The sequence below is a fragment of the Vombatus ursinus genome, unplaced genomic scaffold, assembly GCF_900497805.2.
Source record: "Vombatus ursinus unplaced genomic scaffold, bare-nosed wombat genome assembly UNPS02014768.1, whole genome shotgun sequence".
Lineage (NCBI taxonomy): Eukaryota > Metazoa > Chordata > Mammalia > Diprotodontia > Vombatidae > Vombatus > Vombatus ursinus.
Window position 1 is genome coordinate 35,562,757 of NW_020954546.1, and position 144,179 is coordinate 35,706,935.

The 144,179-nt window shown below is 39.8% G+C and overlaps 3 protein-coding genes across 10 annotated transcripts; all 3 read left to right on the forward strand.

The window, feature by feature from the left end:
• Positions 1-12,280: 12,280 nt before the first annotated feature.
• On the forward strand, positions 12,281-68,971 carry LOC114042902 (aryl hydrocarbon receptor nuclear translocator). Of its 8 annotated transcripts, none has more exons than XM_027861673.1 (22): positions 12,281-12,339; positions 30,508-30,619; positions 33,148-33,192; positions 37,396-37,440; positions 40,893-40,937; positions 42,945-43,158; positions 44,331-44,544; positions 46,204-46,342; positions 47,874-47,939; positions 49,054-49,139; positions 50,152-50,228; positions 50,981-51,115; positions 52,238-52,312; positions 54,936-55,087; positions 58,352-58,462; positions 58,618-58,687; positions 61,111-61,234; positions 61,769-61,871; positions 62,241-62,388; positions 63,397-63,559; positions 64,341-64,507; positions 65,188-68,971. In XM_027861673.1, the coding sequence occupies exons 1-22, from the start codon at positions 12,315-12,317 to the stop codon at positions 65,275-65,277; spliced, it is 2,406 nt and encodes an 801-aa protein (XP_027717474.1). In that variant the 5' UTR covers positions 12,281-12,314; the 3' UTR covers positions 65,278-68,971. The 8 variants fall into 8 exon arrangements, with proteins under 8 accessions (XP_027717474.1, XP_027717476.1, XP_027717475.1 ...); XM_027861675.1 differs by having other exon boundaries at positions 64,347-64,507; XM_027861674.1 differs by having other exon boundaries at positions 63,400-63,559.
• Positions 68,972-70,303: 1,332 nt separating this feature from the next.
• Positions 70,304-90,818, forward strand: LOC114043175 (cathepsin K). The gene is made up of 8 exons (XM_027862181.1): positions 70,304-70,717; positions 72,502-72,631; positions 73,199-73,321; positions 77,952-78,107; positions 83,216-83,434; positions 87,434-87,599; positions 87,945-88,050; positions 90,043-90,818. The coding sequence occupies exons 2-8, from the start codon at positions 72,503-72,505 to the stop codon at positions 90,140-90,142; spliced, it is 999 nt and encodes a 332-aa protein (XP_027717982.1). The 5' UTR covers positions 70,304-70,717; position 72,502; the 3' UTR covers positions 90,143-90,818.
• A 14,998-nt stretch (positions 90,819-105,816) lies between these two features.
• LOC114043126 (cathepsin S-like) lies at positions 105,817-127,088 on the forward strand. The gene is made up of 8 exons (XM_027862089.1): positions 105,817-105,928; positions 112,734-112,860; positions 115,928-116,050; positions 120,711-120,860; positions 121,711-121,938; positions 124,087-124,252; positions 126,398-126,500; positions 126,840-127,088. The coding sequence occupies exons 1-8, from the start codon at positions 105,882-105,884 to the stop codon at positions 126,937-126,939; spliced, it is 1,044 nt and encodes a 347-aa protein (XP_027717890.1). The 5' UTR covers positions 105,817-105,881; the 3' UTR covers positions 126,940-127,088.
• Positions 127,089-144,179: the final 17,091 nt, after the last annotated feature.

The following is a 144,179-nucleotide window of genomic DNA, read 5'->3' on the forward strand; positions in this document are numbered from 1 at the left end:
TTTGGAGAAACTGGGTCCAGTTCCCAGAACTGGTGTTCCAGGTTATAGATTATATATATCCCTGGATAGTAGGAATGAGAATGTTGAAAAACAAGGAAGCTTAATAATCTAATGTTCTAGATCACTACTCTCTATACAATTGACAGTAGATGTATTGGGTCCACCAGCCTACAATATGTAGTATTATTTGCCTCAGCTTCATCCCAGAGATGGCAAACTTCCTGGGCCCTGTGGCTGGTTAGATGTCGTCCTCCTGCCAAGTGGATGTGGGGATTGCCTTAAAAGGGTCTATTACTAGCTTGGCACACCGAACTGTCATTACAATCAGGAACACACACATAAGGACAACAAAACCAATGGCGAACCCTTTATCCACATCGAGGTTGGAGATCCAGCTTGTGTCCTCCATCCAGACACTTTTCCTACTGCTGTGGCTGCGTCCTCAGATCCCTCTGGACAATTATAGTATTCCTTGGGAGAAACAAGGGTGAAACATGAATGCAGATTCCTTTGGGGACAGTTCTGTTTATTATTGTTATTGTTGTTATTGTTCTTATTTTACAGAAACCAAAAGGAGGGGAACAAGGGTTGGAGAAGCCTCATAAGAGGAAGGTTTATTCTCCATTCAACAGGCATTTATTAAATATCTATTATATACATGACACTGTAGCAAATGAAATGGTTGGAAGAAAGGAAGTAGAAAGCATTTTTAGCTACCCCCATCCCAACTTGTGCCAAACTCATTCTCTATTATGAAATGACCCTTCTCTTACTGGTTCCGGAAATTGTTAGTATTATTATTGTATACTTAATGTTTTGCAATATTTTAAGATTATAAAGTTCACTGGATGGCCAGTTCCCTCAGAGCAAACAGAGTCCCAATACAAGAACATAGGAAATTGATAGAATATGCAAGTGAAGTCGGTAATTTTAGCTTTTATGTACTTGGGAAGTGTCCTTAGGTTGGGAAGTGAACTTTGAAATTCTAAAATACTCCAGTTCTTATTCTGCCAGAGTCGAGAGAAAGAGAGAGAGAGAGAGAGAGAGAGATAGAAACTATGAGCAAGGAGAAGGTACAGGGATTAAAATGATGAAAGCTATTAAAAACCACTTGGAATGAGCCTAAATTAGGTTGAGATAATCACTAGTGGTGAAGAAATTGGGCTTTATCTAAAATAAGAACCAACCTTATATATGGTTATTGAGCATATTTCAGACCAGAGACAAGAACAGAGTGGGGCAAGAGCAGAACTTCCCAAATTGGGCTCACACAGGGTTAAAAGGAGTCTATTGTTAGACCATTGCAAATTTAACAATCTTAAGTGTCTTGTTCCTTATTTTGTTTTATTGTACTTTCTCCAAGTCTTCTATTGTTAGTGTTGTCTTCCTCCTTGAATTAACTTGTATTTACATATTTGGTTACATGTTGCATTCATTCCTCTAATATAATACAGAAATCCTTGAGGTCAGAGATTTTTGTTTTGTTTTGGTATTGTTATCGTCATGCCTAAAACAGTGCCTTGCACATAGTAGGAGCTTAATATTTATTGAATTCTTCCTAAATACCCAGTAAAGCTTCTTAATCTCCCCTCCCCTTCTCCTACCATGTTTTGGTTGAATTAAAAGGATTTTTGTGATGCCATTACTGGTGAGCTAGGAACGTTGGCCACAGGAGAATGAGAACTAAATAATCCTTTGGAATTTGGGGTTCAATCACAGGGGCTGTTGCCCTCCTTGTGGTATTACTTTTAGGTTGTCTTTCACCCAAGACCTTTTATTATTGACTTTTTTTTTTTAAAGAAATGGTGGTACTACTACTCTGCAGTCAAAACTTCTTAGTCATTTTGTGTCCTCATTATCCCTTATCCACAACATCCAATTAATGACTAAATCCTGGAGATTCTGTTTCTATTTTTCTCATATGTGTCCCTTTGTTTCCACTCCCAGTGCCATCACCATAGTTCAAGCTGTTCTTACCAGCTTTTTAATTGATATATTCCTGCCTCCCAATCTCTCTCTGGTCCAATCCGTCCAATTCCCTGCTGCCAGATGAATTTTCCAGCTTTGATCATGCCATCCCAGTGCTCAAAGCCCTTCAAGAATCCCACTGTTTGCCAAACGAGGTCTGAACTCCTTAGTCTGATGTTCTTGGTTCTCCATAAGCTATCCTTCCAGGCTTATCTCCCCTTCATATATAACTTAACTACAGGTAAACTGTTGTACCTGATATCCATTATTTGAACATATTTCAGGCTTTCCTCCCCCTCTGCTTTTGCCTCTACTGTTCTCTATGCTTGGAATATAATTTCCTTAATCCATCAAAATTTCATTCTGATTCATGGCCTAGCCCAAATACCACTTCCTCTATGGAGACTTTATGATTTTTCACAGCTGCAAATGATCTCTCCTTCTTTTAAGTTCAAATAGCACTGTCTTGAACTGCTTACTGAGGAAACATATTTTAAAAATTTTCTCGCTTGTCTAGAAATATTACTTAGCCAGCCTAAAAGTCTTCCTAGTCCTTTCCCTTTAGCAAAGTGGGAAGAACAAAGGCTAGGACCCTCATTTGAAGTAAAGCAAGGGTAACACCCCAACTGAACTCTTGTCTACTTGGTTCTACTATTTCCTACATACCTGGATGATTGGACAATATGACCCACCTGGAGACAACATTTGAGATTCAAGGTTAAGATATTGATCACAGGCAGGAACTCAGACAGGAGAAGTGATCCAGAAAGGAACTGAAGGATAACTACTCTGGGATGTGAACCCCAAACTGTATTTTAACATATCATGATTTTTTCCTTGTTTGAGATTTCTATAAATGTTATCTGAAATTGTCTTAGGGCAGAATCATATGGAAAAGCATGGGGGACTCTGCAAGTCTGAATGTCTCTCTCTCTTCAAGCTAGAAATGGCTTGGACCTATATCAAATAAAATTATTTCCTACAGACTAGATCTTATGATAAAGTTGTTGAGATTAAAATCTCATGGGAATGGGGGGAAATGAATCACATAAGTTATGATTTATTGTTGGGAATCTTGATACCCTTAAACTAGATCAGTTTGGGCTGAGGCATTGGGATCTGGGGGACTGAGGCAAGTCATATCAGTACAAGTGCAAAAAGGATGGAGAGGGGACTCAGATAATGTCCTGAAAAAACTTAATTAGTGGGACTTATTTAGTCCTCACACCAAAGGAGTTTGGGGCAAAAGCTGACATGGCATCTCCCCTGAGTTCCCATTCAATATATCAACTGTCCAAGGCTCATGAAGGGTAAAACTTGCAAAACTGGGGTCCCCTTATTGACTCTTTGCCCTGACATCATAACTAGGGTTCAGTGTTGCCTTGATTGGAGTGAGGTGCTAGAGGTGACAACTGAGGGTGGGGAATGAGGTACTGGGGATAGGCTCACTAGGAGGCAGAGTACAACTGGATCTCCCTGTGCTGGTTGTTGGTCAGGAGTATGGACCCATGTGGATTGAAATAAGTTTACTGAAAGCACATTCGTGAAGCATCAAATGGATGAAGCTGGATTTGTGCACCTGCACAAAGGGAGGAAGCTGGAGCAATTTGAGCTTAGAGCACCATCTGGTGATTTATATAGAGGCTTTACTTTGAGAAGCTCTTCCAGCACTACCCCTGGAGGAGGCACTCACAGCACTGGCTCTGCCCCTACCGTAGGAGGTCATGCATATGCTTGACTTGACAGTTATGTATCTGCCTTTTGCTTCTTACTGCCACCGCAAAGCATGCGTTCCTGTGGAGACCACTCTTTACACTTGCAAAATGAGGATAGTACAGGCCCTGCACAGCTTCTGGGGAAGTTGTGAGGATCAGAACAAGAGAGTGTACAGTTTAAAGTGTTCCTCTATGAAGTCTTCTCTAAACATACTGATCCAATTAATGCTCTACTCTGACTTCCTGTCCATACCACATATCTTAGAATTTGATTTAAGTCATTTTTCTCAAGTCCCTTCAGTTTCCTCATTTGTAAAACAAGATCTCTAAAGGCTATTCCAGCTTTACAATCCTGTCATTATATACTCTATTGTTCCGCAGTTTTATGTGTGTAAAGTCTGGTTAGATTTAAAAGTTACTTGAGGGCAATGAATGTCTAAAAAAACCCTTTATGGTGTTTTATGCCCATATGAAAACTCAAAGACTCAATTCACATCATTCTCTGAATATTTGTCAAAATCAGTCAATTCCTTTGAAAACTAAAGTGGAATAGAGATAGATAGGACCTGTGATTTAATTCATGTAGGAAGGTCTAAGGAGGAACTTCCTGTACCGACGCAGGTGGGCACCTTTTCTGCAACTTATGGTCTTAGAAAGTTACCTAAAGCAATGAGAGATGAGTGATTTACTGGCCCAGAGTCACACACTTAGTTTGTGTTAAAGGCAGGACCTGATCTCAGGTCTTTCTGGTTCCAAGGTCAGCTCTCTATCCACTACACAAGGCTGCCTGTCACCCTTGATCTTTCACACATCACACTATCTGACTTGAAGGGCCTCTTCTGCCTTTTAAAGAACAGACATGTGTGCTACCTTCTAAAAATACGATACACGGTAAATGTTATCAGTGTGGAATTTCTTCTTAAATAGTGAAAAGAACAAATGTCAAACCTGAAAGAGAAGCTTATGAAGATGGGTTTTAATTTTACAACAATAATTTAGACTCAAGATACTATCCGTGGACTATATGATGTAGAGACACAGACGAACAGGCAGGAAATGTCCGGTTCTTTGGGTAAAACAGAAACCATACTTTATTTAATCAAGTGTTATTTCATGTGACTACAGGAAGAACACTGCTAAGAAACATAGGGACTAAATTTGATCTGGATTTCAGCATAAGAAACAGCAAAAGGAAAAAACAGAAACCTATCAAGGACATTTAAAATGATTAGTAAGGCTCTTTTCTTTGTTACTTAAAAAAAATACAGTACTTCTTAGAATGAGAATTGAAAAAATGGGGGTCAGGGAGCAAATCTCTTTATCCATATTGCTTGGGTTCAGCCCCTTTTAGGGGTCAGGAATAGTCAAATTTCAGAACATAAGGAAGTTATATTCCTTTCATCAGTTTCCTCTGCTTTGCCATGTTTCCTTCCTGAAACACCTCACTTTTCTTTCCTCTTTGTCCTCTTTCCTAAACAATGCACCAGTCTTTCTCCTTCCAGTAGGATTGGCTCTGAGAAAGAAGGAGTCTTCAAGTATGATCCTTAGTCTTTTATGCTACAATTCTTAGAAAAGATAGGATATAGTATAATGGAAAGAATGGTAGACCCAATGGGGTCTTGGATTAGGCTTTGGACTTTACCACGTAAGTGAAGCAAGCAAGACAATTCTCTGAACTTGAATTTCCTCATCTTTTAATGGCTATCATACTATTTCCACTGTACTTCCTGTCTCAGAGGTTGAGAAGTTCAAGAAAAAGTATACATGAACTCCGAAGCCTGCCTTAAGACATCATACAGTGTAACCTATTAATCACAAACTACTCTAGTTGGCAGAACTCTTTGGAGATCACATCTCTAGGTCATCTTCCCACACATCAAACCATATCCAAGATGTGATGGATATCTCTTCATTTCTTAATGAACTCTAGGAAGAAAACCTTCCTCTATCCATAATCACCTTCATAACAAAAAGCCGAAAAGAAAAGTACCATATATTGAATCCCACAGAATTTAAGTCGTAATTACAGTATTTCTGAAAGGGCTTTCTGTAGTAGATACAGTGGTAGTAGCTTTTTACCTTTGGAGGTAGTGACATCCGAGGCTGGATTTAGCTGTTGGTAGGGCAGACTTCACCTAAATAAATGCATCTCTTTAGCAGCATGTGATCTTTGCCCTCCCAATTCACCCCATGTTGCTGGAGTGGTGCAGTGGTATGGTAGACGGATTGATCTCTTCATCTCTACCTCCTACACTGAGGCACCAGGTACTTCATGAATAGTTCAACCAAAACAGCTTCAAGTTTCAGACACCCTATAATGAGTGAGAAAATGATCCCAATTGATTAAATAAGAACCTGGGTCATTGGGGGAATATTTCCACAACTTTACCTAGGCTGGGGAAGCCAAGGTTAACATACTGCTCATGAACATGTATGGTGGAAGGTAGAACAGCCCAGTCACTTGATCTAAAGCAGGGATTCTTAACTACTTTTTTGTTTGTTTTTATGTCATGACCCCATTTAGTAGTCTGATGAACTCTCTGGGCCCCTTTTCAGAATAAAGTTTTTAAATGAACAAAATAAAATACATACTATTATAAAGGAAACTAATTATATTGAAATAGAGATGTAATTTTTTTCCCACTCAAGTTTATGGACCCCTTGAAATCTAACCATGGATCCCTATGGGGTTCATGGACACCAGGTTAAGAGCCCTTGGCCTGAAGGAATACTGAAGTACAACTTCATATTTTCTTTCCCTTTACTCAGGCCAATTTAAGACATGTGGACTTATCAAATCAAAAGAACTTCACTGTACTTGTCTGAGAGATAGCTTTCAATTTACTTAAATTAAAAATGCATTTATTAAATGCCTACTATGCGCAGGGCACTATAGTAGGGAAGACAAAAATAAGGGAAAAAAAACAGACCTTGTTCTCAAGAAACTTGCATTCCACTAGGGACATACATCATATACACAGATGAGTAAATACAAAATAGTGGTAAGTGTCTGGGGCTGTATTTGAACTCAGGTCTTCCTGACTGCCCAATACTCTTACTACTGGGCCCATCTAGTTGCTTCAATCCCATACTCTATTTAAGGAGATGCCTCTCTTTTGTCCAGTCCCTGCTATTTTTATATTAATGATTCTTACTAAGATATGGTTGTGTAAGGGTAGAAGTTTTCACCCTATTCTAATTAATGTAATCACAAAAGGCCCAAATATCTGGGTTGAAACAATCATTCTACCAAGAGTGTAAACAAGTCCTTAATCATTTTAAGAGGAATAAAATATTTTGATCATTGGATAAAGAGAGATGTTGCCCCACACAGGAACTACCTTGTGATTAGTTAAAAGAATTAGATATATAAAATAGATAGAATTAGATATATAAAAGAATTAGATAAAAGAATATATAAGAATATAAAAGAATATATATATAAGAATATAAAAGAATATAAAATATAAAAAGAATATAAAAGGATAGAATTAGATATATAAAAGTATTGGATAAAAGAATTAGATAATAAAATTTAGAACTCAAAATCTTATGGAAGTGAATGTTGAAAACTAAAAAAAATAAACAAATAAATAAATTTGGGGGGGGGGGGAAAGAGCCTAGCAGAGAGCTATTCATCTAGGGGACACTTCATAAGGGTGCTACAAAGGGAGAAAAGGATTTCTAGGAGCTATGAGATACACTTTTAAAAAATATTTTGAAATTAATTTATTTTGAATTATCAACAATCATGAGATACTTCATATATATATATATATATATATATATATATATATATATATATATGTATATATGACTCATTACTTTGTTTTTAAATTTTTAGCCTGCTTTCCCCAGAGACCTTGTGAGTGTAAGGGAAAAGTATACCCATGGTCTGAAGAGAATGTTTGTACCCTCCATTAAAGTAAATCCCTTTTGTGCAAAAAAGTAAAAAATAAAAATTACTGGCTGATAATCAACAATAATAACCCACTGGTGAAGGCTCACAGTACTAGAAAAACTTAGCCCCTCAAGATTTTACCTCATGAATTTCAAGCAGTAGTAGTGATTTGTCCTTTAGTAACCTAAACTGTCAATGCACGTGGAAGTTAGGAAGGTAAGCCTAGAGCGATACTCTTATACACAGTCTCTTAAATCAGAATGGTTGAAATGAATCAAAACAAACTAATACCCATCCATTTCAGCTTATGCCTTCCTCATCCCACATGATCTTCCATCAGTTCCTACCTTAAACCCCTGTCTTCGAAGGAGGCACCTTTCCACCTAAAATGTGAGTCCCTACTGGCCAGCTGAGGTATTACAAATGAAATAATCCATGAAAAGTGATTTGCAGATCTTAAAGTACTATATAAATGTTAGTATAATTACTCTTTCTCCAATATGCAATTGAGTTCATTTAAAACTATATCATCATAGGAAATTTATAACTTAATAGCCAATATGACTGTATTATATATGTGTAAATAAATACAGAGGTACCTAATATGCATAAATAATATATATTATATATAATAATATCACATGACATGTGATACATGTACTACAGGGCTAATCCTGTGAAGAACCCTGTAGGAAAGACTACTATAAGGTACTACATGTAAGCTATTACATATTTATGTACGCACACATACACACAAATATATATACAAAACATACATGCATGTGTATATATGTTACATATAGTAGATGTGCACCGTAATAGTCAATATGTATTACAGCACATTATATAATATACATATACTTGATGACAGACCTAATATTTATATTACATGTAATATAACACGTCACATAATATAGCACAATACACAGTACAATATAATATGTTATATGGTATGTCAATAATAAAATAACATGCAATTCACAACATATTATATAATATACATATAATACATTATACATAATATACATGTTAGGTACCGAGTTACATTTATTATATAATGTAATAGAACACAATCATATTGGCTATTAAGGTGACTATCTCACATATATTCTATAATATAAAATATATAATGGTGTATAATATACATAATATAACACATCCTGTAAATAAAGCAATGTGTAATATAGAATATATGTATACAAATATAACATGACACTGTAAATATATACAATTTAGGTATCTAGTCATATCATATATTATGCATATTATACTGTAATGCAATTGTACTGACTATTAAGGTGGACATCTCATATATATGTATATGTATATATTATTCATAACATACAATATACTATACTATATAATGGTGCGTCTAGGTGGCGCCATTGTGCACAGAGCACTGGGCCTGGAGTTGGGATGATTCATCCTGAGTTTAAATCTGGCCTTAGACATTTACTAGCTGTGTGTCCCTGGGCAAGTCACTGAACCCAGTTTGCCTCGGTTTCCTTACCCATCAAATGAAATGGAAAAGGAAATGGCAAACCACTTCAGTATTTTTGCCAAGAAAACCCCAAACGGGGTCATGAAGAGGACACTGACTGACCAACAATAAAATATAATACAAATTATATAACACCATGTGTATAACAGATCATGTTATATGCCATATAATACGCAGTATAACATAGCATACTGTATACTATATGCTTCATATAATGTACAATAAATACAATATACTATATTATATAATGTACTATATTTTTATATATGACATATGATTCATCTAATTTTAGACAGGGTACTTTGTATATATTATATATAACGTAATAAAATTGTACTGGCTATTACGATGCATGCCTCTCTGGTACATATGTTATCTACGTCACAGTGATTACTCCGATCGCCCCTCATCCTCTGCATGAAGGCAAGATTTTTTTTTATGTCTCCCCCAGGGTTCTCTGCCACCATGAAGGGGGCTTGGGGGCATCGAGTTTCTGCCACTGAAGGTTTTAGCCATCACCAATTATACTCAATCAATTTCAGGGGATGCTTTGCACCCCAATTCTATTTAACCATTTTATAGTCAGCTTAGTTTTTACAAAGGAATATTTACTTCAAAGATATAGCAAGGAAAAAACATATAAACAGCTTAACTCAGTTGCCACACAGCACAGCCTCACTAAGTTCCAAGTGTTCCCCTCCCCCCTCGTGTTTCTGCCCTAGGCTTTTCTGGGCTTCCTAGCTGGTGTGGCTACAATATCTTGCTTGGAAGCCTGCCTCCAAAGTTTCCATAGCTCAAGCTGGAGGGGGTGGGGTGGGGGCAGAGAAGTACAGGGACTCCCCTGCCCAGCAGGTATGGAAAAGGAGAAGCAAACAGAACAACTCCAAGGTCATTTCCTGAGGCCCCTGTGCTGTAGGGGAATAGGATCTTCACCTACCCCCAAGGGAGGACGGGAACTGTCTCAGGCTCGTCCTTTTAAAGATGCCACCTGTTGTGGCTTCACAGCCAGGCACATGTCCAAAACTGCACTAGTTACTCCCCTCACTAAACTTGCCTCTCTTCCTCCCCACTTACTCGCTGGTACCACCATCCTTTCGTCCCGAGTCTCCCTCCCACTCACATCCAAACTTTTGTTTGAATCTTATTGATTCTACTTCCGACAACATCTCTCATATCTACCTCTTCTCACTGTGTCATCAGCCTAGTCCAGGTTCTGAGTTAGCATCAGAGCCTCCTGCCTGGTCTCCTTATCTGTCAGCATTTCATATTGATGCCAAAATAATCTTCCCGACGCACAGGTCCCATCGTGCAACTCCTCTGCTCAAAGACCTTCCCTGCCTCCCTAAGGAACCTGTGTTCCTTAGCTGGGCATTTAATGACCTCTGCATTCTGATTCCAACATAACTTTCTAGCCAAACTAGCTATGTTCCCTGATCTTGTCTGGCAGTCTCTCCCCTCCATGAATTTGTCCATGCCTGGACCATAAGGTGATCATAGATTTGGAGCTGGAAAACCTTAGAGTTCATTTTTATATAATGCCTACTATGTGCCTAATCCAATCCCTTCATTTTATAGGTGAGAAAACCACTTCACAGGCCTTTCTGAGGACCCAGAAAGGTATCCAGTATAACTGATACCACATCCTGAACGCACTAGGCCCTTCCAGATCCTACCAAATTTTTGCGCTTCTTATTATCACTGGTGCCCACACAGGTAGCCATTTAATGATGATTGGATGGGACTAGACTTGTAGGAATTTTCTGTATTTGCTAGCACGAGGAATGCAATTCAACGGGAAAGAAAAAAAAAGAAAACTAAAGAAAGAGAAAAGGAAAAATTAGTGCCTGCTAAGAATGAGGCACAATCCTAGGCTCTAGGAATGTAAAGACAAAATAGCCACTTTCATTCTAGTCTGCAGGTATGTTGGTGGGGGTGGCGGGAGCAGAAGAGAATACCAAATATAACCAATATAGATACACAGTAATTTGAGGAAGTAAGTAACAGTAACACCTGGTGGGAAGAGGAAAGGTCTTGTTCAAGAGGTGACCTCTGTGCTTTGAAGGAAGCATTCCTTAGTAAGCAGAAGGCGCATTTCAGCCATGAAATTGGAAGTCTCATTTCTAATTCCTGTTAGAAAAGCACCTCTTCCTAAAGGGGTAGAACCAGAAGACTCCCTGGCGTCCTCACATCTGACTTCTACGCACCCAGCCACCGCTCGAAGATCTTCCCCGAAGGAGGGCGCCTACTTCCCCATTGGGCTGCCCCATGTGCATTTTTAGAGAGTTCTTCTGTTGGAATGGGTTGGCCACCACCCTACAAGGGGTTTTCCTCTGGCGGCCACCAAGTCTACTTAAGAGCAAAGCAGTCTCTGGCTCTGCCTCCCTTAACGCTAGTGCCTTCCCTCTGAGACCACGGCCAACTTCTTCTTTGGGCACCATGTTGCACGCAGTTGTTTGCACGCTGTCTCCCCCGTTAGACTGGGAGCTCTTGAGGGCAGGGACTGTCCTTGCCTTTCTTCCTATCCCCGGCGCTCGGCCCAGCGCGGGAGCTTCATAAATGCCGACTGGACTGGATCGGCTTAGTTCTGCGCCCAGCGTTTAGCACAGAGACAGGGCTCCTAAGAGGCACTTAATGATGCTACCTGACTGACTTAGGCAGAAAATGAAGGTGGAGCTTGGGGAACGCGCGCCGGAAAAGCCAGCGTACGAGCGGTTAAATAGCCAAAGTAAGTGGAGTGCGAAAGGACTGAGCAGCACCAGAACCGCCACCTTCTTCTGGCCCTCATTCGCCGGCAGCCAGGTCCTTATATAGGCGGGCTTGCTGACGTCACTCCGACCCTTGACCCTGCCCGGCACCGCCCCGGAGGCGGGGCCATCGGGAGCTCCCGAGACGGTTCCCCCAGCCCGGCTCCCAGTAGACGAGCTGGCTCTCCGACCTCCCGGGCCCCGGGTCCGACCCAGACTTACCTATTGGTCGGCTTCCTGCCGAAGAGGCCAGGCTCGGCTTAAGCCTCTCCTCCCGGGCGCGAAGGCACCTCCCCTGTCAGGGAGGGTCCGGGGCGCCCGCCATCTTGGGCTCCGCGACGCTGCTCGGCGGTGGCTGCTGAGGCGGCTCCGGGCACTGATTTTCCCCTCCCCCGCCCCCGCCCCTCCCGGTCTCGCGGCGGCTGCGGCGGCGGCCACGGTGGCGGCGACGACTCCTCCCGCTGGGGGGCGCGGCAGCGGGGGCCATGGCGGCGACCGCCGCAAACCCTGGTGAGGAGCCTGCAGCCCGGGCGGGGGGGGGCGGGCAGGGGGACAGGCGGGCGGGACTGGGCGGGGGGCGGCCTGGGCCCGAGGGGGCCGGGAGGCGCGGGGGGGGGCGGCCACCCGAGGGGAGGGGGAGGGGGAGCCGGGGGAGCCCGGGGTCCCGGGACGGGGGCTGGGGCTGGGGAGGGAACCCGAAGGAGGGAGAGAAAGGCTGGAGACGGAGGGGCGGCGCCGGGGCGGGGGACGATTGCGTCCGGACTAGTGTGCGTGGTGGGCGCGGGGCCGGGCCTGGGGGTCTGCCCGTCCTGCCCCCTGCCCCCGGGGCGCTTCTGCTCCTTCTAGGGGTCGCTTGGGTTACTTGGGCATGAGAGGTACCTGGGGCTGTAAGTGCGGAGGAAGGAGGAGCGGAATTCACGGCACTAGGGGCTGCTGCTTAAAAAGGGGGCATTGTGTCTTCCCAACCCCGGGGGTGTGTGTGTGTGTGTGTGTGTGTGTGTGTGTGTAGATATGATTTAGTATGTACATGCAAACATATGCATAGTATGTATGCGCATATAGCATAGTGTATATGTGTATATATTATTTATTATGTATGGTACCTACATACTATATGTAAGCATTGGATAATATATACATAGTATATGTGTGTATATAATAATAGTGTGTATTGTTAAGTCGTGCCCAACTCTTCCTGACCACGTGGACCGTACTGTCCCGGGGGTTTTCTTGGCAAAGATACTGGATATTTCTCCAGTGGATTAAGGCAAACAGAGGTTAAGTGACTTGCCCAAGGTCATACAGCTGATCAGTGTTTGAGGTCTTTCTGACTCCAGGCTTAGTACCCTATCCATTGAGCCACCTAGCTGCCTCTTATAGTATGTATAGTATTGTGTATTTTAGTAAATACATACATATATACACATATGTAAATATGTATGTATATACACACTGTGTATAAACATGGATAGTATATACATTGTGTGTAAGTATTGCATATATGCTAGTTAACAAATGTACTATATATGAGCACATGGATAGTAAGTACATAGTATATATAGTGTATATTTAGTACTGTGAGTACACACATTAGTATATATGCATACTATATACAAGCATATGGATGGTATATCCATAGTATATATGTGTGTATATTGTGTGTATATATATGTATGTAGTATTTAGTGTATTTATACTGTATAATGCATATATCTTCTTTATTATGTGTGTGTGTATAGATAGATGGTTATGTAGATATAACCGTCTCTCTTTCTCTTTTTCTCCAGGGTGTCCAAAGGTCTTGGTAGAATTTGAAGCTATTTAAACTATTAAAGTTTTAGCTTCAAACTTCACTAAGACTTTTGGGACATCCTGTATCTTTAAAATTTGTGGGAGAATAGGTTTATTTAAATTTTATAGAAGAATAGGTGGTCAGGAGACTCACCTGGACTCTACTTTTAGACTTGGGTTTGTCTTTTAAGAGACTTGGGTTCCTAGGTAGTGTAGGCACGCGTGCGCGTGTGTGTGTGTGTGTCTGCCTAGATAGTTAGGAAATATGGACTATGATTCAGAATTAAGACTTTCAGAAGCTTAGATTCAAATCTTACTATGGTTAGGTTGGGTTAGTTTCCTGTCTTTCAGAATTTTGTTTACATGTTGAGTAATCTAGATGGGGATTTCTTTTCAAAAGAATCAGTTCAGCAGATATCCACGAGACACAGCATGGATAGGTGAAGGATTTGCTAAGTGTTTGTTGACGTATTTGGTATCAAGTCCTATACCTGGCATCAGGAATAACTGACCTGAGTTCAAATCTTGTCTCAGACATGTACTAGCTATGTGACCTTGGGTAAGTCACTTAACCTCTGCCTCATTTTCCTCATCTGTAAAATGGGGATGATATAGCACCTACCTCACAGGGTTGTTCTGAGAATTAAATGAGATAATATATGAAGCATTTTGCAGTAATAACTATATAAATGCTAGCTATTACTATCATAATAATTGTTATTGCAGTAAACTGACAAAATTCTTGTTTTATTTCTGCCCCTGGTTGGTCTGTGGCAAGAGACTTAATCCTTTTCTGCCTTATTTTCTAAGTAACATGACTTGGTTTAAATTATTTTTAAAAAATAGATGGACTACAAGATTTTTTTTGTGTGAGGCAGTGGAGGTTAAATGACTTGCCCAGGGTCACACAGCAAGTAAGTGTCAGGTGTCTGAGGCCAGATTTGAACTCAGGTCCTCCTGACTCCAAGGCCGGAGCTCTATCCCCTATGTCACCTAGCTACCCCCTTAGATGATTTTTAAAAGTTTCTTCTAACTTCTAAAATTTAGAGATTCTATAATTCTCAATGTAATTTTTCCTGGAGATGAAGGGATGAAATGACCCCTCTGTAGGGTTCTGATGGGATTTTAGAAAAAGATTCTTCTCATTTTTCATCTTGGCACTAAGTAGAGCTGAAACCCCAAGAAGAGGTAAAAAGGTTTGAAAGGGGCTGCTTTCTTTTGGTGACCTTTGGATTCAAATGGAAAATGCTGCCTAAGCATTTCCCAGTAGCTTAGATTTGTCACTCTGGCTTTTTGGTCAGTTTCTTTTTAAAGGAGTAGCATTTCTAGAAAGTGAGGCAGTCGGGCACATTGATTTTCTTGTGTTGGTTTTTGTATTAAAAATAGGTCTCCCTGGATCATCCAGTGTACTTGGAAATTTAAATGGAACCCCTGGAAAAAAATTATCATTTTACAATAGTAAGAATTTGATAACATCTAATTTCAATTATTGCGAATACTTTTTACTAGTTTTTCTGCATTGTTTCTATAACAAGAATATCTGGATGTTAGAAAAAAATATTCAGTCCCTGCCTCCTGTCTCCCTTAATGTTCATTATATGTTCCTTATACCTAAAACTTTTTTTCAGAGAGAGAGAGAGAGAGAGAGACAGTTTGAGAGATAATGCCTGAAATTATATTGCAGGAAATTCTGAGCGATGAAATGAAACTAGAAAGGTGCTTGTTATTGTAAATCTCACCTTGTAATAAAATGACATCTTTGAACCATGAAACAAATAAATAAGATTTTGAACTGATCACATTGCAAAAGGTAATATAACACCAGCCAGCCAAGTTGCAAAACATTTCCTAGTATTTAATAGCAGCTTGGGCAAACGAGTTGTCTGAAGTGAATTTTTCTTCAGTGTGGGAATAAAGTTTGTGTGTGTGTATGTGTGTATGTTAAACCAACAAAACTCATGATCACATTTTGTTGAACTAATTAATATTAGCTGAAATCTTGTAAGGCAAGAATAACATTTATTTGAGCAGGTTCATTTGTTCTTTGATTGCCTCTGTAAATTCAGAAAATAAATTTAGAAGTTAAAAAGTGAATAATTCTTAGAAATAATTGATTGCATTTTATTGTATTTTGTTATGTTGTTTTTTTGCCTTTTTTTGGTGAGGCAGTTAGGGTTAAGTGACTTGCCCAGGGTCACATAGCTAGTAAGTTTCAAGTGTCTGAGGCCGGATTTGAATCCAGGTCCTCCTGTCTCCGAGGTCAGAGCTCTATCTACTGTGCCACCTACTGCCCCTGCATTTTATTTTTGAGTTGTTTTTGTTTTCTTTTTGCATAGCAATAATTGTCACTCTTTTAAAAAGTGTAATTAGTGCTAATCAGTACCAAAAACCTTGCACAGGAAAGATTAGTAAAAAGGACACATCACTCAAATGTATACTCACATATGTGTGTGGATATATACATTATATGTATTTTTTGGTCCAGCTCCGTGATTTCATTAGTGTCGTCCCTCCCATGTTCAGATGGACAACACTGATATATAATTTATAGTTTTAGAGTTGCTAAGGGGCACCGAGGTTAAGTGATTGCCAGTAGGCATAGAGGCAGGAACTCGAACCAGCTCTTCTTGACTCCAAGGCCAGTCCTTCATCCACTGGGCTATCTTGCCTGCCATGCTTCATGTACATATACGGAATGTCCCAAGAAGCCTTTAAGCTATTAAAATTTAAAAGTGCAGTAAGACTTTTGGAATGTCCTGTAAATTTCTCAGAAAATTTATTTCCTTTATTCCTTTTTGCTTGAATGCCTCAAAATGAGGACGTCATAGATTAAATTTCCAATTATAATTCAATATCTTTTTGCCATATTTTATATGCTTAATGCAAAGGAAATATAGCTAACATTTAAGTAGCACTTTAGGGTTTACAGGAATGTTTTATATATATATATTTTAAATTCTTTTGTTAATTTTGAGACAGCTCCTCTTTACAAATAAGAAACTGAGACTGAGACAACATATAAGTGAATTGCTTAAGATCACATACTGCACCAGGTGGAATTTGAACTCGGGTCTTTTTTATTCCTTGTCTATCATTCTCTTCACTACACCAAACTAATTGCCAAATAAGATAGGTTGTTTTTATTTTTGTTTTTGTTTTTTTTTTTTTTGAATGGGGAAACCAAGGGATTGATTGCTTGAGAAAGGAAAAGGGAATCAGCAGTCAATGAATACTTGTTGAATTGAGTGCTAAGGGAGATAGGTTGGTGGACACCTTGAAGGACACCTATGATTTCCAAATCACATTGAAAATCCTTCACTTAATCAAACAACAGTACTGACTGTAAATAGATGATCTCAGAAGAAGTTTCTTGGAGACAGTAAAGTAAATTAATCTTGTATGTCTTGGAAAGTCATATTTGGAGAATCAGTATAAGATCACTTATAACTAAAATATTGAGCAATCTTTTAATAATAATAAGGTAGAAGCACCTATAGTAAAACTTGTCAGCCTGTACTTCTGAAGGATAAGTAGGCAGAAGGGAAAAGGCACTGACATCAGAAGACTAGAATTCAAATCCTGACCCTGTTGCTTACTACATGTATGACCTTGGGCAAATCACTTAACCCCTGTGGGCCTCATTTTTCTCACCTTTGAAATGAGAGGATTGTAGACACATTACTACTTGACGTCTAAGGTCCTTTCAGTTTTCACATCTGTGAAGCTAAAAGGGCAAAGCAGAAAAAGCTGCAATACTGACAGGGATATAATGTTACCTGTTTTAGTAAAAATGTCTTTTTTTTTTTTTTTTTTTTTTTTTTGAGACAGCTAAAAGGCATAGGGGTCAGAATACTGGGCTTGGACTCCGGAAGACCTGAGTTCAAATTCTGCCTCAAAGGCATACTAGCTGTGTGAGCCTGGGCAAGTCACTTAACCTTTGTTTGCCTCTGTCTTCCTCAGTTCTCAAATGGGGCACCTACCTCCCAGGGTTGTCGTGAGGATCAAATGAGATAATATTTGTAAAGTGCTTAGCTCTATGCCAGACATTCTACTAAGTGTTGGAGGATACAAGGAAAAAAAGGCAAAAAATAGTCCCTGCCCTCAAGGAACTTATCTAATGGGGAAGACAACATGCTAACAAACATAAAAGCAAACTATCTACAGAGTAAATAGGAAATAACAGAAAGAAGGTACTGGAGTTGAGAGGTTGAGGAAGGCTTCCTGCAGAAGGAGGGATTTTAATTGGGACGTGAAGGAATCCAGAGAGGTCAGTAGTAGAAGCAGAGAAAGGAGAATATTCCAGGAATGGGTAGGTGACAGAGGGGGAGGGATGGCTAGAGAAAAATGCCCAGAGTGGAGAGAGATGGAGTGTGTTGTTTGTGCAGAAGCCAGGAGGCCAGGTCACTGGATCAAAGAATACCTGTTGGGAGGGCAAGATGCAAGAAGACTGGAAAGGAATGAGGGGGCTAGGTGATATAGAGTTTTGAATGCCAGAGCATTTTATATTTGCTCCTGGAGGTGATAGGGAGCCAGTGGAGTTCATTGAGTTGCGTGGTGACATGATCAGACCTGTGCTTTAGGAAAATCACTTTAGTGGCTGAATGGAGGATGGATTGGAGTGAGGAGAGACTTGAGGCAGGCAGAGTCACCTGCAGGCTATTTCAGTAGTCCAGATGTGAGGTGATGAGGGTCTGTACCAGGGAGGTGGCAGTGTTAGAGGATAGGAGGAGTATTGGAGAAGTAGTGCAAAGGTGAAATAGACAAGTGTTGACAACAGCTTGAGTGTGGTGGGTAAGTGATAGTGAAGAGTCCAGGATGGCTGCAAGCCTAGGGGACTGGGAGGGTGGTATTGCTCTCTGCTGTAATAGGAAAGGTGGGGAAAGAGGGAGAGGATAGGTGTTATGGTGTCTACAAAAGAAGTCATAAAATGAGACATGTTGTTTGTTGCTTTTGGAAGATAATTTGAGGATAGAGTACTAGAAAAAGCTCTGGACTTGATTGAGACCTTGTTTTGAATCTTGCCTCTGACACAGCATTGTAAGCAACGGCAAATCAGCAAACCTCCTTGACCCTCCTTGATAAGTTTCCTTATTGTAAAATGTGAATAATACCTGCAGTACTTAGGTCACATTATCAAAGAGATAATGAATGTAAAGCTCTTTTGCAGATATTAAATTTATATATATATATGTCAGTTGAGTTATGATAACATTGTTTCTAAAATGGAAATATCTATACTTGTGTTTCTGGTGTGAATTAATAATTTTTCCATTAATTCTAGGTTTTTTATTTTTTATTTCTTTTTTTGCACTAGAAAGTAAGGGTTGAGTGTTCCGTGAAGTCTTTTGTTCTTCTTGGGTGGTCTGTGGATTGAAAAAAAATTGAGAATCACTTGTTCCTTTGGATATATGATTGATGCAGTAGTACAGAAGAAATTACATAGAGGAAAGGAACTGATTGGAAGAGGGCCAGGTATTTGATTTAGATTCTGGCATTCATGACAACCTTTGTAAACTAGTTTGTGTATGGGGTGGATTTTTTCTCTCTGAGTTCTGGTTTGCATCAGTAGAACCTATTTTGTACTGTAGGCTACAGTTTTATTGCAGATGCAGAATTGGAGGGGGAAGCAAGAGGAAGTAAATCTTCAGTGTTTCTGAAGGTGATAATTTAGGAAAAGTACTTTCTCTTCAAATTATTCCACACCTTTTAGGTTGTAGAACTTTAAAAACTAAGACCATTTTAAGTTTTTCAACCTTGAAAAGTCACCATTGGATCAACTTCTTACTTGTTACCTATGTTTTTACTCTTCTCAATGATGGCACAGGTGAAAATTTATGCACAATGTATAATCTTCTCTGTCTGTTTGGGAGAGCATTCTTCAGCATATTTGTTTTTTGTTTATGAAGCCAGTGAATAATGAAAATATTTCAACATTGATATTTTCAGTAGCTAAAGCTTTTTTAGAGTATGTTACATGATAATTCAGTAGTTAAAGTATGGTCAAAAGCCAGGATATATGGAGGAAGATGTTTCAAATCTGCATGTTTTTCTATGAAATCAGATTTGTGGAGCTTGTATCATATACTTTTCATGCTCATAGAACTTAGGAGAAGTAGGTAGTTTTAAAATATATGAGATTCCAGTTCTGCGGGCTCTTTTCAATTCAACACTTTTTTTATTGGCAATGGTATTTCATTTTATTGATTTCTTTTTGTTTTATGTCATAGTCATTTTTGGAAAACATCTCTCCTCAACTGGACCTCTTCCTTCTCCCCACTTCTAACAAAGAAAAACATCAACAAAAATGTGTGTGTGTGTGTGTAAAAAACATATGCACACACACATTAACGTGCTGTAGATAGAATCAGCCCTTGCTCTTGAAGCCCTTACATCTTACTGGGGGGAGGAGTTCTCCATCAAACACAAATAAATAGAAGGAAGACTTCATGGAGGAGGGGATACCTGAATTGAACCTTGAGGAAAGATGGAGGCAGAGTGAGGAGAGAGTGCATTTCAAATATGAGACACAGCTTGTACAAATGCATGATGACTGGAACTAGAATGTCAGGGAACACGCAGTAGTCCAGTTTGGCTGGAACTAGAAAGCATAAATGATAGTAATGTGGGTAATAAGGCTGAGGAGTTTGTATTTTATCCTTGAAGCAATAAAAGGCTCTTGAAGCCGTTGAGCACTGAAGGGTATGGTCATATCTATGCCCTAGAGAAGATTAATTTGGCATTTGTGTAAAGGAACAGGGAGACCGATTGGGAGACTCTTGGAATAGGCCAGGTCAGATGTGTTGACGGCCTGCCCTAGCATGGTAGCCATGTGAGTGGAGAAAAGGAGATAAATGGAAATATGTGGAGGTAGAATCCATAAGACTTGGTAACTGATTAGATATGGGTAAGTAAAGAAAAGGGAAGAGTTACGGATGACATCAAGATTTCAAACTTTGAAGCAGCTATTCCTTAGTTCAAGCATTCTATTTGTTGTTTGCTTCCTTTTAAACCCATACAATATGCTGATAGATGAGAATTAACTAAGATGTTAATTTAGTTCTGGTCTGTGAAAAAAATCTGTGATTTTCTACCTGTAAATATTAGGACTGTGATTCTTGTACAGATTGGACTAGAGGACCTCTGAGGGCCTTTCTGTTTCTGAGATAATATGATTTTATGAAGTTTCTTTCATGGGGTTACTTCTGAAGATTAGTGTTTAGAGAGCCAGCTTTCTGAATAGGGAAAACAACTCCATACCCACCCTTTTTCCACTGAATTCTCACATGTTGGGAAAGGTAGCATGGCAGGTAGCTGTCAGGTGCCAAGGAGACCTATATCCAGACATTAATTTATATGGAAACAAAAATGAAGGGAAGGCACTTTTTCCATGATTTTACCTAGATTTTACAGTTTAGGGATATAATTGAGAACAATATTCTGTCTAGAAATTTGTTCTTTTTTTGGGAAAAAGTATTCTATAGTTGCCTTTTACTTTTTTAAAGGTCATTTCTTGATCTGGTTTCTCCCCCTTCCCCACTTGCCATTAAACCCTTCCTTGAAATAAAAGCCATATGTGAAAGTGTAAGCACCATTCCAATCTCTTTACAGAGAATTGGGAAATATGTTTCATCATCTATTCTTTAAGACCATTGCAGATTTAATCTTGAGTTCAGGAAGTGTTTTAGTGTAGTCTCATTTATTGATTCTTGTAGTTATTGTTTGTATTGTCCTCATAACCTTCTGTTCTCAAGAATTTTGCCTATAATGTTGTGGCCACTCCAGTAAATATTCCCTAGTAATGCTAAGAGTAGTTTGATCTAGCATCTCTTTATACATTAGTTGAAAATATGGAAGTCACAATTGCCAGCTTTCCTATAATTATTTGGAGACATAAAGGTGCATATAGCTCCTGGAAATTAATACATAGTGCTTTTACATGGGATTCAGTGAAAGAATTTAATAGATTTATTATAGGATCTAATTTATAACCTCCTTGCTGCTTCTGCTTATTATGTGCCAAATGAGAGACATTTGATTGGCAATGGAATAGCAAAATTTTCTGTAGTGATCTAGTGTTCTGGTATGAGATTGGTACTCAGTAGTAGTTTGGCTGATGCTAATTAATTAATTAACATTTTAAAAAGTAAAACAGAAAGAAAGATAAGGTTTGTAGTACAACTTGAAAAGCTCTTCTTAAAATTAAAAAAAATTTTTTTTTCAATTTTGGAATAATGAGAAAGTATATAAAAATAGTTCTTTGCAGTGATAATAGCTGACATTTGGATAGTGCTTTAAAGTTTACAAAGTGGTTTAAATATGTTTTATCCTCTGTCTTCATAACAACTCTGCAAGTTAGATATTATAGGTATTGTTCTCATTTTAGAGGTAAGTTCAGACAGGTTAAATAACTTGTATTGATAGTGTCAGAGGCAGGATTTGAACTCTTCCTGACTCAAATTCTAGCCCTTTATGAGTTGGTGGCTTTTCTGATTTTTCTTTTCTTAAGAGTCATTCTTTCCTAATCCCTTGTTATAAAAGTCCTCTTGTATGACATGAGTCCAATATTCCATTCTGTGCAAGTGTGACTAATTAGGAAAGGAGGTTTATTCAGTATACGTGGAATAAATCTGTTTTCAATAAAAGATTCCATATTACTTACTCTAACCAATTTGCAATTATGAGATTCTTTTGGTCTTTTTCCCCCAACCCCCTCCAGTCATAGGACTAGAAAATAGTAGAGTATATCTATTCTCAGAGGAACACGCTAGCTAAGTATAGAGATGCTCATCATTTTTCAGTCAGTCAGTCAAGTATTTATTAAGTGCTGCTACATGCCAGATACCATGCTGGTGCTGGGGATTTAAAATAGAAGAAATAAAACTACTTCTGCAAGAATATATGGAATAAATGCAAATAGCTACAAAGTAGTTAAATCTAAGTTAGTGTAAGGTGGAGGAAGACATGAATTGAGGGAATTAGGAGAGGCTTTATGGAGAAGGTGGGGTTTGAGCTGCTTCTTGTCGAGATTCTTTGAGGGGCAGGCAAGGAGACTGTTCATTCCAGGCAAGGAAGAATAGAAAAAAATCCAGTTTGGCTGTATTTCAGCGTAAGAGGGGAAGTAATATTCAGTAAGGCTGAAAAGATAGGTTGTGGCAAGGTTGTGGTAGGCTTTAAAAGCTAAACAGGAGTTTCTTTTCTTTTTCTTTTTTTTAATCTTACTTAATATTTTATTTTTTTCCAATTATATGTAAAAATAATTTTAACTTTTTTTTTCTTCAAATTTTGAGCTCCAAATTCTCTCCCTCTCTTCCTCCCCCTCATTGAGAAGGCAAGCAATTTGACTTAGGTTATACATGTATAGTCATCCAAATCACATTTCCATATAAGTCATTCTAAACAGGAGCTTATATTTGATCCTCGATGCGGTAGGGAACCAGTGGAGTTGAGTAGGGAAGTGTCTTGGTCAGATTTATATTTAAAAAAAATCATTCTGGCAGCATTGTGGAGAATGGACTAATGTGGAGAGAGATTTGAGTCAGGGAGAGTAATTAGGATGCCCTTACAGTAATCTAGGAGAGTGGTGGTAAGTATCTGAACTAAGTTGGTAGCTGAAGAGCAGCCTAACTTACTAGAGAACGACCTTTCACCAGTAGGCTGACCACTCAGCTGTTAATTCTTTGCGGTGCATAAAGTAGAAATACAAAATAACCCTCATTCCTATGTAACTCCCATTCGCTTCTGTAGTGACAGTGGCAGGCTGGTGGAAAAGCGGTCAGAAGATAACTATGAGTCACACAATCTGTGGACTCTTTATGAACATGAAGTTAGCTCTTGGTGCTCTGAATGGGAGATTCTTGTCCTGACCAGTTAGTGGACATATATGCTTGGAAGAACTGAATCATATCAATCATGTTGTTAATATAAATAAAACCAGAGGATTAAAAGGAAGTGGGAGCTAAACAGAAGGATGGCTCACAAGTTCTCCTTGCAGCAGAAAAGAAAGGATTTGCTGGAATTGGTTTTATCGTGCTGCCAAGGAAACAAGAAATAAGATTTCATGGGGCATTTAGTCATCTCATCTTTTATTGTTCATAGTAATTAGGTATTTTCAAAAAGACTACCATGCACATCACATGTATAACCTATATGAGATTGCTTGCCTTCTCAGTGTGGGGGTGGTGAGGAAGGAAGGGAGAGAATTTAGAACTCCCAAGTTTGTTTTTTTTTATGTTTTATATTGTCTACAGTTATTTTTATTGTTTTTTTTGTTTGTTTGTTTGTTTGTTCTTGGTGAGGCGATCGGGGGTTAAGTGACTTGCCCAGGGTCACACAACTGGTAAGTGTTAAGTGTCTGAGGCTGGATTTGAACTCAGGTCCTCCTGACTCCAAGACCAAAGCTCTATTCACTGCGCCACCTGGCTGCCCCTGGAACTCCAAGTTTTAAAAACTACTGTTAAAAATTGTTTTTTGGGGCATCTAGGTGGCTCAGTGGATAGAGCACTGGCCCTGGATTCAGGAGGACCTGAGTTCAAATTCGGCCTCAGACACATAAAACACTTACTAACGGTGTGACCGTGGGCAAGTCACTTAACCCCATTGCCTAGGCCCCCCTCCCCCCAAAATTTGGTTTTTGCACATACCTGGAGAAAATAAAATACTAAATAAGTTAAATAAAAAGACTACCATACATATACTTGTACCTTGTGCACCAGCCTTGGTTGCAGAAGATAAGGAGGCAGGGAAATTCTGGGTAATAAGATCCTCAAAATTAAATCAGCCTCTACTAATTAAATCAGGACTCTACTCAGGTCCTCCTGACTCTAAGGCCGAAGCTATGTCCATTGCGCCACCTAGCTGCCCCCAGCCTCTACTTTTGATGAGAGGCAGTGTGGTCTTCTGCCTTGGAGGTGCCAGGAATTTTGAACATGGGTTCAAATTCTGCCTTTGACATATATTAGTTGTGTTACTCAATACCCCATTCTGAGACCAGGCAAAATTGTAGGCAAATTGCTGATCTGCATTGATAGAGTTTCCATGCTGGACGGGTCTGGACCAAAAACGCCCCAGACTTTGATACTTTGTAATGTCAGTGCAAAGACAGGTACAACGGACAGTTAAAAATATCTTTGAAAAATACAGTTCAGAAGTAAGGAATGGGAGAGATGAAAGACACTTGTAGAGAACCTGCTCAGAAGCTTTATACTTATATGTCATGAATGCTTTTTTAAAAGAAATCATCAGGAGGAGCTACATAGATTGAGCACCAAGTATTGTCACAAAATGAAATTTATTTTATTTTTTGTGCTTTCTTTTTTTTTGTGAGGCAATCAGGGTTAAGTGACTTGCTCAAGGTTACATCTAGTAAGTGTCATGTGTCTGAGTCTGGATTTGAACTCAGGTCCTCCTGCCTCCAGGGCCGGAGCTCTATCTACTGCGCCATCTAGCTGCCCCTGAAATTTATTATATTTTAATAGATTCTCTTAATTTTTCTAAAATCTAGCTGAGGACCCATCTCCTCCGTGATGTCTTTGGTATTGGTAGTGGCACTTTTGATTATTACTCTGCTCGCATAATTGCCTTGCCTTTTCTAACTTGCTTTATTTCATGGGTTTGGCCTAACTGTCTACATGGGAAAACCCATGTGAATGAAGAATGCCTATTTTCTAGACTGGGGGGTACAGATGGATGTAGAACTCATAGATCTGGTTCATCATTACATACATCTTGGAGAGACATTGTGGATGGACAGTGAGCTGGAACTAGAATTAAACAGAGGAATGAGAACAGGCTAGGTTGTCCTTGAGTAACTTCACAGTAGTTTAAATGATCACAAGCTTCTCCCTTAAGAAATAAAAGACTCATCTTTTTAACACCGATATCTTTGGCTGCTGCTGTATGACTTTAAGTCATGGAATACCACAATTTCCAAGGAATTAAAATTGAAGGCCACTCAGAGGGCACCAGAGAAGTGCTTTGTGGGTGCAAATAGGCTCCATTGTGGTGCCAGTGAAGCACTGTGTAAGAGTAGTGGTGTGAAAGCTATTATCAGCCGAATGACAGAGGAGGAGGAAGGAATGATGAGTGTAGAGTCCACATATTCCATTGGTGCACCCTCAAGGTTGAGAGATCTACAGAAAGACCTGACCTTCCCACGTTGGGCAGAGGATTTATGGGAGAACATGAACAGGAGCTGCAGAGGACAAGCCGTAGATGGCTTATACCAGGGGTGGGGAACCTGCGACCTCAAGACCACACGTGGCCCTCTTGGTCCTCACGTGACGCCTTTGACTCAATCCAAACTTCACAGAACAAAGGGATTTGTCAAAGTCAAATCAAATCAAGGTCAAATCAGAGGGCTGCACTTGAGGACCTAGAAGGCCACATGTACTCGAGGCCACAGATTCCCCACCCTTGGCTTACATGCTTAACATGTTTTCACAGGTATTCACATGTTTCTAAAACATAACTATCAGAGCCTGGAATTACAGGGTCTATAGAATGAGGGAAAGCTAGGCTTCTGAGGTCCTTTCTTTTTCTAAGTAGATGATCCTATGGTCTGGTGATCTCACATTTGAATGAATATAGTCATAATATTCTCTAGTTGTTTCATGTATACATATAGTTTTTATTTCCTCAACTGGAGGAGTATTTTCTGTTCCTTTTGAATCCCAAGAGCAGTTAGCATCTTCTGCACATACAGAAGGAATTTTCTTTTCCAGATAATGACTTTACCTTATGTTTGAAATGTCTTTGTTCTTTTCTATATACTCTTCATAAAGATTATGTAATTAAACATGGTTTTTTTCCTTTTAAAAAGTATTGCTGTGCCTTGTTTTTATATCTCACTCATTTCTAAATAAACTCCAGCCCCTACCCATCTTATTACAAAGAAAAAAAAGACTAAACAAAACCAGCCAACACATAGTTCATGTTTGGCACCATATATAATGTTCTGCTAGGGGATCCATAGGCCCAGCTCTCCAAAGAAAGGAGGAAACTGCATTTCCTGGTCCCTTCTCTAGTCTAGGGCCAGCCTTGGCCATTATAATTACACAGTATTTAGTTTCATTTTGTTGCTTTTTGTTTACATTTTTGTAGTCATTGTGTATTGTTTTCTACTTCACTCTGTATCACTTTATGTAACTCTTTAGATGTTTCTCCGAGTTCTTCATTTCCGTTTTTAATGGCGTAACATTCTCTTACATTCATGTCCTACAGTTTAGCTTTTCCCCAATTGATGAGCATCGGTGATGCTTTGTGACTACAAAAATGTGTTGCCACTAATATTTTGAAATGTGGGACCTTTCTTTCTGAACTTCACCTGAATGCCAGTATTTTCATAGTAGTGGGATTTCTAGATCAAAGGATAGGGACATTTTTGCCATCTTTTTTTAGTTTAATTAATTCCAAATTGATTTTTAGAATGGTTAGATCATTTCACAGCCCCACTAATAGTATATCAGTATGCCTGTCTTTCTGTGGCCCCTCTAAATATCGAATATTTCCATTTTTGTGATAGCGTTGCTAATTTGCTGGATATGAGTGAGGTAAAACCTCAGTTATTTTAATTTGCATTTCTCTTATTAGTGATTTGATATAATCCATTCTTTTGGGAACTATTCGTATAAGTGACTTGTAAAGAACAGAGAACAGTTCTCAAGAGACAAATGTTTCTTAAAGATGCCTAACATGTGGCATATAGAAGTACATTTTAACATCTGGGAAAAACTTCTTAGATTGAATTTAATAATTTCTAAACTTCATGATGCTAGGCTAATTGTCTAATATGTTTGAAATTGATGAAGTTTAAAATAATTTAACTTTTTAACTTATGCCTTAAAACACAAAAAAAGTGTATTCTTCCTGGTCTTAGTCAAAGACTTAAACTGTAAAAACTCATCTTTAATGAGTTGCCAAAGTATCTACAGTGAGAAACATGCTTGTTTGGTGGTTAGAGCAAATATCAAAAGCTTACAGTTATTGGGTCTATCCTCTGCCACTGATGTACTTGCATCACCGTAACAAATGATTTTTATCAGTTTGTGTCTCAGAATGGCAGATACTTTATATTTACTCTGAATCCAATTTAGAGGTAGTCTTAGGAAATGATTTAAAAAAAAATACAGAAAAATAAGTTCCAGCCTAAGTGGTGGGTCATAGTTTAGAAAATTTGGATAACTGATTCCTTTAATTAGCCATTTATGTTGGCACAGCACCTTTAATATTTCTGTCTGCCTTAGTCATGTATTTTTAATTTCTTACTCTCCTTATTTTAAATTTTATTCCACCTTCTTATTTAGGAAAACAAGTTGAATTTGGCAGTAGTTTAACTTAAAGCTGGATCTTTCCAAGAGAATATTGATTTTTTAAAAAGTAGGTTAAATTGGCTAAGATCCAGTTAGTAGAAAGAATGCAGGACAAAGAATCCATCAGATGACCTGGCTTGAGGCCTAGCTCCTCTCCCTCCCAGCTATGGGACTTTGAATAACTGTTTTAACCTCGTGTCTTCATCTGTAAAATGGGCATAACAACACCTGAATGGCCTGCCTTACCAGGTTTTGAGGATTTGGTGAGATATTGTATTGAAGATAATACATAAATGTAAGCCATATTAATAATTTTAAAAATTCTTCACTTCCTTTCTCTCATGCTGCCTTTCTCACCATAACTCTGCTCTTTATATAAGGCACTCCATTTCAACACTAGCTAAGTGCGTTAGTTGTGCTATTCTTTGACATGCTAGAAAACTTCTCAATTTATAGTCATGGTAGTCAGTATTTTAGAGCTACAACCACCTCATGTTCTAGGTGAGGAAACTGAAGCCCATATAGGTTAAGTGACTTGCCCAGAGTCACGCAGACAGAAACAGCTGGGATGCAAACCTAGTTTCTCTGACTGACCTAAGCATTGAACCTAGCCCAGTTAATTCTTTATTTTGCACTCCTTAAGAGACAAGAACATCTCTTACGAACATAGTGAACAAGTATTTATTAAGCACTTACTATGTGCCAGGCGCTGTGCTAAGTGCTGGGGATACAAATACAAACAAAAAGAAAGATAATCCTTGCCCACAAGGAACTTAAATTCTTAATGGGGGAAGATAGCACATAAAAAGAAAACTGAAAAACTGAAGGAGAAAGGAAGTTTTTGGGCTGAGACATGTGGCTAAGTCCAGAGAATGAGGGGTGGCAGGTCTGAGACCCTTCTCCCAAGTGGAGGTTTTGGCATCTCCAAAAGTCTTATGATGGAAAATGCTGTCTACATCCAGAGAAAGAACCATGGACTTTGCAGATTGAAGCATACTATTTGCTCTTTTTTTCCTTCTGTTTTGTTTCCTCTTTCTGGTGGTTCCTCCTGTTGGTTCTAATTCTTCCTTATAACATGACTAATGTGAAAATATGTTTAATAGGAATGTGTCTGTAGAGCCTATATCAGGTTGCACACTGTCTTAGGGAGGGAGAGGAAGAAAATTTAAAACTCAAAAGCTTATGGAAGTAATTGTTGAAAACTAAAAATTAATTAATTTAAAAAAAAAAAATGGAGGTTCTGGGAAGAACTCACTAATGAGAGAAGGAGCCTGCAGCAGTGTACCCTGTTATAAGCCCCAGAGAGGAGAGAGCTGCAATCAGGAGACAGCTTGTTTCGAACTAAGAGTTTAAGTAAAAATGAAGACAATCTGGATGTGAGAAACTGGTGTGTGTGTTTTTTTTCCTAAGGCTAGCTAATACAAAAAACAAAATATATGTGTGTACCAGAATGTATGGGCAGCTAGGTGGAACAGTGGATAGAGTGCCGGGCCTAAAGTGAGGAAGACTTACCTTCCTGAGTTCAAATCTGGCCTCAGACACTTACTAGCTGTGAGATTCTGGGTAAGTCACTTACCCCTGTTTACCTCAGTTTCCTTATCTGTCAAATAAACTGGAGAAGGAAATGACAAACCACTCCAGTATCTCTGCCAAGAAGACCCCACATAGTGTCATGAAGAGTTGAACATGACTAAAACAACTGAAAAACTGCAAAACAACCAGAATGTATAATCATAAGGATCAGAAGAAATGTAGACTGAATTATTGCTACCTGTGTGTTTAAAATCACTTTTATTGTAAAATGTATTAATCATAAAGTAAGTGTAGAAGATTTATTAATGGAAGAGACCTTAGGTATTACCTAGTTGGGAGTTCTTAACCTGGGGGCTGTGAACTTGCTTTAAAACATTCTAGGGCAGCTAGGTGATAACAGTGGATGGAACACCAGCCCTGGAGTCAGGAGGATCTGAGTTCAAATGAGGTCTCAGACACTTATTAGCTGTGTGACCCTGGGCATTTCACTCCCCCCCATTGACTCTCCCCCCCCCCAAATTCTGATAACTGTATTTCAATATGATTAATTTCCTTGTAATCCTATGTATTCTATTTTTTTATACTTAAAAACATTATACTCTGAATGAGTCCTTAGACTTTACCTGACCGATTGCCAGACAGGGCCTGTGAAACAAAGAGGAAGAATCCTAGTACAGCTTCCTTATTTTACCACTGAGGAAACTGAGGCAGAGGGAGGAGACATAGCTTGTCTAAGATTCCACATGGAGGAAACTCTAGTGCCAGGACTTCAATCCAGTGTTCTTTCTCTTGTGTTATGCTTTCTCCCAGGGCCTCAGAAGGGGAAGTGATTGGGCTGAGGTTCCTCAGGGATAACAGAGCTGGAATGTGAATCACCAAATCTATCCCCCCTTCCCCATGTTGCAGGAGGAAAGAGAAACTAGTTTATATAACCATTATAGGTGCCTAAGAAATGCTAGTTGACAATTGACTTTCATCAGCTCACTTGAAATCTGGACTGATAATAAAAGGGCTTAAAAAAAATCATACCTTTTGTTTTCTCTAACAGAGATGGCATCAGATGTTTCATCATTGGGTGCAGCCATTGTATCTGGAAACCCTGGACCTGGAGTTCAAGGTGGGGGAGCCATCACTCAGCGGACTATTAAGCGTCGGCCAGGGTGAGTAAGAGTACAGAATGAGATGTTGTTGAGGGTTCCTGTAAACTGAGAAGCTCGGATTCTGGAGTGTGTTCATTTAGTTCGTGCCTGATCTGTCGGTAAGAGAATTGGCTTAGTTTCAGAATCACACTTACTCCTCGGCTGTTTCTGGCCATTCCCCACTGTTCTGCTACTGAACTGTCCTGTTTGCTAGATTTGGTATGAAGTGGAATTGAAGGTTTGTACTGATTTTTATTTTTAAAAAATATGTTACAAATAGTTTAGTAGCCAAAGATCTCTGAGGACTGATGGGGGGGATGAATGAATAGAAAAGCATTTGTTAAGCACTTACTATGTTCGGAGCATCTGTGCTAATTGCTTTGGATACAAATAGAAAAGAGCCCATGCTTCATTGGGTGACGTAATACATGGAAAGGGTTTCAGGTGAACCATGGGACCTTTCCTTAGGGCACTGCAGCAAAGTATTCTTGTCACCTTTTTAGCATAATTCCAAATTGTTTTCCAGAATGATTGAACCAGATGGTTCAATGTCATTTCCACTGATAATGACATCAGTTTCTCATTCTGAATCCTTTGATAATGCCAAGACCTTGGGGACAAGAACTTTCTTTTCTGGGTCTTTAATAGCCATGGTTGCAGCACTGGCAGGAGCAGTACCCAGTGCGCCTCTCCATGGAGGTTGCTTCCCAGAATGGTGGGTATGAGGCCTGGACTGAGTGCTGTCATTCTCAGGTTATTGGGCTTACCCACCTGGCAGGGACAGTGGGTTAGCAGTTGGTGTTGGTGGTAGCCCTCCTTGGTGGTGGCCAGGAAGGTGGGCCTTTCTCTTTGCAGCGATGGTTGCAAGGCCTTGACTGGAGGCAAGATTGGAGCTGTTGCTATTCTGCAGGCTCTCAGGGTCGGGGGCTTGTCTCCATCACGTCATAGTTGAGGTTGTGATGGTTTGACTTGCCTAGCACACATGTTGCCTCCTCCCTCTCTCGGGGTGCCTTACTGCTTCAACAAGGCAGGCATACCTTTCTTCTCGGTGGCAGTGGGTCAGCAGTTGGTGGGCATGGTTGACTCTTTTTCCACAGGAGCTACTGCCCTGGACAATGAAAATGGAGGCTGGGCTTAAGGGTCAGGATCCTGGGCTTTCTATGTCTGGGTGTTAGGGGAAGTGGTGGTCAAGGTGGTAGTGCTGGGTTGAATTGCCTGGTACAGCTTACCTCCTGTCTCTTCAGGGCACCTTGCTGCTTTATGCGTATATGACTGGGTGTAGTTCTTCATCTTTTTCCCCACACAGGAAGTTTTACACAAGGGCTGAGGAAGATGTTGGCTGGTTGTCCTTCAGAGACCTCTGTGCTGAATTTATAAAGCCATTTTGATTTTGTTTTTAAAAACTATGTTTATTCATATCTTTTGTTTTTATATAATCTTCATTTCTCAATATATCCCTTTCCCTTCCATTCCCAGAAAACCATTTCTTATCACAAAGAATAAAAATATAGAGGAGAAAAAAACAAGTTCAGCAAAACTAACCAATGTTAAAATATACGTAGTGTTCCACATCCACGGTTTCCCATGTTACCCTGGTCTAGGCCTTCATCTGCTCACATCTAGGTTATTGCAGTAGCCTGCTGGTAGGTGTGCCTACCTTAAATCTCTCCTCGCTCCAGTTCATCCTCCATTCATCTGCCAAAGTGATTTTCCTAAAGTGCAAGTCTGAAAATGTCAGACTGTTTCTTATAACTTGTTGGTATGTTGTTGGTTTTATGTTGTCAGTCAAAGTAACCAATTTCATTTTTAAAATATGGTTTATAATAAAAGTTATAACAGTAAATTGCTTTCCCCTTATCTTCACTTAAATTATCTTGAACTATTCATTTTTAGATATCAACATCTTCCCTTTGAACTGAAGTAAAACAAAAAACCCTCAATCTTCAGATTTAATGGTATTTTAAAGTTAGAATCAACCTAAAAATTAGACAGGAGACTGAGTTGATTCTGTTTTCTCATTTTTAAGTAATATAGTATAACAACCTTTCTTGCATTCTAGATCACCTACTCTCAAGAGAAATATCTTATTTATTCTAGGCATTAGAGATAGGATAAGTGTTTCAGAAAAGCAAGTGATAGATATTCCATAGATTGTGTCAATGTATCAGGGACCAGTCCTTCACATGAGCTTTTCTGGTACTTACTGAAGCCCTGTGTCAGAAAGTAGAGTATTATAAACTCTTCATGATATGTCATCTCTTAATTTCTGTTTAAGGTTTCATGCAAAATCAGTCTTTGGATACACCTTTTTAAAGGTCAGTCACTCACTTAATGCAAGTACAATGACATATTTGGTTGTTCTTTTCCTAGGTTCATCTCCATTTGTTTTGACCCAAAGAGGAGGAATGAAGCTGCTTTGTTATAATTTTCCCTTGTCGCTTTTCTTTTCATTCTTAGACACCTACTTCTGTGTGGGTGAGACAACAGGTGGGTAAGGAATTATTTTGTTAATGAGCTATCTTAAACATTTTGTTTTTGGAATTTTCCAGGCTCGATTTTGATGATGATGGAGAAGGAAACAGTAAATTTTTGAGGTAAGAATTTTTTTTCTCATTTCCTAGACTTTTGGAATTTAAAATAACTTTAGATCCCATAACCACGGTTGAAACTACATAATTTTATGTGTTATATTTCTTTTCTTTTTGAGAAGATGCTCAAGCATCCTGTTAACTCCAGAGGAATGACCTAGTGCTCAGAGACTGATAGGCTTTGCAAGCCTCCCTAATTACTTTCTGCTTCTTGAGGGTAGAGTTTGGAAATTACACCATTTATTTATGGGTGCTTCTGGAGCACTTGAGCTGAGCTTAGTCTGTTATTATAGGGTCATGCAAGATATTTTTGATCTATGATTGGGCCACAGAAGGGAGAAAGCTTTTAGCTAGCCACCTCCTTTTCCTTTATTCAGATATATTAACATCACCCAGATTATTCCTTGCATTATAAGGGAGCTGTTTTCTTAGCATTTAATGTAGTATAAAGGAGCTTTTTCTGAAAATCTTGCTTGAGTGTTTAGGGGTTCAATTTTTAACTACATGCCATGACTTAATACGCTTGTTTAAACATCATGTAGTTATTGATGTCACCTTTCATCATAATTTCAGAGACATAGTTTAGGTTCTTAGCTCCTTAGTAACTAAAGAGTTGCTTAATGTCTCCATTAGGGTACGCTTTAGGACAATACTAATGAGGAAGAAACATCTACAAATAATTTTTATATCTCCCCTACCCTGTAAACTCGGTTGTCCATTTACACTGATAAGTTAATTCTAGCCCTAAACCCTCAACTTCCTTTATACAGAAGCAATACAAAAAACCAGCAGATTGATTTAACCTTTCTCCCTTCCTCAGAAAGATTGCTCTCACCTAGAGGTGTGATGTAACATAGTATGAGAGTCAAGTGTTCCAGTGGAAAGAGACTTGGACCCTAAGTCAATAAATCTTGGTTGAAATCCTGGTTCCAGTACTTACTGGCTTTGCTATGTTCTTTTGTCTGTCTCTTTTGTCTGTCAAATGAGGATAATAATACTTGTACTACCTCCCTCATGGTGTTCTTATTGGGGAAAAAGCTTTGTAAACTGGGAAGTGGTTGTTATTTGCAATGTAGTGGTTACTTATGTCATGACACACACTTCAATGCATTGTAGGAATTCTTCTAAAATATTTCTGATAGGTCATGAAGCTTTTGTTTGAACATTTTTATTGATGCTTATTTAATTACCTTAGAAAGCAGCCGGTTCCATTGGAAGGCAATTAATTGCTAGAAAGTCCTGTTCACATTGAAGTCGAAATATGATTTGTATCACTCTGCCTTGGTTCTACTGTCCTAGTTCTGCACTCAGGAATTAACATAGAATTAAGTCTAATCTCTTTTCCACTGATGACCTTGCAGATATTTTAATACAAGTATTTTCTCTCCTAAGACGTCTTTTCTTCAGCAATAAACATCTCCATTTCCTTTAGTAGCCCCCCATATGGCATGATTTCCAGGCCTTTTACCATCTTGTTGCCCTCTTCTATATATACTCTTTTTTTCCCCAATGTGCTTAGTAAAATGTAGAATCCAGAACCAAACAAAATATTCTAGACTTGATTTGGCCAGTACAAAGTGTGGAATTATTACATCCTTGTTCTAAGGAATATACCTTTATACAGCCTAAGATGACCTTTGCAGATATATTTTAGTTTTGGCCTGTAGTCCCCAAAAGCTCCAGGTCTTTTTCATTTAAGCTGTCGTTAGTCACTTGATAGGAAGCAAGCACAGTTCAGTAGATTTTCTCCTGGCATGTTCATACCATACTAGCCTAAGTAGTCTAGAGCAGTTTTTTAGCAGGTTGATACATTGGTTCTCTCAATAGCCAATCACAGCATCAGCAGACTTATGTGAAAACCAGGTTTATTACAAGAGAAATGAACATGCATGTGGAACCCAGAGTTCACAGTCCTTGTAGAAATTTTCGTATTTTTGACAGTACAACAAAAGGAGGAGGAGAAAACAGGAAGGGGTGTGGCATGGGAGGGGAAAGGTGCAGTGAAGGTGGGAAAGGACAAAACCCCTTCTGAAGGGGAGGAGCAAGGCTATGGCAGAAGCTGCATTCTTTTCCCTTTAGAACCACTAAACTGAAGATAGGAGGATCTGCTTATCTACAAAGTACCCCAGGTGCAAAAGCATTTTCTGGGTCTGGCACAGACTGGCTATCACCTGTCTTGCCTCCCAAGGACTCACAGGGAATTCCGGTTGGGAGATGCAAACAACAAATTATGTCCTGGGGTGGGAATGGGGAGGCGCTTCATCCTTGACATATTCATGGCCTCCTGCATGCTCAGGGGACCCCTTAACAGCCCATGTGCATATATCTCATTTGTAGTGCACTTCTATGACTTCTTGATTAAATCTCTACTTGGAGTAGAAGCATGAAAAATATGTGCCACTTGATATGTACAAATTATCCTAGAGTATCCTTGTTTATACTGTCTAGTGATTTATGGTCAGTTCTAGGAATAAGGCACAGATGTATTGATTAATTTCATGATTGCTTTTAAAAGTGCACTTACTGGTTTTATTTTCTAGATAGTGTCTATAACATAGATTCTAAGTCATTTACTTGGTAGTGTAGGAGGACAGGGATGAGGCTGAAGTCCAGAATGAATGCTGTTAGAACATTCAAAGTTTTTGGTTTTGTTTTGTTTTTGTTTGTTTTTTGAAGCGATTAGGGTTAAGTGACTTGCGCAGTCACTCAGCTGGTAAGTGTCTGAAGCCACATTTGAACTTGGGTCCTCCTGACTCCAGGGCCAGTGCTCCATCCACTGCACCACCTAGCTGCCCCTTTCAAAGTGGCTTTTTAAGAAAAATTCCCTTATTTCAGCCAAGCTCATTAAGATTTTAAAGTGGCTACTTTAGTGGCACATTCTTTGCCTTTATATATGTATGTATGTATGTATGTATTTATTTATTAGGCATTTGGGGTTAAGTGACTTGCCCAGGGTCACACAGCTAGTAAGTGTCAGATGTTTGATCTGAGGCCAGATTTGAATTCAGGTCCTCCTGACTTCAGGGCCGGTGCTCTATCCACTGTGCCACCTAGCTGCCCCCATTCTTTGCCTTTAAAAAAGTAAAATAATTTAATAGAGCTTGCATTAAACTTCTAAGGTTGCTCATTTATTCTCATTTTGCTTTTGCACTTGAGCCTTGTTAAAAATATATATACATCCATTATTTTCCAGTTAACAAGCATTTATTTTCTCTCCCTTCAATCTCCCCCCCCCGAAAAAGAAGAAAAGCAAAACCTTCGTAATGTATGTATAGTTAAAGAAAATAAATTTCTGTGTCCAAAAATGCATGTCTCATTCTGCATCTTCAGTCTATTACCTCTTTCATAAGGTAGGTAGCATTCTTCATCATCAGTCCTCTGGAACTGTGATTTGTTTTTGCATTGATGAGAGCTCGTAAGTCTTTCAAAGACTTTTTGTTTTTGTTTTGTTTGTTCTTACTATGTTGTTCTTCCATAAATTGTTCTCTTGGTTCTGCTTACTTTACTCTGCATTATTAGTGCATCTATAGAGATTTTCACTTCTGTGGGCCTGCTGTATTGAAGATTTGGGCATCTGTGAGGCAATAGTGTAAAGTGCAGCCTCGACAACTGATGGAACTTTCTATACGTTTACAGTAAAAAACTTACCTGGTTCCTTTTGGTGTATGCTGTCCAGGCCTTAGAGCATTTTACTGTAACAAGGAGGAAAAAGAAAATTAGATTATCCACATATAGATTAAATTGGCTCTGAAGATACTAAAGATCTCATTTCATAAGAACTTATTATTGTTTCTGTTGTAGCAAGCAGGATGGAATCTACCTGGTAAGCTGATGATGACTGGATCAAGCTTATTACTTAAATAAAAAAATAAACTGTACTGTTCAAAGCATGATTTAAGCCATCCTTCTCATGGCATCTCTTTAAGCCATCAGAGCGGTTATGGCACTATATGTAGCAACTCTCCTCACGAGATCATTTTCTTTCTTTTTGGCCTCTTTTGATATGTGATAGATTCATTAGGATCTTGGCAAGGATTGACAATCTGTTGGGCCTTTTCTAGCCTGGGTGCTATTTTCTCTACAACATTGGTATTCCCCCATCATCTCCCTTTTTATAATGTCCTTTATGTTGTACCACATTTCTAACTCAGAGAAAAATAAGTTAAATGACCACAATATAGTGAAATTGTTCTTTCTTTTCTTCTCCAGATGTGATGATGATCAGATGCCCAATGATAAAGAGCGGTTTGCCAGGTAATGTTAACACAGGCTCTTAGTCCTCTATCCCATGGTATCAGGCACCCTGTCCATACTGTTTTCTTCTGACTGGAGTGGCTTAGTGTGCCTACTCTGACTTGTTCCTGTTTAGAGATCTAAGAAGTTCAAAATTCTAGTTCCTATTATTTAATAAAATTCATGCCATTTCACCATAAAACAGTGAATAGAAATATGTTGGCATATGTTACTGTGTTTATGCACATCTCCTATTGTTAAAGTGGTGTGCCACCTGGGTGCCATGCAGTTTCAGCCAAAATCTGAATTAACTGTCATGTGGAATTGCTTTGACTTGTTTGTTAAGTGGATATTTAAAATCTGTTTATGTAATATTTTTGGGCCTGGGTCAGAAGTCTTTTCAGATTCTCTTTACATCATTAAAAAATAGGAAGAAGTTAATTAACTCCTTGTGGAATATGGGATTGTTTCTAGAACTAGAGTAGATATGATTTGAAATAGAATTAGTTTATTTAAATGGCTAGTCAAAAACTCAGTTTTTTCCTTTATTAAAAAGTATATTCTTTTTTAGTGTTCCTTGGGTATTTACATTTTTTATAATTCATGCATTTTTTCATCTTAGAAGATATGTACATTTTAAAGCAGTATTTTATTTTTATATTTTTCAGATTAATTTTGTGCTGCATCAGAAAGCGTGTAATAGGTTTGATTCAAAACTGTGTGTCTAGTAAACACCTTGTTAAAACACCTTGTTATATACTGTGAGGAATTGATATTAAACTTGGTTGCTTTCCTCAAGATATTATAATCTATTTGGGAAGATTAAATAATGAACAACATAAGGCAGTATAAAATCAAATGCTTAATTGTGTGGTAGGTTGTAAGTATGGAAGGATTTCAGAGAAAAGGATGATGATGATTTGTGAGTCCTGGAGGAGTCAGGGAGGGATTCATGAAGGAGATAGATTTTAAATTGGACTTTGAATAGAATTTGAATAGAGACATAGAAAGCCTTTCCATTTGAGGAAAAATATCTAAGGCATGGAAGTAGAAATTTTTACTTTGTTTGTAGAAACTGACCTGACTGGATCAGAGGGTTAGGGAGTAGTGGGACATAGGTAGAATAGGGCTGGGTTAGGGGAGACCTCTCAGGCTGGACAAATGAGATTGAGCTTGATAAACTCGGTAGTAGGTTGCCGTGGTAGACTTTTCAGAGACAGCATAGTGTCATAGAAAGATGTATTGAGGGGAAGAATTGACAGGACCTAATTTGCTTATGTCATTTAGCACAACTTATTAAAGTAGATACTTATTAAATCATTGGGACATGAACCAGCACTAATTCAGTAGGTTAGTCGTGGATATTTGGAGAATGTTTTTGCCATCCGAATTAGGATGATAAATCACAAAGTATACTGCTTTCAGATGTTGCCTGGCTTCTCTACAAACAAAATTTGTTCTTTTAAGATATGATTCTTACTTGTAATGCAGCTGTTCAGATCAAGAGCAGTGTGGTCGAGTTGGAAAGAGTATTGAATTGAGAATTGGAGGCCCTGAGTTTAAGTACTAGTTTTGCCACTTGTGACCCATATACTTGGGTCATAAACCTTTTTGGTCTTTAGTTCTTTATCTGGAAAAGAAGGGTGTGAGACAGTATGACCTTCAAAGTCCCATCTGGCTTTAGAACATACATGTAGAAGAGGGGTCACTTTTACATTTTTAAATAGTGTATTTAAAAATAGAAAATCATTCTTAGTGTCCAGCAGACAAAAACAGGCTGCAGGCCAGGGAAAGGTCAGGTTATAGTGATGGCCACTGGACCCTTGATTTCCATTATCCATTCCACTTTGGTAGTTTTCTCGGGAAACTGAGACTTAGACTGTTTGTACTTAGGTGCCTACGAAAATCTGATTTTGATTTTTTTTTTTTTTTTGCTAGGCAGTGGGGTTAAGTGACTTGCCCAGGGTCACACAGCTAGTAAGTGTTATGTGTCTGAGGTCAGATTTGAACTCAGGTCCTTCTGAATCCAGGGCTGGTGCTCTATCCACTGCACCACCTAGCTGCCCCAAATGGGTTCAGAATTTTTTTTTCCTCTCTTTTTTTTCTTTTTTGGTGAGGTAATTGGGGTTAAGTGACTTGCCCAGGGTCACACAGCTAATAAGTGTCAAGTGTCTGAGGTCAAATTTGAACTCAGGTCCTCCTGACTCTAAGGCCAGAGCTCTATCCACTGCGCCACCTAGCTGCCCTGTTGAATTTTCCATTGAGTTAATTTTCTTGAAATTTATTTTTCTCCCAATACAGGTCCTCTAGTATACTGGCAAGCCCTGATAGTTGAACTTGTGTAGCATCTCTCACATTCTCTCCTACAGTCTTCAGTAGAGTGAATTTATAGACTTCAAGTGTGGGGATAATTTTCTACCCTTTATTGAAAAGAAAAAATTATGGGCTTTTTAAAACAAGAAAATTAAGCTGCTTTCCTTGCTAAGGGCAGGAAGAAGGAGGAGAACCCAATGAACAATGAACTATTTATATCAATCTCCATTTTCTTCTGATTTTTGGTAGAGTATAGAATACATTTTTATACTTGTAATCATTGTGCATGTGTTATTTTGTGTTCTCCATTTTTCACTGAAACATTTCATGTAAACATTTCTATATATTAACATATCAGTTGTAATAGCTATGTAAGAGTTCATCATGTTAATATAGTGTAGTGTGCTTTGTTTCTTAAGCAGCAGCAGATATCCTAAAAATAGAATCAGTTGCTGACACTCTTATCTGCTCCGGTGCCACACTAGCATGATATTTCTTCAATTGCCACTGAGGCAGTGGCAGTAAAAGTTACTGGTAACCCATTGTTTCCCCTTCCGAGGAGGGGATAGTACTAGGGGAACATGGTGTTGTGGTTCTTCTGCAGAGAGCTGTTTAAGTTGGGAATGCATGAATAGAAAGCAGGAGTTATTTGGAAAAGCAGACAAAGACTAAAGAGAGTGCCAGAAACTGGGCTCTGCATGCTATTTATATAGCCTCTCCAGTGCAACCCTGTTGTTTTCTGTGGCTCTGAGCATACATGTGTATCTATTAATGACAATGTGTTCTTAATCTCTTGTCCCAGGTTCAGATAGGAACAATTCTTACCTTGTTGAGTAACCTTCCCTTATTGGGAGGGAGCAGTGTATGACAGAGCAGGTCTCCTGAGTTCTCTTGGATTATTCTCTCACAGACTTTATATCTTTACCGTCCACTTTAATAGGGTCTAATTCAGGTTGCAAAGTGCTTTATGTTCAGATAGGGGTCATTCAAAGTTTCTTTTAAATTGATCTTTGTCTCCCATATTGGTTTCTTTGTTCTAACAGGTGGTTTTGCATAGCTGCGGGCTGAGTTCCATTTTATCTTTCTTCCCTTTTGCCCATCTTCCTTTCATTCATCTTTATTAAAATTTTTTTAGCTTAGTTCATCAATTTTATTTTTAGGTCGGATGATGAGCAGAGTTCAGCGGATAAAGAGAGACTTGCCAGGTAGGAGAACAGTGTTCAGCGTGGTGAAGCCAACAACGCTCCTTTTTCTTCTCCTCCTTCCCAATCTAAAAGTTTCCTTTTACTTCCCTTCCTCTTTGTGCTTTCCCTTATCTGTGACAGATGAAGATGGCACCTTATGGAAGTTGATGTGAAATTAAGCCCTTTGGGGCTTCTCCCCAGAAAAATAATGTGGGTTGGGGAAAATGGCCAATTTTTAAATTTAGAAATTTAGAAAATTGTTATTAGTAGTAGAATTTTATTCTTCCTTTGAACCCTAGCATCAAGAGATTAGAGAACAGAAGGCTCTGACAGTCTCAGCAGCTGTGCCAGTTTGTGCTTTGGCAGGGACATGCTTTCTTGTCAGAAAGCCAAATGCCAAAAAATACTCTGTATTTAAGATCATCTCCTGCCATGTTAAACCACAGCAGTTCCTTCCCTACCACTCTAGAAAACCGTCTATCCTGGTTTCCGGTGTTGTTTTGTAGCCCACATTCCTGTGCCACAAAAGGATTGCATTGCCTCAGTGATAGAGGCCTTGCTTGTGGCTACTCAGAATCATTTTGGCAGCTTCTTTGTGGTCATCAGAAAGTTCATTCTTTGGGATTGGGTGTCAAATACTTGTCAGACAGGTGTCTGCTCCCACTCTAAAGGTGGAGTTTTAGGTGTTCTGAAGTAACATAGAGTCATGAAATTAGAGGTCTATGTAGGGGAAATCCCTCTGTTCTTTGCACAGGAAGACTTGAGGGTTATTTTTGCTGGCTGTCAACCCCAACTTAGTAAGAGAGTAGCAGAAAATGGGTCAAAGTTTCTTTGATATGTGATGAGTAGCTGGAGCTGGTATTCATGAGATTTTTTTTTTTAAAGCTCTGTCATCCTTTTTTCCACTCATTTTTCCATGCTTTTTTCCCTTCTTGTTTATTACCTGACCTTTTCCATCTTTGCTACAAGATTTTTGTTAGTATTCCATGCTGTATTTCCTACTAACCAGCACACTCTTTAGAAAACCTGGTTCTGCATGGCCTAATGTGAAGAGCCCTGAATTCAGTAGACCTGGGTTCGAGTCTTTGTCCTGCCATTAACTGGCTGAGGGACCTTGGATAAGTCCCTTAGCCTATCTGGGCCTTTGTCTCCTCATATGTAAGATGAGGTGGTTGTAGTGTATCTAAGTAAAGTACTTCAAATCCTGTTTTAGTTTGGGAAAGCAAAAATGACAGTCTAGTCACATCCAGGTCCCCCTGTTTATCCTCACCTTTGAAGTCATAAACTGGTTGGCCTCCCTTAGGTTTTCTAGAATGATTTTCACTCATTTCTCTGCCTCAGATTTGTGGTTCACAAGAAACCCTTTTGGGAGCATCTTGTGGTGAAATGTTTGTTTAGAGGTTTAGTTTGTTAATTAAAGAAGATACAACTTTCTGTCTCAGGAGTAGCATATAATAACTTTTTAACATAATACCCTTAGCTTTGCCCTATTTATGTTTTTTGAACAAGACGTAAGCTAGGAGTGGAGCAGCATGGGGAAAACCTGTACTTACAGTCACATTTCTATACCCACTTTCTGAATGATACTTATGTTAGGTAAACAGGTCATTTTCCCATGTCACCCTTCACTTGAAAAGTTTAACAAATGAGCGTAATGTTGACCACTTGAAAATGGAGATTCCTTAGGAACTTCAGTGAATGAAGTCAATGCCCTTTACTTGAAAAAGAACTACCAGCTCTTGCTGAGAGGCAGTTTTCAAAGGATGTGAAATGAAGGGCTCCATTAGGTTAGCAGGGAGACCCTGGGATCTTCCTGCCCTCTCTTCTGCCTTGTGTCATTTTCTCTTCTGTGCATGATCTACATGAGAGGGTTGGCCATCCCTCCTAACTTCTTGAAAACTTTAGCACTACTAAAACAAAATGTCACATCTCTCAGCTGCCTGTCTGGTAGATAGGTTGCTTCATTATGCCGCTAAATGACTGAGTATGACCTACTAGGTGAGGCTTTTCCCCTTTCTCTCAATATAGGGAAAATCATAGTGAAATTGAACGTCGACGGCGGAACAAGATGACAGCTTACATCACAGAACTGTCAGACATGGTACCCACCTGCAGTGCCTTGGCCCGAAAACCAGACAAGCTGACCATCTTACGCATGGCCGTGTCACACATGAAATCCTTGAGGGGAACTGGCAACACTTCTACAGATGGCACCTATAAACCATCCTTCCTTACTGACCAGGTCTCTGGGTCCCGCTAGCCCCAAAGGAGCCCTGGGAGTTGGGTGGATCATTTTGTAACTTTGTTCCTCTTTGGGTAGATAACTGTATTTTCCAGACAGTATCAGAATAGGGGAGAATCTATGTGAAGTGTTGAAGGAAACAGCAATTTTGGGAAAAAGACTGAAAAACGAGTTACAGTAAAAATAGTAACTTCATCCCTTCACCATGTTTGTTGATCTTTAGGCTGCTGCTGCTCCTGGCTGTTAGGTGCATTCGTGTTGGGACTATGAAGTAAGGAAGGGACTGGTTAAAACTAATGGGGATTTTGGAATTTGGCACAAACACTTAACTTACCAAGTATGGTGGAATAGTTGGGGCAGGAGAGTTGTTAAGTAGAGAAACAAGTTTGAGAGATCTCTAATTCAACCTGTGATGTGTATGAGGGACTTAGACTTGCCCTGAGCATAAGCATTTATGAAGGATGGAGAATAGTCCCGGATACCGAATGATGCCATAGTTTAAATGAGGAAAGAAGGAAGTCCAGTGGGCAGTTGCTCTGACAAAGAGCTCTGAACTATGTACTCTGAGGATTCCAAAAGAGGATACATGATCTCTGCCTTGTGGAGCCCACAGTCTAAGTGCATTAAAAAATGACATGAAGAAATAGAAATTGGATATTGCTAGATAAATAAGTGCTAGAGATGAGCAGAGTTGGATGGAATAATGAAAGCTTAGTGAGGATAATCATGTTGGACTTATTGGAGTAGAAGAGCTTTAAACAGGGATTTTAAGCAAAGGAAAAGGGACCCAGATTTGTTTCCAAGTTCTACACAGGAGAATTTCTGTAAAGATTACGTAAAGATTCAGATAACAGAGTAGAAGCTCATAGAAATAACTTTAGAAAAGGTAGTCTTTTTTTTTTTCAACATGAAGAAACTAAGATACAGAAAAATTCGATATTTATGTGGATGTATATAGAAAAAGTTAATAGGACGTTATCACAAGATACTTTACCAGTGCAGCTGTAATTGAGGTGGAGGAAGAGTGGATGAGGGATAGAGCCCTGGTACTACTTTGAAATTAAGCTTTTTTTGGTCATAAGAGGTCCAGACTCCTTGGATACTCCATTGAGGGAAATAATTTGGTTTCTCCGAGTTTATAATATTAATTCTTTGTATTCTACTTTGGGTAGGAGCTGAAACACCTGATACTAGAAGCAGCAGATGGTTTTCTGTTCATTGTGTCCTGTGAGACGGGCCGAGTGGTATATGTATCTGACTCAGTGACTCCTGTCTTGAACCAACCACAGTCTGAATGGTTTGGCAGCACGCTTTATGACCAAGTGCACCCAGATGATGTGGATAAGCTCCGGGAGCAGCTCTCCACCTCCGAAAATGCTGTGACTGGTGAGACTTGAGTAGTTGGTCAATGGGAAAGAAAAGGGATGGTAAGGGTTTTGAAGCAGAATCCACGTCCTCTGGCTCCAGAGCCTGTGCTTTGTCATGCTGCCATAAGGTAGGAGTGGGTTTTGTGCCTTTTCCCTCTTCTCCCCTTTTCCCCTCTGTGTTGGCGTAAAGGGAGCTAAGGAAATGCACTGTATCTAGAAATCCTCTAATCCTATTAAATCAAGTCTTTATTGTTTACATGTGGATCATCTATTTATGCCTTATCCTTGGATAATTTTTCATCCAAGATTGATACCTAGAATGGACCAAGGCTCCCCTTTCACATCATCATTCATCAGTATTTTATTAGGGAAGGTAACTCATTTTAAATGTTACTGTGAGCTGAATAAGACATCAAATCTGAAAAGAAAATTAGAATTCAAGACTCTATTGCTAAATGGAGGTCATTTAAGAGACTCCAGTGGACTCTAGTAGAAATAAAACTCAACGGTTTGCTAAGGTTTGGGGTGAGCCAGTGCTAATAACTTTATCTTGTTGTTGATTGTTAGTTTCTGTCTTATTGACATCTCTGGAGTTCAAGTTAGCCTGCTCTTTCATTCTCCATAGTTTTAGCATGAATATTTGGAGGATTTTATTAATCTTTCCATTGCCCAGAATGGGAATTCCCTCCTTCAATGCCAGTCACAGCGTATTTGTGACTTAGGTAATTCCTAGGGAGTTTCCTGAGTCCTATGGAAGTGAAGTGACTTACCCACAGTTATATAAGTCAACAAGTATTTGTTCAATGTCTGCTGTGTACCAGATGCCTAAGTACCTTCGAACTGGGTAAATTATGTATGTACTGGGAAAACCAAATCAAAAATGAAATGCTTCCATTCTTTGGTGGAGAGCACATAGACGAATGTATGTAGGAAATAAATAGAAAGTGATTTCAGTAGGGTCAGGAGAGATGGGAATAGCTGTCATGGAGGAGGTGGCGATAGAGGAAAAGAGGGATTCTAGGAGGCTAACCTCATACCGCTACTAAGTAACAGAGAGTATATTTAAACCCTGGTCAACCTGACTCCCAGCCCAGCACCCCAAACCCTATGCCATGCTACTTTTCTCTGTTACCGTGGCATGATCTAGTTAATAATTCATTTAATGCTTGATTTCTGTAACAGTGGGAAAATCACAATGATACAGCTAACTGCACGTAATCAGAAATACTTGCCCTTTAAAGTTTCTGTTTGTGGTAAGTTTGTCTTTCTAATAAAGTGGCACATAGATGCTTAGTAATTGCTTGTTGATTGATTTTTATTAAGCTTAAATATTATGTGCCAGATGAAAGCCAACCTAAGATTAAAAATTTATCATATATAATCTGTACATGTGTAATTGATGGTTGAGTGTGCTAGACATTCAGTTTCCCACTCCTCATAAACTCCTTCCCTTATAGCGGGGGCCAGTGTGATGGTCAGGGCTGCCCATTTCCATTAATACTGAAAGCATTAAACAGAAACAGGAAACAAGTGAGAAGTTTCTTAGATTGGTGCCAAATTCCAAACTCATGCTATTGCTAAAAATTGGTTAGGGCTGCAAGTGTCTTTCTGCCTTTGTTTCCATGTATCTCTTAATCCATTCTACTACATTTTTATCTTTTTCTTTTCCACAAAGCAGTTCACTCCAAGCTTCTTCCCCCCCTGCCCCTTCCAGGTCGAATTTTGGACCTGAAGACTGGGACAGTAAAGAAGGAGGGTCAGCAGTCTTCCATGAGGATGTGTATGGGTTCGAGGAGGTCATTTATCTGCCGGATGAGGTAAGTGGAAAGTTGATGTGGATTTATTTAGGAAGAACTCAGCATTGAGTAGAGTACATAATTTCTTAATCAACTATCAGAGGCCTTAAACTTCAAAAAATACTGATTGATTTAAATTCATTTCTTTAAACCCAGAGGGGTAAGGCATCAACAGTAATAACAATAATACTAATAACAGTAACAGCTAACATTTATGTAGCAATTTAAACTTGGCAAAGCACTTTGTATATATTATCTTATTTGAGTCTTAAAACAACTTTTTGAGGTAGGAGCTATAGATGATATCTTCATTTTGCAGATAAGGAAACTGAGGCCCAAGTGACTTACTCATAGTCTCATAATTAGTATTGTTGATTCAGGTTTCGAACCCAGGTCATCCTGACTCCATACTTTTCCCAACATATGTGGACTCACAATTGATCATTCTGTTTCAGTGATTGCAACTTTTTAAGAAATGTGGGGTTCCTAAATATATAAACAGTATATTTTTGAGTACTATCCTAGACATTGTTAGATGACATTGAGACAGGAAGAGAGGTTGCTCGTAACCTCAGGAAGCTTACAGTTTAATAGGTAGCAGCTAGGTGGATACTATTAGTAGATAGAATGTTGGAAATGGAATCAGGAATTTGAACCCGAGTTTAAATCTAGTCTCAGATAGGGCCTGTGTGACCCTGGACAAAGCTCTTAACTTCTCTGTGTTTCAGTTTCTTCTGCACAATGAGGATAATAATAGCAACTACCTTCTAGGGTTGTTGTAAGGATAAAATTGAGATAGTATTTGTAAAGTACTTTGTAAATCCTAAAATGCTATATAAAGGTTAACTCTGATGGGGGAAACATGGTAGAAATGAGCTAGTAATGTGCAAAACTGTAAACTGTTGAGATTTTGTGGAATAAAGAATTATGAGATTTAAGTAGAGTTAATCAGTAAAACTGTCCTGGAGGAGGTGAATATTAAGCAGAGCTTTGAAGAAGGATAAGAATCAGAGCTTGGTTGGGAGATCAATGTCCTAGGCCGTGGAAATGGCTAATGTAAACACTTAGTGGTAGAAACAAGAAAATCATGCATTAAAGATGTAAGCTGGGGCAGCTAGGTGGCGCAGTGGATAGAGCACTGGCCCTGAAGTCAGGACGACCTGAGTTCAAATCCAGCCTCAGACCAAACGCTTGACACCTACTAGCTGTGTGACCTTGGGCAAGTCACTTAACCCCAATTGCCTCACTAAAAATAAATAAATAAATAAATTTTTGGAAAAAAGAGATGTAAGCAGTTAGTCTGTAGACTCCTTCTGTTGCCATTTTTTACAAGGAATATATAGTATGTTTTTGTCTTGATTTCAGATTATCAGTGGTGTTTTCTATCTTTCTCTTTTTGTTAAAAGTCTCATTTCTTAGAGAAAGCAGTGTAATTCCCAAACTGCTTTATCTTCTGCTCTGAAGACCACTTGTCCCTGGTCTGTTAGCTTCATGGGTGCAACAGGAAGCTCTCACGTTGGTCAGCCTAAACTTTCTTTTTTCGACTGGGCAGGTGCGGTAATAGCTCTGTGGATCCAGGTTCCGTGAACAGATTGAGCTATGTGAGGAACAGGTGCAGGTGAGTTTTGAAGGTCATCATGTCCAGAGAGAGTGCTTCACAGATGTCTGGGGTAGCCTGTCTCCTCCAGAGATTACTGTATTCTTCTCCCTGCCTCGGAAAAGATAGTCTTCCTGTCAACTCTCCAGAGAAAAAAGCACAATAGTTTGTTTCTCTTTGTTACCCTTTTCCAGGGTATCCCTACCCAGGAAGAAGTCTACACATTTTGTGTGGATGATCATGGGTCTCCCTAAGATGAATTCTTCTTGCTGCAGTAAGAGAGCATAGTATATCAGTTGCTTTGGTGTGGAAAAGGGCTACTGATTATCTTGTCAGATAACTTAAAGCCTTGAGTTAAATGTGCCATGCAAAACCAAAAATTAACCCATAAATAAAGTTTCATGAGGGTGGTTTTCTTTTTTGACCTTTTAAAAAAAAATTTTTTTATTTTTATTATCTTTTGATTTTACATTACCAGAATTTCTTCCAGTATCCATCCCCTTTCTTCCTCCCAGAGGGCCATCCCATATAATAAACAGAAAAAAATCAGCAAAACTGATCATTTCATAATATAAACAGTGTTCCACATGTGAACCTCCCACTTCTGCAAAGGAAAAAAATAATCTCTTTAGATATTCTTTGGAGTTATGCTTGTTTTCGGTAATTTGGCAACATTCACTTTTTTAAAAAATTGTTTTATGGTTCTTCTATTTACCTTGTTGCTGTCATTATGCATATTATTTTCTGAGCTCTGCTTCCTGCATTCTGTAGTAGATCATTTTGTATTCATCATAGTCATCATTTCATGTAACATAGTAATATTCTGTCCGCAGTTTGTTTAGCCGTTCCCTAATAGAAGAGCATCTACTTTGTTTCCAGTTCTTTTCTGCCACAAAAAGTGATTCTGTAAATATTTTGGTCTGTATGGAGGCTTTCTTATCAATAACCTTCTTGGGGCATAAGCCTAGTTAGGGAAATTGCTGGGCCAAAGGGTATGGGCATTTTAGTAACTTTACTTGCATAATTCTAAATTGCTTTCCACAACTGTTGTACTGATTCACAGCTCCACCAACAATGCATTAGTATGCCTATCTTTAAAGCTGTGTTTTCTCCTTATATATATGATTTTCTCTAGGAATGGGCTTGGCTCTGTGAAGGAAGGGGAGCCTCACTTTGTGGTTGTCCACTGCACAGGCTACATCAAGGCCTGGCCCCCAGCAGGTAAGAGAGTTCTTGTGCATGACTTCTCATAAAGGGTAAAAAGTGAATGAACGTTTATTATTCACTCAGTGTATGCAGCATACTGTATTGTACTCTGTAGAGGACCATAGAAGGACCAAAGAAGACTCAATATTGTCTCAGTTACTGGGCCATACAGAGTATATATGGGGTATATCTACTTAAACATGAATGAGCATTAATAAATATGAGCAAATACAGTATATCTTTAAGTATAAATTGACAAGAATGTCCACCGAACACATAAAGGAGTAATGAGAGCTCAGGGTAGCCTATAGAAAAAGTTTTCCGAAGTAGGGGGTCTCCAAACTTTGAAGTAGAGGAGGGCCCTGGATTGGTGGGAAGGATGTGTAGGCAGAGTGCCTTATGTCAAGTTTGACATCAGGATTGAACAAGTCAAAGGGGAGGGGGAGCAGAATAACTTGGCTAGATCTGTGAGTCAGGGAGAAAACCCCTCTTCCAACTGGTCTGGCAAAAGATTCTGGATTCCTGAGACTGTCTTCTTCTATCCCCCTTCCATTCTTCCAGCCCTTCCCCTACTGAGTCTGGATGCTTCCTTTTGTCTATTGAAAGGAGAAAGTAAAATGAAACAAACAAAAAAAATTAGTTTCCAGGCAGCGGTGCTTAAATTTGAACTTAAAAATGGATTTTAATTTGTAATAAATGTGCAAATTACAGTCCAAAGTGTTTAGGTCTTTCCTTCTTCCTTTGGTTTGGTCTTCAGGTTAGGGAAATGGTATTGCTATTATTCTGGGTAAAAAAAAGCAAATATCAAAGCACTGAGGAAGGAATGAGATTACCCTATTTTCCTCTTCCACACAGGAGTATGGCTCTACCCACCTTCACCCTCCCAAGGTGTAAAAATAACTATTTGGTTGAACACTGTTTGGTTTTTGGTGTGTTATTTATTTTCAAGGTCACTGCTGGGGCAGGACATCTCTTGACTCTATTGTTAATATCGCTATTTATTCTTTGATTTTATCTTATTCTGTAGGTGTCTCACTCCCAGATGATGACCCAGAGGCTAGCCAGGGAAGCAAGTTCTGCCTTGTGGCCATTGGCCGATTGCAGGCAAGTGTAAAGTATTTTACTCCACCTCCCCCTCCTGCTTTGGGCTTATACATACATCTTTTGTCCTTTCCTGTTCTGTCTTATTACCTGACTCCACAGAAACAAAAATGTTAAACTTTGGACATTTAATTTAATTGCTTGGGGGTTTGTGATACCTTCTTGGCTTTAACAGAAGCTGGAAAGCATGAGGGGTGGGTGTCATTTCTCTCCTTATGTGCTCCCTTGTAATTTTGACCCTCTGTTTGCCTTCTCTATTCTGGTTTCCTGGCTCCTGTGTTAGGGAAGAACTGTACATCATCTCTTTTTTATATCTACAAGATTAACTAGAGGAAAGAATTAGAAGTTAGGGCTTCTGATTTTCCTGTACCTACACTGCTGGACAATTTCCTTGGTTACTGTAGGCCTCAGTTTTCTAACTGGATTGAAGAACCTAACTCTATCAGAAGGGAGTAGGGGGGGCTTTTGGATTATAAATGGCTGGTTTCCCCTTTCCTTACTGTTTTCTAAAAGGACTTTCCTGTTAGACTTTACATTTTTCCTGACTATATTTGTGTCATTCTTCCCTCTTTATATAGAGGCACAGATAATATGAATTATTTATAGTCAGTAGTTACTGTGCCTGGACATATGAGGCCTTGTGAAAAGTCATTTTAGAAATGATTATTTGGGAGATAGGGACACATGTGTTTTGGTTCCCTTGAAGCACTTAGGCGGTGAGATTCTTTTTTCCTTAACTTTTTCTTGGTTCTTAGGTGACCAGTTCTCCCAACTGCACAGACATGAGCAATGTCTGCCAACCAACAGAATTCATCTCCCGTCACAACACTGAGGGTATCTTTACTTTTGTGGACCATCGCTGCATAGCTACTGTGGGCTATCAGCCACAGGTGAGGTGCTCAATACAAGACGTAACTGACATTTTGGCTTTCTTTTTTCTCCCAACTTTGTATTAAGGTTAGTCATATGTGACATCTGAAACAAGTAAAGGCAACCTGATACACACACACACACACACACACACACACACACACACACACACACACACACACACACATCTATTTACTATTATTGTGACTGACATTAATAGTTGCTACTTTGTATTTACATACTGGTTTTCATTTTTCAAAACACTTTCACATCTGTGTTCCCATTTTATAGCTATGATCATGTACTCATATAGATTAATTCAGATTAATAGGATCACTCCTGGACTACAAAATAGGGAAATTAGATGCCAGTTTGCAGTATTTATTAGAATCTTGCATTCATCAGGTCAATTAAATTAAATCCATTAAGGGGTGGGGAACCTGCAGTCTCAAGGCCCTTATCCAAGTGAAAACAGCCTGAATATAAAATTCATAACAGTAGGGCCTGTGGAAAACATTCTACTTCTTGCTAAGTAGAGACATCCTTAGTAGCTCAGAAAAAGGTCTAATGTACTAGGAGTTCTTAACTTAGGGTCCTTCATGATTTTTTTTGTATTTCATTTTATGCATTTAAGAATCATTCTGAGAATTCCTTGGACTTCCTCAGATTGCTCATGGGTCCATGACAGAAATGTCAAGAACCCTTCTTCTAGTATCATTAGAAACTTGGGGATCCATCCCTAAATCTAATGGTTTTAGGCTTTCTCTTTTCTCCCTATTCCAGCAAAAGTGCTGATTAACAGGACAGTTACCTGGGTAGAAGATGAGGAGAAGGCAGTAAAAGGTCTGGTAATACTCACATTGGATAATCCATCCGAAAACACTTGTTGAGGGGTTGGCCAAGTCTCTTACACATTTACACTGATTAACCCGAGGGGAAAAGGATAAAATGACTTTTCCTGTTTGTATGGAATGGGATCCTGAGAGGTAAGGGACTTTGCCCAAGAGCAGCACGGAGTTAAAGATGGAATTGGAAATAAAAAATCAGGTTCCTGAATCCCAGATCAAGTGGAAGGGGAAAGGGTAGCAAAATGACTCTGAGGCATTAGGTAAAGAGAGCCTTACTCTCCTTTCTTCAATTAGGAGCTATTGGGAAAAGATATTGTGGAATTTTGCCATCATGAAGACCAGCAGCTCCTAAGAGACAGTTTCCAACAGGTAATTCCTTTCATTCTGGCTTTCGATTCAGATTGAAATAGACTTTATTGATATGGCATTCATTCATTCATCCATTCATTCATTCAACAGTTATTTATTGGGCCACCTACTTTGTGCAAGGCACTTATACTTTCACTTGTTCAGTATACTCAACTCAGATTTCTATTTATAGAGAAGATTAGGATAAAATAATTTAAAATAACAGATTATCCCCATTTCATCTCTGCTTGGCTTTGGAATGGAGGGAGAGGCATACATATTTATCTACCTGGATCTAATCTCAAAGAAGACCTAACTTGTTTTGGGTAGGATAATCCATTTCTGATAATTCATTCATTGATATCCTGTTGTTCAGTCCTTCGTGACCCCATTTGTGGTTTTCTTGGCAGAGATACTGGAATGGTTTGCCATTTCCTTCTCCAGTTTGTTTTACAGATAAGGAAACTAAGATAAACAAGTTTAAGTCATTTGCTTAGGGTTACACAGCTATTAAGTGTCAAAGGTAGGATTTGAACTCAGGAAGATGATTCCAGGTTTGGGTCTCTATCCACTGAACCATGTAACCCCCCTTCATTGATATTCGGTTACTCCTAATTGTTAGTTGACCAAAGTCCTAAAGATCTCTAATGAAGAGGGGAATGAGTGGAGGGGAGAATAATAGCTATCCATAAGTATTTGAAAGGTTCTCTCGTGGAAGAGAGTTTAGATTTTTTCTGCTTAGTTCTAGAGGGGCAGAATTAGGAGTAATAAGTAGAGGTGACCAAAAGGCAAATTTGGCCTGGATATAAAGAGCAACTTGCTAACAGTTAGTGCTCTTTGGAAATAGTGAGTCCTCCTTACTAGAAACTTTGAAGCAAACGCTGGATGCCTGTGTATCAGGTTCACTGCAGAAGAGGTTAGTGGTGCATGTGGGTCAGACCAGGCAGCCTCTGAAGCTCCAGCTCTGAGTTTCTGTGATATGGAATGGATGAGACATAGGAGAGGTCATTTTTTGATTCTTTGGCTAGAAAAGAAAACACTTCCAATTGTTTTTTTAAAGTAGAAAGTAAGTCCCAAATTACCATTGCTTTAGAGCAATTTTCCTTGCAAAACCTAACTGGACTTTTGCAGTTTTTGTCTCTCTGCTCTAAAAACAGAAGCACGTTGGTATCAGAAGGATAGAATCAACTAGCTTAATGTAAACCATGTCCAGGTTGCTGAGGCTTTCAGGTTTGGGAGACCACACTGTCTCCAAGGGCTAGGTTTCTTCTGTTGTTTCTTTTGGAGAGCTGATATGCTTTCCAAGGCTAAGTGGGCTTTCCAAGACCCTTTCCCTGCTTATCTCAGAAAGTATTTGCTTCCTTCTTTGGCTCTAGCCATAATAATCTAAGAGTTTGGGTCCTTGTAGAGATAAAATAAACTATGTTTAGTTCCATATTTTTCAGCTACTTAGTGGTTCTGTCTTGAACAGGCAGAACATTGTAAAGTTGTGGAGGCTTTAGTCTGGCTATCCTCCCTTAAAGAAAATGACTTTGTTTTGTCCTCATGTGTGTGATCATGACGGGAAACAAAGAGCTGAAAGCCAGAAAATACTTACACATCATTATTAGTTGTATAATCTGTATGCATAGGCCCTCAAGAGTTCATTTAGCTTAGCCCCTCGTGATCTCCAGGTACACTAAATCTTCAGTGTTGGTGTTTAAGGCTTTAGGCTAGACGCATTAATTGCCCAGAACTGAAGGCTCCCTGTGTGCAGAGCACTGCCCTTTCGTAAATGTCTGGTCTAAAGGGAACATAGCATGCATGCACACACCTCACAGACTGAAGAACACCGACGCAGCAAAGCTTTGTTCCCTTCCCTGCACTCATCGGCCATCGTCTTCCCCATCACCACTTTGCCTGGACTATTGCAGCAGCCTCATGGTTGGATGCGTGGCTCCCCAGTTCTCCCTTCTCTAGCTGTCCTCCACACAGCTGCCAACATCATCTTCTTGAAGCACAGGTCACACCCCAGCTCATGAGCCGTCAGTGGCCTCCAGGACCAAATGGAAGCTCTTTGTCGTCTGGCTCCAGCCTGCCTTTCTAGCCTTCTTTTACACTCTTATGTTCTAGTCAAACTGCCTTCCTTGCTATTTCCTAAAACAGCATTCCATCTCTGCTTCTCTGCTTGCGCATATGCTGGCCCCTATTCCTGGTATCTCCTCCATCCCCACCTGGAGGCTTTCTGTAGAAGGTGGCAGGATTCTAAAGCGAATATTTAGCTTATTCCAACACTTGGCCCAGATGCCATCTCCTACAGGAAGCGTTTCCTGATCTCCCACTTGTTGCTGCCCTCTCCCTTCTCATAGTAGGTATGTACCTGTTTGTTTATATGTTCTATCACTCTCATGCACTGTAAATTCCTGGAGGGCAGGGATTTTTTTTTTATGTGTATCCCCAACATTGAGATGGTGCCTTGCACATAGTAGGCACTTGATAAATGCTTATTGAGCTGGATTATAATCTTTGCAGTGCAGATTAATGCAGACAGGGCTTGGTATATCTAGGACAGAAGTGGGACTGGGGTTGGGGCTATGGGTCAGTGTGTTTGTTCAGCCCGTTTTCTTTGATTGGGGTCCCACTGACACGATAAAAACTCTTCCAGGTGGTGAAATTAAAAGGCCAGGTTCTGTCTGTCATGTTCCGGTTCCGGTCCAAGAACCATGAGTGGCTCTGGATGAGAACCAGCTCCTTTACCTTCCAGAACCCCTACTCAGATGAGATTGAGTACATCATCTGTACCAACACCAGCGTGAAGTAGGTACCACCGAGGGCATTTCTGGTGCACCTGGCCCCTCCAGATTAACCAGGGCTAAGCCCTCCCCCTCCTTTTCTCTTCCCTCCCTCCTCCCCTAAGCAATATTAAAGAACACTCAACTCTGAATCTTCACCTTTCTGTTCTCTGCAGGATTTGGGGCCATTGGGTGAGACAGAAAGTCTGGATTTATTTCAATTAGAGGGAGCTTTAACAGAACATGACATGTTTCACTGTCTTTCTCTGATAACTTTGTTTTGGCCAGGGAGTCAAAATATGGAAATAGGAAAAATGAACACAGTTTCTCTTTCTGCTGTTACCTATAGTCATAATTCCAATTACAGGCACCGAAGAGGAGGATATTTATCTCAATTTTATTTTTCAGTTATTTCTAGAAATGATTTTTTTTCTTTTTAATCACTTTGACTGACTCTCCTTCCCCCATCACCTACCCCAGACCCTATTTTCACATACACTTTCCCACGACCAGACCAGTCCTGTCTCACCAGTCTTTGATTCTTTCCTTCCATCTTGTCTTCTTTCCCTTAGGTTCTTTTTTCTTCTAACTTGCCTGCTTTTCTTTTTCCATCTAATCTACCTCTTTGGCCTAGATCAGGTCACTAACCCTCACCTTTAAGGCTAGATTGAGTAATAAACCAGCCTTGAAATACTAATCTGAGATCAGGGTCAGCTAATCCAAGGATTTATGAGGGAAAGTTAAATAATTTCTAATCCACTTGATGTAACAAAGGACAGGTGAACCCTGAGGTGCTTCCCTTCTTCCTTCACTTGACTTTCCTGACTTGGAATCACTGGAGTCAAGCTTACTACAGTTTTGCTCTGGGTTTCTATGGGTAACATTACACAGGTATTGGTGACTGGTTCCAGGAAGAGCCAGGTGCCTGGGACTATGGCTTTTCTCACCTTTCTTTCCTCCTTAAATTTATAATCTTTTTTTTTCCAAAGAGAAACATTTTAGCATGTTTTGCCATTTCTTTCTGGTGCCTTTATTTTTGGCCAGGGAGTTAGACTATGTAACTAAGAGATGTGGATATAGTTTCTCCTTCTGCTGATGCCTCAACATCATGCCAGTTACAGAGATGACACTTTTGGTAGGGGATGAGGGTAAGTGCTGGAATATAATTTTTAGGGATTCATTTCTCATTGCAAAGGGAGAGGCTTGCTATACACCCTGGGCAGGGGCAAGGAGTCAGGCACTTGGATTGCAAATGCATGTTGATTTGGCTTGACACTAATGGGGACAACAAGAGCAGAGAAAGTCTCAGTGCTTGATGTGTGTGAATTGAGTTCTGTTCACTAAACAGTTAACAGCTGAAATTTATAAAGCATATGTTATTTCATTTGATCCTTATAGCAAGCTGGTGAATTAGATACTGTAGGTTTTCTTTAATATGTAGATGAGGAAACTAAACTCAGAGGGGTTAAGTGACTTGTTGATGGTCACACAACTATTAAATCTCAGTGATGGAATTCAAACTGAGGTCTCTTCAGACTCTTCAGTCCAGTACTGCCTTCTACTCCTACTGTAACATACTCCGGTTTTGGCAGTGTGACTCCTGTGGGTTTGCTTCCAGTCTTCATACTCCCATTATCTATAGCCAGAGGCTGTTGTTAGTGGTGGGTCTAGGTGGGAGAGAAACTGTTCTGTAGAAATTTTGAACAGTGAAGAGATGGGTGATCACCATCCTGGGTATCAGACCAGTTGCTATGGAGTAGTAAATGAATCCCTTTTACTCTTCCCTAGTAGACACTTACACAGTGACATTTATAGCATTTGTCTCAAGGTTTAGATGGTTTTTTTTTGTTTGTTTGTTTGTTTTTGATGAGGCAATTGGAGTTAAGTGACTTGCCCAGGGTCACAGAGCTAGTAAGTTTCAAGTGTCTGAGGTCGGATTTGAACTCAGGTCCTCCTAACTCTGTAGTGGGAGCTCTATCCACTGCGCTACTTAGCCGCCCCTAGCTGTTTCTTCTTAGCAGATGACTTTACCTGGCTCACTATTGTCTCCCCCACCCCCACCCTCCTCTCATGTTTATGTGTAGTATATCTGTAGAGTCACCGTTCTGGCCCAAGTGGCTTTTCAGACCACAGCTGTTTTCTATCCATGTTCTTCCTCCACCCCTTCAAAGTAATTGACTACCTTTATAATCAACATTGGGTACCAACCATAGATTTGACAGTGATCTGTAAGAGATTCAGTATCGTTATTTTGAGACACGATCACTTCAGACTGGACAAATCTGTTTTGGTGGCCACATTGAAGGGTATTATAGACCTACCATATTTTGGTGTATGTGTCAATTGACAAAATAAATCATCCATGGGAAAAGAGTGGAGGAGAATGTCAAAAAGAATTAACCCTATAGAATAAACGAGATTTTTAGCCTTTGTGAAATTCTGGAGTGTTTTGTTGTTCCTTAGTTGTCAATTTAATGTGAGAAGAATCTCTTGAGGACAGTGTTCCACTGACCAGGCATAGAGTAGATTTCATGCAGCAAGTTCTACTTCTAGACTGGGATAAAGAAACATTTTTGTTTATACTGGAGGCAGGGAGCACAATCAGGTTCTTTGTCAGTGCCCTCAAGATCATACAGGTTTGTCCTCTGCGCATCGTTGAAGTTGAACAGGATATGAGCGGTAGTGTCTCATTCTTAATCTGTTATTGAACAGGAACAAAAAGTCCATTAGTCCAGGCTCAAAGGTTTCTGAGAACTATCTTACAGGAGACTTTCTTAACATCACTTCCAATCTACCGTTGGGCTTTGGACAAAGAAGAATATGGATACAAAAAGGAAATCCAGTGGCTCGTGTCCTCTACATTATAGGGCTCAGGGAACAGCAAGAATGGGAAAGGTAGGAAATTGAGTGCAGGGGCTGATAGCATTATCTTAGGTATTTAGTTTACATGCTGCAGAAAAGACAATGGTTCCTTGCTTCAAAGAGCTTACATAGGAGAGAGAAGTGAGACACACAAAGTCAACAGAAAATTTTCTAACAAAGCACTGAAGGGTAAAAGGGTTAGGCAAGTATTTATTGGGTGTAAAGCTTTGTATTGTGTTCTTATTTGTCCATGTGATTTCAGTGTTGCCCCATCTGTGGGTAAAGTCCATCAGTAGGAACAGACATCTGATAGGTATTTTCACTAATTAATTAATATACAGAGATTTATGAGCAAACATAGTCAGATTTCTCTCTCTCCTTTTCTATCCCCTTACCTACCCCTTCTCTACCACAAAATATTTTCCAGGAACTCCAACCAAGAGCAACGGCCCACACTGTCCAACTCAATCCAGAGGCCACAACTAGGCCCCACAGCTAATCTGCCCCTGGAAATGGGCTCTGGGCAGCTGGCACCCAGGTGAGTGGTGAGAATAATTGGGTGAATAGACTTGTGACCATCTCAGGGTCTTAGTTTTTTCATCTGTCAAATGGGGGAGGTTGGTGCAGTTCTAGGCCTGGGTTGGTAGGATCTTTAGACCATTTGTTTTTCATTCGTCCTCTTTTGCTCTGTAGGCAGCAGCAGCAAACAGAGCTTGATGTGGTGTCGGGAAGAGATGGCTTGGCCAGCTATAATCATTCGCAGGTAAGTTGGTCAATGGCCGGTTGGTCCCTTCCACCAAGAAGGTGCAGAGGGAGTAGCAGGCAGTCATGGGGTCATCAGATACTGTTTCTTTTGTAGTTCTGTCTAGGGACAGAAGTTTTTGTTGCATAGTTAGTAAGGGCCAGGAATTCTGGTTGGAGTTGCAGAGATCATCTTTAGAAGAACTTGGGGCATAGATTTAGAGGTGGGTTTTGTTTCGTAAGATTGCTGTTTTCGTAGTATATATATGGTTTCATTATACTCTAACCTTCCACAAATATCCCTGTTAATTACAGATGATCTAGTTGTGGTTGCTTTCCTTGTCTCTGCCATAGCCTTCCTTAAAGGTCTCTTGAGCCTGAAATGAGTTCCCTCCTCTCTTCCCCCTCTTAGAAACCTTAGCTTCCTTCATGACTCAACTCAGTTACCATTTGCTATGGGAAGCCTTTTCTGACACTTCCAATTGGCTAGTGCTTTCTCCCACTTTAAATTAGATTATATTAATTGTCCTTTTGAATCATGTATCCCACCGTAGGCTAGATAAGCAACTTGAGGGTAGCAGCTGTTTTTCTTTGTATCGTAGCATAGTCTCTTGAACATAGTAGGGGCTTTATTTGCTTGTTGAATTTAATTGGATTAGTCACAGTTTCCTCTCTTTACACAGTTTATAAGACTGAGCCCCCTTCAATGGATATTGTTTTGTTTGAGCCAGACCTCTCTTAATAATGTATTCACTTATTCAACAAGTATTTTTTGAGCACCATATACAAGACATTGTTTTTCCAAATCTTTTTTGTTATGAATCTGACAAATATTAACAAACATGAACATTTCAGTGTACAAAGAACAGAAGAGGTTTGTATATGAAATTGTGTATATGAAATCTTTTTTACATATAGACTTCCTTTTTTTAGAAGTATATATTAAATTTAACAGTAGTACTAGCAATATTTTTACAGGACATTGTACTAGAGACTGATGGAGATATAAAGATGAACTAGTTTCTTGAGAGATTTGTAGGGGAGACTAGTAGGGGACATGTGACATTTATACACATTACTGCATTACCTAGTAAAGTGTGGTAAATGTGTAATAGAAATACCGAATGTCTATGAGGGTTCAAAGGAGGGAGATAAAGTCATATTTAACTGAGGGGATAAGGGAGGAGAAGGTAGCATTTGAGCTGGGCCTAGAAGAAGATGAGATAAAATTTTTTAACAGATGAAGTTAGGAAGGGAGGGCAGTACCTAAGCAAAGGGAATTATTAATTTTGTATGTATATACAAAAGCAGAAAGGGGAAAAATGGCAGCAGTGGATAGGGGCAGTAAGTCCTCCAGTTTCACTGGGAAGGTCCTGGAGCTAGATTGTAGAGGGCTTTGAATGGGTTGTCCAAGGAATCTGGATTTTATTTGATGTTTAACAGAGCCATTGAAGAATTTTAACAAAAGAGTAATGTAAATTTGAGCCGTGCATTATGAAGATTAATCTGGCAGGAGTACATAGCATGGATTAGAGCAGTGAAAGTTATTACAAGAGGTTATTACAAGATAAGTGTAGTGAGGGCCTGAATTTGAAATCCATGTGCTGGTTTCAGGTTTGGGTGGCAGTGTAGGACAGGCTGGCCATGATGAGGGATCAGACCTCTACAGATTTTTTAATCTGGGGCCTGGTTATTCAGCAGTCTACATTGAGGATGTCCTACAGTAGGCACTTTAGGAGGATACCTAGAAAAGATAAAAACGTAGTTTATTGGAAGTATTTATAGCCTCATAGGGAAGAGAATGGACAACTGTACTACATATAAGGAAAATATAGCAAAAAGTATTAATACAGATATGAGAAATGTATACAGTAGAAACATCCTAGGAAGCATTGGAATGATTAGATAGGTAGAGTTAAGAAAAATTTCATAGATTTGAAGTGGAACTTGAAAAGTGTTAGGGTAGAAGGACATAATTTGGCATAGAGAAATGAGAACATTTGGAAGAAGGAGAGTTCATGGCATCAGTGGACAGGAAATAGAACAAGTCCTGGGCCAGCCACAGGGAGCCAGCCTGGGGAACCGGAGGGTTCCAGTGGGCAGATGTGTCAGAGGGGCCTTGAAACTCAGTTCTGAAGAATTGAGACTTTATGACTGTTATAACTCTTTAGATAAGTGACTAAGATGATGATGAATGAGGACAGTTCATCAGACAAACTAGGAAAATGAAGACATTTTGGAATTGATTATCTTGTCTGTATTCCTGGCAGTGCCTGGGGCCTTCCCTCATATCATGCTCATTATTAATTCTGAACATTAAGGGTATTTAGGTTCCCATCTTAAAGAATATCATACTAGTTAGATTAAAGGACCTTTAATCTAAAGGACCCTGAAATAAGGCAGTCTCAGGTAGAATTCACATCCCTCTCTTCTTACTTTCCCTAGGTCTCAGTCCAGCCTGGGTCTGCCACAGGCCCAGAGCACAGCAAGTCCCTGGAGAAGTCCGACAGCCTTTTTGGTCAGGATAGAGATCCAAGGTTTGCTGAGATCTACCCCAACATTAGTTCAGGTATATGCCCCTCTTCTCTTTTCTAATCCCCCCATTTGGAAGCCAGCATGGCATAGTGGAGAGAGGAAAACTGGGTTCAGCTTTGGTGAAGCATCTCTGAGTTCCACCAGCTTGGTGACCCTGGGCATGTCACTGAACATCCTAGTACATTAGGCAGCCCTCTGAGACTCAGACTTGCAGAGTCTTCTGCTAGTGAAATCATAGGTTTGGTCCTTCTCTCAGTTGTTAGAGCTCTGTCACTTTTTAAATTACCTTGTATTTACTGATCTCTCTAAGCTCCTTGAGGGCAGGAGCTGTTGCATTTGAATTCCCATTGATTAGCACAGTGACTTACATAGAATAAATACTTAACATTTTCTCTCCCTCCTCCACTTCCTCCCCAGCAAGATTCCAGCTTGGATTCTTGTTGGATCCAGGTCTAGGCAGTTGCAGTCTTCTTTACCATCACCCCCTTGTGACTTTGGATGATGTGTTGAACTTGGCAGTACAGAAGCCTGAGTAGTCACCTCACCCTGTCACCCCTACTTTTCTTAGATCAGAGTAAAGGCATCACGAGCAGCACTGTCCCAGCTAGCCAGCAGCTCTTCTCCCAGGGCAATACGTTCCCTACAGTCCCCAGAACAGCAGAGAACTTCAGGTGAGTCCTTTTGGTATGGGCCACTAGTCCTCTGAGGTGGGGGGGGGGGGGGGGAGGAAGGTGTTGATGAAGATTCTACTTACAAAAACAGGATTTCTTTCTCCAGCTTTACTACTAGACTCAAGCAAACAAGGGTGCTTATACTGCCCCAATGCAAGGCCCCATCCCTTGCACTGGCTTTACAGCCCTGTGCTCGTGGGTATCCTTTGTGGATCCTGTGCGCTCTGCCTCTCTTTTTTCTAAATTCTATCAGATTTCCTGTAGCACAAAGAGAAACCAAGAGGAGAGGCCCAAAGATGATGATGATGCATGCTTTATTTCCCAGGTTTCCTTACTATTCCACCTTTCTACTCCCTTATTTTCTTCTAGAAACAACAGCTTGGTTCCTCCTGGGACCATCGTCCAGCCACCAGCTTCTGCAGGACAGATGTTGGCCCAGATCTCCCGCCACTCCAACACCACACAGGGCACAGCTCCTGCCTGGAACCCAAGCACCCGTCCTGGCTTCGTTGCCCAGGTAAAGCCCTTGTCACGCCTTTACCCCACTTGATGAATTTTTTTTTTCATTGGTAAAATAGGAAAACTTCCCTGGATCTCCCTTGAATAATACTTTCCCCCTTCAGCTTTTAAGGCTAGGTAGAGATTTCACAGTGAAAATCCATAGCTAGTTCACATATCTTTTAGCCCCATTCTTCATTATGTCTTTCAGCTCCCAACTTTTAATCAGAGTTGTACAAAGAATATCTTGAATAGGTTTGTCTTTTAATTCCACATATGTATTTTCTGAGGGAGATGCAAAGGAGTTAGTAATGTAAGTAATGAACTCGGAGTCAGAATTCTATCTCTGACACTTAAAAGCAATGTGACTGTGGGCGAGGGCCTCTATCTCTCTGAGTCTCTCTCTTCCTCTTCCTCTTCCTTCTCCGACAGGGATAATAATAGCACGCTGGTATAAGGCTCCAGTGAGATAATATATGTGGAGGGCTTCAGCAAGGCAGCCTGCTGGAGAGCACACCTGCACTCTGCATCTATACAGACACCTGACATGTACAATGTGTAATGTACCCTCCTTTAGGGCAAGGGCCAGATCCCTTTTGTGACTGTATCCCCAGCACTTAGTACAGCCTCCAGGTTTATGCACTTAATGCTTGTTAATTCATTAATTTTATGTGGAATACTGAGCTAGATACTTTGAGGGTAGACAGGTAGTAGAAGATTCAATTCTTGCCCTGAAGGAATTCTTAGTAGAGATAGTAGAACACAGACCACAGCTAAAGAAGCTAGCTGTTTGCAGAAAGCCCTCTACCAGCCATACAAATGCATATTTGAGAGTGTAGAGGTAGAGAGTTACTTAGCACTTCCTCGTAGGAGATAAAAGTGTGAACTGGCTTTTTGGGGAAGGGAAGTGTTCATCTTTGTTCAGTTATATTTTCACTGAACTAGCTTTTGAGGGAAGGAGGAGTTTTTCCCAGGGAGAAGATTAGTGATGCTTCTACTCTGCTTTGCTCATGTCCTGTCTATGTAGCAGGTGGCCCCCCCTCCCGCATCCAAGACTCGGTCCCCTCAGTTTGCTGTCGGTAGCTTCCAAACACCGTCTTCCTTCAGCCCCATGTCTCTCACTGGGGCCCCTACTGCGTCGCCAGGCACTGCTGCCTACCCCAGCCTCGCCAGCCGGGGCTCTAGCTTTGGTGAGTCCCTTGTGGAGAGGGGAGGGCATAAGGGGAAGGGCAAGTGTTAGTGAGGGCATGCTGGCCTCAGCATTGGGCAGGGAGGGGGGGTCCAACCGGCCTTTGGAGAGGCAGCTGGTGTCATTGAAGGAGTCTGGGGGGTGGAGTGTGTAGAGACCTACTAGTCAGGCTGCTAGGGGCACCAGAGGGCCCAGAGTGCCAGGCCTGGAGGCGGAAGACCTGAATTCAAATGCAGCTGCAGACGCTAGCTGTGTAACCCTGGGCAAGTCATTGAATCTCTGTTTGCCTCTGTTTCCTCATCTGCAAAATGGGTGTAATAATAGCACCTACCTCCCGGGTGGTTGTGAGGATCAAATGAGATCATGTTTGTAAAGCACTTAGCACAGTGCCTGGCACATAGTAGGTGCTATGTAAATTCTTATTCCTTTCCCCTCACAAGTTGTGCGACTGAGGCTCAGTGAAGTTAAGCCATTTACTTGAGTTTCCTTGTCTGTAAAACAGGGCTGATCGTGTGTGTAGTCCCCATCTTAGGATTGTGAAGGGGATCAAACAAGGTCATATATAAGTAAAGCACTTGGTAAACCTTAAAGTGTTCTATAAGTACCAGTTACTATTATTAATACAGAGTACATGAAGAAATTCCAGTATGTTCTACTATGTGAGGGCAAATATTTGTCAGGCAAGACAATCACAGCTTTCAAAAAACATTGGCTGAGTTCCTTCGACTTTGTGGGGGGAGCGCTGGGACTGGCCTGGTCACTAAAGGATGGCATTTCCCCAGCCGCAGAGGCCGGACAGCCCACGGGACAGTTTCAGGCCCGCACGGCAGAGGGAGTGAACGTGTGGCCGCAGTGGCCACAGGGGCAGCAGACCCACCACCGATCTGGCTCTGGGGAACAGCACGTGCAGCCACCACCACAGCAGCCCAGCCAGCCTGAAGTCTTCCAGGTGAGGGGCTCTAGGAGACAGGGAGGAAACTGCAGAGAATTGGGCTCAGTCGAGGTGGGGGAAGGGGGACGAACATAGGAGCATTGTGATTCAGAAAGATGACCACTGGATTCTGGGTCACCCTTGACTCAGCCAGCCACCTGTTTACTAAGCAGCATGGGAGGAGAAAGGGGAGAGGATGTGGCTCCTGGTAAGAGGAAGCCAGTCTCTGCCTTTGGGCTGTTGAGGACGTATACCACCTAACAAGCAAATAAAAGCAGGCTTAGAGAAGTGTAGCACTAATCATGACTATACAGAGGCCTGCACAGAAGTGCGAGAAGAGAGGGCAGAGTGAATGGAGAGTGGAACCAGGGGACATAGGGAAGGAGAAGGCTTTGTTAAGCAAAGATTGCCAGAAGAAAGGGATGTTTGATAGAAAGGGATGGTACTTCAAATTCTTATCTAAGAACAGAATAGTGCTGTAGGGGAGGGAAATAATTTTTTCTTCCTCTTCTATTAAGAAAGAAAATAAAATTACAGCAGGAGGATTTGGGGTTGGGGAATTGGTGGCCGAACTAACTCATGAGGACAAAATTCATTTATGTGGGGCCTATTGATGCTAGTGTGAGTACAGTGAGAAATTACCTGATGGATGTAAGGGACTGGTTTTTAATACCAATTTTATTCTTTTTTCTCATTAGGAGATGCTGTCTATGCTGGGAGACCAGGGTAACACCTATAACAATGAAGAATTTCCTGACTTAGCCATTTTTCCTTCTTTTTCAGAATAGAACTGTTGGGGTGAGGATTAGGGGGTGGGGGAGAGAAATCACTTTTTGTTTTTAAAAAAAACAAATCTTTCTGTAAACAGAATAAAGATACTCTCCCTTCCCCTCCCTCACCCCCAAAATCCACCTCATGCCCCCCCGTTGTTCCCTATCTCCACTCACTTCCCTCTCCCTGCCCCCGGTAGAGTCGTCAGAATTAATGGAATGGATCATCAAGGCTCTTGAGAACTTTGAAAACTGAGACCAGATGGACTGGGGGATCTTTTCCCTTTTTCTCCCGACCAGAGTTTTGTGCAGAGATGAAGCTTGGAGTGTTCCAGGCTGGAAGATACTACACAGAGACCTCTGGGTCCAGTTGCAGAGGGTTTGATAATCACCTTGGATGCAGAGACTTTTTTGGACAAACTCTGAATTGGATCAGGGAGAAAGAATGGGGAAAAGGAGTATCTCTGTGTATGAGGCCCAAGAAAGAGCAGGCACATGGCTTTAGGAATGGATACAGATAGTTTGTACTGTGTGTGTGTAATTCCTTTAGAAAGAAACTTGTGAGAGAGAGAGAGAGTGAGTGTGTGTGTGTGTGTGTCTATGTCTGTGTCTCTTTCTTCTGTGGCAGGGGGATTATGCAAACTCTGGTCCCTGACTGTGCATGTGTCTGTGTGTCTCTGTGTGTGTGTGTTTCAGAACAAGTCCTAAAGTGTTAATTCCAGGTATTTTCTGCTCCATATTGCAGCCAAAGTGTATTTAGATTAACTTCTTTGCTGTGTTCACATCTATGCCCAGCCAGTATGATCAGTTGTGTAGGAGTGTTTTGTGTGGGCACCTTCTTATTGAACATTGTCAATGACAGAACTGGGTCATTCTCACTGTTGGCGGTGCTCCTCATTTGGAGAGAACTTCAAGACATTATGAAAAGTGGGCTCAGGTGCTAAACTTTTTTTAAGAAACCCTAGACACATGGCCATAAGGACTACAATGCATTTTCTGTCAGAATTATACACTGTACAAGCACTGCGGAGAAAATAACCCCATGGAAACTCAGCTTCTTGGTTTGACAGCCCCAGTAAGAGGCCTTGATCTACACTGGGCTGTGCACCTTGATACCAACTTCATCTCAAAAATAAGTTTTTTTTCAATCCCAATGCTGCAGCCAGACCTAAACAGAAAAAAGAAGATGACGTTTTTCCTTGTTACTAGCACACGGATGGAAAATGGGTCTATAATACTACCCTTTGTTTTCTTCCTAGCCTTTAGAGTCAAGCTGGGTCTCTTAAAATTTTTTGCTAGATGTAGGAAGTGTCAAGTGGGTATAAATATAATAATACTATATGGCAGATGGGTAGGAACCCTATCAAACAGGGCTTCTTAGCAATTAACATAACCATCTGATTGAGGATATAGGCCATTACTATGGCTTTTGAGCCTTTGGTCATAAACAGTGAAGTGACATCAGTGGTTTTTTTTCTATTGTTGGCTCAGGTCAGTTTTTAATTACAAGGCTGAGTTATTAAGGGCAAGATGTTTTTAATGTAGTTATAGGTGTCTTGAAAACAGGAGGCTGGAGGGGAATGTCATATTGACTTGGCCTGTCCTGTCCCCTTCCTTTCACCCTGGTACCAGATAGCAAAAGGACAGGGAAAAGGAGATATTTTATTTTTTAAAAATCTATGTGCACACACACAGCATACATGCATTATATATATATATATATATATATATTATATTATATATTTATATCACAATTTAAGAAGCCAAAAAGTTGAGTTTCCATTTGAATCTGTCTTTTGATAATCAATTATTTTTAAATGTGATTAGGACTCTAATATTGTACAGTTATTGTAGGGTGTTGGGAGGGAGGGAGAAAAGACTCTGAGGGTTTTGTTCCTACTCTTCCTTCAGGGTTTTATTTTCAATTGTGTTTATTTTTCTTGTTGGCCATCCTTTGTTACTTGGCACCCATGTCAAGTCTCATGGTGGCACAAATGATGTCATTATGTAGCAGAGATTTTAAAGCAAAGATATTTTTTTCCTTTTTAAAAACCCTTCTGTCGTTTAGTCTTGATTGTGACCATAACGATCCCTGCCCAGGTTTCTTGCATAATGCTTCCTGCCAAGGTATACAGAAACAGAAAGACATAGATGTGCTATGTGATGCAGAATGCCTTACCGAAAAATACATATACTAAGACACCAAAGATAAGAAACACATTATTCCCTAAGTGAGCTGCTTATATAATCTGTATTTAAAAAAAAAAAAAAACAACTTCAGGGCTGTGATCACTCATCTGCCTTTTGATCTTGCTTCCTTCGAGGGATGGGAGGGGAGGGTGCCTTTATATATAGGAAAGAGTTCCAAGGAGAAGGAGAGCTCCAGATCCTGCCTCTGTCCCAAAATAACCTTATTCTCTAATGAAAAGAAAGTTAAGTATTGGGAGACAGTCTGCTTAGGGTTGTTCTTGGTTTCCTTCTGGGACCGTCTGCTCCGTCTAGCATGGGCTGAAGCAACTGGAATAGAGTTTGAACTGCAGGGGAATCTAGGAATAGAATCCAGCTGTCTTGGGGAAAAGAAACCAAATGTGTTTTATCTTGCTGGAATCATCCTTTTTCCTTCTCCCATGTCATCTGTTTATGGAAGGGGTGGGGTTGGGGCTGAGGCAGACTCTTGTGATCTGTCACATGCTGGGTTGGGTGGGGGAATGGTCTGGAAGGGCTCATATGACTGGCATATAATAATCATCACAAAATACTCATCCCTGGATCCAGGACTTTAAAAAAGGGAAAATCCCTTCTACCTTCCCCTTCCCCCATGGTCTCATTAGTGCTTATGGCATTGATTTATGTGTTGTCATTATTGGAAATACTATGTCTGATTCAATTATTTTACATCTGACTAGTCTCCTAGGTAACAGATCATTTATTTTCCGTGGAAAAAGAAGTTCTTATATATAGGAAAGATACTATCTTGTCTCTGGGGTCAGAGGTAGAGACATCATAACCTGGTGAATAACTTATAAGAGTCAGAAAGTTTGGTGACCTGACACCATAAAGTTGCTGAATTTTGGATTTTTAAGAGTTTGACAAAATGGATTGAGGGCTTGCCTTGGAATCAGGAAGATTCCAAGGGTTCACCTTCTGGTTCTGTCACATACTAACCGAGTGGCCGTGAGCAGTTACTTAGCTTCTCCAAGCCCCAGAGAGTTCCTGATGTGCATCCCTGGGAGGAGTTTGCTACATTGATGATAGCCCTATTCCAAACAAATTTAAATCCATACATTGAATGATAAGCTAGAACTCATAACATTTATCAGGTGCTTTAAAGTTTACAAAGCACTTTTATATATATCGTGTGGTTGATTCTTACAATAGTCCTTTGATTGAGGTAGGTAATCTCTTTATTTTACTGATGAGGAAATGGGTTGAGAAAGGTTCAGTTAATTGCTTTAGGTCACACACAGGGTCTGGGACTTTTTTTGGTGGGGAGACTGGTTTTGAACATGATTCTTCCAGACTCCCAAATTCTTGGGAGGATCTTAACTATACAAGGTGCTGGGGGAGAGAAAAGATGAGCTGCCTTCAAGAAGCTTTAAATTAATTTAATCTAGTAGAAAGAGATGTCAATCCATCAGCAAGTACTTTTTAAGCACCTGCTAGCCCTGTTAACAGAGGTGTAAGGCAAAAATTAAAGTCCTCAAAGAGCTTACATTCATATGTGTGTGTGTGTGTATATGTGTATGTATGAAGTTATTCAGTCATTAACCACTTAAGTGTCCACTGTGTGCTAACTTGGGGATACAAGAAAGGCAAAGGACAATCCCTGCTCATGGAGTTCACATTCTAATGGGGCACATATACAAGTGTATCCATATATGTGTATACATATGGGTATGTACTTATTTGTGCAAGTATATGTGTGTTTCCACACATTATGCACACATACATAGATATATACACATATATCTATATACACAGACATTGGTCAGACAGGAGAACCAGATGGGAGCAGAGTTAAGCAGCCAAGGAAGGAGGAAGAAGTGCTTGTTTCTTTGTTGATGTGTCAACTATCTTAAATGCTTTAGGTAAAGAGGGATGATGATTATCATGAGGCCAGTTGAGAGACTGACAATCTTGAGAGAGCACAGTTTAGTGAAGTTGGAAACAAGGCAGATTGCCAGGGATAGAGAAGTAAGTGTAGACTACTCTTTCAGGAAGTTTGGCAGTAAAAGGAAGGGGAGAGAACAGTGCTTTGAAGTCTTCAAAAGGGTCAAAATGGGGATTTTTTTTAGTTGAATTTATTCATTCAGTCATTTCAGCTGTGTCTGACTCTGTGCTCCATTTGGGGTTTCCTTGAAAAAGATATTGGAGTGGTTTGCCAGCTCATTTGACTGATGAGGAACTGAGGCAAACAGGGACTTGTCCAGGGTCACAGAACTAGTAAGAATCTGAAGCCAGATTTGAACCTGGGAAGATGAGTCTATCTGGCACTCTATCAGCTTCGCCACCTAGCTGCCCTTTTTTCAAGTGGATACAAGTAATTAATGGAGAAAAAAATTATAGAAGTTAGAGAAGAGCTTATAAATTATTTTGTCCAATCACCTCTTTCTACATACACACAATGAAACACACCCAGAGAAGTGAAATAATTTATGTAAGGTCAAGCTGCTAGTTAGGGGCAGAGGCAGGTCCAGAATCTGGTTTTGAATGGTAGGTTTCCCCCCAAGTTCCCTCAAGGTCCAGAAGAAGATGTGATAAAGGGCACAGGTGGGGTGGGGGGTTAGCTTTATTCAGGTGCATTAATTCTTCCTCTGAGACTTCAAGAAAAAAAGTTGAGACATCTAAGGATGGGAGAGGTAGAATGGCCTCTAAAATAGGAGTGAAGGTCATCTGATAATTTCGGTGTTGTAAAACATTGCTAGTCTGTATTATAGACTAGAAGGAACATTGATATCTATGTGTGTGTGTGTGTGTAAGTGTGTGTGTTTTAAAGGAAACAGTACCCCAAAAGATGGGTGAGTATGTATGTGTGTGGAAAATTCGTTTGGTGGGACTAGGGAGGCCAAACTAGTACCCCACAGTCTGTCCCCCTCTCATCCAGAAGAAGATGAGCAGAAAAGACAAAACTTGCAAGGATCATGTGTTGAGGTTGAATAGTCAAGCTTCCAAGAAGTGTTTTCTGTGGGCCATAAAGTCATGTGAAACTGAACACCCAGCAACTATTGCTCCCTGTCGATCTGCAAATCTATTCTCCTCCCTTTTGGTTTCCTTCCACACTGCCCCCTCTTCCCCCCTCCCCTTGCCTGCCTCCTCCCAGCCTGACAGTCCAGATTTTCCAGCCGACTGCTGGAGCTGACTTCCTCAAACTTTTTGGAATAAAACTAGCATCCATAACCGACCACTCAGAAACGTGCCTGTGCCTTCCTCTCCAGACCAGAGAGCAGATCATCATCAGGTAAGGCTGTGCTTCTTCCTCTACTTCAGCCCTTAAGCTTTTCATCCTTGTCCATTTAGGGAAAGTCAGGCGATACTACAATATAGATGAGTGGTTTCTAGTGATCATGTTGTTGCCAAATAGATGTTGCTTACCTGGAAATCTGCAATGTATACTGTGAATGGTCTTTGTCCTATAATAACGATCAGGGCAGAGGGTTTAGGGGCCTGTCTCCCACCCACTCGCTTTCCCCTAAGGCTCTGCTTGTAGATGTCTGCCTGATTTCAAAAGAGGATAGGCAAGAGAGGGATTAAGAGAGTTTAGAACTTGGTGTACAATTGGTAAATAGTGGGAGCCAAATACTACAATACAGAAGTGGAGGGAGAAGTGTTAAAGCCATCCTATCTTTCTAAGATTTCTGGGCCTCTCAACATTGTAACTGTAACATTTGATATGGCTGGGCTTGTGCAGAGGGGACTCTGAAGATTGGCCTTTAATACTTCAGGTATAATCATGAAAAGGGTTGAAGACACGGTCAAAATGGCCCTCGGTAATCTAAGCTTACTCAAAATTGTTAGTACCTAGGATTATGATGCCATGTGGCATGTTGCTCTGCATAACTGCTTCTGTGAAGGAGGCTTTAAACCACAGCAGAAGAAAGATTAGAGTGAGTCTTTGGGGGACTGGATACTTGACCTTCGGGGCTGCCTGATTTCTGACGTGATCTTCGTGCTTGATTCTCTTGGGATGTAGCAACAGGGCTTCTGACAGTAGAAAAGAAAGGGAAACTTTTTGTCCACAGCAGCTGGTTGATATTAGAGCAGTTTCCTGAGAAAGGAGGAAGAAGAGAAACGGCAGTAGAGTTGGGAGTAGAGGAGGGGGCAGGATGTTGGAGGGAAGTTAGGGAGAGGGAGATAGAAATAAGTAAGGAGAATGAGAGGCAGAGAAAGCTAGACAGATTGGGACAGGGAGGAAAATCCTTCCAGTTAGCAAATTTTGGCTCAGCAGTCCCATATATATCTAAGAAATTAGGAAGGGTTCTTTTGAAAGAAGAGTAGGTCAGAGTCTAAGGAGATCCACTGATCAGATCTAAACCTCTATGTAGTGTTTATTCAACCTCTACCCTGCCCTTGGCCATTCCCTTTTCCTTATCATCCCCTCCAAGCTTGCTAGGCATACTGGAGGGAGAGGGAGAAGATATTAATCAGATCATTTTTACCTTTTCCTTCCACATATGCAGAGCTAGAAACCTTTGCATTGAAGACAAGTATGCTAAACTATGTCCAGGCAAACAGCGCAAAATGAGGGCTCAGTTGGAAGGAATGGATATGTGTGGGAGTGTGAGCAGACTTTGGAACACTCCTCAGTCCACCATCTAGTCAATTTCTTATTTTAATTAACTTTTTTCTAATAGCACTAAACTACTGAAGAATTACAAATACTAGCAGTGCCCTCTAAATTGAGTGCAAAGGTCTAATTGCTCTGCCCTAGATACATCTCTGTATACATATTTATTAGTGTTTCTCTATTGTGTGTGTTTGGGTGATGTTTCACCAGGATGAAGTACACAGGAAGGAGTCAAGGGACTAGATGAGAAAAACAATGTGTTTGTCTGATGTTTAGATTTCATCCAGATCTGGAATCCTCACTCTTATTCTTTGGTCATAAACCATTCTCAGTACTCTGTCCCCCTTCCCAATGTGACAGTTTCCCCTCACCCCCATTATCCGTGGTCTGGAATTTGAATACAGCTTTCATATATACCCCTTGCACATCCAAAATCTGGACAGTATTCCTTCCCTCAGGATGTGGGGGTTCAGCATCCTGTTGCTGTTGCTGCCATCGGTGGTGAGTTCTGCTTTGTACCCAGAGGAGATGTTAGACACACAGTGGAAGTTGTGGAAGAAATCCTATGGAAAAGAATATAACAGCAAGGTGTGTGGGGACCTGGAGGGAGGCCTGGGTTGTGCCAATTGAAAGTATTTGAGGAGTCAAAGTTTCTTCTACCTTATAACATTGTTCTTTTAACTACTAGATGCCCTTCAATATAAATCAATATAAATTTCCCACTCTAGGCAAATCTGTCCCTGTTCTTCACTAATACTTTACCCCCTCTGACCTCCAAGCCTCCCCCCAACTTGTTATCCTAACCTTAAATCCCTTCCTCTTATGTCCTTCCTAACTACCTCACATTGCTTTCTTCCAAAAGACTTCCCGGAATAATCTGATCCAATTCTGCATACTCTCTTGGCTGATATCTCAGAACTTATGAACTTAATATGACTGTAATATTTTTCATTTATGTACTAATTTATAAGTACTCTTAAATTTTTTTTTCTCATGCACATATATTTAGTTTCCCCACATTGTCCTCTCAGAGGATGGGAGTATCTGGTGTCTTTCTTCCTTCTGAATCCCTGATAGTACTTAATTTAGGGCTATACGTAGTATAGTATACAAAGGATGTTCAGTCAGCATCATTGCTATCTCTGCTCTGCTTAGGTGGATGAGATCTCTCGACGTCTGATTTGGGAAAAGAACCTGAAATACATTTCCACCCACAACCTGGAATTCTCTCTTGGTCTTCACACCTTTGAGCTGGCTATGAATCATTTGGGAGACATGGTAAGTGTGTCTCATTACCTAGCTTCAACTTCCTCATGTAAAGGTTAAGTCTCAGTGTGGCTACAGGAGCCAGACTCATCCTAAGGTTTTTTTCCATTAAAAAAATGTGTTTTGGAATTTTTATTGCACATCATAGTCATTTTCAGATATATTTCCTTTCCTCCATCGAACCTTCCATTGTAATTTAAAAAAAAAAGAGTTAAGTATAATTGACAGCCATGTCTGATGAGGGAAGCTCCTGTATCTGGTACCCGTAGTACCCATTTTTCTACTAAGAGCAGGGGGATATGTGTTAAATTTTCTGTTCTCTGCATCCCAGATTGTTTACTGTAATTAATTTGAGTTGAGAGTTTTCATTTACATTGTGTATATTGTGTATAGTCACTGTATGTATTTTTTTTTGATTCTGCTGTCCTTGTTCTGCATCAATTCTTACAAGTCTTCCCATATTTCTATGAATTCCTCACATTCGTGATTTATTTTGGTACAATGCTGGTTCATTACATTTACATAATACAAATTCTTATGCCTTCCCTTAATCAACAGGCACCCACTTTGTTTCCAGTTTTTTGCCACCACAAAGGGTGCTGCTGTGAATGTTTTGTTTTGTATCAACCAATGAATTTCTACATTTGCCTTTTAATTTTTTTTTTTTTTTTTACTTTGGGACTCCTCAAACAAATACTGCCATCCGTCAGCTTTTCGGGTGTTTAGGTGAAGCACTTTTTTTGCCCACTTCAGACCAGTCATTGGAGACACTTTGAGGTCAGGAAAAAAATTAATACCTCAAATTTCATGTCAAAGTTTTTAAAAACAGACAAAACACAATATTTAGAGCTTAGGTTCAATTTGCTTATCTCTTCCTCTACAACCTCTACTAAATCTGGTCCTTATTTTATATGCTATTTTTTCTACTTCTTTACCTTTTTAAAGCCTGGCAGACAGGCTGGGTTCCTTTCCTTCTTCCTTCTAACCTTTAGAGTTTGAGGGTTTGCCCATCTATCCCTTTTCTCTACTCGTAAATACTTATTTTTTAACAAATGCTTTTTAAGTTCAAAGCCCTGTGCTAGGCATTGAAGGAGACGTAAAGTTTAACTGAGACATGATCCCTGCCTTCTTAGAGCTTACAGTTGTAGTAGGGGGCTCATGTGTAAAAGAGGCATAAAGGCATAGTGAAAAGACCCCTGGGTCTGGAGTTAAAAGAGCTGAGTTCAAATCCCAGGCTCATCTGCTTCCTTTGTCACCATGGGCATGTTGCTTCAACTCTCTGGGACTCAGTTTCCTCATGTGTAAAAGGAGAGGGTTGAGCTGAATAAGATTCCTTCCAGCTCTGTGATTTTATGACTTGTTCACAAATGACTGTAATGTAGGATAAATGCAAAAAGTTTGCAAACATAGTGCTATGAAGGTCCTACAGGGTAAAGGTCATTATCATCAGTTATCTTATATGAGTTCTGAATCCTACTGTGATACATTATAATTTTAGAAATGCTTTATGTCTGTTTCTAACCAATTTTTAACTTTAAATTTCTCAGCTTCCCTTTTCTCCCTCAATAATTTTGAAACAAACATTTACATCGTATAGGAGAAGGCATCAAAGGATATGAACAAATTATCTCCAAAGATTATAAACTATTAGGAACCATATGAAAGATTTGTCCAAATCACAAAAAATAGGAGAACTGCAAATCAGAACAATTCTGAGGTTTCACTTCCCATCTAACAAATTGGTAAAGATAACAGAAGATGGGAATAGTCAATGTTGGAGGGGCTGAAGAAAGACACGCACATTATCACACTGTTGGAATACTTGTGAATTGGTGCAACCATTTGGGAAAACAATTTGAAGTTATTCTTTTTTTTTTCTTTTTCTTTTTAGGCAATTTTGGGTAAGTGACTTACCCAGAGTCACGCAGCTAGTAAGTGTGAAGTGTTTGGTCTGAGGCTGGATTTGGATTCAGGTCCTCCTAACATCAGGGCCAGTGCCATATCCACTGAGCCACCTAGATTCCCCCTGAAATTATTCTAAAAATGATTAAAACGTTCATACTCTTAGACCCAGAGATTTTCCCCTAAGGCATATATACCAAGAAAGGTGCCATATATACTAGAACATTCACGGGAGCATTTTTGTGATAGCAGAAAACTGGGAACAAAGTAGGTGCCCCTTGATTGGGAACAGCTCAGCAAATTGTGGTACATGAATATAAATGGACTACTATTGTGCTGTAAGAAACAATGAATATGAAGAATTTAGAGAAATATGCAAAGGCATATGTGAACTGATGGGGAGTGAAGCCAGTAGCACCAGGAAAACAGTATATATACTCACTGCAACAATGTAAACAGAAAGAATCAATAATATGAAACTGAACAGTATTCAGTTGCAATGACCCAGCATGTCCCTGAAGAAGAGTTCAGAAAACATACTTCCCTTCATTACAGAGGAAGGGATACATATACTAGTGGAGAATAATGCACAAACTGTCTGACACAATGTATTGGTTAGCTTTGCTGAACTGCTTTTATCCTCTTTGTTTTAAAATCATTGTTACAAGGGATGGCTCCCTGGGTCAGGAATGGGGAAAGGTATCTATGGGGAAATGAAAGTGATAGAAAAATCAAAGGCAGCCATATGCATTTTTAAAAAAATGTGTTGTGGGGGGGAGAGGGGAAATCTATTTAAAGGAAACCTGCAATGAACCCTTTTATAAAGCAAATAGCAAATTTCTGAATTTCACCTGTTTTGAATTGGAATTTTTGCACAAATTTTCTTAAAGCAGGGGACATATTAATAATTATAATTTAATATTATTATAACAAGAGTTATAATTAAAGTCCATCAAGGTTCTACTCGGATGCCGTATGATGGAAGTGATAAGTAGTAACCTTGAGTCTTCTAGGGCTATACTAATAGAGAGAAAGCTCTTTAGGCTTTCTACAAAACTGGAGAGTCAACAGAGAAAGGTCTAGAGTTAGATTACTTGTCTTCTGAGGGCCTAGCTAAGTTTGGAGAGGCTTATTACCAGGTTGGCCCCATGTAGGATGATGAAATTTTTTAGCCACAGCAATTCTTAAAAGACCATCTATTAAGTTATAGTAGGGTCGAAATCTGCATTAGTGAGGGGAGTACCCACATCAATGAAATTAAAGATCTTTGAAATATTGCAATATATAGTAAGCACCTTCTAAAGGCATAGTGAAAAGACCTCTGGGTCTGGAGTTAAAGGAGCTGAGTTCAAATCCCAGGCTCTATTGGGATGACAGCACATGGCTGCTACTCTTCATTTTTAAATGGCAAGCTTTTTTGAGTTTTAAAATACCTTAAACCACAATTCTCTATTAGTATAGCCCTAGAAAACTCAATTATAAACTCAAATTATAATTATTAATATGTCCCCTGCTTTAAGAAAATTTGTGCAAAAATTCCAATTCAAAACATATTTTCACTATGCCTTTAAAAGGTGCTTTTCCCTATTTTTAGCTGTGTAAGCACCTCCCCCCCAACAGTGACAAAGTAAAAAGTCATTTTCATAGAGGAAACAGAATTAGAAAGAGGGACTTTCCTCTACTACCTCCAGCTATGCTGCTTTTCCATATTCTTCACCCCCCTCCCCCACATACATACAGTAGTGGGGAGTCAGATAATCTTAGGACTTAAAGTTATATTGCCAAACTTTTGCCGATAGGAAGACTCAGGCCGTGAGCCAGACTTTAAAAAGGAAAACACATGGCACAGATTCTTGGGGATCAGGAAGGGTTCATAAAGGAGGTAGCCTTTAAGTTCAGCACTTTAAAGGCTGGGTAAGAATTCAGAATTCAGTGGGCAAAGAAAGGGAGAGGATATTCTAGTCATGGGAACAGTGTGAGCAAAGGTATGGAGGCAGGAAAGTGCAAAGGTCAGTGCGGACTGGGGATCATGAGCAGCCTTGTTTGGTTTAGCATAATGTACAAGGGAAGGGAGTAATAGGAATCAATAATGGAAAAGGAAGATGGTGCCAGATTTCTATCAGAGGGCTTTATATTAGTGTGAACTTTGTTCAGTAGGCAATGGTTTCTAAAACCATTGAAAGGTTTTTGAGCTGAGGACTAAAATCCCAGATGTATGCGCAAATAACATTACTCAGAGAGTAGTGAGAAGCATTGTTTGCAAAGAATTAAGGCCAGAGACAAAAGAGTTTGTTAGGAAGTTACCAAACTAGTCCAGGCTTAGTTAGGGGGGTGGTAGAGAGGCTAGAGGGAAAGAGGACAGATAAGAGAGATATTGTAGAAATATGACTGAAAGGACTTGGCAAAGATTGGATATGAGAGATGATGGAGGCAAAGGAGTCAAAAATAACATAAAGATCGTGCATATGGAACACCGAGACAGAGGTAATAAAGTCAGTTGGAAAAGAAGATTTTTATTTGAGTGGGACTGGGGAAGAGAGTAGGTTCTGCGATTCTACTCTTCCTTTCTGTGAAACTCCTGGGATTTAAAGATTGTCTCCAGACTCCCCAGTCAACAAAAAGAAGCTTCTAATCTGACAGCTCGCATAATTCACAATCTTTGAAATCACTTTCTTCCTACCTTATTTGTCATCTTTCCATTCATAATGCTAATTGCTTCAGCCATTTCTCTGTGTTCCAGACCAGCGAGGAGGTAGTACAGAAGATGACCGGACTGAAGGTGCCCCTGTCTCGCTCCCAGAACAATGACACCCTCTATTTCCCTGACCAGGAGGGCAGAACTCCCGATTCCATCGACTACAGAAAAAAGGGATATGTCACCCCGGTCAAAAATCAGGTACTTCTGTGCTTCCAGGATCGGCGTATGTGACCACTTCCATCGCTTGCTTCTATTTCATGGGATAGTGGAAGGGGATGCCCACAAGACAGGAGGCAGAAAAATGAGGCTCTGAGAGTGAAATCCAAGTCTAGAGATTTTCCCCTTCCTCTGTATACTTGTATGTCAGTATCCCCCAAGTCCAGAGACAGTGCTTTCCCTTAACACGCTTCTTTGCTCATCTGCTTTGGAGTTCTCCTGCCCTTTTACAAATGATTACACAGCACATGGCTGCTACTCTTCATTTTTAAATGGCAAGCTTTTTTGAGTTTTAAAATACCTTAAACCATTTTTCAATAAAAAGTGCTTATGAATATAAACACTAGTAGCAGCTTAACAATAACTAACATTCTAACCTCTTCTAATTCTTATAATCACACATTCAAATGTGTTTTAGTTCCCTTTCTCCCCCGTCCCTGTCTCCCACAAAGTCCTTCTCTCATGATTCATTATAGCATGGAAATGGCCCTAGTTGTGGAAGGCTATTCTGGCAGTGTGTAAGCTGGCAGATCTTACCAAGCTGGAACTGTTTTAATTACGTGCCTGTTGTTTAAGGGTGATCCTGGCTAAGTTCAGAGAGGCTTGCCTCAAGGTTGGCTTCAGGTGATGATTTTTTTTGACCACAGTAACTCCAAAACACCATCCAATAAAAAATAAATTTAGGCCGCAATCTGTGTTGGTAGAGGGGGTGTCCATAATGATAGAGTAATATAGATCCTTTGAAATATGGAAGTTGTAGTCGGTGTATATGCATTTATTCCAACTGTACTTTTTGTTATCTTGAATAGATATTTCTGCACATCTGTTTGTTTTTCATAGCTTCATGGCAGTGAACTCTTCATTGCATTGATATACCTGTTTTGGTTAGCAATTACCTAGCTATTGGATATTTAGATTGTTTCCAGTGTTTTGGTATTAAAAATAATGTACAACCACTCTTTTTTTTTTAATAATAATTAATTACACCTTACATTTGTGAAGTCAACTATATATTTCAAAGCACTTTCACATGTACAGTATAGTACTTGCTCCTCACAAGAGGCTTGTAAGTCATAGGACATATATAATGTCAAAGAAACCAGAGCCCTGGAGGTTAAGAGATTTCACAGGACCGTGGATTTAGAGCTGGAAGGGCCTTGTAGGCCCTCTAGTGTAACTCCCTTCTTTTATCATAGACAGGGGATATCCCTCCATTGTTCAGTCCTTCTTTGAGTTTTGTCAAAACCATTTTGAATTTGTCTTTTTTTCAACTCTATAAAATGCTTATATAGTCAATGTTTCAAAAGCATAGCCTGAAGTGGGTCGTGTTACATACCAAGGTTGTATTATGACAGATTTTTGAAGTATTCAGTCTTGCACAAAGAAGAGTCTTGGCAAGACAAAAAGAGGCTAAACAAATTTGTTCAGTGGCCCAGAAGTGAAATGATTGGTGCTGCAGAAAGGAAACTACAACATATTTGTGAAGAAACAGCAGTTCCTCTAAATATGTTACTAGGTACTATTTTAGGTAATTAACTTTAGGATCATCTATATGAATTGTCTTATTTATTCTAATACTGTGGAAGGTTAAGAACAAAAGGCATATTAATATAATGCATTTGTCTTATCAGCTACCTCAGTTAGTCCTTGTTGTTTCTCAGTAATCCAGAGGTCTTTGAGAAGTCTGGAAATGGAAGACTGAGCCCCTTCCATCTCTCTAAGTCTCCCAAAATCCTTGTAAAGACTTTACTTGGGTGTTTCAATACCCAGAATTTTTTAAAAATACATTTTTGTACAATTTGACCTATTGTACAAAACCCCAGCATCATCACAATTGAAGCTCTCACAGTGTACGGTCACCCAAAACAGTTAACGGGAGACAGCATTAAAAAGTGATTGTGCATGGTAGTACAGGCTATACTTAATGTTTAATATTTGTCTAAAGAAAGGAGGAGTGTATGCTTTTTTAGTTTTTGCCAACACTGTCTGATGTGTATGATCTGAGTTGTGTTGCAGTTTAAGGGAGTTACCATTTATCCAGTTATCGTTTAGTCGTTTTTCAGTCGTGTCTGACTCTTTGTGACCCCATTTGGGGTTGTCTTGGCAAAGATACTGGAGTGGTTTGCTATTTCCTTCTCCAGATTATTTTATAGAAGAGGAAACTGAGGCAAACAGGGCTAAGTGAGTTGCCCATGGTCACACAGCTAATAAGTGTCTGAAGCTGGATTTGAACTCAGGACTTCCTGATGCCAGGCCTGGCCCAGCCCAGCTCTATCATTAATATCAATTGCTGTGTTTATTTTCCCATTTTCTGTTTGTATATTGCTTATTTTAAAATTTTAAAGTAGAGACTCATATCACTATATTTCTCCTTCTCTTATTGATATAAGAAATCAGCACTACAAATTTTCTTTGGCTATATTCCATAGATTTTGATATGTAATATCTTATCTATGTTGTCTTAGTTGATATAATCTACTGCTATTTTCTCTTTTACTTAAGCATATTTATATTGAAACTTTATTGATATCTTGCTTTTACAAAACTTTTACTTCTGAGTGTATCCCTCTACCCCTTGTGATGAAGAATAAAAGGAGACAGAAAAAAAGCATTTCAGTAAAACTAAACAATAAATCCGCCAAATTTGAAAGGATATGCAGTTAGTGCATACTCATAGCTCCCAACTTATGCAAAAAAGAGGTGTATTTTCTCATTTTCCCCTCTCCCCCAAGGCTAAGCTTGGTCAAGCTTAATTATATAAGCAATACACAAACAGAAAATAGGAAAATAAGCAAGATAAGTGAGATTAATGGTGGACTGTAAGAAAAGAGCAAGAAGGCACAGTGGATAGAGGGCTGAACCTGAAGTCAGGAAGACTCATCTTCCTGAGTTCAAATCTGGCTTTAGACCCTTACTAGCTGTGTGATCCAGGGCTAGTCACTTAACCCTGTTTGCCTCAGTTCCTTCTTCTCTAAAATGAGCTGGAGAAGGAATTGGCAAACCACCCCAGTATCTTTGCCAAGAAAACCGCAAATGGGGTCAGAAAGAGTCAGACAAGACTGAAATGACTGAACAACAAGCAAACTGCCAAAGGGGTACTTTACAGGACTAGACAAAATAATAACAGTTAATTCAGAGGGAAAAAAGGGCCAAACTCTCAATGGAAATAATGGATTAAAAAAAGAAGGAATAAATGGGGAATAGCACTTCTAGACCTAATATTATAAAATAATAGTGATCAAAACTGGTTAAAAAGTAGAAAATTGTGTCAGTGAAACGGACAATCTAAGACAGAATCAGAAACTATTGTACTCTATAACCCCTAGTGTACAATAAACCTACGATCAGAAATGCTAAGGGAAGAACTTTATGTTTGACAAGAACTGTTAGAAAAGTAGATAGTAATTTGGCAGAAAATTAAGTTTAGACTAGCCCCTTAAACTACTCAGACATTATTTTAGCAAAGTATTTTTTACTTTACATATTGGCCTATACCTTTTTACTCATTGTGTTATTATTTGCTACTAACTTTATTGCATTATGACTTACAAATGTAGCACATAGGATTGAGAGACAGTGTGATATTGTGGATTGAGAGTTGACCCTGAAGCCAGGAAGATCTGGGTTTCAAGTCCCACTATTTCCAACACATATTGACTATGTTGACCATAGGCAAATCTTGAAGACTTTAAGTTGCAAAGAGGGTGCCAGCCTGCATTAGTATAGGGAATTTACTCACCTTATATTAATGAAATAACAAGTCTAGTTTCTATCACTATGGTATTTCTACTTTTCTATATTTAACCGTATTTTATTTGTAACTCATTGTTTGATTAATTTTTGTGTGTGGTCTATATGTGGTTTTGTACATTCTGTCTGTGCTATATATGGTCTTTACTTTTCTCATCAAGAATGAATAGGTGTAGGGCTAGGTGGCACAGTGGCTACAGCTCCAGGCCTAGAGTCAGGAAAATCTGAATTCAAATATGGCTTCAGACACTTACTAGCTGTGTGACATTGGGCAAGTCACTTGACCCCCATTACCTCTAAATCCCTCCCCCCCCCAAAAAAAGAATGAATAGGTATGAAAGAGAGGATCTGTAGTAAGATCAAATGAGCTGAGAAATTTCCATGGATACATGGACAGGAATCTTTTCTTCTCTTTCCTCTGGATCAACCTTCATTACTTAGGACATCTGGGCAGGGGGCCAGTCATTTCTCAGTTATATGTGGTAATGGAGGCAAAGTCCAACTTCTGTTTGGTTTTGGGACACATTCCATGATCCTCACCCTACCTCTGTCATTCCAGCAGATTTACCTTTTTAGTTATGTTTTGTTCTAATGGAAATAAAAATTAATTTTCATTCTCTGAGAGTATACTAGTTGTCTAATGGTTGGAAATAACAGGGAGTGTTCCAGGCAGTATGGCAAGGTGGTAAGAGCACAGGACTGGAAGCTGGGAGACTTTAGTTCTAGGCTTGACTTTGCCATTGGCTAGCTGTATGATCTTGGGCAGGTAAGCTCTCTGGCCCTCAGTCTCCTTATCTGTAAAATGAGAGATTAATGTTCTCTCCAGATTTACCATTCTGTGATTCTAAGCCAATCTGGGTTTAAATAGTTGCTGTACATAAGAGTTTTTCAATGGATTATATCCTTTGCTGAATTGATCCCTGAATTGTGACTACATAGGAGAGACATTACTAACCGGGAAAATTACTAAATCAGTACAAAACTATTTATAATTGCTTTATTTATAATAAGAAACTGGAAACAACTTATGTGTCCAGCAGTTGGGAAATGGCCGAATAAATTGTAGTACAACAGTGTAACAGAATATTATTGTACTGTTACAATAATAAATAAAAGGAATTCAAAGAAATATGAAAAGATATGAAGTATTATAGAGTTTAGAAGGCAGAATTAGAACAGCAAAGAAATTGACTATATAAAACAATAGCAACAAAACTTGATAAGGACATAGAAAAGAATTTGGAAGAGGACACAGTAAGTAAACCATATGTTAAACATGTACTTTTCTCTCTTTTAAAATGCCTACTAATCCTCTGAATATTTGTTTCTAATCATCCCAGGGTCAGTGTGGCTCCTGCTGGGCCTTCAGTTCTGTGGGTGCCTTGGAAGGCCAACTCAAGAAGAAGACTGGTAAACTCCTCAACCTGAGCCCCCAGAACCTTGTGGACTGTGTGTCCAAAAATGATGGCTGTGGCGGGGGGTACATGACCAATGCCTTCCAGTATGTGCAGGAGAACCGGGGCATAGACTCTGAAGACGCTTACCCTTACATTGGCCAGGTGAGGTCCCCTTCTGCCCACGGATAGCATCTTCAGATCCCTATTTCTTCCAGCCCTAGAACTGCAGCCCTGAGCCTGTTCCCCACTCATCCTGCCTGTGAGATGGGACCATGTCTCTAAAGCAGACAAGTGGGAAAAGATGTCTCCTTTGCTGAGCAACTCAGTGAGACTTGCCGATTTTAAAACCACAATTCTTCTCTCTTGCCACTTGTCCCTGGGAAATTTTAGAAAGTGCATATTCTTGAGAAAATATCTGTGACTCTCTTAGAGGACCATATTTGGGATTCTCTAAAAGAATCCTCTTAAAGAACGAGAACCTTCCTTATGTGTTGTTTGCCACAAGCATTTGACACTTTTTTTTTTTGCATGCTAGGCGTTAAAGCCTTTGGAAAATTGGATCAATTATTATAAATTAATTTGCAGCTATGAACTAGTAGAAAACAGGTGATTCTTGATTTATTGTTGCTTTAAACAACAGAAATTAACTCCTGTACTCCCATAAGGCATTTAATAGGGAGATGAACTGGGCTTTTTAGTGTAAATTCAACTTTGGGAGAGTTTCTTGGCTGCTCTGATCTCAATTTCCCCATTTATAAAATGAGAGAACTGGAGTAGATGACTCCTAAAGTCCATTATAGTTCTGTTAATATTTAACTCTTATCTATGATGCTATGATATGTTATCCTAGTAGCAATAAAGGGCGTAGATACATAGGAAGGCGCATAGAGGACTTTGGAATGGTAGTCAGAAGGCAAAAAGTTTTGAGATTACTCAACTACTCTGTGCTTTTTTCTGAGAACCCTACATAACAATAGGATTAGTCAGCATTTCTTAAGAACTTACTATGTGGTTTGCACAATACCAAGCACTGGACATACAAAGAAAGCCAAAAACATGGTTCCTCCCCTCAAGAAGCTCACATTCTAATAGGGAGACGGTATACAAAAAAAATAAAAATTGTACATACAAAATCTATAGAGTCTAAATGAAAGATAGTCCCAGAAGGAAGACAGTAGCAGTGAGAAAGCCTGGGAACGGCCTCCTCCAGAAGGTGGGATTTCAGATGAAGTTTGAAGTAAGCCAGGAGGTGAAGGGAGATTAATGAAAAGGAGTAGCTGTGGGAAATGGAACGTCCTGTGTGAGGAACAGCAGGAAGGACAGTGCTGTTGGATCATAGAGTACGTGGAGGGTTGTGAAAATAAGACGCTTATTGATGGGGGACGGGAGAGACAGTGACGTAATCAGAACCATGCTTTAGGAAAATTATTTCGGCAGCTGAGGAAAAGATGGAATGGAGCAGGCTTGCAAGACCTAGGGCTGCACCAGGGAGATGGCTGTGTGAGTGGAGAAAAGGGGAATGTATACAAGACAGATTGTGAGTGTAGAAATGGCAAGATTTGGAAAGGAATTAGATAAGTCGATGAGAAAGGAATTAAGATGACACCAAAGTTGTAAGCCTGGGTGACTGGGAGGATGGTGGTGGTGCCCTTGAAAATAATATGGAAGTTGGGAAGGGGGGAGGGCAGGAGGAGGGAAAATAATGCGTTCTGTTTTTGACATGTTGATTTTGAGATGTCTACGGGACATCCGGGTCAAGATGTCCAATAGGCAGTTAGAGAGATGAGAATGGAGCATGGGAGGAACGTGAGAGATGGATACATTGGTCTGAGAGTCATCTCTGTAGAAAAGACGATTAAATCCGTGGGAGCTGAAGAGATTGCCACGTGAGATAGTCTAGAGTGGAACAGAAAAGGGCCCGGGCTAGAGCCTTGGGGGACACCTAAGTTAATGGCCTTGACCTGGGGGAAGAACCAGCAAAGGGGATTGAGAAGGAGCAGTCAGACAGGTAAGAGGAGAACTGGGATAGAACTGTGTCATGACAACCTAGAGGTGAGAGATTATCCATCCAGAAGAGGGTGACCGACAGGTTCAAAGCCTGGAGAGAAGTCAAGAAGGATGAGGATTGGGAAAAGGCCATTGGATATGGGAATTAAGAAATCACTGCTAATGTTGGAGAGAATAGTTTTAGTTGAATAATGACCTCAGAAGCTAGGTTGCAGAGGGTTTAAAACTGAGTAAGAGGAAAGGAAGCGAAGGTACTGAGTGTAGACATCTTTTTCAGAAATTTTAGTTGAGCAGAGGAGGAGAGATCTAGGACTATAGCTAACAGGGATGGTCAGATCAAGTGAGGGTTTGTTAATGGTGAGAGAGACTTGGGCATGTTTGTAGGCAATAGGGGGAAGCAGCTGGTAGACAGAAGAGACTGAAGATTAGTGGGAGAGTGGGAATAATAGTGGGGGCAATCTGCTGGAGAAGGGATAGGGTGGGACGGGATAGGATTGGATTGCGTGCTTATGGAAAAGGACTTTCCTTGGCAAGGAGAAAGTCATCTCGTAATGTGAGATGGGGTAAAGGAGGAGGTTGGAGGGTGGGGGAATAGCTGAATGGTATGAAATGAGGGGCACTCCCAGCTAACAGCCTCAAGTGTTTTGGTGAAATATTAGTGCAGTCCTGAGCTTAAGAGCATGTGGGGAGGGCCCGAGTGGTTTTGAATAGCTCTTGTGACAAGTTGGATAGTAAATCCATTATGTAGGTATAAAAGGATTAACATTGTTGCAATGAAGGTCCAAATGAGATAATGTAGCATAAATATGTGGTCAGCAAAGTTTCATGATTTTCTCCCTCTCTTATTTAGTGGTATGTGAATATGTGCAAGAGAGCATATAGTGGGAGTAATCCAAGTTTGGGTTGCCAAGCCACGCCAAAGCTTGGCAAGGCATGATTAGCTATAGAACAAGTGGGTAAGGGATTTGAGTGTAGATGATAAATGTAGAGTTGAATTGGTTTACCAAAGGGTTGAGACTTGGAAGGGAGGAGAGTGTAGACAGTGCAGGGCTGATGGTTTGGGAGAAAACTGAGGGGTGGAGGGATTGGAGGTCATGGTGAAGATGAAGGAATAGTGGTAGGGTCATAAGGCAGAGGAAAGGATGGAATGTCAAAAGATTATGAGCAGATAAAGGAATTTTGGAGTTTGTGAACATGAAATTGGATGTGGGTGATTGGCAAGATTGAAGGTGTTATCATCTCTGTGTAGCTAAGATGGAGTGGAGGAATAGGTTATAGGAATTAAGTAGATCAACATAGGGTGATTGAGAGAGTGTCCATCAGTGTGCTGGAGTCCCCTAATATGAGAGCAGAAGTGTGGGTGGAGAGAAAGACACTGAGCTAGGCCCTGAACTCAGAGGAGGAGGGCAGTGTCCTTGAGCTTGGTAGATAATCATTACCATCTTCTCAATTGGGTAATAGATTTAGATTAAATGAACCTCAAAGTGGGAGAGGCTGCTGAGTGATGATAGTAAAAGAGATTTGGGGGTGGCAGTGGGGAACAAGGCACATTCTGGCTCCTCTATGACCAGTGATTTGGATGGTGTGAGTAAAAGTGCAACCAGTACTGGAAAGTGTGGTCAAGGATAGTGTTTCAAGAGACTGCTGACATATCTTCATTCATAGGCTTGTAGAATGTCAGCGTTAAGAGAAACCTCGGATTATTAAGTACAAACTCCAATAAGAAAATCCTTTGCTTTAGATAATACTAAAATGCACAGAGCCCTTATCTTGAGAAATTTTTATCTCTACTTCCTCCCACCTCCATTCCTGTTATGGGATTAAACCTGGAGGATAAATGAGCACTTTCTCAGTTGCCTGTGGGATATATTTTTTTTTGCACATAGTTGTGGAAAGTGATTGACAGTGACCTAAGGCCCTGGAAATTCTTCCTGATGACCTAACATCAGAGGGATTTTCTTGGCCTGTTAGGTTGAGGTCACCCCATATATGAAAGCCAGAGACACAGAAATACGTCCTCTCTTCAACTTCATACAAAAGCAAATTCTGGGGCAGTTTTCACCCACCAGCCCATCTCAATTGCCGTATCTTCATTTCTGATAAAGTTTCAGCCTTTTAAAAATCTCCTCATCCTCCATCTCCCTGATTTTCCAGGATGAAAATTGCATGTATAATCCTACTGGCAAGGCAGCAAAATGCCGGGGGTACCGAGAGATCCCTGAAGGGAGTGAGAAAGCCTTGAAGAGGGCAGTGGCCAGAGTGGGACCCATAGCTGTTGCAATTGATGCAAGCCTGTCCTCTTTCCAGTTCTATAGCAAAGGTAAGATGTTAAGGCGGGGGAGGGCAAGGCCTGAAGACCTTTAGGACTTAGCTCATATCTTTGGCTTCTGAATTTACTCGAGAGAAAACTTGGCAGCTATTGCTGCCATCCGGAAAGGTTGACGAAAAAATTCTGTGATCAGGCCATAGGAAAGAGAAGCTTCCCGGAAGAGTCCCTTAAGCTGAGAGACCCCACAGAGGTGCTCCTGACTGGGAGGTACCACAGAGGGATCCTGATCTCATCTCTGGACGTGGCATCAGGGTCCCTCTGGTCTCACAGAGTAGGCCCCTCCAGAAAGTTCCCTGAACTGCCAGGAACCCTAACCTATAAAAAGTTGTTCCCTAGGTGTGTATTATGATGAAAACTGCACCAGTGGTAATCTCAACCATGCAGTGCTGGCTGTGGGATATGGGATTCAAAGGGGCACCAAGCACTGGATCATCAAAAACAGGTAAATGTTGGAAATGCTGCCCACTTTCTCACCCTGTTCCCTAAGCATCAAGCCTCCCCACCCCTTTCCTAGAGTTCCTTTCTTCCCCTGTGCCAAGGAAGGTAGTAGTCCTAGAAGGCTCACTGAGGAGCACCTAAGAGCGTAGTCTGAGCTCTGATAGCACCTGAATTGTTCATTCATTTCAGTTGTGTTCAACTCATGACCCCAGTTGGAGTTTTCTTGGCAAAGATACTGGAGTGGTTTGCCATTTCCTTCTCTGGCTCATTTGACAGATGAGGAAACTGAAGCAAACAGGGTTAAGTGACTTGGCCAGGGTCATACAGCCAGAGTCAGAGGCCAGACTTGAACTCATGGAGATGTCTTTCTGATTCTAAGCCCAGTGCTCCATGCACAATGGTGCCACCTGGCTGTCCCCAGCCCCATACAAAGTCTAAAGGGAGGGTCACCTTCCAGGAGAAGCAGAAGTCTAGGGGTATTGACTTCACCATGTCCTGAAGTTTTTGCCTTTACATCTGAATTTGTCATAAAGTCTTTATCTGATGGCATCTTCTGTGCTGTTTTTTCAGGGTACATTTTGTTGTGCTTGCCCCTAGAGCCGGGACAGTTATAACTTGGGAGTTACCCATATTTAGGAATGAAAATAATTACAATTAAACTATGTAAAACTAGAAAATACAGCGGGATGGCTCAGTAGATAGACCTTGGACCAGGAGTCAGGAAGACCTGAGAGGCTTGAGTTCAAATTCTGCCTCAGACACTTGGCAAGTCACTTAATCTGTCTACCTCAATTTTTTTATCTTTAAAATGGGGCTAATAGCACCTACCTTTTAAGGATGTTGTAAACATAAAATGTGATCTTTGTAAAGTGCTTCGCAAACCTTAAAGCTCTGTATAAATTCTAACTATAAGCTATTAGAAAGTATGTTAATGAGGCTGTAATACGCCTCTGCAGGGCAGTTAGGTGGAGCAGTGGATAGAGTGCCAGGCCTGGAGTAAGGAAAACTCAGCTTCCTGAGTTCAAATCTGGCCTCAGATACTTACTAGCTGTGTGTCCCTGAGCAAGTCACTTTACCCTGTTTGCCTCAGTTTCCTTAGCTGTAAAATGAGCTGGAGAAGGAAATGGCAAACCACTCCAGTATCTTTGTCAAGAACACCCCAAATGCGCTCATGAAGAGTCAGACATGACTGAAAAATGACTGAACAGTAAAGGGCCTCTGTGGCCTGTGCTGGTTTCCATTTGGGGCCTTTTTTTGTTTGTTTGTTTCTGCTATTGCTATTTCCATTGCTTTGTCTTTTCCTTAGACTGTGATTCCACTCAGAGATGGAAGTTATGTTTATTCTCTGTTAAGAGTTTAATTCCCAGCTCCAAAATTAGAATCATTCGTCACTAGGTAGGCCAGTAAAAGGGTGGGAGCATTTGCCTAGGACCCAGTACTTTTTCCAGTTTTGTCGGTGAGGAGGGAGAATCTGTCTGTGACTCGAGCTTCGTCGTGTTGTGAGGATTTACTCTACTCCCCCAACCAGTTGTTTACCCCTGCATTAGAGGCTTTATAAAGGGCTAACTGGTGCTAATGCCTTAGAATGATAAGCAATCATTTATTTGTTCATTCCACAAACATATTTTGGGTGCCTACTCTGTGCCAAGGTGTGAGGCTGGCTAGGTTGGAGGATTCAGGAAGTATAAGACTTTAGAAATGATGCATGAGATTGGTAAAGGCCTGTTCGTTAAGGGAGACACCTCTGGGGAACGAGCAGTGAGCTAGAACCAAAGCGTCACCTTCTCTGGCATTTAGGGCAGGTGAAACTCCCAGGCCCTTTGTGTCCCTCTCCCCCCACTAGAGAGCAGGCAGCGGGTCAAGCATCTGCACTGTTTTTTTCTTTTTTTTCTTAATTTATTTTGATTTATGACCAATCGTTTCCATATGCTTTTGAGTTTTAAATTTAAATGATTTAGAATGAAGACATTTAGACCGTTTTCTGTTGCTCCTGCAGCTGGGGAGAGCAGTGGGGCAACAAAGGTTACATCCTGATGGCCCGGAACAAGAACAACGCCTGTGGTATTGCCAGCCTGGCCAGCTTCCCCAAGATGTGATTGTGGCCATTCGATTTCCTCCGACCCTTTCTTCCCACCTTCCCTCCATTCTTGCAAGATGGGGGATGCCCTTTGGAAAGGAGCTGGCCAGTCTTTCTTGGAGCAAGTTTGGTGGTCTGAAGATGGTTCACCTACAGCTTACCTTCCAGTATTACAAAGTGCCCTTCAGATGTCATCCTCCTCCTCCTCCTCCTCCTTCTCTTCCCCTCCCTCTCCCCAACCCCTGCCTCTACTCATCTTCCTTTGAAATGTCAGGGTCAGGTGTGAGGGACACGGGGTAGAACATGCCCACGGCCAGTGAGGTGTGGATGGCATCTCGTGGGCGGGCAGGCTGTCCTGGTGCTGCTGCTGTGCCTATGTGAGGAGAGCTTGGGGAGCTGCCAAACAGAGCCGACTCTCACCCAGCCAGAACAGGTCAGCCCTCTGTTCTGCCTAGAGGCAGAGACACGGATGAAGATGCGGAATGATGTCGGTCTAGCTTTCAGGGTTCCTTCCGTCTGGGTCTGTCAGTCGCCATAATCTCTTCTTCATCCTCAAAAGTGAGAGGTGCCTGCTTTCCATCTTATTTCATGGAACTATGATTTTCTTATTTTGTAGTAAGTTTAGATTATACCAGAAATGTGTATTTTTCTCTCTCTGCTTAAATATTTTGAAATAAACCAAGTATTGATCACTTGTTTTAGTGCCCTTTCAATGGATGGCCTAATGGACCAGTCTGGAAACTTCTGGCATTGAAAAAGGAACCTGAAGCCTTGTCTTCCACCTCTAGTAAGCTTAACCAAGCTTAACTTTTTTTAAAATTCAATTTAATACTTTATTTTTTCCCCAATTGCATGTAAAAATAATTTTCACATCTTTTTTTTTTTTTTCAAATTTTGAGTTCCCAGTTCTCTCCCTCCCTCCCTGCTCTCCCTTATTGAGAACACAGCAAGCTTAACTTTGAAGGAGTACCTCTGCTTATTGCTTAATAAGTTGAATTGGGTTAACATCCAGGCCTATGGATGTGGTAATGAGATCTTGGGAGCTGACTTTTCCTTGAACCCACCCACATTTGTGATAAAGAGCAGCAAGGGCCCTGACCACAGGAACAGTCTCAGTAGAGGAAATCCAGAGAGGCTGAAGGTCAGCTTCATGCTCAGAATCCTTCATAAAAATCCACACATTCCTGCAGAATGATGAGGGCAGCACATCCCTAAAGCCCCATCAGATTCATCTCCTTGTTTGCCTGGTTACCAGAACTTCCTGCAGTCCGACCCCAGACTAGCTACCTAAAGTTGTATGGTCCTTGATTTTGACCCTTTTTCTGCACCAGACATAGCTTTCTGAATCCCCGCTTCAGTTCCATCACCCATTACCCAGTTACCAACCTTGACTCTTCCATAGGGTACTTTTACCCCTACTTGCTGGCTGTGCAGTGTCTCTGCTTCCCCCAACACCCAGGGAGCCTTCCACCAAAATCATGGAACCTGCTCAGCTAGAGCCCATGATGGGTGTGGGGTTGGGAGAAATTGTAGAGTTCTGTAGCCGGTTCATTTAGAGGTGGAAAGATATTCTCATAGGATCGTATATTTAGAGCCAGAAGTGACCTTAGAGATCATCTAAATGAGAGTTAAACAGCTGCATCCAATAATGGAGTTTGAGTAACTGGACTGTGGCTTAGAATAGTGGAATGGCATTTTCCTGAAAAAAAATGAAGAGACTACACATCAAATCAACAAGCATTTATTTATTAAGTGCTTACTATGTGCCAGGCACTGTGCTAAGCCCTGGGGATACAAATACAAACAGAAAGAACCCGAGTCCCTGCCCTCAAGGAGCTTACATCCTAATGGGAGAAGACAACATAAAAAAGGAAGCTGGATAGGTGATAATGGGGGAGGTGATTGAACTTCCAGGCTAGAGAAGTATCTATGATTTGTAGAGAGTTAAGAGTGCAGTTTGGAGAGGAATGAAAACATGGATGTCCTGTTTGTTTTCTTTAAAGTGGAGATTTTGGAAGAAACCAGCCAATCAGAGGAACTGGGAGGCTATAGAGTACTTCCAGCATGTGAAGTCCAGGGCCAGAGTGAGTGTAGAGTACACCTAACAAAGGCTAGTAAAGATACAATTCCCTAGAATCTTGCAAATCTAGTCAAAAAGCCTTTAAATTGAAAGGGCAGGAGAGTGGAGAAAACTGCTTGTGGATGTGTCTACCAAGCTGAACACCATAGAGGGTTGTTGTAATGTATGAAGAATAGCAATAGATACCCAGAAATTCACTCAAGACAAATTCAAGGAAGAATAAAACCCATGACATCACGTGTCTGTACATATATGTATGAAATATGAATAACCACCAAGGTGAACCCAGCTAGTCATTGTAACACAGAGGGCCAATTTGACTTCAGAAAGATGGGTGTGGCGGGATCCATGATTGAATGCTGAAGGTCTGTCAGGGGTATAGCTTATTTGAAAGGAGCAGGAGAGTTTGAAAAAGGGGCAGGGATGGAAGAGGTATAATTAATAGCACAATATGTTAATTTTTAAGGTATTTTATTTTTTTCAATTAATAAAAGTAAATTTTCTCTCTCTTACACCTCTCTCCCGCTGGAAAAAATAAGGAAAACAAAACCCTTTTAAAACTATTCATAGTCATTGCATTGGCCATGTCCAAAGAATATATATCAAAAGCAGAATGCTTTACCTTCCTTAGAATTGTGGTTAGTCATTAGATTGGTCAAAGTTCTTGAAAGTCTTTTAAAGTTGTTTGTCTTTATGCATGAGTAATTGCTAGGCACAGTGTCCTTGGGCTGGGGAGTGATTGTCAGAGACAGTGTTTCTGAGACTAGAGAGAAATTGGGGTCCAAGTACAAGCACAAGCACCCAAGCCCCCCATCACATATACTATTATTTTATTCAGCTATGTCCCAATTGATGGGCTTCCAGTGAATTTCCAGTTCTTTGCCACAAAAAAAAAAAGCTGAGCTGCTATGAACATGTTTGTATGTATGAGTCCTTTTCCTTTATCTTTGATCTCTTTCATGTATAGGCCCAGTAGTAGTATCAGAAAGTCAAAGGGAAAGCACAGTTTAGTGAATTTGAGGGCATAGTTCCAAATTGCTTTCCAGAGCGGATGGACCAATTCACAGCTCCACCAACAGTGCATCAGTGAGCCTGTTTTCTTACATAGCATTAAGAAGTTATACTCACGTTAAGAAATGTAGGGCCTTAAATAGGCAAGCCATGGTAGAGAGCATTTGGACCAAGACCAGTGGAAGCAGAAGTATCTATAAAATAAATCTCCCCAGTCTGAGACTCAGAGATTCCTAAACTTATACAATTCTTAATTGAAGTTCATTAGATCTAGCCTGGCCCTATCTGTTCCCCTTTGGGCCATTTTGTAGCCCCAGAAGAAAATGGCATCTTCTCATCAGAACATATAAAACCATTTGAGGATTTGCCCACCTTGGCCTTTTGGACAGAGTTCATGGGTACATTCTTTTCAAGCTCTTTTATGTGTCTCCAGAGAAAAATAGCTTCAACGTAGGCCTGCCGTTAAGTCTAGGATTACTGATTTATAGGTTCCTTTTTGTCTTCCTCCACTGGTTGGTCCACTTCTTTACAGCAAACACTCAGAATCAAATCAGAATCAGCTTATCTTCATCTGGAGACAAAACCCATTATAAAAGTTCATACAGCAAATACTATTTTAAAAGAATAGAAAACTCCTGAAAATAAGCAAACGGGGATCAATAAAGCAGGGAGGGGGCAGACGTGGAGAAGGGTTCAATTCACCAGGTGCCCGTAGAAATTATGTTTCCCTCAGGAAAAACTGTGAAATTATGTCCAGGCAGATCATTTCCCTTGTAGGATAAAGTGCTCATGATTGTATTCCGTTTGGGGTAGCAATGCCCTTTCTTTGAAATCAGCTAGCTGCTGATGCTGGTGTTTTTCTGCACCCAAAGGTCCTCTTTTGTCCTGAGGGTCGAAAGTTCCTAGATTTCTCCCCACTCCTTCTGATGGGTTTCTGCCTCCCAAGATCCTTAAGTCTTCCATTCCATCTAGGAAACACTATACTTCCTCAGTCAGCCCCTTTGCCAATAAATGGCTACATTTCCTGTAAACATCCTCATCCTATCAAGAAGCCTTCTGTTACCACAGATTGCTTGTGCTGTTTTACCCATATTAATACCTTGTTAACTAACTTCTTCCTACTATGGTTAAGTAAAGAAAATACAAAATAGGTAGTGTTTCCATCATCCTAAAAAAAAAACAGTTCAGTTCATACACGGATTACCTGCAGAGTTCACAAAAGACACACTCGCTCTTTTCTCCTTCACCCTCAACTCCCCCTGTGTGGTTCTCAGCTGAACCTTGTCCTTGCTGTCTTCTTCTTGACTAAAGTAAAAGGACCTGTGTTCCAATCCATCCTGTTGTTTTTTTTTTTCTTTCTTTACCTCTCCCCATAAAATCTGTGCCTGCTTGTATAGTGTCAGATAATGTCGATGGAGGCAGCTAGGTGGCTCAGTGGTTAGAGAGCTGGGCCTGGAGTCAGGAAGACCTGAGTTCAAATCCAGCCTCAGATGCCTACTAGCTTGTGTGACCCTGGGCAAGTCACTTAATCTCTGTCTTAATCTACTGGAGATGGAAATGGCAAACCACTGAAGTGTCTTTTTAATGCTAAAACAGTCAATACTTTTATTTTCATACATCACAATACAAATATAAGCTTCATTTCTACCCCACTCCACTCCAGTGTCTTTGCCAAGAGAAAACCCCATGGACAGTATTGGCATGCTACGGTCCATGGGGTCACCAAGGGTAGGACACAACTGAATGACTGAACAACAATGGATGGGTCACAGTTCCCAATTCCCACAATGGAAGTGATCATGTCATTGCAATGTCGGGGAGGTCAGCCTGCCTGATTCAGAAGCATGCCTTTCTGACTGTCTACCGTAGCTCATACTGGAGACTGTCCATAGTTGGACGGGGAGGAGCACACATGACTGATTGACTGTTCACTGAAGTCCATGGCAGGGGAAAGGAGAGTACAGAAGCAAATGAACACAGTAGCGCAGTGTTTAATTAAACCTAAAGAATCTAGTTACCAGGGCAAGAACTTGCTATTTGATAAAAAATGCTGGGAAAACTGGAAAGCAGTTTGGCAGAAATGGGGTGTAGAACATTTCACACAGTATGCCAAGATAATCTCCAAATAATACATAATTTAGACATAAAAAGTGACATGAGCAAAATAGAGGAGCGAGGAAAAAAAATTACCTTTTAGATTTATAGATGAGGAAGAGTTCATGACTAAAGAAACAGTAGGATCACAGAAAATAAAATGGGCAGTTTTGATTATATAAAACTGAAAAGTTTTTGCACAAATCTAATACAGTTAAAAATTAGAAGGGAAACTGGTTATTGGGGGGAAAAACTTTGTAGAAATTTTCTGTGATAAACATCTTATATCCAAGATATAGAAGGAATAGATTCTAGTTTATAAGACTAACAGCCATTCTCCAATAGATAAATGATCAAAGGATATGAAATAGGCAGTTTCAAAGGAAGACATCTAAGCTGTCAATATCCTTATGACTAAATGCTCCAAATTAATAATTAAATTCAAATTAAAGCAACTCTGAGGTTTCACTTCATACCCATGAGATTGGCAAAGATAACAAAATAACAAAAAATAACAAAATAACAGATGTTGGAGGGGCTGTAGGCAAACTGGCACACTAAGGCACTGTTAGTAGAATTAGGAATTTGTCCAACCATTCTGGAAAGCATTTTGGAGCTATGTCCCAAAGTCACTAAACCATGAATATCACTTGACCCAATTATACCGTATCCCAAGTAGGCATATCCCAAAGAGATCAAAGAGAGTGGGAAAAGACCCATATATATAATAATACTTATTTCTAGCTCCTTTCATAGTGGCCTCAAACTGAAAACTAAATGAGGGGGTGTCTACCTATTGGGGAATGGCTAAACAAATCAAGGTAGAGGACTGTAATGGAATATTAATGTGTCAAGGGTGCAGCTAGGTGTCGCAGTGGATAGAGCTCCAGCCCCGGACCTGAGTTCAAATATGACTGCAGACACTTGACACTTACCACCTGTCTGACCCTGGGCAAGTCACTTAACCCTGATTGCCTCACCAAAAAAAAAGCAAAAAAAAAAAAAAGAATGTTAATATGCCATAAAAGTACCAAAATGGACAGTTTCAGAGGAAACTAGAAAGACCTCTATGATCTCTGTGATGCAGAGTGAAGCGAGCAGAACTATGAGAACAGTTTATAATGTGACATTATAGAGAAGGATAACTTTAGAATACTGATTAATGAATCATGAACCACATGTCTGGAGAACCAAAAAAGAATCAATGCCACTTATCTCCTGTCAGAGAGATGAGATGTGATGTACTTAAAATCCATGAGATTTGCATTTTGGACTTTGTCAATGAGGGATTTTTGTCATTGTTGTTTTTGGACTTAGATGTTTGTTATCTTTTTTGTGGAGGAGGGGGATGTTCAATTAAAGGAGGCAGTGGGAAAGAGAAAGAATAAATACTTGCAAAAATAAATAATGATTAGTGGTTGGGGGGGAGGTGGAACTGTTGTGAAAGGATGAGACAGTAGCAGTCTGAGGAGTGGAGTTTGGTGTGTTTATCCCCAAGATCACCTGAGAGGTATTTTTCTCATCTTGCAACACACACTTACACCCTTGTCCATGGGGTTGCTACAGGTGGGTTAGTAAAAAACCTGCTACATGTACATGTCTCCTCCATTAGAATGTTTGAGGGTAGAACTGTTTTCATTTTTGTCCATGTATCTCCAGCACTTAGGAAAGTGTCTAGCACGTGGTAGGCACTTAACAAATACTTGATTAATTGATCGACAAGCCTTCAGGAAAATATATTTTTAGCAGCCCCTGCTGGGTGTATTTCTTTTGTTTGTTTGTTTGGGTTTTTTTGGGTGTGTTTCATTCCTGGCCAAGAGCTCATTCCAGAGAAATCCAAAATCCAATCAGACATCATCTTAACCAGCTGATCAAATGTCCTATTTCTGCCTTTCTCTTCTAGTCTTTCATTAGTAGCTCAGTAATTAGTAGTAATTAAAACACAGCTCCTTGCCTGAGGTCTTCAGTTTCTTGCCCAAGACGTTATCATCCTTAGCAATGTTTTTGAGATTCCCTCTGGCAACATCCTTTATGTCCACGTGAATCACCTGAAGTAGGTAGTAGTCATCAGGTTGAACAAGCCTCGTTAAATCCTGCATATAGAGCCTGAGAAGGTAGCCCGACTCTCTTTCTGTTCATTTCAGATCAACAAATGGAGTTGTCTCAGTAGGGAGTCTTCTCTATGCATTTGTCATAATTCCTTAGAAAACGAGCAGCTGCTTTTCCCTCAGAGGGTGTAGCGCCACTCTTTTTCAGGAAGAGTAACAACAATTTCTTAGCTCCAAGTGTTTAATGGTCTTTATTCCCTTTTTCCTTTGCTATGTTTTTCCATCCTCTGGTCTGTCAAGGGTCAGGATTTTCCTCTGCTTCTTCAATCCCTTTTTCTCCATGTTTTTGCATTTCAATCCTTCTTCCATTTTTAAAAGGAGCACTTCATTCTCTTATGACTTAGAGCAATGGTCTTTAAAGGAGAAGCTGGGGCTCCCTTGGGCATCGTGCTCTTATTCAAAGGAACATGTGATTTGACTCCAAGGGGCATGTGATTAAATAATTAGAAGGTAGAAAGATTGGTTGCTTTCCACCTTCCCTGTGAAAGCTAGTTATGGAGCTTGTCTCCAACAAAATCACTCCTACCTTTATCGTCCAGTTGTCCCCTCCTCTTTTCCTCTGGGCCATTATAACCTATCAGGGGTGGGGAGCCTTTGGCCTCTGAGGCCATGTGTGGACTTCTAGGTTCTTGGGTGCAGCCTTTTGACTGAGCCCAAGTTTTACAGAGTGAATCCTTTTATTAAGGGGATTTGTTCTGTGAAGTCTGAGATGAGTCAAAGGGCCACACCTGGGGACCTAGAGGGCCACATGTGGCCTCAGGGCCGCAGGTTCCCCACCTCTGCTTCAGACCATTTACAGATTAGGTCTTTGGGTGCCGGTAGGAATTTGCCCCTCCTCATCCATCATACCCACACATTTGTACCCCTAGATCATCCCGTGGCTCTAACTGGCATCCTTTGGAGGTTGGACAGGGTGTAGTGCATCTTGTTTACTGCTCAAAATCTCATCACATCTATCATAGCAGCTGGATGGGGAAACGCCCCTCTTTACACTAAGAATGAACCTAGCCCATTCCACTTGAGTTCCCTCAGCTCAAAATTTCTCAACAGCTGTCTCTTATCATCATTATTATCATCAGCATGATCATCAACTGTCTCATCCTTACCTTTGGTCACAGAAGAAGTGTAACTCCTCACCTTCTCCATTCATCTTTTGCTCATGCATTTTCAATCTCTCCCTCTTAATTGACTCTTTCCTGTATTCCTAAAAATGAAATTACGTCTCCCCCATCTTAAAAACCAAACCAAACAGAACAAACCTCTTCTCCTTCCACTTTCCAGCCTATCTAGTTACATTTCTCTTCTCTTTGTCACTGAACTGCTAAAGTTCTTCAAAAAGTGGTTCATATCCCATGCTTTCACTTCCTCTCCACTCACTCACTCCTTCCTCAATTCCTTGCTTAGGTTCTGTCCCCATCATTGTATAGAAACTACTCTTGCAAAGGTAGTCAGTCACTACCCCCATAACTGATCAATCCAATGCCCCTCCCCCCATCCTCCTTTACTTCTTTGTAGCGCCTGACACTGTTCACCTCGTCCTCTCCCCGGATATTCTATCCACTTGTGGATTTGGGGACATTATGCCCTCCTAGTTCTACTCTTCTCTCTCTGTTCCTTTTTTGGCCTTGATGACTCCTCATTTTTCTGATCTTGCTTACTTATTGTTCTTCACGTCTCCTCTTCTCATCTCTCTGTGCAATCTTCTTTATTCCCACGGTCTTAACTACAATCTCTGTGAAGGTGATTTCTAAATCTATATCTCCGAGCCTCATCACTTTTCTTAACTTCAGATAAACATCTCCAGCAGCCCTATTGGCACTGAAAATACAACATATTCAAAACTGAGACTATTATCATCTTTCCCCCTAAATTTAGTCTTCCTTCTGACCCCACTACTTTTGTTGATGGCACTCGCTCTCCTGTGTTCCAAAAGCTTCCCTCTCTCATCTCCTATCTAATCAACCAAGTCCTCTAAGTTCTACCTCCACAAAGCCTCTTGTATCCATGTCCTCCTTCCATTCCCCCTGTACCCATTGCTGTTGCCATACCACAAACCACTGGACCACTGTAAAAACTTCCTAATAGGTTTCTAGGCTCCACTGAATTTCCCTTCCAATATATCCTTCATACCACAATAATCTTTCTTATACATGGATGGGTTTATCTCATTTCTTTGCTCAAAAAACATCAGTGACTTCCTTGGGCTTATCAATAAAGTTAATAATATATAATAAAGTTGCCTGGCTTTCAGAGTACTGTGCAATCTAGTGCCATGACACGTTTCCAGTCTTATCTCTTATTAACTGGATTGCTCCTTGGGCCCTGAACTGTATTTTCTCACTTCCATACCTTAACTCATAACTGAAATATTCTCCCTCTTCCTCTCTGCATGTTGAATTACTGCCCATCATTGAAAGCTAAACTCAAATACCATCTCCTCCATGCTGCCGTCCTTGATCCACTGTATCAGTAATTGTCATCCCCCACCCTCTTCTTAATTCATACTGTTTTGCTCCCTTCTGGTGAGCTTATCCTATATAGTGTGTTAGCACCATCGTTATATATGTATTATCTCCCTGCTTGACTATGCTCAGTCAGAGTAAGGACAGAGTCTTAACCTAACTTTCTATCTATCCCAGCACCAACCAAGATTGGCACAATGATCTATGCACAATAGTCCCCATTTCAACTATTTCTGGTTCCATCATGCACATTAGTTACTTACTAAAATTTTTGTTTAATTTAATTTGGATTCCACCAAAGAAGAGACATTTCTCAGTCACCTTATGGCTATAAATCTGCCCCTTTCCTCATCTCCCTTTCCCTAAGCTTCTGTGGTTTTCTTCTTGTCCCCTGATTTCTTCTCTGTCTCTGCTTCTGTTGGCCATAGTGCCCCATCCAAGTGGCTCTTTTCATTTGTCAGGCCCCACAGGATGTTAAAAGGGGAACTTTTTTTTTCTTTTTACTCTTTTTGTGGGAAGTTGTTCCATCTCATGAGTGGGGGCATTATGCTCAAGTTTCCTGTTTCTTAGGTTTGTGGTATAGCAGCTGTGCTTTGTAAATGTTTGTATATGCCTGACAGGCAGTGAAAACTCAAAAACAGATTAAAATCTGGGGGCATTTTGCCTTATAATCATATTCATACCATGCATATAATATCATGTAATAAATCATAGACCCCCTCCCTGAAGTTTCCTATCTTGTACCTGCCTCTTCCTCCTAGGGGACAGAGGGGAGCACAGGGGGAAGGTACCATATATTTTACCTTAAAGATTGGCACTGGGTCGTTTGCATGTTGCTTTATAGATATTCTGATTTTTTTTTTTAACCCGTATCAATTTTGCCTACCTAAATCATTATTTTTTTTAACAACGAAAGAACAAGGACCATAGTCTTTCTTTTATATGTCCTTACAGTGCTTATGTTAGATCTTTGAAAAATGTTAACTGACTGATTAATCAACATCATAATTCAGATTATGACATAATGCTAACTTTATGACTTCTTATCAGGGCAGGTCCTGAACAGGATAAGGAAGACACAAAAGAAATCCAAGTACACACATTTAATACCTCCTCAGTTCATCATAATAATTGTTGTTATTCAGTTGTTTCAGTTGTGTCTGACTCTTTGTGACCCCATTTAGGGTTTTCCTGGCAAAGATACCGTCACAGCCATTTCCTTCTCCAGCTCATTTAACATATGAGGAATCAAGGCAAACACAGTTAAGTCACTTGCCCAGGGTCACACAGCTAATAAGTGTCTGAGGTCAGATTTGAACTCAGAAAGATGAGTTTTCTTGACTTCAGGCCTGGCACTTGATCTACTGTGCTCCTCACCTATTCACCTAGCTGTCCCCCATGTCATAATAATAACTCAGATTTATATAGGATTCTTACAGTACTTTCTCTGTGATATTCCCTCAGCTTGCAATTGTAGGTTTGCAAGGTGGGTCTTTAGACGGTGGCTACGACCTTGAATTCTAGGGGGATTTTAATCCTGTGGGTCTGTACTTCTAACACTCTAGCCCATGAGCCCCCATCAATATGCTTCCCGTTAACAGACACAGTTATTAATGACATTTACTAAGATGGCATGGAAGAACAATGGTTACAAAGTATTCCCCTCATAAACCTAGGGCACACTCCCCAGAATATATTCAATGTCCATGTGAAGAATGAGCTCAAATTTAGGGTCCAATGGTAATGCCACACACATACCGCATACATATGTATGTAGCTATACGTACATGTGGTTACTCACAACTTCTGGTACTGGAGGGCCTAACAGTCTTTTTTCTCTGGAGCCTAAAGCAGCTCCCTCTGAGTGCAGTTCCTTTGCTAATCAGGTTGTTCGTCTGTGTTCCCAGGGTCTGCTACTCTCCACAATCTGATTCTCTTCTCTTTTGCCAGGGACCATGTTCCTTGAAGTTGCTTCAGCTCTCAAAAGGCTGTCTCTGTATTCATGTCTGTCCAGAGTTTGTGTCTCTGCTGTCTGCTGGATGCAATGTCTCCTACTGATTCAGCAGCTCTCTTTCAAAGCTGTATGGCTGATGATGAAGTGGGAACAGAAACAATCCTCTCTCCTCTATTTGAAGGGGGTTCCTCTGCAGGCAGTTCCAGGTTTGCAATGTCTTCAACTGGAACTTTTGAAATTTGTCCAGGGATTAGTTTTTCTAAAAGCTCCCTGAGGTGTGACTAATTTGTTTACTCAGATTTTCCTATTGTATCTCTGTTGACTCAGAGAGGTGTTTGGACACTAAAGAGATCAAGGCCATAGGTACATTTCCTATGTCTAATTTAATACCTCCTGAGCACCTTGTGATTATATTCTGAGCCTTCTATGATTACATTAACAGGCAAGCCAGCCTAATTGAAGCAGTAGGCCATCCTGAGGGTGAGATGGGAGATGGTATGTGCCAAGCAAGAGGAACCACCACCCATCACCACCATTTTGAGCACCATGCCCCTCAGACCCTGATCAAGACAGCCCAAGATTCTAAACCCAGAGCCTCAAGATTAGCTATGTCCCCCAAACCCCCAGTCCTGCTTCTAGCCCAGCCCTCACAGCCATGGTTTGGGAGTGGTGGCCCCTTGTGAAGAAGGGGCCAGTCATCCTCCATTAACTGTCAACCCACTGCCACCCACAGGGCAGGTAAGTCAACTATTGCTAAAGTAAAAAGGCACCCCGAGGAAGAGACAGGAGGCAGCATGTGCCAAGCACATTGAATCACTGTCACCTTGACCACTATTTCCTCTCAGACCCTGATGGAGACAGCCAAGGACCACGAACCCAGGAGTCTTCGTAATATCAATGTGCCCAGCCCAGTGTCTGTAGCCATCATCCTGGAGGCAACACCTGTGGAGAGGCAGCTCTTGCTACAGCAACATCTATTGAAGACCCAGAAAAAAAAAAGTTTTTGCCCCCAAAGTCCTTGGCACTAATCCTAAGTAAACATCAGAAACTGATGTCATTTTCTCAGTGGAAATGACATGGAAGAAGAGGTATTAGCCATTTGCTTTGTGGCTGTACCCTAAGCACCATGGGACCTTTCCATCTGAGTTGCAGCTGAAACTTTCCATTTGGGTTGGCTCCTCCATTAGAATGTTGGCTCCTGGAGAGCAGGGTCCAATTTACTTTTTGAGTTGTATCCCTAGGGTTTAGCTTAGTACTTTGTACATAATAAGGCTTAGTAGACACTTTATTCATCCATCCGTCCATTCAATCATTCAAACCTGAGGGAAGAAAGGAAATGACAACTCCACTCCTTGGCATTGTAGACACATTATCTCATTTGGCATTGTAGACACATTATTTCATTTGATCCCCACAACAACCCTGTGAGGTAGGTGCTATTATCTCTACTGTATAGATGGGGAAATTGAGTCTCAGAAAAGTGACCTATCCAGAGGCATAGAGCTGCTCTCTGAGGTAGTATTTGAATATGGGTCTTCCTGACCGCAAGTCCAGTGCTCTACCCTCTGCGTCACACATCTCTTGTGATCTGCAGCAGGGTACCTCTTACTAAAAGCTTCCTATTTTGAATGAAAAAGTTTCGTTGGGTTTGACAACTTCGACCAAAAAAACAAAGGCACCATGAACATTTTTGGAGGAGTCATTTCAGACTTGCTGGCGTGGTTCTCTTAAAAAGTACAGTTGGAGTCAGCAAACAATATATTTAGTGCAGAAGAAATACAAGTCATAGTCCTTGAGGTTGAGGAACTTGTGACAAGCCAAACCCACTGGCAGAGATTTCAAGGACATAGGAATGAAAATATTAGACCCGAGAAGAACAGCCAAAATACAGCCTAGTATTATAAAGATTTAGATTTTCCACATCCTGTCACGTCTGCGAAAAAATCACATACTTAAGAATTGTTTCCACCCAAACACTAGTGTCAGAAAGGAGTTACACTTCATTTATATTGAAGATGAATGGATTTTGTGAGTGGGGATAAAGAACTAGTACACTGAGATGGGGGCTGGGAAAAGGAGCCAAGGCAAAGCATTCCATCTCCAGGTTAGAGGTAGAGAATTACTGAGAGGAAGCAGAATGGTAAGTCTGGGAAGACTACCTGGAGGATATGGGATTTCAGAAGCTTCATCTTAATCTCACTGATAACTAAGTGTTCATATCTGACAAAAATGGAGCTGAGTTAAAATCTGAGCTCAGACGTTTACTGGCTGTGTGACCCTGGGCAAATCACTTGACCCCAATTGCCTTCAAAGAAAAGAAAAGAAAAGAAAATGGAGCTAAAAACCTTCTTGCACCACTAACTCTGGAGAAGGGATACATCCCTGAGGAGAAGGATTCAAGAACAGGCTCATTTGGCTGCTGTTTTGGGTGCTTTTTATTTTATTTTATTGTCCTTAAATCTTTATTTTTTAAAAATGTGTTTGATTTATTTTTAGTTTTCAACATTCATTTTTAATAAGATTTTGAGTTCTAAATTTTTTCCCCTTCCTTCCCTCCCCATTCCCCAAGACGGCATGCAATCTGATATAGGCTATAGTAGATATATACAATCATACTAAACATATTTCCACATTAGTCATGTTGTGAAAGAAGAATCAGAACAAAAGGGAAAAACCACAGGGATGAAAAAGAGAGAAAATAGTATGCTTTGATCTGCATTGAGACTCCATAATTCTTTCTCTGGATGTGGATACCATTTTCCATTATGAGTGTTTTGGAACTGTCTTAGATCATTGCATTGCTGAGAGAAGCTAAGTCTATCAAAGCCAATCATTGCACAATGTTGCTGTTACTGTGTACAGTGTTCTCCTAGTTATGCTCAATTCACTCAGCAACAGTTTATGTAAGTCCAGGTTTTTCTGAATTCTGCCTGCTCATCATTTCTTATGAAATAATACTATTCCATTACATTCATATACCACAACTTGTTCAGCCATTCCCCAATTGATGGGCATCCCCTCAATTTCCGATTCTTTGCCACCACGAAAAGAGCTCTTATAAATATTTTTGTACATGTGGATCCTTTTTCCTTTTTTATGATCTCTTTGGGATACAGACCTAGTAGTGGTGTTGCTGGATCAAAGGGTATGCACAATTTTCTAACCTTTTGGGCATAGTTCCAAATTGCTCTCCTGAATGGTTAATCAGCTCACAACTCCACCAACAATACATTAATGTTCCAATTTTCCTACATCTTCTCCAACATTTATCATCTTCCTGTTTTGTCATGTTAGCCAATCTGATAGGTGTGATGTGGTACCTCAGAGCTGTTTTCATTTGCATTTCTCTAATCAATAGTGATTTAGAGCATTTTTTCATATGACTATAGATAGCTTTAACTTCTTTCTCTGAAAACTGCCTATTCATAACCTTTGACCATTTATCAATTGAGGAATAACTTGTGTTCTTATAAATTTGACTCAGTTCTCTATATATTTTAGAAATGAAGCCTTCATCAGACACACTGGTTGTAAATATTGTTTCCCAGCTTTCTGCTTCCCTTCTAATTTTGGTTGCATTGGTTTTGTTTGTGCAAAAACCTTTTAATTTAATGTATTCAAAATTTTCCAGTTTGTATTCCATAATGTTCTCTATCCCTTGTTTAGTCATAAAGTCTTCCATTCTCCATAGCTCTTGACAGGTAAACTATTCCTTGCTGTCCTAATTTTCTTATAGTATTTTTGGGTGCTTTTACTGGTCTCAAGTTGTCTGGTCTGTTACTGGAGGGTGAAGCAGTGGAGAGGGGATGACCATTTAGATCCATCAGTTCTGAATAGTTAACACACTGTTATTAAAAAAAAACAACACAAAACACACACACACACACACAAAACAGGAAGTAGGAGGCTACTAACCAAGGGAATCATGAAATGAAAGTGAAATCATTTTGCTTCCTCATTATGCAGGACTCATGTGACAAGTTCTAATTTATATAAAAGTGAATTCTGCAGATCTCTTGTTCCTCTGAAATCTCTGGCATTAGTCCACGATGTTCCAAGAGTCCAGCAGAAGGAGCTCACCTGCTGCCTTCTCCAGGTAGGTTTTTACTTTTCTTTTCTCTTGTTTGACTATTTAACTATAAATACTCAACTTACATTTTTATCTTTCTCTCCTTGCCAGATTTTGAGCATGTAGTTTAAGGAAGTAAACTCAGAAATTATGTAGTCCATCTTGCTTTTTTTTTCCACTCTGAAAGGATTAAACTTTTTTTTAAAAAAGTCCATATCTGGCCTGTATGTCAAGGACATAGAGAAATTGTTTGGTATTATAAACCAAAGTCAAGAATGAATAAACTTTCTGGGTCTTTGAACTGCAAAAATGTTAGAAAAGAAAAATAAACTAGGAAATATAACTCAGTTACATATACATTTGCTAAGCATCTGTGATGTTTATGGCATTATGAAATTTTGCATCAATTTATGTGGGAAAAAAAGCCATTTTAGCCCAACACAGACATGCTGTTTTGAAATTTTTTAAAAAATTTACTGAGTCTTTTAGGGAAAGAATTCAGATTGCGATGACTCAAAAATAGTAATAATAGCTAGCACGTAGCAGTCTGAAGTTTGCGAAGTGCTTTACATGTCATCTCATTTGATCATCATCACATTCTTGGGAGGTAGGTGCTATTATTATCTCCAATCTACAGATGAGAAAACTGAGGTTGCCAGAGGTTATGTGCCTTGCTGAGGGTTAGCACTCTACGTACCACACCATGGAGCATCTCTAAGTGTAACTTAGAATGACAAGACTAGAATTTGGATGGACTTAAATAATCTGATCCAATCCCATCATTTTATACATGATAGTCTTCTATATCCTCATCTGTAAAATGAGGGTGTTGGATCTGATGACATCCATGGTCTAAATCTATGATCCATGCTCTGATAAGCGTAGGGAACGATGTAGGAAAAGGTGATAAATAAGACTACAAAGATAGATTGGAGCCAGAACATAGAGGACCTTTAATGTCAGGCTAAGGGATTAATAATTTTTTTTCAGCAGGAGGTGGAGAGCCATACAGCAGGGGAGTGATGTGGCCAGACCTATTAATTTTTCCCTATTTTTACACTTCCAGTTTTATTGATGTGTTTTGTTTTTACATTATACATTTTTACAAATACCTTTTATAGTTACCTATATGAAAAATCTCTTGTAATAAAGTAAAACAGTTAAGTGTGCAGTGACTTTGTCTGAACATGCGTGCAACGTTTTATATCTGTAGCATTCCCATCTCTGTATTTTTAAAAATCAATAGAAATGTATTTTTATCTCTCTCTCACTCCCCAGTCCATTTGAAAATAAATAATTTTCTTGTTACAAATATTCAGTCAAGCAAAATAAATCTTCCCAAAGACTGTACACAAATACATACAGTCATATATTGATCAATTGATCAATCAGTCGATACATAGGTGTCACATTCTGTACCCAAATCCATCACATCTATAATGGATAGCAGTTTTCATCATTGGTCCTTTGGAATCATGAGTGGTCATTATATTGACCTATGCATTATGGTGATTATTTTGTTAGGGTCTGTTTACCTCCCTTGATTGAAAGGTGTATTGAAGAAGGTAAAGAGAGGAAACAGGAAGACCTGTTAGAAATACATTACAATTTTCTCGGCAAAAAGTAAGGAAGAACTGGATTTGAATTATGGTAATAGGAATGGAAAGGAAGGAATGGATTTGAGAGCCATACTGGAGGTAGCATTAATAGACCTTGTCAACAGAAATCAGTTGGATGTCAGAGATCAGAAAGAGACAAAGATGAGTTGTCTATAAAACCAAAGAGCTCAAAGATGAGCTTTTCTATCCTCTCATTCCAATCATGAGCCCATCACAATGGCTCAGTGTCACCTATTAGATAAAAATTACTCCTATTCAGGTCTTTACTTCACCTTGTTTAGTTGGGTTATGGACGAAACTTTTCATTGGTATAGGTAACTCCTGGCTGAGGAAAGTCCCTTTAAGGAGTTAAGAGCAGTGAGCCTGGAGTCAGAAAAAAACAAGTTGAAATCTATCCTCAGACACTTACTAGCTGTGTGACCCTGGGCAAGTCACTTAACTTAGCAAACTCAGACCTTGCCCTCAGTTTCCTTCACTGTAAAATGGGTAAAATAATAACACTTATTTCATGGAGTTATTAGGAGGATCAAATGAGATAATATATATTTGTAAAGCACATAGCATGCTATCTGGCACATAGTAGGTACCTAATAAATATCTGCCCCTTCCCTCATTTACCAATACAGGTTAGCACTTTGCACATTATAATCTTAAAGTGTTTCCTAGAGCAATGGAATGGGGGGAGGGGGGAGAACTGATCCTAATAAAAGGATCCTTATGAGCCATTTATTGACTTAGTTTTAAATGTAATATTATCTATGTTTTATCGTATTTTTAAATATTTTGTTAAATATTTTCCAATGACATTTCAGTCTGGTTCAGGTCATACTCAGGGAGTGTTGCTATTGAAAGTGGTGGGTTTGACCCGTCTGGCTCAGAGCAATACGGAGAGTGTTTTGACCACCTGTGGAACTCAAGGGCATTATGAGAAAACACAGCACATGAAAGCTCCTCCTTTCCCATCCAGAGGCTTTACCTAATCTTCAGGTCTTTCTTCTTCCTTTACAAAATCAAAATGTTGATTTTTGTAAAGCATGTGAATTCCTCTGAAACAATAGATGGGGAGAGAATTTTCTCTGATTAAATTTCATGAGAAATCTTGGAAATCCCCAGGGTTGAGTTTTTGTTTTTTTTAAAGATATGAGTTTAAGTCACCAGGGATTGAGAAATCTTAGTAAATCCTTGCTTCATAAGTTCTGGTTAGTGAGGGAAGTGGTATTTACAGAACCTCTGCAGAATCGAAACCATGGAGCCATCCTTGATATCTCTTTCCCTAATCCTCCGCCCCCATCTAAACAGATGAAATGCCAATCAAATTCTTCCTTCACCATATCTCTCTTTTGCTATGGAGAGCAATATGGCTGAAGAACATTTTTCTTCCCCTTTCCTTAAAGGAGTGGGTGAGTCCCTTTGACCATGCTTATTCCATTCCACTGGGGCTGGCTCAGCGGGTGACTTTCTGTAGAGGTCTTTTCCTTGGACGTTGGAGAAAATCCAAAGGCACTTTGTTCAGAGCAGTCTTTCTACTGGGAAATAAGGAAATGAGTTCATGAGATTTTTAGTTTAGGGCAGGGATCCCATATCCACAGTGCTTCTTTTTCCTGCAATGTTAGAAAAATACAGATTATTAATAAAAGCTCTGACTTGACTCCAAGGCAGGCCATCTTTTGAAATGAATTTTCCCAGAAGCTTAGTTTCTGTGTGTCAATTATCCACCAACTTTCCCTCTCAGTCATACTCTCTATAACAAAGATACTAACTGGGACACAATTAAATTATCTTTAGCTAGAAAATCTACACTGAAAGTACAAAAAACCAGGAAGAAAATGTAAAAGAGCAGAGAAGCATTTAGTAATAAACAATGCCACCTATTACATGTGGCAATACAACAGAAGAGAAAAGGAGAGTAGAATAACTTCACGCTCATTCCCTTGGTTTCTTGGAATAAGTATGCTTTAGTTACTCCTTGATGCATTTCTTAAATAAGCCAAGCAGTGAACCCAGGAAAGGAAAAGGCTCCAACTGTTTCAAGGCTTAGATGCAGTTCTCCTGAAAAGCATCCTCTATCCATGTTGCTCCTCCCAGCAGTCACTGCTTTCTGTCCCCCTTGTTGACTTTCCCAGACTCCCCTTTTGTGGCTCTAGTAGCCCAATTAAAAACTGCTGCAGCAGCAAGAAAAAGACAAAACAAACAAAGAAACAAACCCTCTCTTACAGTTTTCTTTAAAAAAAAAAAAGATTTTATTCATGTGTGGTTGTGTATTCCTGTAATCCCTTCTACTGGGCTAGGGAGACCCAGGTGAATAGCGTGAGTTTGGAACTTCTGGACTGCAAGCGGGCTAAAGCCAATTAGGTGTACTCACTGAGTTTGGCATTACTGTGTTAAGCCCCCAGCAATGCAGGGCCACCAGGCTGTTTAAGGAGGGGTGAACTGGCCCAGGTCAGAAAAATAAAGCTGGTTAAAACTTCTGTATCAATTAGAATTGAGAACAGGCCCATGAGTACCTGTTACACTTCCATCTTGGTTCAGATAGGGAGATTCAGTCTCAGATAAATAAATAGATTTTAATTGATATCTTGCTTTTAAAACATCACTAGATTTCCTCCTGCATTCCTTCTCTTACCCTTTTCTAAAGAGCCATCCCTTATAAGAAATAATTTTGCTAAGAAGAAGAGAAAAAAATTCAACAAAGCCAATGAATACATCAAAAAATAATTGTCATATCCATGGACTTGGACATCTTCAAAGGGATGAAGGGAGATGTCTTCTCTTATCTCTTCTTTGGGGTCATGCTTGCTCTTATGATTTCATAACATTCATTTGTTTTTGCATTGTTGTAGTCATGTATATTGTTTTCCCTTGGCTCTTACTAAACTTTGATTCGGTTTATGTAAGTATTTCCATGCTTCTCTGTATTCATCACACACATCATTTCTTATAGCACAGTGATAATTCTATTACATTCATGTACCACAATGTCAGCCATTCCCCAATCTATACATACCTATTTTTTTCTAGTTCTTTAATACCACAAAAAGTGGTATTAAATACTATAAATATTTTGATGTATATGGTCCCTTTCTTTTTGTCAGTGACCACTTGGAGGTACATACGTAACAGTGGAATCTCTGTGTTATAGGGCATGAACATTTTTATTATTTTGTTTGTATTCATTCCAAATTGCTTCCAGAATGTTTGTACCAATTCACAGCACCACCAACAATGCACTAATGTAGTTGTTTCTAAACTCCAACCCCTGCCAATATTGGCTATTCCCATCTCTAGTTATCTTTGTCAGTTTTCTGGGTATGAGAGAAAATCTTACGACTGTTCTCATATGCATTTTTTCTTATAATTAATGATCTAGATTCTAGGGCATTCTTTAGCATGCTTGTTAATAGTTTGCAATCCTTCTCTTGATGAATGCCAATATCCTTGTACCATTTCTTTACTAGGGAATGGTTTTGAGGTTTCATGTATTTCCATTACCTGTCTCTGTATCTTGGATATCAAACCCTTATCAAAAATATTTTATATCAAAGTTCCCCCTCCTCCCCAGTAAACTACTTTCCTTCATATTCTAGTTGTGTTAGGTTTGTTGGTGCAAAAACTTTTTGATTTTTTGTGATTAAAATTATTTATCTTTTGTAATTGCCTCTGTTGTTTGGTTAAGAATTCATCTCCTACCCATCTCTTACCTATGAAAGGTATATGATCTGCTTTTCTCCTAATTTTTTATGATTTTTAATATTCTAGATATTTAGTGATATTTAATATTCTAGACATATATCCTTTTGAATTTACTGTGTAATATGGTATAAGACTTTGTTCTAGACCTAATTCCTACCAAACTGTTTTAGTTTTTCCCAGCAATTATGTTTTCCAGTTTATTGAACCAGATTACTGAGTTCAGTTTTTCCTCCAGTCTCGAGACAGTGATAGCTTTGTCTCTTCCTGGAATGGGAAAAACTACAACTCCCAAGGTCGTTAGTGACTTAGCCCCCTTCACAAAGCAGCCAGTATGAGCCGTGTCTGAATGACTATCACTTATGTCTCACATCCATGCCCATGGTTGACTTATATTGCCACTACCCTGCTTCTGGCCCACCTTATCTTTGACCTGTATTATTGTGATAGCCTCCCAACTGGTCTCTCTGCTTTCAGTCTCTCCCTGATCTAGCCATTATTCACATAATTACCAAAATAATCTTCCTGGTATATAGGTCTGACCTTGTCAGTCCCTTGCTTAAAGATGTTCAATGGCTTTATATGAACGCCTTAGGCCTGACATTTAAGGCCCATAGTCTAATTACAACCTATAATCCTAGGTATATTTCAACCAAATGACTATTAGCTGTTCCCCGATCTTCTCCCATCTTCTCCCAACTCTATGTATTCACATAGGTCATCTCCCTTGCCTATAACACACTCTCACTTAATTTTCCCTATTGAAGTCCTTTTTTCCCTTCAAGACCCAGCCCAAGTCACACCTTCTTCATGAAGGTGAAGACAACTAGGTGATAAAATGGATAGAGCATTGGACCTGGAGTCAGAAGACATGACCTCACATATGGCTTCAGACACTTCCTAGCTGTGTGATCCTGGGCAAGTCACTTAATATCTGCCTGCCTCATGTTCCTCATCTGTAAAATGGGGATAATAATGGCACCTCACTCCCAGGGTTGTTGTGAGGATAAAATGAGAGATATTTGTAAAATGCTTTGCAAACCTTTACATGTTATGTAAACATTTGCTATTATGAAGCTTCCTGATTATTCCAACTGAAAATGATCTCTCCCTTTTCTCTCTTTCCTAGAGCACTTTGGCTTTCTCTTTTGTCCCCACCACATTCCACCCTGAATCCTCCTTATTTCTGAACCTATTGTATTTTCCCAACCCTCTTTGAGGGCAGGGACTGTGTCTTTTTTTTTTTCCACTCTATGTTTTTTTTTTTTTTTTTTTTGGCAAGGCAATGGGGTGAAGTGACTTGCACAGAGTCATGCAGCTAGTAAATGTCAAGTGTCTGAGGCCAGATCTGAACTCAGGTCTTCCTGAATCCAGGGCCAGTGCTCTATCCACTGTGCCATCTAGCTGTCCCCCCCCTTTTTTTTATTCTCAAGGTCTGGCCCAGTTTCTTACATGTAGTAGGAACTCAATAAATATTTGCTGAATTAAATGACTGAGAATTATCTCCTCTACTTTTTCCTTTCCAGAATGAAGTTGGTCGCCTGGATGTGTCTGGCCTGTGCTTCTACAATGGCGCACCTCCATCATGATCCGACGCTGGACAGCCACTGGAAATTATGGAAGAAAACTTACGGCAAACAATATAAGGAACAGGTAGATGAGATGACAGCTGAAAAACTGCCATTAGATGCACTGGGATCTTATACCACCCTGGTAACTGGGTGGCTAAAGTGCTGGATGTGGAATCAGGAAGGTCCGAGTTCAAATTATGACTCAGATAGTTGAGTCACTCACTCTGTTGCACTTTACTCATCTGCAAAATCGGTGACACAGGGAGACAGCAGAGGATGAGATAGATAAGATCATGGAAACAATGAACATGAACTTGGAGGACAGACTTGCAGAGATAGTAGAGGACAGAAGGGCCTGGTGTGCTGTCGTCTACAGGGTCAGGAAGAGTCGGACGTGAGTGAGTGACTGAACAACAACCAAAAAATAGACCATCTCCCTCCTAGGGTTAGATCAAATGAAGACGAGTTCTCTCCGTAAAGTGCTTTGCAAACTTCAGAGTGTTATATAAATGTTAGCCGTTATTAATTACTGTTATTACACTCAGAAGCCAAAGACTCCACACATGGGGACATGGCCGCTTCAGCCTCCTTCCTATTCACTTTGAAAAAAACATCAGTGTTCTTTCCTTCTATTGCATTTATTAAGTGGCTGCTCTGTGCAAGGCAGTGTGCTTAGGGATCCCAAGACAAGAAGAAAACGTTTCCTGCCCTTTGAGACCTTATATTCTACGGGAATTAGATACATGTATTGTTGTTGTTCAGTCATTTCAGTTATGTCCGACTCTTTGTGGCCCCATTTGAGGTTTTCTTGGCAAAGATACTGGAGTGATTTGCCATTTCATTCTCCAGCTCATTTTACAGATGAGGAACTGAAGCAAACAGGGTTACGACTTGTCCAGGGTCACACAGCCAGTGTCTGAAACTGGATTTGAACTCAGGTCTTCCTGGCTTCAGGCATGGCTCTCTATCCACTGTACCACCTAGCTGAGCCTGACATATGTATAGTCCTCTCTGCATGACAGTGCTGTGTTCTATTGATTCACCTTCAGGAGGATAAATGTCATGAGTTGTTTTACCAGCTGTCCAGATGCACTGCACCCTTAGGTAGTTCCCATTACATTCAAAAACGAGGCTGCCCAGGGTTAGGATAAAGTTACTTTTTGGATCAATGTTGTACACCATTTGTATTAGGAAGGAAGATAAAGGTTTTGGTCCTGGACAACTTGATTAGAATCATGATGCTATTGATAGAAATGGAGAAATTAAAATGGGATTAGGAAGCCTTAAGTGTGAACATTTTTCATTGGATCTATGACATCATGAATATGGGTACTTCCTCCAGCAATGCAGACCAACCTTTCCCCTTCCTCCCCTTCTAATTTTATGCAATTGTTCTTGGCCTTCCAGAGTCTTTCAGAGAGGCTGTACCAACTCCCAGGAGTCTCCTAAAATTCACTGGGCATAATCAATGCAGTACTAAAGCTCTTGCCAGTTCAATTTTGGACATATTCAGCTTGAGGTGAAAGCAAGACATTCAATTGTGTTTAAGACAATTTGAAAAAATAAATAGGCCTGGTGGTCAGATGAGAAGCTAGGGCTGAAGATGATTTGGGAGCTGTTAGTATAACCATGAGAGCTGAAACCATGAGAATGAATGAACTAAGAGAAAGAGTGAAGAAAAAGAGGGCAAAAGGCTAATAACAGAGCCTGAGGTAGGGATGGAAGTTTCCACTGTTGAGATGCAAAAGGTAGGAAACAGATCCATGATAAGGGAACAGAGAAGAAGCAACAATAAGAGAGGCAGGAGAACCAGAATGGGATCATGTCATGGAAGCCAAGAGAGGAAAGAATTTCAAGGAGGAGGGAGTGATCAGGAGACTCTTATGGTGAAAACAGGTCAAGAAGAATGAGGACAGAAGAAAGACCTTTGGATTTGGCCAGGAGGAATTCCTCAGTAACCTTCAATAGAACAGTTTTTGTAGATTGTTGGGGACAAAGCTAAAAAATTGCCACTGGGTACTGAGACAATAAAAATAGTGAGCGGTTGGAAGGACCAGACAAAGCAGTTCAATTTTTTTGTTCTTAAAGTAGAGAAAAGCTTGCCTGTTCCCTTTGTGTACCTTCATCAATGTGTTTGCAAGTTATTCTCATAAAGATTTTGTGGTGCTGAGATAATAGTCATATAGATTGGAAGTTATTGATATTTTCTGTTGCCTTCTAGGCTAATAATATGGTCTGTGATTTTTTTTCCCAAGTAGTTGGTACACTTTCCTATTCCAGATATATTGAGAATAGTCTCACAGTGTCCCCAGAATTGTCTTGCCTCCAGGACAAACTTAATTCTGTGTGTAATTGGTCTTGTTCAGTTATTCCGATAGCCTTTTCTTTAGTATCATTTCTACTTCTTTGTGTAGTGCATCAGTCACTGTGATGTTAAGAGTCTTAATGTGGTGGCTTCATAGTCACTGATGAAGAAAAATGTTTGTTATAAAAATCTTTGTGCAGCTTTTCCTTTTCTCTTTTTGTTCTGTTGTCCTTCTGGTTTCTTCCTAACATACCATAAGGTAGAGCTGGCTTGTTTAAGCTAAACTTTTTGTAAATATGTTTTTCTCTCCATTGCTTCTCACTGTTTTATGAGGTAATAGGAGCATGGTGGAGGATTATAAGCAATTTTAAGAAATACAACTGTCTAATGAAAATCATCTTGTGAAAATGGGAAGATGATGCCTCATTGTTTGTAAACATTTTGATGATTTGAAGAGGCAGAAAAATAATTTTTATTTATTTAAAAAATGGAAAATAAATACAAAGAAAGAGTTTCAAGGATACTTCTATGCTAGACTGTTAATAATAGAGAAGTATGATAAGAAAATGTTATATTATATATTTATACATACATATTGTTATAGTGATCTCCATCAAATAAATTATAAGATAAAAAATAAAAATTAATGTATACTTAATAATTGTTATTGGAAATGTAAGTTGATTTTCGGTAATGAATTATATTACGTGTATTCCATTTGCATGGTCTCAGACACATTAGATCTAGAAAATGCTTTACTATATAATTCAACATACTATGCTGGTTTTCATTTGTAGCTTTTATCCAAAGTGTAAAATAACTGTCTATTCTCCTTAAATTTTAGAATGAAGAAGTAGCACGGCGACTCATCTGGGAAAAGAATCTAAAATTTGTAATGCTGCATAACCTGGAGCACTCAATGGGACTCCATTCCTACGATCTAAGCATGAACCATCTGGCTGACATGGTGGGTTCCCTACCTGCAAACCTACACTGTTGTCTGCAGGAAATCTGATTTCTATTTGAAAGACTCTGAAGGCAGCCAACAAAAGAGACACTTTAATAAGCAGAAAAGTCATATATAAATGAAGCTAGACACGACACCCTTCCCTAGGGCAGCTTGCAACCCATCCATGCTTTCTTATTCTGTTCAATTTTTGTTCATGTCTTCTCACAAGTCTCTATAGATCTGCTCAAAACAGCATAGGCCTCAGGCAGCTAGGTGGTGGAGAGGATAGAGCACCTACCCAGGAGTCAGGAGGACCTGAGTTCAAATCTGATCTCAGACACTTGACACTTACTAGCTGTGTGACCCTGGGCAAGTCACTTAACCCTGACTGCCTCTCCAAAAAACAGCATAGGCCTCTATTTGAATCTTTTGATAATTGTGTGGCTGTCAGTGTAGCATTCAGGCTATCTGTATGTTATTCATCCCTTTTGTCATGTGACCAATCCAGCTCCTTTCCCAATCCTGTGTGTCCTTGATGATATCATGCAGGCAGCTAGGAGGCACAGTAGATAAAAGCACTAGGCTTGGGAGTCAGGAAGACCTAGATTCAAATTCTGCCACATACCCTTATTAGCTGTGTGCCCCCGGACGAATCACTTAACCTCTGTCTGCCCCAGTTTCCTCACTGTAAAATGGGGGTAATACTAGTATCTGTCTCAGAGGGCTGTATTCATAGATTCTTTTCAATTTCCATATTAATCCTATAATAATTTTATTTCACATATAGTTTGTCATACCTGCATTTTCTCTTGCTTGAATTCTAGATAGGATTTTGGAATGTCTTTATTCATTCATAGCTTTAAAATTTGAGCTCATTTTTAAAAGTAACTGCTGTGTTACTTTTGTGAAATCAATTTAGAACTATGCCCCTAAAGTTACTAACTATGCATACTTTTGGACTCAGCTATATCATTACCTAGGCATATACTTCCCCCTACCCAAGAGATCAAAAACATAGGAAAATAACTCACATATTTATAACTCTTTTTTGTAGTAGCCCAAACCTGGAAACTAAAGGGGGGTGTCCACCTTTTTAGGAATAGCTAAATAAGGTGTGATACATATGTGAATGTAATGAAATATTACTGTGCCATGAGAAATGATGAAGTGGACAAGTTTCACAGGGAACTGGAAAGATCCTGGCTCTCTCTGGCTCCCCTCTCTCAGGATTAAGCTGGCTGCATTTCCCCTTTTGGACATTAGGGTACCCTGAGGGCTTGTGATGACTCTTCTTTACCACCATTGGCTCAGCTCCACCAGCTGTGTTCTTCCCATCTGTTAGGGGGGTGACTAATATCCCTCAGTTCCATTTAATTACTTAACATTGAGTAGCTTTTATGGAGATATTAACTTCAAAGAGAGAGCTAGAACCAGTATGTAAGCATTTCCTCAGTACCTCTCCCCTACACCACATCAGTCTCTGGAGGAGTAGTCTCAAGACTTATTACCATTCCTCCATACTCCCACCAGGGTCCAGATGCAGCACAAAAGCTGAATGAGTCTGTCCACTGGGCTTGGGTACCAGAGATCATTCCCAAAGATCACTGCATTGATGCTGGGCTGGCAGCAACACCCAGCCCGAAGAATTGCTTCCAGATTCCAGTATCTCTTTTCCCCAGCCAAGTCAGAGACTCCCACGCCCTAACCGTGGAATGGAAATGAACAAGCAAAAAAGGCCAAGGATCCAGGCTCCTTTCTTAGGGGGTGCCACATGCTGTTAGATGGGATAAAGGTCCCTTACAGTATAGTCTTTCACTAGATCCCATGACCTAAAGAGGCCTCGAGTTCCCCCAGACCAAAGGAAGTAAAGAGTAACTCGTCTTTTTGAAGATACAATTCTGGTTATTCAACTCAGCTGAAAAAAAAATCCCCTTCCTGTCCCTTGAAGACATTTTCCTTACATATGGTAACAGTGCTATGATAAATAGTTCCCTAGCATCCTCCCCATGGAGAGATGCCATCTGAGGCACTTTGCCCCTTTGCCAGACCCCCATGACACCTCTGTGATCTGAGGCATAGTGGAATCAGCAGAATTAGCAGAACAATGTATACAAAGACAACAAAAAAAGAAAATCTTTTTGTTGAAAATCTTTAGAACTCTGAATAATGCAGTGATAAACCACAAGTTCATGAATTATGCCACCCACTGCCTGTCAGAGAAGTGATGGACTTAAAATCCAAAATGAGGCAGGAATATTTGGACATGGTCAATGTGGAAATTTGTTTTGCTAGACTTATGTGTACGTATTGCAAGTTTTTAAAAAAAATGTATTATTGGGTGGAGTGAAAGGAAAAAGTAACAGAACTTTGTAAAAATAAATTTAAAAAGAAAATTATTTAAAATAAAAAAAATTAACCACCAAAACTTAATTTTCTTCAATAATGGGGACAGTTAGGTGGTTCAGTGGATAGAATGCTGGGCCTGAAGTCAGAAAGATCTGAGTTCAAATTCAGCCTCATACCCTTACCAGCTGTGTGACCCTGGGCAAGTCACTTAACCTCAGATTGCCTCAGTTTCCTCAACTATTAAATGGGGATAATAATAGCTTCTATCTGCCATGGTTATTATGAGGAGCAAATGAGATAATAATTGTAAAGTGCTTAGCACAGAGCCTGGCACATAGTAAGTGCTATATAAATGTTAGCTATTATTATTAGTTATCAAGTAGCACATGAATAATTATTTCTGCAAATAATTTTCTAATAGTTTAAACTCTATCCCTTCTGCCAAGATTTTAACAAAACTGGTAGAAGTTGCAATTTTCACCAGTTTATTATTCTCTTGTTCATAACCTGTGGGAAGACTGGTATATTAATGCACTTTTGGTGGAACTTTGTATTGGGCTAGCCCAGAGGTCCCAAACTTATTTGGCCTACTGCTCTTTTTTTTAAAAAAATTATTCAGCGCCCCTGTAGAAATCTTTCTTTAACCCTTTGACAGTTTTTAAAAAATTTTTGTGTTATTTAAAAAAATGATTTTTAAAAAAATGATGTATCTTAAATTTAATAATTCATTGTAAATTTGTGGGGTTTTTTGCTGCATTGAAATTTTGATGATGTAATATTGCATCATGTAACTGTATAGTATCGTATTATAAACAAGTCATTGCATGCAATATTCCTGCCAATGCATGCTGGACTTCCTGACAGTGTATGACACTCTTACTTACCAACACTTGCTTGTTAAGGCCTGTTGGTGAACTTGACCACTGATTAGTTATAACTTGCATTTTGTGTGTTTATTTGGAAAATCATGTAATCACTGCAACTTTAACTCTGTTATACAACAGATGAAGCATATACGAAGTTTTTCAAATTTTTCTTCTCTCCTTTCCTTATGGCTTCCACTGTGCCCTTATTTTTATTTAATGCCCCCCCCAATTGCACCCCACGCTACTACCACCCTCCTAGATTTGTCCATCGTCCCCCAGGGGGTGGCATCACCTATTTTGGGAACCAATGGTCTAGCCATTCTAGAAAGCAATTTGGAACTATGCTTAAAAAGCTACTAAACTATGCCTAATCCTTTGACCCAGAGATACCAGTCCTAAATCTATACCCCAAAGAGATGAAAGAAATAGGAAAAGGACCTGTATGTCAAAAACATTTGTAGCATCTCTTTTTGTAGTGACAAAGAATTGGAAACCAAGAGAGTACCCATCGATTAAGGAATAATTGAACAAGTTATGGTATATGAATGTGATGGAATACTATGGTGCTATAAGAAATGATAATAGGATGGTTTTAGAAAAACATGGGAAGAGTTGTATAAACTGATGCAAAGTGAAGTAAGCAGAACCAAGGGAACAATTCATATGATAATAATATTGTAAAGACAAACAACTCTGAAAGACTTGGGAACCCTTCGACACAATGACCAACGACAATTCCTGAAGACTCATGAGGAATCATGCTACCCACCCCCAGATAGAGAAGTGCTTAGCTCAGTAGGGATTGAGCCATAATTTGTTTTGCTTGACTACACATTTGTAATGGGGGGTTGTGACAAGGGTTTTGTTTTTCTTGCTTTCTCAATGAGTGGATGGGATGGGAGATGGAAAGAGAGAATGTAGACCTGAAAATAAAATTATTTTTAAAATTATTCTCTTATGCAAACAGAATTATTCTCTCATCCAAAGGAGAAAGTATAGACCTGAAAATAAAATTATTTTTAAAATTATTCCCTCTTCCAAAGAGAATCCACTTCACTTTGCACCAAAAAGTGAATTGGTTAAAAAGGTGTAGGGGGGGGGGAGGAATGCTGCCTAATGCTAAACTTGATAACTGATTTTGAACAATCATGATTGGCTGTACCTGTAGTGAAAATGACTATCCCTGGAGTTTATTGAGTAGGAGGGTGACATGGTCAAACCTATGCTTTAGGAAATCCCTTTGTCTTGCAGAGTGGAGGATAGATTGGTAAGAGGATTAATTTGAGATAGGGAGACAAAGTAGGAGGCTATTGTAATAGTCTAAGGGTAGGTGATAAGGGCCTGTACCAAGGGTGGTAGCTGTATGAGTGGAGAAAAGGGGTCATGTAGAGATCTTGTGAAGGTAGAAATGACTGGGATCCCGAAAGGAGCAACAGAAAGAAAATAAAGAAATGTTTCTTTTATAGACCAGTGAAGAAGTGGCTTCTTTGATGAGTTCCCTGAAAATTCCTAACCAATGGAACAGGAATGTTACCTACAGACTAAACTCCAATCAAAAGTTGCCTGATTCAGTGGACTGGAGGGACAAGGGATGTATTACTGAAGTGAAATATCAGGTGTGTTTTATATCCCCAAGCTACTATGGCCTACATCAATCTCCCTTTTATTCTAAAATTCCACAGCCCCGTGTAGTCTGACAAAATTTAGCAGACAAATTGTCTGGAGTAATTCTTCCCAAATAGATTGTTAAATCCTTGAGGGCAGACCCCACATCTGTGAGGGAAAGTTGAATCTTCCTAAGCGGTATCTCCCGTATTCCTACCCCAGTACTGCCCTAGGTTGGTTTGAGTCAGAACTGTGAAGAAGGTGTTTTCCAGACACACCCACTGATCATTTGAACAGGTTCCTTTCCCTTCCCTTGCTGCTCCCATGCTGCCCTCTTGCTGTACTAGGCCTTCCAGCAAGGCTCCCTCCAAGAACCCACATGCTACTAAAACCCAGGAAAAGATAAATCAACTATTTCACTTTTAGGTGTTGACAACTCTTGACAGTTTATTGTATAGCTTCTCTCAGTTTGGTGGGCAGTTTGGGTGGGCAAGAGGATCAATGCCCTCCCTAATCTGGAGGAATTAAGTAAATGTTTCAGGTTTCAATAACAGGTCACATATGTTAGAAGACAGGGTGCAGAAAGGGGACCTCTTTGCACTCTTTTCAAACGAATACTGCAACAGGCACCTGTCTACCCTACCCCTGTGTAAGCCCAGCCAAACATATGATAGATGCTCAATACATTTTATTGGTTTGATCTGTTGGCTTGACAGGTCTGTTCTGAGTTTAGTCCTTTGCAGATCGGGGGGGGGGGGGCGGAAAATAGGAACAGGAGAGGAGAGAGGTCCCCCTAGTCTGCTTTGTGGAGGTCAGCTCACCCTGATGTCCATGATTACCCTTTTCTCTCCTCTTTTCCAGGGTGCTTGTGGTTCCTGCTGGGCTTTCAGTGCTGTGGGAGCCCTGGAAGCACAGCTTAAACTGAAAACAGGAAAGCTGGTGTCTCTCAGCGCACAGAACTTGGTGGATTGTTCAACTGAGAAATATGAAAATCGTGGTTGTAATGGTGGCTTCATGACTCGGGCCTTCCAATACATCATTGATAACAATGGCATCGATTCAGATGCTTCCTATCCCTACAAAGCTATGGTATGTTCGAAGAGTCACTTAATGTAGCGGGTCCTCAGTTTCCTAAATTGTAAAATGAGGTAGTTGGTCTAGATGGCCTCTGAGTTCCCTTCAAATGCTCAATGTAGGACCTAGGGTCCTATGATCTTTCATTTTGAAATGTCTTTAATCTTTATAATCTTCCTTCTTAGGTAGGGTTCTATTTCATTTACGAATGGCATATTTTTTAAAATGAATGAAGATAATTTGATTTTTAAACTCTTGCTGCATATCCATATATCTAACACAGTGTTTTTGAAAATTTTGCTTCCTGGAAGATTCCTGTGATAACCCCATTTCATTCTCAATATTATTCCCTCTTACAAATTTATCTTATATACTTACAGAATATTAGACCTAGAAGGGACATTACTAATCACTTAATTCAACCCCCTCATTTTACAGGTAAGGAAACTGAGACCTAAAGATGTTAAGTGACTTGCCCAAGGTTACCTAAGATAGTCAGTGGCAAAACTGGGGCTTCTTCCCAAGCCTTCAAACTCTAAGGGAGCTGTGGGCCTTCCCACCCTCTCCTGGCCAAAAACAAACCAACAGCCAATCGAATTTTATTGAAACTTTAATCTCTGATTATTTCAGCATTTGGGACAGGACAGAATCATATCATAAAAAGATTAAAGAAGCTGAGGGGCAGTTATCCTGAAGAAAAGAAGGCTTAGGGGAAACATGATAGCTATAATAAAGTATTTGAAGGCTTGACATTTGGAAGAGGGATTACATTTGTCCTGCTTGGACCCATAGGACAGAGCCAGAAGCAATGGGTTGGAAACCAGAGATATGGCTTGCTATAAAGAAAATTTCCTAAAAATAGTATTAGCTAGAATTTATATAGTGCTTTATAAATACCTCATTTTGGCCTCATAACAACTCTGGGAGGTAGGTGGTATAATTATCTGTTTTACATATGATGAAACTGAAGCAGACAGAAGTTATATGACTTACCTAGGGTCAAACAGCTATTAAGTGTCTGAAGCTGGATCTGAACTCAGGTCTTCCTGACTTGAAGTCTAGCGCTGTATCTACTGTGCCACCCAGCTTTCTCTAAGAATTTATGCAGTCCAACAGTAAAATGGGTCCTTTGGAAGGTGCTGAATTCCCCTTGAATGGAGGATTGACTTTTCCAGAAGCCTAGGAGATCACTCCTCAGGGGCACCGTAGAGGAGATTGCTGTTTAAGAAGTTTTGGGCTGCATGACTTCCGAGGTCCTTGCCAGCTCTGAGATGCTCCACTAAGTCTGAGGGCCAATCTCCTAGCACTTTTTCTTTTTCTTTTTTTTTTTTTTTGGCGAGGCAGTTGGGGGTAAGTGACTTGCCCAGGGTCATACAACTATTAAGTATCAAGTGTCTTGTCTGAGACCAGATTTGAACTCAGGTCCTCCTGACTCCAGGGCCGGTGCTCTATCCATTGCACCACCTACCTGCCCCCTTTAGCACCCTTTCAATAAACATTAAGATCTCTATAACTTAAAGCAATATAGCTATGTGCTATGAGTGTGGAGGGATCATATTGCTTTTTTCCCAAGACTATATAATTCCTTCCCCTATCGCAGCAGCAGATGATTACTAAAGCTTAGATTAGATTTCCATTTCTGCCAAAGGAAATGTCAAAGGCCTGGGAGGCCTAGGAATGCAGAAACTCAGGAATAAAAAGGGTGAGGATAGGGGGTGTTATAAACTCTGTGGAAGGTGGGGTTCTAATCACCCTTGACCCTCTCCTTTCTCCAAGGGCAATTCCTCCTCAGGGGCATGGCTTCAGCTCTTGACTGACTCATTGCTCCACTGACTTGTTGCTTTTTATAGTAGCCTAAGAAGCGTGACCCAATCTCTGCCAATCACAAGGTGTTTCCTGTGGGTAGTACCATCTTCCTTTCATGCAGTGAATACTTTCATCCCCAAGTATTACAGTCTTTTTAAATTGATGAGAAGCTTATCCACACATAGTTGGTGGGTTGTAGAAAAGTTCCTTAATACACAGTTTACTCTGTTGATTGGTTAATTGGGGTGGGGGTAGAACTCTAGGTCCTCACATATATTTAGGACTTCAAAGAGGTTATGGAGCTTCTGTAAGAGTTTGGGATGTACAGAAGCACATGCGCCACATTTCTCTTTTCAGGATGGAAAATGCCAGTACAATCCGGCTAACAGAGCAGCCACCTGTTCACAGTACACAGAGCTACCCTATGGAAGTGAAGAAGCCCTGAAGGAAGCCGTGGCCAACAAAGGGCCTGTGTCTGTCGCAGTGGATGCGACTCTCGCTTCTTTCTTCCTATATAGAAGTGGTAAACTCTCAGATTCACCATCCCTCATTTTTCAGTATCCCTGCTGTACTATACATAGGAACATTGTCCCCTCCACCCCTACATGTTGAGGGATGTACGAAGGAATTTATTTTAAGTTAACTAGACCATGACAGATCTCTTAATGATCTTGTAGTTAGAGAAAAAGAATAACAGCCCAAAATGTGCTGCATGGGTATCTCTCATGTCAAGAGATCTCCACACGCCGGCTGGTTCTCCCTTAGAGATTTACAGAAGGACATGGACAAGAAATGCACAGGAGGAGAGGATGTGGATAGGTTACAATCTGCGCTGTTGGGAGCATCCACGTGGATGAACTCACACAGATCCATCCAAATACTGAAGTAACTAGATCCTTGTATGTTTGGCCTGGACTCGTAAATGATGTCTTACATCTTGTTGTAATTGGCAAAGCTGGAGATTGAGCACAGCAGAAATCTAAAATAAGCCAGTCAGTTTATAGACTATTAGAGCCGGAAGGGCCCTCAGAAGTCATCTGCTCCCACCCTGTCATTTTACAGGTGAAGAAACCAAAGCCTAGGCAGGCAGGTTAAACAACTCACCCCCACCCAGTGATACAGCTAGTGAGTGACAGAATGAGACTGTGAACCCAGCTACTCTGACTTGCCTCCCAAGTCAGCTCACTTTAATTCTGCAGACATCCACTAGGAACCTCTTCTGCGCCAGGCAGTGGGGAAACCCAGGCAAAAATGAGAACAGCCCCTATCCTCGACAAACTGAAATTCAGCAGTCTTTACTGAGCATGCACTTCATGTGTGGCATTGTTCTAGACATCATGGGAAGATAAGGGATCTGGAAAAACTTTCTTAAAGAAAAACATTTCTGCCATATAGTCCAGTTGAAGCCAGAATACATATGTATGCATGTGTGAAAAAACAAGCCTATTTACAAAGCAACATCTCAACAAATATAAATCAGTTCTAGAACCTGCTGAGTAATAGCATCTACAACTCACACTGTGGAGCTCTGTAAGATTTCCAAAGCACTTTCTTCACAAGAACCCTTTCAGGCAGGCAGGACAGGTAGGAAAATCCTTATTTTGCAGATGAGGGAATGGAGGCTTAGTGGTTTTGTTTGTTAAACTGAACATCTAGTCAAGACAATGAGCGTTTGTAAGATGCTGAATACATGCTGGACACTGCGGCTGATTGCTGGGAATACACATACAGGCAAAAACAGCCAGCCTCTGCCCTCCAGCAGTTTATATTCTCTAGAGAAGGTAACACATAAAAGGGGAACTGGAAAGTGGGGGTGAAGGTGCCTTCTCCGAGGCGTGAGAGTAAAAGCATGTTCCTTTCTTTATCTCCTATTCAGCTGCCAAAGGGATATTCATAAACAATACCCTGCTTCATAAACGCCAATGCTTCCTGTTACCTAGAAACAAATACAAATTGTTCTGGTTGTCATTTAGAGTCCTTCCCAATCTGGCTCCAACCTATCCTTCTAACCTTAAATGATCCTCTTCTCCCAGTGAAATCAGAAGTCAAGTCCTTATCTTTTAGATGTGTGTATGGCATTTTCCCTCATAGAGTATAAACTCCTAGAGGGCAAGTATTGTTTCATTTCTGTATTTGTATTCCCAGTATATAGCACACAGTCAGGCACATAGTAGGTGCTTAATAAATGCTTGTTGATTGGTTGACTGAATTGCTTTGAGTTAAATTTTTTTTCCATATAGCAACACATATTTGTAGTTATTGTTAAGGAGTGATTAGCATAGAGTGGGATTAATCGAGGAAGAACTCTGGAAGAGGTGTGGTTGGACTGATTTTTTAAAAAGTTTTTCTGGGGGGCAGCTAGGTGGTGCAGAGGATAGAGAACGGCCCTGGAGTCAGGAGGACCTGAGTTCAAATGTGACCTCACACACTTGATACTTACTACCTGTGTGACCCTGGGCAAGTCACTTAACCCCATTGCCTAGCCAAAAAAAAAAAAAAAAAAAGCTTTTCTGACTGGGAATTTTAAGCATCTGATTGAAGCTGACATTGTCTCTCCTGGTGACTTTTTAGTGGACCTTACTGAGCTAACCAAAGATGCCTAATAAAAAGCAGTTAGTTGTATGTCCATTTCTGTCCATGTCACATGTAATCCACTCCTTATTCCCAGGTGTCTATTATGACCCAGCCTGCACTCAGAAAGTAAATCATGGTGTGCTGGTGATTGGCTATGGTAACCTGGAAGGAAAGGACTACTGGCTTGTTAAAAACAGGTAAATATCCAAACTGATTTTTGTTTATGCCTCATACAGTTGTGCATCATGAAATGGTTTCAGTAAATTCTTTCAGGTAACGATGATAAGATTCCAAAGTTTCTGGTAAAATGACATGTTAAATGACTGCATGATATCTATATAGAACTATGGTAACCATAGTACATGGTAAGCATAGTATGGCAAACATCCTTATAAGATGCATATAAAGTCCTTCCCAGCCTTTTACTGCTATGATTTCAACAAATTAAAAAATAAGATAAAAACCTAATAGAGAAACTTATAATGCTCTTCATTTAGTTTTATTCACTTACATTGTTTTGTTTCTTTTTTTAAAAGCTGGGGCCTCAACTTTGGTGACAAAGGATATATTCGGATAGCAAGAAACAGAGGAAATCATTGCGGGATAGCTAGTTTTCCTTCTTACCCAGAAATCTAGAAGATCTCTTCATTTCATGTTTGATCAGTTAAAAAAGACAGATGATACTTTGTTCTGAGTTTAATTTTACTTCACTTCTACCAATCAGTAGAAATAACCAGAAGTGTATGTTGAATAGACTTAAATATAGTAAAAGCTTCATTAATCTAGGTTCCATTAATTCATAATTCTAACACAGTTGGGTTGAATTATAATTGTTGCACGTTTATGGAAAAAGAGGCTTGCTAAACAATTTATTTAATTTTTATTTAGTATTTTATTTTTCCCCAGTTACATGTAAAAACAATTTTTAAACATTTGTATTTAAAACTTTGAGTTCCAAATTCCCTTCCTCTTTCCCCACCCCCCCTCATGGAGAAGGCAAGCAATTTGATATAGGTGATACATGTGTAGTCATGTAAAACATTTCCATAATAGTCATACTCAAGAAAAACAAAGTAAAAAAAAGTGTACTTCAATCTGTACTCAGACACTATCAGTTCTTTCTCTGAGGATGCTTAGCATTTTTCATCATTTTCATAATCAACTTCAGACTTGTCTTGGATCATTGTATTGCTGAGAATAGCTAGGTCATTCATAGCTGACCATCTTACATTGCTAAGCAATTTAACATTGTTTTTAGAGACAATTACAGAAAAGAATGCTTGACTATTAAAAATTTGTTCTAATTTAATCTTTAATTGTCCAATTTTATAATTTTATAAATTTTATAATCACCTTTTGTGATTATTTAAGAATAAATCTTAAATAATTTAGGACTTATGTATTTCTAAATGTCTGTTATTGTCATATAACATTCATTTCTTATTCTCAGGTATCAGTACAACCCACCTAGTACTTAGAATATAAATCACAATGTACTAGTAATTAGGTATAATAATTTTGGTGGAAAAGACTGTGGTTCCTGTGTACATATCTTGTCTTGATTGTAAACTCCTTGAGGACAGGGATCTTGTGTTTTCCATGTTTGTATTCCTTTACAAAGCCTAACACAATACCTTTCACACAGATGCTCAGTATTTGCTGAATAAGTTTGAAATAAAAAAACTTGAAAACAAAACATTTAAGAACTTTAAAGACCTTCATTATTATGTCAACAATTAACGTGCAACAGTAGTTACACATTATTTTTATCTCATAAAAGTTTAGGCCAGCCAGGTACTTGAGCAACACTTTGGAACTCAGTTGAAATTACTGCATAGATATAGAAAACTGCTTTTCCTTAAAAACACATTACAAATTCAAACTTTTCATTAATTCAGATTGATTTTCCTTACAACTATACCAGATTATTGAGGATTTGTAGTACATAGTTTGTAGGGAAATTGTAGATTTCATAGGTCCCTTAGCATGAGCAGGGTCAGAGGGAAATAAATTTGGTGGAATTGCAAACTTACAGAATCTTTTTGGAGAGCGATCTGGCAATATACCATCTGCAGTGAAGTTACAAAAATCATTACACTTTTTGACCCAATAATTTCATTGTTAAGAATATACCCTGAAAAGTGTTATCAAAAACAAACATAAAGAGCTTTCTTTTACAAGACTTTCATAGCATTATTTGATGGTTGCAATAAGCAGAAGGAAAATGAAAGTCCAACAGTAAGGGAACGGTTAAATAATTTGTGTTACATTAATATAATGGAATAGTTGGGACCTGTAATTTCATTGGTACAGGAAATTCCCTATAAGACTTCAGACGGCAACTGTTCTGCAAATTAATAGTCTTAGAGAGTTGGTTAAGTGATGTCCCCACAGTCGCACAGCCAATGTATGTCAGAGCTGAGACCTGAATGACCCACGTGCACCATGGTGCCTCTGGGATACTAGATGTAAGTCGCTGACAACTTTGTGGAATAAAACTATAAAGGGAAGTGCTCCGAAGCACAGAGATGCCCACTTTGCACTGACAGTGAGAGACAGGAAGGCAGGTGAGTCAAGACTGGCAAATCATGGGAGCGCACACAGGCAGCTGGCCGGTGCTTCTTGTGTCTCTGGAGGGTGAGGCTGGAAGAGCTGCTCTGCATGGGATGCCAAAGGCTTTCTGAGCTCAAGCCATTCCTGCTCCTTCCCTTTACATATGTAGAAAGGGGATTTGACTGGGTCCACGGCCTCCAAAGGCTAGGAAAATTCCCATGAATAACTCCTCGTGTCATAAAATATAGACTCTTAGGTCAGCTTGTCTAGGAGGCCCTGAGCTCATCCTCTCCCCTTCTCCTCCTCCCTCCCTAGCCCTCTGGAACTCAAGTCATTTAAGCCTTGTAGCCACAGGAAGAGAGGAAGGAAAAACTGGCCTGTTGGAGCCATCTGTACACACACATACCCTCCAGGCTCAGCAGCCAATTAGAAGCTCGGTCGACAGTCACAGAATACCTGCACGTTCTCTGACGGGGAGAACAGGCCTTTCATGAAGCTTTTCCAGTAGCCAGCAGATCACCAGCGACAGGCAGATCAGACTGGGCTTATTCAAGGGACTAAGCTCTCTACTGGATAGTTCCTTATTAGACTGCTCCATCAAAATGGCTCAGGCCCTGATCCAGTTGAGATTCTAATTTCCTTTCCAATTTTGCATGTCTCAAAGAAGACTACTTCCTCATATGTAGACTATATAGAACTGAATGGAATAAATGAAATGTTTAACATTAGAAATCCAGAGCAGCAAGTACGCTCCTGGACAGCATATGAAATTTCAATCCCCCCAGACTTCACTACAGTGAAAATAAAAGCAACAACATCAGCTTCAAACTTTGAAATCTCAGCTTCTCCCAGTCCAGTCTTTTGGCTGAGTATTTCCTAGATGTGCCCACACAGTTTTCAGGAAAGCTTTCTCTAGGATACTGCTTTCTAAGTCTTATGAAAGGAAGGAGAAAATCATTTGCCTTCTACCCTGTCCCATTGATGTACTTCTTAAAGAGGCCTATTCGCTAAATGGACGTTGCCTCACTCAAAGTGAGAACCTGAAAGGACCTTAACTTAAAAAGACCAGGGTCTCCCACTGCATCCTGGGCCATCTCCAGTCATCCTGATTGATATTTGGCCACTGGATCCAGATGGATCTGGAGAAGAAAGTGAGGCTGGTGACTTTGCACAGCCCTTCTTCACTCAAATCAAAGTCAATTGCAAGTCATATCATCATCTCTCTGATGTCATGGTCCTTGAGAACAAATCACAACCTGTAGAAGCTGCTCTTAATTCCCAACTTCCAGACAGGTAAATTTGCTACCAGTCACCTTGGCCTGCTGCCCTGGGGAACGCAGTTGGGTGCAGCCCCAGGCCTATTTCCAAAGGCCTTCAATGTGTATCTCCAGCATTCCCGTCAATCAAGCTGTTAGGAACACAGGATGCACTGACCCAGACTCCCAAGAGTCAGAGAATCCCCAAAGGTAGAGTGAGAGAAAAAAGCAAGGGCCACATCATGCTTTTAAAAGCTCTCACCTGAGTTCTTGTCATGACCCTGCGCTTTTACCCTTTATGAATTTCTGGCTCTACCTACATCACCTTAGGCAAATCACTTACCTCTCTGCACCTCCATTTCCTCATCTGTAAAATGAGGCTGTTGCAGGAGATGATTTCTGAGGTTCCTTCCAATTCTAAATGCATGATTTATGGTCAATAACTCAAATTAGCTCATCTTCCCACTCACTTTTTCTGTTCCCTTAGCAGCTAATAGAAAATGAAGGGGGAGTGAGGGAGGGGACACTAGGCACCTGCTGCTTGAGAAGGGCTGCCTCAATCATGCATTCAAAAATCTGGAAAGGCCTTTATGAAATAATGCAAGGAAAAAGAAGGAAGAGGAAAAGAACATAGTATACACCATGGCCCTATAAGAGGAAAAATGAATGACAAGGAATAGATAATCAAGAATCCTGTTAGAGATGGAATCACTAAAAACTTAATATTTTTGCATCAAATTAATTTAAATCAGAGTTAATAACCATGTTCAATTACTTGTCCACTATTAAGTTTATCATAAATCATTTAGTAAAGCTATTTAAAAATCATAGGTCAAAGTTTCTGAGATGAAAACCAGCAGGATAATATGATTCATAGCTCTTAGGCAGACCTGGAGCTTAACAATGAATAGTTGCCTATCTTCTTCTTTCCAAGACAAAAGGACATTTTTTAAAGGAGGAGGAAGGATTTTGGCTAAATAACTATGACTTTATAATAATTTCAACATAATAATGATATGAAAATCAAGAAAAAAGTACAGAGAAACCTTATCTGTAAAGTCATTTATAAAAAATTAGTTTTTCTTTGTATTTTTAATATCTCATTTTTTGACTTTGCAAGTTATTATGAACAGAAATGATAAAATCCATGTTAAAACTTTTATTAAGAGTCATTACATGACTGCAATGGAGGGAAAGTTTTAGAAAAAATGCGCCAATGACTGTCACATTTTATGTGATTATGATTTTGGCTTTCTTTTCTTTTAAATTTATTATTTATTTTTATCATTCTTTTTTTTTTTTTGAGTTCCAAATTCTCTCTCCCCGTAATCTCTGCCCGTTGAGAAGGCAAGGAACATGATATCAACTAGACATATGAAATCATGCAAAACATATTTCCATATTAGCCATGTCACAAAAATAAAGAAAGTGAAAAAATTATAATTCAATTTGCATTCAAATTGCATTCAATTGCATTCAAAGTTCATCAGTTCTCTCTGGAGGTGGATAGCATTTTTCATCATGAGTCCTTTGGAATTGTCTTGGACCACTGTATTTATCCAAATTAGCTAAGTGTTTCACAGTTGTTCATCATTACAGTATTGCTGTTACTATATACAATGATCTGGTTCTGTTCACTTCACCCTGCATCAGTTCATATAGGTCTTCCCAGGTTTTTCTGAAACCATCCCATTTGTCATTTCTTATAGCACAATAGTAATCCATCACAATCATTTACTGCAATTTGTTCAGCCATTTCCCAATTGATGGGCAGTTTATCCATTTCTTTGCCATCATAAAAAGAGCTGCTATAAATATTTTTGCACACATTGGTCCTTTTCCTTTTTCTTTAATCTCTTTGAGGTACAGATCTAGTAATGGTATTGCTGAGTCAAAGAGTATGCACAATTTTATAGCTCTTTGGACCTGGTTCCAAATTGTTCTCCAGAATGGTTAGATCAATTCACAACTCTACAAACAGTGCATTAGTATTCCAATTTTTTCACATTTTCTCCAGCATGTATTATTTTCCTTTTTGTCAGCCAATCTGATGTATGTGAGGTGGTACCTCAGAGTTGTTTTAATTTACATTTTGCTAATCAATTGTGATTTGGAGCATTTTTTCATTTGACTATCCATAGCTTTGATTTCTTCTGAAAACTGCTCATTCCTATCCTTAGGCCATTTATCAGTTGGGGAATGGCTCTTATTTTTATAAATGTGACTCAGTTACCAATACATTTTAAAAATAACCCCTTTCTCAGATAAATGTACTATAAAATTTTTTGATATTACTTCATTGTCTGTGGTACCTTTTTAAAAAATGCAGTTTCCCTGATTACCTCTGTCCCATTTTCTTGTTTATCCTTCTCTCTTTTTAATCTTGTCCCTCTTCCAAAAGTCTATTTTGCTTCTGACCACTACCTCCCTTTAGTACACCCTACCCTTTATCACCCCGCCTCCTCCCCATTCTTTCTCTTATTCTCTTTCCCTTCTACTTCCCAATGGGGTAAGATAGATTTCTACACTCAACTGAGTATGTATATATATATTCTTCCCTCTTTGAATGAATTCTAATGATAGCAAGGTTCAAGTGTTGTCCACCACCCCTCCCATTTTCCCCTCCACTGTAAAAGCTATTCCTTGCATGCCTCTTTTATGAGAGATAATTTTCCTCTCCTTTCCCTTCCCTTTCCCCTTCTCCCAGCATATCCCTCTTTCTCACCTTTTTTTTTTGAGATCTTCCCAACATAAACAACTCATTCTTATGCTTTCTGTTCATATACTGCTTCTAACTGCCCTAATAATGATAAAGCTCTTCAGAGTTACATGTATCATCTTCCTGTATAAGAATGTACAGTTTAACCTTGTTGAGAACCTTATTGTTTCTCTTTCATGTTTACCTTTTTATGCTTCTCTTGATTATATTTAAATGTCACATTTTCTATTCAGCTCTTGTCTTTTCATTAGGAATGCTTAAAAGTCCTCTATTTCATTATCCATTTTTTCCCCTGAAGGATTATACTCAGTTTTGCTGGGTAGTTTGTTTTCTGTTGTAATCCTATCTCCTTTGCCTTCATGAATATCATGTGCCACACCCTTCACTCCTTTAAGGTGGAAGCGGCTAAATCTTGTGTGATCCTGACTGTGACTCCCATGATATTTGAATTGTTTTTTTTAAAGGCTGCTTACGATATTTTCTCTTTGACCTGGGAGCTCTAGAATTTAGTTATAATATTCCTGGGAATTTTCATTTTGGGATCTCATTCAGGAGGTGATTGGTAAATTCTTTTAATTTTTATTTTATCCTCTGGATCTAAGATATTGGGGCAGTTTTCCTTTATAATTTCTTGAAATCTGATTACTAGGCTCTTTTTTTTTTAATCATGGCTTTCAGGTAGTCCAAAAATTCTTTAAGTATTTCTCCCTGATTTATTTTCCAGGTCAGTTGTCTTTCTAATGAGATATTTCACATTTTCTTCTATTTTTTCATTCTTTTTACTTTGTTTTATTGTTTCTTAATGTTTCATGGAATCATTAGCTTCCACTTGTCCAGTTCTAATTTTTAAGTAATTATTTTCTTTCTTTTTCTTTCTTTCTTTTTTTTTTTGGCTAGAAATGGGGTTAAGTGACTTGCCCAGGGTCACACAGCTAGTAAGTGTCATGGGTCTGAGGCCGGATTTGAACTCAGGTCTTCCTGACTCCAGGGTCAGTGCTCTATCCACTGTACCACCTAGCTGCCCCAAAGAATTATTTTCTTTAGTGAGTTTTTAGTACTTCTTTTTCTAGTTGGCCAATTCTGTTTTTTATGGAATTTTTTTCTTCAGTGAATTTTTATACCTCTTTTGCCATTAGGACAATTTTGTTTTTTAAGGTGTTATTTTCTTCAGTATTTTTTTGTGTGCCTCTTTTACCATCTGGCCAATTCTGTTTTTTAAGGTATTATGTTCTTCAGTTTTTTTATGCCTCTTTTACCAAGGATTTTGGTTTTCAAAACACTGATCAATAAAGATAAGTTATATAAATTTCAAGGCATCTGTAGTTGGTATTTGAATAGATGCCAACAAAAATGGTACACACAAATTCATTGATCTGGATTCTTTGGTGGAAAGGTTCATTTAGTCTATAAGCGATCTATTATTATTATTATTATTATTATTTTTACTTTATAAATAAGTTATTTTATACTCTATAAGTTAGATATAATACAGAATGTTCCAAAAGTCCTAATGCAGTTTTAAATTATTAAATTTACAAGTTTTAATAGCTTAAAACTACATTAGCACACTGCTTTTGGAACATCCTATATTGGGACAGCTATGAGTTAATGTGCTAAATAAATGATATAAGGTGATATAATTTGAAATTGAATATGCAATGATGAGAATTATAATGAAGTACAATTCGTTAGGGGTAATTTCTTAGATTAGAAAAATTACATAGAGTTTGATGAAGGTTTTGGGTAGGGTATCTTATGCAAAAGGAGAGGCATGATGAACAAAGCCCTAGATAGAGATAGCAAGTCACTTCTTTCTGGGTCATTTTCTTATTTGTATGTAATGAAGGTAGTCAGGGGAGGCTCTTTGCCCCCATATACCATGGAGCTAAATACCCTGGCCACTTCCAATTATACATGTGCAGCTGGCAGGGTTGGAGAGTCAATTGGCAAGTGAATGGAAGCCTGAAGATCTGTAATTTGATGGGATAAAAAAATGAGGTGTGACTATAGATTCAGTTGGGCAGCTAGGCAACATAGTGGATAGAGTGTTGGGCCTAAAGTCAGGAAGACTCATCTTAATGAGTTCAAGTCTGGCCTCAGACACTTACTAGCTGTATGACCCTGGGCAGGTCACTTAACCCTCTTTGCCTCAGTGTCTTCATCTGTAAAATGAACTGGAGAAGGAAATGGTACACCACTTCGGTATCTTTGCTAAGAAGTCCCTAAATGGGCTTACAAAGAGTTGGACGTGAATGAAAATGACTGAACAACAACAACAAATAGGCTCACTTACATGAGAAAAGCTGTATTTGAGGACAAATAGGCAGTGTATCTAGTGGCAAGAGAATTAGATTTACAGTTAGGGAACCTTAGTTCAAATTTTAACTCTCCTACTAACTATATAACCTTGGAAAAGTCTCAATTTCCTCAATGAATGAAAAGAGGTTGGACTAAATGATCTTTTAAGATCCCTTTGAGTTCTCAATCCCATAATCCTAGTATGACAGCCCAGTCCTTATGAGCTTGCTTAGAGTGCTTGGCTGATGAAATCCTCAGGCCCACTTGGGAGCAGGTGCCTACAATTCTATAACTGGTCTTCATGCACTAGCCATGTGGTGAGCCTTTGTGATTAGCTATGGAGCTGGAAAGAGGATATATTTAAAAGGCACTAGTTAGTCCAAGTGAGCCTGTTGGTGTGGGCTCCCTCCTGCTGGTTTAGAGAAGGAGGAGGATGGGTCCTGGGGAGGTGGAGCAGGAAGGTGGTAGGGAGATGCCTTGGAATCTCTGTCATCCAGAGCTTGCATGAAGTAGAGGGTTCATGGCCTTGTTCTTGCTTCAGTCTCTGCTGCATCTATTCTTTGCTCCTTCTAAGTGAAGGAGATTGGAGATGACTATTCCCTTGAGCACTTCAGAAGATCGGGAGAGCAAACCACCAAAAGTCTCAGTCAGCCAATAAGCATTTTTAAAGTGCCTACTATGTGCCAGGCACTGGGCTAAGCACTGGGGATACAAAAAGAGGCAAAAAAAAAAGTCTCTGTTTTCAAGGAGCTCACAGTCTAATGGGGGAGACAACATGTAAACAATTATGTACAAACAAGCTATATAAAGGAAAAGTTGGAAATAATTAACAGAGAAAAGGCACTGGAATTAAAGGGGATCAGGAAAGCCTCCTTGGAGATGGTGGGATTTGAGCTGGGATTTGAAGGAAGCCAGGGAAGCTAGGAGGTGGAGAGGAGAAGAGCGGGCATTCCAAGCATAGGAACAGACAGAAAAAATTCCTGGAGTTGGGAAACTGAGAGTCTTGAGGAAGAGACAGTTAAGGAGGCTGGTATCACTGGATTGCAGAGAATGTTTGGGAGGGAGAGAGTAAGGTATAAGAAGACTGGAAGAGTAGGAAGAAGACAGGTTGTGAAGGGCTTTAAAAGCCAAACATAGGAATTTGTATTTAATCCTAGAGGTAACAAGGCACTGCTGGAGTTGACTGAGTACTGGTCAGACCTGTGCTTTAAGGAGATCAATTTGACAGCTGAATGAAGGATGAATTGGTGTGGGAAGAAACCTGAGGCAGGGAAATGGTGACAGGTGATGAGAGCCTACACCAAGATGTCTGGCAGTATCAGATGAGAGAAGGGCACACATATTAGTGATATTACTTAAGAAAGAATTGACAGGACTTGGCAACTGATTGGTTTTTTTTTTTTGTGAGAGGGTTGAGAGTGAGGAATAGCTTATGAAAGCCTTGGTAACTGAGAGGATAGTGGTATCTATTGCAGTAATAGAAAAGTTAGGAAGAGGGGAAAGTTTGGGGGGGAAAGATAATGAGTTCTGGGAGCTGGAATCTATCAGGCTTCTGTGGCCTAGCCCAGAAGTAGAAGAGTCAGGAACTCCTCAGTTCTCTGTCATGTCTCCTTTGGAAGTGAACTTGGAAACTGTGTTAAGTTTGAGCCCACTCTCTCCAGAGGCCAAGGTGATGTAGGGGAGAGTGTGCCCACAGGTGTTGGGGGGAAATTTGCTCCTTCTGTTCTTACTATATTTTCATAGTAAATATATTACCATGAAAGCTAATTGATGCTAATTGGTTAAATAAAACTTGGGCACTATCACTGGCAGTTTACAGGGAGGGGAATTCACTAGACTAGGCACTCAAGTGGAAAACATTAGAAAAGAGATATGCCTAAGCCTTCAGGTATACCCTGTGTTTCTGAGGGAGGAGATCTAGCTGGCCTTGCTATGAGAGAGTAATTCCAACATCATTGCTACACTAAAATGGATTAGAGAAGAAAAAGAATGATCTTTTAGGAAATTCATGTAGTAGTTCACATGCGAATTGATGAAGACTTGAGTATGAAAAGTGGTTGTGAAAATGCAAAGGAAGAAACACATCTAAGGAACTACAGAGTAAAAACTAAGAGTTTTGTAAGTGATAGGAGGATGGTGTAAAAAAAAAAAAAAGAGAGAGAGAACGTTAAATTATTCCAAGACTGGGATATCATGGACCTGAAGGATGATGATGGAGAAATTAGGGAGGGTTTTGCTAGTTTGGTGAGGGTGAAGAAGATAAGTTCCATTTTCAAAAAGCTCTATAGCTATCAGTGGAACATTCCAATAGTCTGAGGATGTTATAATCCTCAGATATTTTCATATTCTCTTACTAATAAAATATTCGAGCTGAAAGAGATCTTTGGGATCACTTAGTCCACTCTCCTAATTTTACAAATGAATAAACTAAGGGCCAAATAGGAGGAATGACTTCCTCAAGATCATATGGCTAATTAGTAACTGACTCAGAATCTGAACCCAAGGCTCTCAACTTTGATTTCAAAATTCTTTATAGCACATCACACCATCTACATGACAATAGATCAATAAATCTTGTTTTTACTATGAGTTTCAACTTCCTTCTCCACACCAAAACTTTTACCAGAACCCTTTCCAAATGGTCAAACAGATTTTGGTCATTCTTCATTGCTATTACCAGTCTACAAGTCACATATGCAGATCCTGAACAATCAAGAACTGGCTTTGTCATTTTAGGGTTTTCACCAAACATTTTTTCAGATCATACCAACTTAAAATTTTCTTAAGTTTCTTAGAATTTCTTAAAATTCCAAGGAAACCTGCTTGTGGAAACTACCACCTAATTTTTATAGAGAGATGGTTCCCTAGCCTAGGAGATAATGTCAGTGGTGGTGCCTTGATAGAAAGAGTGAAGTCAGAAGGAGAAGCAGGTTCAACTCAACAACAAGCAATTGTTTTATACCTACTACATGCAAGACATTGGGTTTAAGCTGAGCATATTTTAAAAAAAAAATTAATACCTACAGGAGTTTATATGGGGGGGAGAAATATGTACATAGATAAATAAATACAAAGTGCTATGAAGTAGAATGGAGAAGTAATTGAAAGGGTCTAGAAAGGCTTTATGGAAGAAGAAGCAAAGTAATAAGCTTGGTTTTAGATATGTTGAGTGTTTGGTGCCAGTAAAGGCATCCAGAGAAAGATATCAAAAATAACAAAATTCATATGGAAAAACAAAAGGTCAAGAATGTTATGGGCAATAACAAAAAAAAAAAAAGTGGGAAGGAAGGGTGCCTATCATACCAGATCTCAAACTATACTACAAAGTAGTAATCATTAAAACAATTTGGTACTACTTTAAAAAACTGAGATTTTGATCATTGGAACATATTAGGTATGTAACATACAGAAGAAAACAAACAGCAGTATAGTGTTCAGTAAACCCAATGATGCATTGCTAGAATGAACAATTGACAAGAACTGCTGGGAAAACTAGAAAGTAATCTTGCAAAACTTAGGTATAAACTAATATCTCACACTGTAAACTAAGAAAAATTGCAAATGGGTATGTAGCAGACACAAAATGTGACATCACAAGCAAGTTAAAGGAGCAAGGAAGAAATCACTTTTCAGATCTATGGATAAGGGAAGAGTTCATGACCAAACCAGAGACAGAGAGGATCAAAGAAGATAAAAAAGGAAGAAACAAGACTATTTCAAAAATCCAATATCAGAAAAGGAAATTGAACAAACTATAAATGAACTCCCAAAGGAAAAAACTCCAGGACTTGATGGATTTACAAGTGAATTCTATCAAAAATTCAAAGAATAATTATTGCCATTATTGTTAAAACTATTTACAATAAAAGGAATAGAAGAAACCTTTTCAATCTCTTTCTATGAAACAAATGTGGACTTGATAACTAAACCAGGGACAGACAAAGCACAGAAAGAAAGAAAACAAACTATAGACCAATATCTTTAATGAACATGGACACAAAAATTTTAAGGAAAATATTAGCAAAATTCTACAACATAGCTACAACAAATGGCTACACCACCATATTATGTATAATAAACAATGTAGATGTTAGAATATTAAGAATGCAAGGCTGGTTAAGCATAAGAAAGACTATAAACATAATAAATCATGTTAATAATGTAAATAATAAAAGTCATTTTTATTATATCAATAGATGCTCAAAAATGCTTTTGACAAAATCCAACATTGGTTTCTATTAAAAATACTCAAAAGCACAAGAATAAGTAGAGCTTTCCTCAGTAGAGTAAATGATACCTATTTAAAACCAAGAGCAAACATTATATGTAAACAAACATTAGTCATGATCATAGAAAATAGAATGAACAATTTTGATTGCATAAAATTCAAAAGTTTTTGCACAAGCAAAAGCAATGCAAGTAAAATTAAAAGAGAAACAGGTAATTGGGGAAATCTTTTTAGTAAGTTTCTTTGATAAAGGTTTCATATCCAAGAAATATAAGAAATTGATTCAAATTAATAAGACTAAGAGCTATTCCCTAGTAGACTCATGGTCAAAGGATATGAACAGGCGTTTTTTAAAAGAAGAAACCCAAGCTATCAACAACCATACAAAGAAATACTCTAAATCACTAATAATTAGAGAAATGAAAATTAAAACAACTCAGAGATTCTACCTCACATCCATCAAGTTGACAAAGATAACAAAAGGGGAAAATAAATGTTGGAAGGGCTTTGGGAAAACAGGTATACTAATGCACTGTTAGTGGGGTGAATTGGTCCAGCCATTTTACAAAGCAATTTGGAACTATGCTCCAAAAGTGACTAAGCTGTACATACCCCTCAACCCAGCCATACTACTAATAACCCTCTACCCCAAAGATATCAGAGAAAGAAGAAAAAGACTCATATGTTCAAGCATACTTATACCAACTCTTTTTTGTAGCAGCCAAAAACTGGAAACTAAAGGAGTGCCTACCTATTGGGAAATGGCTGCACAAATTATGGTAGAAGAATGTAATAAATATTTTTGAGCCACAATAAGTAGTGAAATGGACAATTTCACGGGAAACTGGGAAGAACTCTATGAATTTGTATAGAGTGAAGTGAATAGAATTAGCAAAACGATTTATACAAAACATTAGAAAGAAAAACAACCTTGAAAAGTTTTAGAACTCTGATTAATACAATGATAAATTGCAAGTCCAGAGGACTCAAGGTAAAACACCTTGATACCTACCTACTTAAAATACAAAAGAGACATACATATCTGTAGGCATGGCCAACATGAGAATTTATTTGCTGGACTATGCATATTTGTTGTGAGGTTTTAATTTTATTTTTTGAAACCGCAATTGGGGGAGGCAGTGGGAGAAATAACAAATGTCTGTCAACAAGCCAAAAAAAGCATTTGTTAAGTGCCTACTATTTGCCAAGCTCAGTGCTGAATACTGGTAATACAAAGAGGCAAAAAAAGAAAAAAAAAATGTTCGTGCTTTCAAGGAGGTAATAGTTTGATTGGGGATACAAGCTATATAAGCAATAAATTGAAGATGATCAACTGAGGGAAGGCACTAGGATTAGGGGTATCAGGAAAGGCTTCTTGTAGAAGGGGGGCTTTTAAGTGGGACCTGAAGGAAGCCAGGGAAGCCAGGAAATGAAGATGAGGAGGGAGAGGACTCCAGGCATGAGGGACAGCCAGTGAACAGGCACAGAGATGGGAGATAGAGAGTCTTGAGGAAGAACAAGCAAAGAGCCAGTGTCACTGGGGTGCAGAATAGGTGGGAGGGAGAGAGTAAGGTTTAAGGAGAGTGGAAAAATAGAAAGGGGCAAGAGAGTGACAGGCTTGAAAAACCAAACACAGGATTTTATATTTAATCTTGGAGACAATAGGGAGCAACTGCAGGCTACTGAATGGAGGTGGGGCTGTGGGGAAGAAGGTGACATGATCAGACCTGAGCTTTAAGAAGATCAGTTTGACAGCTGAAGGGAGGTCTCCCTGGTTAGGGAGACAAGGCAGGGAGATCAACCAGCAGGCTACTGCAGTAGTCCACGTGTGAGGCGACATGGAGAGATACTAGGCCGTTTGGCAATGTCAGATGAGAAGGAGCATATACTAGAGATGGTACTGAAGGAAGAATCAACAGGACTTGGGAACTGTTTGGATATGGTAGGGGAGGGGGGGAGGTGAAAGAGGGTAAAGAACCGAGGATGATAAACCAGTTATGAGCTTGGCTAACTGGGAGGATGGTGGTACCACTGACAGTAATAGCAAGGTTAGGAAGAGGGGAAGCCTTGAGAGGAAATACAATAAATTCAGTTTTAAACATGTTGACTTTAAACGTGATATTCACTTAGAGGCGTCAAATAAGCAGTTGGAGGTAAGACTGGAAGTCAGGAGAGAGGTTAGAGCAGATAAATAGATTGGAGAATCTATCATCTACACAAAGATAATTGAATCCATGGGAGTTGATGAGCTCACCAAGTAAAAAGAAGGCCCATGACAGAGGCTCAGAGGATATCTACCCTCAGTGGGCGCTACCTAGATGAAAATCCAGCAAAGGAGACTGTGCAGGAGTGGTCAGATAGGTAGAAAGGAAACCTGGATAGAGCTTGTCAAAACAAATAAATAAATAAATTGAAGGAAAGAAGGAAGGAAGACACAAAGGAAAAAGACAGGAAGAAAGGGAGGAAACAAATCTGTTAAAGATGTGGTAATTGGGGGCAGCTAGGGGGCACAGTGGATAGAGCCTTGGAGTCAGGAGGATCTGAGTTCAGATCTGGCCTCAGATACTTGGCACTTACTAGCTTTGTGACCCTGGGCAAGTCACTTAACCCCAACGGCCTCAACAAAAAGAAAAAAAAAAGACATGGTAATTGTACCAGGAGAGTATGTGGTCTCAGTCAGTCAATAAATATTTATTAAACACATATTATGAGCCAGACACTATGCCAAGCACTGAGGATACAAAGAAATGCAAAAGACAGTTCTTGCTTTCAAAGAGCTCACAGACTAATGGGGGAGACAACATGTAAAAAAAAATAACACTATGTACGAATAATATATATACAGGCTAAATTGGAGATAATCAACAGAGAGAAGGCACTAAGACTAAAGGGGATAAGGAAAGGGTTTTTTTCCTTTGCTAAAGGGTGGAATTTCAGCTGGGACTCAAAGGAAGCCAGGGAAGCCAGGTAGAGGAAATGAAGAGGCAGAGAGTCTAGGCACAGGAGATGTACAGTTCATGACATTCAATAGGCCATAGGAGATTCAAGTCTGCAGGTCAGCAGGAAGGTGAAGGCTTGATAAACACATTTGAGAATTATCAGCATAGAGATGATAACTAAATCCATAGGAGCTGATGAGTATTCTCAGAAGCCAAGATAGGCAAGAGGATGTAGAAGGACAGAGTAGTCAATAGTGTCAGATGCTGCAGGTGTCAAGAAAAATAAAGCATGATAAAAGACAATTTGGGGGTAGCTAGGTGGAGCAGTGGATAGAGCACTGGCCCTGGAGTCACGGGGACCTGAGTTCAAATCAGCCTCAAACACTTAACACTTACTAGCTGTGTGATCCTGGGCAAGTCATTTAACCCCATTGCCTAGCCAAAAATAAAATAAAATAAAATAAAATCCATTTAAAAGGCAATTGGATTTGTTGACTTGGAAATAATTGTTTGGTATAGAAATAAGACAAGAGCATTATGAAACAGGGTTCTCCTCTCTCTGACAAATGAGTTAGACTACTTTTTTCCTTAAAAGGTGTCAAAGCTGTTCTTCTATGTGATTGCCCCAGGGGACAAGCTATGCTTTCTTGATGTAGCTTTCCTCTGGCCTTTAGTCATATTTAGGTAGTTCCCTGATCACCAAGGCAACTAAAGGTCCAACCAAGTAGAGTGGAGACTCTTCAGAATTCATGGATGTCCTAAGACCTGGAGGGTAACCACATCTACCACCAGATAAGTTCCATGTAGAGGTAGGTGGCCATTTAACCAAGTTAAGTTCTGCAGTATCTTTGTTGAATATTCTTTCGATGTTGTGACTAAATAAACTTCCATTTTTAATTGTTGTATGACCTATAACTTTCCCACTTCATTCCAACTAAAGTGCCAGGGTACCATCCTAAGTTAGGCTTGTCCATTACAAGAAGGATCAGCATTCACATTCATTCAAGGAAATTTACAGAAAACAAGAATATAATAGTATGAAGCCCAAATTCATATAGCACTTCACAGTCAACCAAATACTTACCTCACAATTGTGAGGTAGGTAATGTGTTATATAAATAGTATGCTATATAAATTCTACTTCTGGCTTCCATGGAAGAACGTTGTGGGAGAATTGGTGGGAGAAGGTAGAAATAATTGAACTATATACGAAAAATAAAATCATATGGGTGAATTGGAAGAGTTGGGACTAGTGAAGTAAGAAGTTGCAAGTGGCTCTCTAGGTTTTGACTCTCTCCCCCAACCCCACCCCTGATATCATGTCTTTCTCAGTATAAGGTGATAAAATCTCATCACCATATTGATTGACCCAGCTTTGATACTCAGCACATTCTAAACTCCCTCAGCTGCCTCTCCCCTCTGACTGGAGGGTGGAACATTAAACTTTTCCTCAAAGCATTCCTTTATAGAGCACTCAAAACTTTCCAGGTTAACTTTCCATTTTCCATCAGTGTTCTGCTTGATTTCAATTCCACAGAACATCAGGTCCTAGGCTGGGTGGACCCTAGGTGCCTTCCTCCTCCTCCCCACTATCAATTCTCAGCTTCTTTTTGTAGTGTCTTCCCTCATTAGGCTGTAATCTCTGTGAAGGCAGTAACTGTCTTTTCTTTTTTCTTATTTGTATCCTCAGTGCTTGGTCAGTTAGGTGGCACAGTGCATAGAGAACTGAACCTAGAGGCACTAGCTGTGTGACCTTAGCACAGTGCCTGGCACATAGTTGTTGTTCAGTCATGTCTGACTCTTTGTGACCCCATGGACCATAACACTCCCTGCCCCATCTTCTACCATCTCTTGAAGTATGTTCAAGTTCAAATTCATTGTGT

Coding starts and splice junctions, on each gene's coding strand:
- LOC114042902 (XM_027861673.1), top strand. CDS start 12,315: ATGGCGGCGACCGCCGCAAACCCTG. Junction 12,340..30,507: donor GGCGACCGCCGCAAACCCTG/GTGAGGAGCCTG, acceptor TTTCTCTAACAG/AGATGGCATCAGATGTTTCA. Junction 61,235..61,768: donor CTACCCCAACATTAGTTCAG/GTATATGCCCCT, acceptor TACTTTTCTTAG/ATCAGAGTAAAGGCATCACG.
- LOC114043126 (XM_027862089.1), top strand. CDS start 105,882: ATGTTCCAAGAGTCCAGCAGAAGGAGCTCACCTGCTGCCTTCTCCAG. Junction 112,861..115,927: donor GCAAACAATATAAGGAACAG/GTAGATGAGATG, acceptor CTTAAATTTTAG/AATGAAGAAGTAGCACGGCG. Junction 124,253..126,397: donor TTTCTTCCTATATAGAAGTG/GTAAACTCTCAG, acceptor CCTTATTCCCAG/GTGTCTATTATGACCCAGCC.
- LOC114043175 (XM_027862181.1), top strand. CDS start 72,503: ATGTGGGGGTTCAGCATCCTGTTGCTGTTGCTGCCATCGGTGGTGAGT. Junction 87,600..87,944: donor TTTCCAGTTCTATAGCAAAG/GTAAGATGTTAA, acceptor GTTGTTCCCTAG/GTGTGTATTATGATGAAAAC. Junction 88,051..90,042: donor CACTGGATCATCAAAAACAG/GTAAATGTTGGA, acceptor TTGCTCCTGCAG/CTGGGGAGAGCAGTGGGGCA.